The sequence below is a fragment of the Hypomesus transpacificus genome, chromosome 4 (assembly GCF_021917145.1).
Source record: "Hypomesus transpacificus isolate Combined female chromosome 4, fHypTra1, whole genome shotgun sequence".
Classification (NCBI taxonomy): domain Eukaryota; kingdom Metazoa; phylum Chordata; class Actinopteri; order Osmeriformes; family Osmeridae; genus Hypomesus; species Hypomesus transpacificus.
Window position 1 is genome coordinate 6,394,401 of NC_061063.1, and position 134,273 is coordinate 6,528,673.

The 134,273-nt window shown below is 44.4% G+C and overlaps 19 protein-coding genes across 25 annotated transcripts in view; 6 read left to right on the forward strand and 13 right to left on the reverse strand.

The window, feature by feature from the left end:
• Positions 1-1,110: 1,110 nt before the first annotated feature.
• LOC124467417 (trichohyalin-like) lies at positions 1,111-2,996 on the forward strand. The gene is made up of 2 exons (XM_047019698.1): positions 1,111-2,170; positions 2,992-2,996. Exons 1-2 carry the CDS (start codon positions 1,114-1,116, stop codon positions 2,994-2,996), a joined length of 1,062 nt encoding a protein of 353 aa, XP_046875654.1. The 5' UTR covers positions 1,111-1,113.
• A 6,598-nt stretch (positions 2,997-9,594) lies between these two features.
• LOC124467418 (cingulin-like) lies at positions 9,595-16,864 on the forward strand. The gene is made up of 2 exons (XM_047019700.1): positions 9,595-10,443; positions 10,897-16,864. The coding sequence occupies exons 1-2, from the start codon at positions 9,610-9,612 to the stop codon at positions 15,259-15,261; spliced, it is 5,199 nt and encodes a 1,732-aa protein (XP_046875656.1). The 5' UTR covers positions 9,595-9,609; the 3' UTR covers positions 15,262-16,864.
• lypla2 (lysophospholipase 2) lies at positions 15,709-23,428 on the reverse strand. Its single transcript, XM_047019010.1, has 10 exons — positions 23,360-23,428; positions 20,544-20,636; positions 19,735-19,766; positions 19,563-19,628; positions 19,197-19,244; positions 19,009-19,079; positions 18,741-18,814; positions 18,497-18,598; positions 18,012-18,188; positions 15,709-17,835 (listed from the first exon to the last, which is right to left on the reverse strand). Exons 2-10 carry the CDS (start codon positions 20,619-20,621, stop codon positions 17,785-17,787), a joined length of 699 nt encoding a protein of 232 aa, XP_046874966.1. The 5' UTR covers positions 20,622-20,636; positions 23,360-23,428; the 3' UTR covers positions 15,709-17,784.
• Positions 23,429-24,324: 896 nt separating this feature from the next.
• pithd1 (PITH (C-terminal proteasome-interacting domain of thioredoxin-like) domain containing 1) lies at positions 24,325-26,295 on the reverse strand. Its single transcript, XM_047019355.1, has 6 exons — positions 25,935-26,295; positions 25,524-25,567; positions 25,324-25,401; positions 25,020-25,124; positions 24,757-24,865; positions 24,325-24,673 (listed from the first exon to the last, which is right to left on the reverse strand). Exons 1-6 carry the CDS (start codon positions 26,133-26,135, stop codon positions 24,572-24,574), a joined length of 639 nt encoding a protein of 212 aa, XP_046875311.1. The 5' UTR covers positions 26,136-26,295; the 3' UTR covers positions 24,325-24,571.
• A 266-nt stretch (positions 26,296-26,561) lies between these two features.
• eloa (elongin A) lies at positions 26,562-32,039 on the reverse strand. 2 transcript variants are annotated; one of them, XM_047019789.1, is made up of 12 exons: positions 31,883-32,039; positions 30,792-30,848; positions 30,290-30,402; positions 29,564-30,135; positions 29,080-29,378; positions 28,837-28,951; positions 28,535-28,687; positions 28,364-28,461; positions 27,976-28,156; positions 27,718-27,847; positions 27,470-27,619; positions 26,562-27,368 (listed from the first exon to the last, which is right to left on the reverse strand). In XM_047019789.1, the coding sequence occupies exons 1-12, from the start codon at positions 31,952-31,954 to the stop codon at positions 27,272-27,274; spliced, it is 2,037 nt and encodes a 678-aa protein (XP_046875745.1). In that variant the 5' UTR covers positions 31,955-32,039; the 3' UTR covers positions 26,562-27,271. The 2 variants fall into 2 exon arrangements, with proteins under 2 accessions (XP_046875745.1, XP_046875746.1); XM_047019790.1 differs by having other exon boundaries at positions 27,474-27,619; positions 31,883-32,038.
• Positions 32,040-32,630: 591 nt separating this feature from the next.
• klhl43 (kelch-like family member 43) lies at positions 32,631-40,349 on the forward strand. Its single transcript, XM_047019107.1, has 6 exons — positions 32,631-32,835; positions 35,773-36,415; positions 36,614-36,960; positions 37,466-37,765; positions 37,860-38,035; positions 38,182-40,349. Exons 2-6 carry the CDS (start codon positions 35,992-35,994, stop codon positions 38,957-38,959), a joined length of 2,025 nt encoding a protein of 674 aa, XP_046875063.1. The 5' UTR covers positions 32,631-32,835; positions 35,773-35,991; the 3' UTR covers positions 38,960-40,349.
• A 364-nt stretch (positions 40,350-40,713) lies between these two features.
• Positions 40,714-43,238, reverse strand: rpl11 (ribosomal protein L11). The gene is made up of 6 exons (XM_047019108.1): positions 43,166-43,238; positions 42,291-42,441; positions 41,890-41,996; positions 41,508-41,639; positions 41,192-41,302; positions 40,714-40,797 (listed from the first exon to the last, which is right to left on the reverse strand). The coding sequence occupies exons 1-6, from the start codon at positions 43,169-43,171 to the stop codon at positions 40,768-40,770; spliced, it is 537 nt and encodes a 178-aa protein (XP_046875064.1). The 5' UTR covers positions 43,172-43,238; the 3' UTR covers positions 40,714-40,767.
• Positions 43,239-43,448: 210 nt separating this feature from the next.
• Positions 43,449-46,853, reverse strand: LOC124467140 (cyclic GMP-AMP synthase). Its single transcript, XM_047019289.1, has 7 exons — positions 46,706-46,853; positions 46,301-46,569; positions 45,929-46,158; positions 45,390-45,627; positions 44,767-45,048; positions 44,462-44,561; positions 43,449-44,325 (listed from the first exon to the last, which is right to left on the reverse strand). Exons 2-7 carry the CDS (start codon positions 46,563-46,565, stop codon positions 43,806-43,808), a joined length of 1,635 nt encoding a protein of 544 aa, XP_046875245.1. The 5' UTR covers positions 46,566-46,569; positions 46,706-46,853; the 3' UTR covers positions 43,449-43,805.
• Positions 46,854-52,619: 5,766 nt separating this feature from the next.
• Positions 52,620-56,591, reverse strand: eef1a1l2 (eukaryotic translation elongation factor 1 alpha 1, like 2). The gene is made up of 8 exons (XM_047018909.1): positions 56,498-56,591; positions 55,739-55,891; positions 55,156-55,335; positions 54,438-54,734; positions 54,116-54,266; positions 53,732-53,988; positions 53,196-53,430; positions 52,620-52,974 (listed from the first exon to the last, which is right to left on the reverse strand). Exons 2-8 carry the CDS (start codon positions 55,880-55,882, stop codon positions 52,850-52,852), a joined length of 1,389 nt encoding a protein of 462 aa, XP_046874865.1. The 5' UTR covers positions 55,883-55,891; positions 56,498-56,591; the 3' UTR covers positions 52,620-52,849.
• Positions 56,592-56,795: 204 nt separating this feature from the next.
• Positions 56,796-60,175, reverse strand: LOC124466931 (elongation factor 1-alpha). The gene is made up of 8 exons (XM_047018907.1): positions 60,071-60,175; positions 59,137-59,291; positions 58,648-58,827; positions 58,264-58,560; positions 58,006-58,156; positions 57,659-57,915; positions 57,333-57,567; positions 56,796-57,234 (listed from the first exon to the last, which is right to left on the reverse strand). Exons 2-8 carry the CDS (start codon positions 59,278-59,280, stop codon positions 57,110-57,112), a joined length of 1,389 nt encoding a protein of 462 aa, XP_046874863.1. The 5' UTR covers positions 59,281-59,291; positions 60,071-60,175; the 3' UTR covers positions 56,796-57,109.
• A 3,778-nt stretch (positions 60,176-63,953) lies between these two features.
• si:ch1073-513e17.1 (sialin) lies at positions 63,954-69,168 on the reverse strand. Of its 4 annotated transcripts, XM_047018903.1 has the most exons (12): positions 69,022-69,167; positions 68,572-68,655; positions 68,222-68,337; positions 67,714-67,934; positions 67,103-67,336; positions 66,784-66,958; positions 66,562-66,680; positions 66,214-66,375; positions 65,831-65,963; positions 65,374-65,521; positions 65,071-65,161; positions 63,954-64,930 (listed from the first exon to the last, which is right to left on the reverse strand). In XM_047018903.1, the coding sequence occupies exons 3-12, from the start codon at positions 68,322-68,324 to the stop codon at positions 64,763-64,765; spliced, it is 1,554 nt and encodes a 517-aa protein (XP_046874859.1). In that variant the 5' UTR covers positions 68,325-68,337; positions 68,572-68,655; positions 69,022-69,167; the 3' UTR covers positions 63,954-64,762. The 4 variants fall into 4 exon arrangements, with proteins under 4 accessions (XP_046874859.1, XP_046874861.1, XP_046874858.1 ...); XM_047018905.1 differs by lacking the exon at positions 68,572-68,655 and having other exon boundaries at positions 65,806-65,963; positions 69,022-69,168; XM_047018902.1 differs by lacking the exon at positions 68,572-68,655.
• Positions 69,169-69,264: 96 nt separating this feature from the next.
• ppt1 (palmitoyl-protein thioesterase 1 (ceroid-lipofuscinosis, neuronal 1, infantile)) lies at positions 69,265-72,702 on the forward strand. The gene is made up of 10 exons (XM_047018910.1): positions 69,265-69,371; positions 69,741-69,883; positions 70,148-70,257; positions 70,683-70,810; positions 71,121-71,191; positions 71,324-71,426; positions 71,543-71,633; positions 71,720-71,818; positions 71,937-72,008; positions 72,124-72,702. The coding sequence occupies exons 2-10, from the start codon at positions 69,754-69,756 to the stop codon at positions 72,244-72,246; spliced, it is 927 nt and encodes a 308-aa protein (XP_046874866.1). The 5' UTR covers positions 69,265-69,371; positions 69,741-69,753; the 3' UTR covers positions 72,247-72,702.
• Positions 72,703-72,815: 113 nt separating this feature from the next.
• cap1 (CAP, adenylate cyclase-associated protein 1 (yeast)) lies at positions 72,816-82,946 on the reverse strand. Its single transcript, XM_047018906.1, has 13 exons — positions 82,829-82,946; positions 80,381-80,485; positions 79,806-79,906; positions 79,597-79,674; positions 79,042-79,185; positions 78,500-78,585; positions 78,297-78,402; positions 77,795-77,972; positions 77,496-77,671; positions 76,992-77,115; positions 76,579-76,661; positions 76,271-76,414; positions 72,816-74,183 (listed from the first exon to the last, which is right to left on the reverse strand). The coding sequence occupies exons 2-13, from the start codon at positions 80,481-80,483 to the stop codon at positions 74,100-74,102; spliced, it is 1,407 nt and encodes a 468-aa protein (XP_046874862.1). The 5' UTR covers positions 80,484-80,485; positions 82,829-82,946; the 3' UTR covers positions 72,816-74,099.
• A 1,023-nt stretch (positions 82,947-83,969) lies between these two features.
• kiaa0319l (KIAA0319-like ortholog) lies at positions 83,970-96,857 on the reverse strand. The gene is made up of 23 exons (XM_047018990.1): positions 96,678-96,857; positions 95,474-96,064; positions 94,344-94,512; positions 94,001-94,114; positions 92,698-93,050; positions 92,172-92,403; positions 91,735-91,833; positions 91,446-91,543; positions 91,208-91,295; positions 90,740-90,832; positions 90,287-90,419; positions 89,817-90,045; positions 89,600-89,723; positions 88,962-89,094; positions 88,486-88,634; positions 88,035-88,186; positions 87,451-87,589; positions 87,045-87,204; positions 86,749-86,891; positions 86,543-86,665; positions 86,201-86,291; positions 86,008-86,096; positions 83,970-85,864 (listed from the first exon to the last, which is right to left on the reverse strand). The coding sequence occupies exons 4-23, from the start codon at positions 94,092-94,094 to the stop codon at positions 85,668-85,670; spliced, it is 2,919 nt and encodes a 972-aa protein (XP_046874946.1). The 5' UTR covers positions 94,095-94,114; positions 94,344-94,512; positions 95,474-96,064; positions 96,678-96,857; the 3' UTR covers positions 83,970-85,667.
• Positions 96,858-97,364: 507 nt separating this feature from the next.
• Positions 97,365-101,111, forward strand: ncdn (neurochondrin). Its single transcript, XM_047018991.1, has 6 exons — positions 97,365-97,752; positions 98,007-98,229; positions 98,358-99,626; positions 99,719-99,963; positions 100,052-100,267; positions 100,379-101,111. Exons 2-6 carry the CDS (start codon positions 98,017-98,019, stop codon positions 100,941-100,943), a joined length of 2,508 nt encoding a protein of 835 aa, XP_046874947.1. The 5' UTR covers positions 97,365-97,752; positions 98,007-98,016; the 3' UTR covers positions 100,944-101,111.
• Positions 101,112-101,861: 750 nt separating this feature from the next.
• On the forward strand, positions 101,862-110,973 carry tfap2e (transcription factor AP-2 epsilon). 2 transcript variants are annotated; one of them, XM_047019418.1, is made up of 7 exons: positions 101,862-101,910; positions 104,078-104,518; positions 106,418-106,472; positions 108,412-108,643; positions 109,261-109,379; positions 109,534-109,672; positions 109,966-110,973. In XM_047019418.1, exons 1-7 carry the CDS (start codon positions 101,866-101,868, stop codon positions 110,225-110,227), a joined length of 1,293 nt encoding a protein of 430 aa, XP_046875374.1. In that variant the 5' UTR covers positions 101,862-101,865; the 3' UTR covers positions 110,228-110,973. The 2 variants fall into 2 exon arrangements, with proteins under 2 accessions (XP_046875374.1, XP_046875375.1); XM_047019419.1 differs by lacking the exon at positions 101,862-101,910 and adding an exon at positions 102,630-102,857 and having other exon boundaries at positions 109,966-110,972.
• Positions 110,974-112,192: 1,219 nt separating this feature from the next.
• Positions 112,193-117,815, reverse strand: psmb2 (proteasome 20S subunit beta 2). The gene is made up of 6 exons (XM_047019830.1): positions 117,602-117,815; positions 117,008-117,130; positions 116,607-116,677; positions 112,748-112,910; positions 112,569-112,618; positions 112,193-112,388 (listed from the first exon to the last, which is right to left on the reverse strand). Exons 1-6 carry the CDS (start codon positions 117,690-117,692, stop codon positions 112,287-112,289), a joined length of 600 nt encoding a protein of 199 aa, XP_046875786.1. The 5' UTR covers positions 117,693-117,815; the 3' UTR covers positions 112,193-112,286.
• Positions 117,816-123,988: 6,173 nt separating this feature from the next.
• Positions 123,989-126,986, reverse strand: LOC124467074 (UPF0500 protein C1orf216 homolog). Of its 2 annotated transcripts, none has more exons than XM_047019178.1 (2): positions 126,868-126,986; positions 123,989-125,786 (listed from the first exon to the last, which is right to left on the reverse strand). In XM_047019178.1, the coding sequence occupies exon 2, from the start codon at positions 125,762-125,764 to the stop codon at positions 124,616-124,618; it is 1,149 nt and encodes a 382-aa protein (XP_046875134.1). In that variant the 5' UTR covers positions 125,765-125,786; positions 126,868-126,986; the 3' UTR covers positions 123,989-124,615. The 2 variants fall into 2 exon arrangements, with proteins under 2 accessions (XP_046875134.1, XP_046875133.1); XM_047019177.1 differs by lacking the exon at positions 126,868-126,986 and adding an exon at positions 126,711-126,861.
• Positions 126,987-129,195: 2,209 nt separating this feature from the next.
• The window catches only part of LOC124467534 (claspin), a 10,636-nt gene continuing 5,558 nt past the window's right edge, over positions 129,196-134,273 (reverse strand). The window contains exons 14-24 of the mRNA XM_047019842.1: positions 133,711-134,185; positions 133,566-133,626; positions 133,368-133,458; positions 133,151-133,281; positions 132,811-132,972; positions 132,515-132,636; positions 132,304-132,425; positions 132,065-132,209; positions 131,902-131,978; positions 131,399-131,557; positions 129,196-129,585 (exon numbers count right to left, since the gene is read on the reverse strand). Coding sequence (XP_046875798.1) covers positions 129,466-129,585; positions 131,399-131,557; positions 131,902-131,978; positions 132,065-132,209; positions 132,304-132,425; positions 132,515-132,636; positions 132,811-132,972; positions 133,151-133,281; positions 133,368-133,458; positions 133,566-133,626; positions 133,711-134,185 — 1,665 coding nt within the window. The 3' untranslated portion in view covers positions 129,196-129,465. The remainder of the gene's footprint in view (positions 129,586-131,398; positions 131,558-131,901; positions 131,979-132,064; positions 132,210-132,303; positions 132,426-132,514; positions 132,637-132,810; positions 132,973-133,150; positions 133,282-133,367; positions 133,459-133,565; positions 133,627-133,710; positions 134,186-134,273) is intronic.

The window sequence follows — 134,273 nt, forward strand, 5'->3', positions numbered from 1 at the left end:
AAGAATGAACTGGAACTAAGCTCTATAGAGGTGAATAAACAGAGAGATGAGATGTCAAAGGAAAAGATCCAGGTGGAGCAAGACAAACAAAATATTCAAGGTGAAAAGGTTGAACTGGAACGGATCAAGACTGAGTTACAAGAAAGGTCAGAGAATCTAGATCAACTCATGGACATGACAAAACGAGAAAAGGAGGGCCTTGAAGAGATTTCTGGCCAGATTCAGAAGGAAAGAGAGGATATTACAAAACAAATGGAAGATGTCAAGAATAGAACACTGTATCTGGAGGCAATGAAGGCTGAAGTTGAGTTAGAGAAACAAGGAATCGAAGACATCAAGAAGATTCTATCAAACGGGAGAGAAGAGATTGAACGAGTCAAGATTGAGATGGAAGCAGAAAAGAAAAATATAAAGAACCTGAACAGAAAAATGAAAGAAGATATGAATGTGCTGGAAGAGAGGAAGGCTGAAATGGAAATAGAGAAAAAAGAAGCAGAAAAGCACAGGGCTGAATTGAAAGAGGAAGAGCAAGACATTAAGGAGAGTATCAACAAGATGGGAGACAACCTTGAGCAGAACACGGCTGAAATACAACAACAGAGACATGAGGTAGACAGGGCAATGGGAGAATTACACATCAAAAAGAATGAACTGGAACTAAGCTCTATAGAGGTGAATAAACAGAGAGATGAGATGTCAAAGGAAAAGATCCAGGTGGAGCAAGACAAACTAAATATTCAAGGTGAAAAGGTTGAACTGGAACGGATCAAGACTGAGTTACAAGAAAGGTCAGAGAATCTAGATCAACTCATGGACATGACAAAACGAGAAAAGGAGGGCCTTGAAGAGATTTCTGGCCAGATTCAGAAGGAAAGAGAGGATATTACAAAACAAATGGAAGATGTCAAGAATAGAACACTGTATCTGGAGGCAATGAAGGCTGAAGTTGAGTTAGAGAAACAAGGAATCGAAGACATCAAGAAGATTCTATCAAACGGGAGAGAAGAGATTGAACGAGTCAAGATTGAGATGGAAGCAGAAAAGAAAAATATAAACAACCTGAACAGAAAAATGAAAGAAGATATGAATGTGCTGGAAGAGAGGAAGGCTGAAATGGAAATAGAGAAAAAAGAAGCAGAAAAGCACATGGCTGAATTGAAAGAGGAAGAGCAAGACATTAAGGAGAGTATCAACAAGATGAGAGACAACCTTGAGCAGAACACGGCTGAAATACAACAACAGAGACATGAGATAGACAGGGCAATGGGAGAATTACACATCAAAAAGAATGAACTAGAACTAAGCTCTATAGAGGTCAATAAACAGAGAGATGAGATGTCAAATGAAAAGATCCAGGTGGAGCAAGACAAACAAAATATTCGAGGTAAAAAGGTTGAACTGGAACGGATCAAGACTGAGTTACAAGAAAAGTCAGAGAATCTAGATCAACTCATGGACATGACAAAACGAGAAAAGGACGGCCTTGAAGAGATTTCTGGCCAGATTCAGAAGGAAAAAGAGGATATTACAAAACAAATGGAAGATGTCAAGAATAGAATACTGGATCTGGAGGCAATGAAAGCTGAAGTTGAGTCAGAGAAACAAGGAATTGAAGACATCAAGAAGATGCTGTCAGATGAAAGAGATGACCTGAAACAGATGAAGATTGAGTTGGAAAGCCAACACCTACACATTGACAACACCAAGGGTAGGATTAATATGGCAATGGATAAGTTGGAAGAGAGGAAGACTGAAATGGAAAAAGAGAAAAAAGAAGCAGAAAAGCACAGGGCTGAATTGAAAGAGGAAGAGCAAGACATTAAGGAGAGTATCAACAAGATGAGAGACAACCTTGAGCAGAACACGGCTGAAATACAACAACAGAGACATGAGGTAGACAGGGCAATGGGAGAATTACACATCAAAAAGAATGAACTGGAACTAAGCTCTATAGAGGTGAATAAACAGAGAGATGAGATGTCAAAGGAAAAGATCCAGGTGGAGCAAGACAAACAAAATATTCAAGGTGAAAAGGTTGAACTGGAACGGATCAAGACTGAGTTACAAGAAAGGTCAGAGAATCTAGATCAACACATGGACATGACAAAACGAGAAAAGGAGGGCCTTGAAGAGATTTCTGGCCAGATTCAGAAGGAAAGAGAGGATATTACAAAACAAATGGAAGATGTCAAGAATAGAACACTGGATCTGGAGGCAATGAAGGCTGAAGTTGAGTTAGAGAAACAAGGAATCGAAGACATCAAGAAGATTCTATCAAACGGGAGAGAAGAGATTGAACGAGTCAAGATTGAGATGGAAGCAGAAAAGAAAAATATAAACAACCTGAACAGAAAAATGAAAGAAGATATGAATGTGCTGGAAGAGAGGAAGGCTGAAATGGAAATAGAGAAAAAAGAAGCAGAAAAGCACATGGCTGAATTGAAAGAGGAAGAGCAAGACATTAAGGAGAGTATCAAGAAGATGAGAGACAACCTTGAGCAGAACACGGCTGAAATACAACAACAGAGACATGAGATAGACAGGGCAATGGGAGAATTACACATCAAAAAGAATGAACTAGAACTAAGCTCTATAGAGGTGAATAAACAGAGAGATGAGATGTCAAAGGAAAAGATCCAGGTGGAGCAAGACAAACAAAATATTCGAGGTAAAAAGGTTGAACTGGAACGGATCAAGACTGAGTTACAAGAAAAGTCAGAGAATCTAGATCAACTCATGGACATGACAAAACGAGAAAAGGAGGGCCTTGAAGAGATTTCTGGCCAGATTCAGAAGGAAAGAGAGGATATTACAAAACAAATGGAAGATGTCAAGAATAGAATACTGGATCTGGAGGCAATGAAAGCTGAAGTTGAGTCAGAGAAACAAGGAATTGAAGACATCAAGAAGATGCTGTCAGATGAAAGAGATGACCTGAAACAGATGAAGATTGAGTTGGAAAGCCAACACCTACACATTGACAACACCAAGGGTAGGATTAATATGGCAATGGATAAGTTGGAAGAGAGGAAGACTGAAATGGAAAAAGAGAAAAAAGAAGCAGAAAAGCACAGGGCTGAATTGAAAGAGGAAGAGCAAGACATTAAGGAGAGTATCAACAAGATGAGAGACAACCTTGAGCAGAACACGGCTGAAATACAACAACAGAGACATGAGGTAGACAGGGCAATGGGAGAATTACACATCAAAAAGAATGAACTGGAACTAAGCTCTATAGAGGTGAATAAACAGAGAGATGAGATGTCAAAGGAAAAGATCCAGGTGGAGCAAGACAAACAAAATATTCAAGGTGAAAAGGTTGAACTGGAACGGATCAAGACTGAGTTACAAGAAAGGTCAGAGAATCTAGATCAACTCATGGACATGACAAAACGAGAAAAGGAGGGCCTTGAAGAGATTTCTGGCCAGATTCAGAAGGAAAGAGAGGATATTACAAAACAAATGGAAGATGTCAAGAATAGAACACTGGATCTGGAGGCAATGAAGGCTGAAGTTGAGTTACAGAAACAAGGAATCGAAGACATCAAGAAGATTCTATCAAACGGGAGAGAAGAGATTGAACGAGTCAAGATTGAGATGGAAGCAGAAAAGAAAAATATAAACAACCTGAACAGAAAAATGAAAGAAGATATGAATGTGCTGGAAGAGAGGAAGGCTGAAATGGAAATAGAGAAAAAAGAAGCAGAAAAGCACATGGCTGAATTGAAAGAGGAAGAGCAAGACATTAAGGAGAGTATCAACAAGATGAGAGACAACCTTGAGCAGAACACGGCTGAAATACAACAACAGAGACATGAGATAGACAGGGCAATGGGAGAATTACACATCAAAAAGAATGAACTAGAACTAAGCTCTATAGAGGTGAATAAACAGAGAGATGAGATGTCAAAGGAAAAGATCCAGGTGGAGCAAGACAAACAAAATATTCGAGGTAAAAAGGTTGAACTGGAACGGATCAAGACTGAGTTACAAGAAAAGTCAGAGAATCTAGATCAACTCATGGACATGACAAAACGAGAAAAGGAGGGCCTTGAAGAGATTTCTGGCCAGATTCAGAAGGAAAGACAGGATATTACAAAACAAATGGAAGATGTCAAGAATAGAATACTGGATCTGGAGGCAATGAAAGCTGAAGTTGAGTCAGAGAAACAAGGAATTGAAGACATCAAGAAGATGCTGTCAGATGAAAGAGATGACCTGAAACAGATGAAGATTGAGTTGGAAAGCCAACACCTACACATTGACAACACCAAGGGTAGGATTAATATGGCAATGGATAAGTTGGAAGAGAGGAAGACTGAAATGGAAAAAGAGAAAAAAGAAGCAGAAAAGCACAGGGCTGAATTGAAAGAGGAAGAGCAAGACATTAAGGAGAGTATCAACAAGATGAGAGACAACCTTGAGCAGAACACGGCTGAAATACAACAACAGAGACATGAGGTAGACAGGGCAATGGGAGAATTACACATCAAAAAGAATGAACTGGAACTAAGCTCTATAGAGGTGAATAAACAGAGAGATGAGATGTCAAAGGAAAAGATCCAGGTGGAGCAAGACAAACAAAATATTCAAGGTGAAAAGGTTGAACTGGAACGGATCAAGACTGAGTTACAAGAAAGGTCAGAGAATCTAGATCAACTCATGGACATGACAAAACGAGAAAAGGAGGGCCTTGAAGAGATTTCTGGCCAGATTCAGAAGGAAAGAGAGGATATTACAAAACAAATGGAAGATGTCAAGAATAGAACACTGGATCTGGAGGCAATGAAGGCTGAAGTTGAGTTACAGAAACAAGGAATCGAAGACATCAAGAAGATTCTATCAAACGGGCGAGAAGAGATTGAACGAGTCAAGATTGAGATGGAAGCAGAAAAGAAAAATATAAACAACCTGAACAGAAAAATGAAAGAAGATATGAATGTGCTGGAAGAGAGGAAGGCTGAAATGGAAATAGAGAAAAAAGAAGCAGAAAAGCACATGGCTGAATTGAAAGAGGAAGAGCAAGACATTAAGGAGAGTATCAACAAGATGAGAGACAACCTTGAGCAGAACACGGCTGAAATACAACAACAGAGAGATGAGGTAGACAGGGCAATGGGAGAATTAAACATCAAAAAGAATGAACTGGAACTAAGCTCTATAGAGGTGAATAAACAGAGAGATGAGATGTCAAAGGAAAAGATCCAGGTGGAGCAAGACAAACAAAATATTCAAGGTGAAAAGGTTGAACTGGAACGGATCAAGACTGAGTTACAAGAAAGGTCAGAGAATCTAGATCAACTCATGGACATGACAAAACGAGAAAAGGAGGGCCTTGAAGAGATTTCTGGCCAGATTCAGAAGGAAAGAGAGGATATTACAAAACAAATGGAAGATGTCAAGAATAGAACACTGGATCTGGAGGCAATGAAGGCTGAAGTTGAGTTACAGAAACAAGGAATCGAAGACATCAAGAAGATTCTATCAAACGGGAGAGAAGAGATTGAACGAGTCAAGATTGAGATGGAAGCAGAAAAGAAAAATATAAACAACCTGAACAGAAAAATGAAAGAAGATATGAATTTGCTGGAAGAGAGGAAGGCTGAAATGGAAATAGAGAAAAAAGAAGCAGAAAAGCACATGGCTGAATTGAAAGAGGAAGAGCAAGACATTAAGGAGAGTATCAACAAGATGAGAGACAACCTTGAGCAGAACACGGCTGAAATACAACAACAGAGACATGAGATAGACAGGGCAATGGGAGAATTACACATCAAAAAGAATGAACTAGAACTAAGCTCTATAGAGGTGAATAAACAGAGAGATGAGATGTCAAAGGAAAAGATCCAGGTGGAGCAAGACAAACAAAATATTCGAGGTAAAAAGGTTGAACTGGAACGGATCAAGACTGAGTTACAAGAAAAGTCAGAGAATCTAGATCAACTCATGGACATGACAAAACGAGAAAAGGAGGGCCTTGAAGAGATTTCTGGCCAGATTCAGAAGGAAAGAGAGGATATTACAAAACAAATGGAAGATGTCAAGAATAGAATACTGGATCTGGAGGCAATGAAAGCTGAAGTTGAGTCAGAGAAACAAGGAATTGAAGACATCAAGAAGATGCTGTCAGATGAAAGAGATGACCTGAAACAGATGAAGATTGAGTTGGAAAGCCAACACCTACACATTGACAACACCAAGGGTAGGATTAATATGGCAATGGATAAGTTGGAAGAGAGGAAGACTGAAATGGAAAAAGAGAAAAAAGAAGCAGAAAAGCACAGGGCTGAATTGAAAGAGGAAGAGCAAGACATTAAGGAGAGTATCAACAAGATGAGAGACAACCTTGAGCAGAACACGGCTGAAATACAACAACAGAGACATGAGGTAGACAGGGCAATGGGAGAATTACACATCAAAAAGAATGAACTGGAACTAAGCTCTATAGAGGTGAATAAACAGAGAGATGAGATGTCAAAGGAAAAGATCCAGGTGGAGCAAGACAAACAAAATATTCAAGGTGAAAAGGTTGAACTGGAACGGATCAAGACTGAGTTACAAGAAAGGTCAGAGAATCTAGATCAACTCATGGACATGACAAAACGAGAAAAGGAGGGCCTTGAAGAGATTTCTGGCCAGATTCAGAAGGAAAGAGAGGATATTACAAAACAAATGGAAGATGTCAAGAATAGAACACTGGATCTGGAGGCAATGAAGGCTGAAGTTGAGTTACAGAAACAAGGAATCGAAGACATCAAGAAGATTCTATCAAACGGGAGAGAAGAGATTGAACGAGTCAAGATTGAGATGGAAGCAGAAAAGAAAAATATAAACAACCTGAACAGAAAAATGAAAGAAGATATGAATGTGCTGGAAGAGAGGAAGGCTGAAATGGAAATAGAGAAAAAAGAAGCAGAAAAGCACATGGCTGAATTGAAAGAGGAAGAGCAAGACATTAAGGAGAGTATCAACAAGATGAGAGACAACCTTGAGCAGAACACGGCTGAAATACAACAACAGAGAGATGAGGTAGACAGGGCAATGGGAGAATTAAACATCAAAAAGAATGAACTGGAACTAAGCTCTATAGAGGTGAATAAACAGAGAGATGAGATGTCAAAGGAAAAGATCCAGGTGGAGCAAGACAAACAAAATATTCAAGGTGAAAAGGTTGAACTGGAACGGATCAAGACTGAGTTACAAGAAAGGTCAGAGAATCTAGATCAACTCATGGACATGACAAAACGAGAAAAGGAGGGCCTTGAAGAGATTTCTGGCCAGATTCAGAAGGAAAGAGAGGATATTACAAAACAAATGGAAGATGTCAAGAATAGAACACTGGATCTGGAGGCAATGAAGGCTGAAGTTGAGTTACAGAAACAAGGAATTGAAGACATCAAGAAGATTCTATCAAACGGGAGAGAAGAGATTGAACGAGTCAAGATTGAGATGGAAGCAGAAAAGAAAAATATAAACAACCTGAACAGAAAAATGAAAGAAGATATGAATGTGCTGGAAGAGAGGAAGGCTGAAATGGAAATAGAGAAAAAAGAAGCAGAAAAGCACATGGCTGAATTGAAAGAGGAAGAGCAAGACATTAAGGAGAGTATCAACAAGATGAGAGACAACCTTGAGCAGAACACGGCTGAAATACAACAACAGAGAGATGAGGTAGACAGGGCAATGGGAGAATTAAACATCAAAAAGAATGAACTTGAACTAAGGTCTATAGAGGTGAATAAACAGAGAGATGAGATGTCAAAGGAAAAGATCCAGGTGGAGCAAGACAAACAAAATATTCAAGGTGAAAAGGTTGAACTGGAACGGATCATTACTGAGTTACAAGAAAGGTCAGAGAATCTAGATCAACTCATGGACATGACAAAACGAGAAAAGGAGGGCCTTGAAAAGATTTCTGGCCAGATTCAGAAGGAAAGAGAGGATATTACAAAACAAATGGAAGATGTCAAGAATAGAACACTGGATCTGGAGGCAATGAAAGCTGAAGTTGAGTTAGAGAAACAAGGAATCGAAGACATCAAGAAGATTCTATCAAACGGGAGAGAAGAGATTGAACGAGTCAAGATTGAGATGGAAGCAGAAAAGAAAAATATAAACAACCTGAACAGAAAAATGAAAGAAGATATGAATGTGCTGGAAGAGAGGAAGGCTGAAATGGAAATAGAGAAAAAAGAAGCAGAAAAGCACATGGCTGAATTGAAAGAGGAAGAGCAAGACATTAAGGAGAGTATCAACAAGATGAGAGACAACCTTGAGCAGAACACGGCTGAAATACAACAACAGAGAGATGAGGTAGACAGGGCAATGGGAGAATTAAACATCAAAAAGAATGAACTTGAACTAAGGTCTATAGAGGTGAATAAACAGAGAGATGAGATGTCAAAGGAAAAGATCCAGGTGGAGCAAGACAAACAAAATATTCAAGGTGAAAAGGTTGAACTGGAACGGATCATTACTGAGTTACAAGAAAGGTCAGAGAATCTAGATCAACTCATGGACATGACAAAACGAGAAAAGGAGGGCCTTGAAAAGATTTCTGGCCAGATTCAGAAGGAAAGAGAGGATATTACAAAACAAATGGAAGATGTCAAGAATAGAACACTGGATCTGGAGGCAATGAAAGCTGAAGTTGAGTTAGAGAAACAAGGAATCGAAGACATCAAGAAGATTCTATCAAACGGGAGAGAAGAGATTGAACGAGTCAAGATTGAGATGGAAGCAGATAAGAAAAATATAAAGAACCTGAACAGAAAAATGAAAGAAGATATGAATGTGCTGGAAGAGAGAAAGGCTGAAATGGAAAAAGAGAAAAAAGAAGCAGAAAAGCACATGGCTGAATTGAAAGAGGAAGAGCAAGACATTAAGGAGAGTATCAACAAGATGAGAGACAACCTTGAGCAGAACACGGCTGAAATACAACAACAGAGACATGAGGTAGACAGGGCAATGGGAGAATTACACATCAAAAAGAATGAACTAGAACTAAGCTCTATAGAGGTGAATAAACAGAGAGATGAGATGTCAAAGGAAATGATCCAGGTGGAGCAAGACAAACAAAATATTCAAGGTGAAAAGGTTGAACTGGAACGGATCAAGACTGAGTTACAAGAAAGGTCAGAGAATCTAGATCAACTCATGGACATGACAAAACGAGAAAAGGAGGGCCTTGAAGAGATTTCTGGCCAGATTCAGAAGGAAAGAGAGGACATTACAAAACAAATGGAAGATGTCAAGAATAGAACACTGGATCTGGAGGCAATGAAGGCTGAAGTTGAGTTACAGAAACAAGGAATCGAAGACATCAAGAAGATTCTATCAAACGGGAGAGAAGAGATTGAACGAGTCAAGATTGAGATGGAAGCAGAAAAGAAAAATATAAACAACCTGAACAGAAAAATGAAAGAAGATATGAATGTGCTGGAAGAGAGGAAGGCTGAAATGGAAATAGAGAAAAAAGAAGCAGAAAAGCACATGGCTGAATTGAAAGAGGAAGAGCAAGACATTAAGGAGAGTATCAACAAGATGAGAGACAACCTTGAGCAGAACACGGCTGAAATACAACAACAGAGACATGAGATAGACAGGGCAATGGGAGAATTACACATCAAAAAGAATGAACTAGAACTAAGCTCTATAGAGGTGAATAAACAGAGAGATGAGATGTCAAAGGAAAAGATCCAGGTGGAGCAAGACAAACAAAATATTCGAGGTAAAAAGGTTGAACTGGAACGGATCAAGACTGAGTTACAAGAAAAGTCAGAGAATCTAGATCAACTCATGGACATGACAAAACGAGAAAAGGAGGGCCTTGAAGAGATTTCTGGCCAGATTCAGAAGGAAAGAGAGGATATTACAAAACAAATGGAAGATGTCAAGAATAGAATACTGGATCTGGAGGCAATGAAAGCTGAAGTTGAGTCAGAGAAACAAGGAATTGAAGACATCAAGAAGATGCTGTCAGATGAAAGAGTTGACCTGAAACAGATGAAGATTGAGTTGGAAAGCCAACACCTACACATTGACAACACCAAGGGTAGGATTAATATGGCAATGGATAAGTTGGAAGAGAGGAAGACTGAAATGGAAAAAGAGAAAAAAGAAGCAGAAAAGCACAGGGCTGAATTGAAAGAGGAAGAGCAAGACATTAAGGAGAGTATCAACAAGATGAGAGACAACCTTGAGCAGAACACGGCTGAAATACAACAACAGAGAGATGAGGTAGACAGGGCAATGGGAGAATTAAACATCAAAAAGAATGAACTGGAACTAAGCTCTATAGAGGTGAATAAACAGAGAGATGAGATGTCAAAGGAAAAGATCCAGGTGGAGCAAGACAAACAAAATATTCAAGGTGAAAAGGTTGAACTGGAACGGATCAAGACTGAGTTACAAGAAAGGTCAGAGAATCTAGATCAACTCATGGACATGACAAAACGAGAAAAGGAGGGCCTTGAAGAGATTTCTGGCCAGATTCAGAAGGAAAGAGAGGATATTACAAAACAAATGGAAGATGTCAAGAATAGAACACTGGATCTGGAGGCAATGAAGGCTGAAGTTGAGTTAGAGAAACAAGGAATCGAAGACATCAAGAAGATTCTATCAAACGGGAGAGAAGAGATTGAACGAGTCAAGATTGAGATGGAAGCAGAAAAGAAAAACATAAACAACCTGAACAGAAAAATGAAAGAAGATATGAATGTGCTGGAAGAGAGGAAGGCTGAAATGGAAATAGAGAAAAAAGAAGCAGAAAAGCACATGGCTGAATTGAAAGAGGAAGAGCAAGACATTAAGGAGAGTATCAACAAGATGAGAGACAACCTTGAGCAGAACACGGCTGAAATACAACAACAGAGACATGAGATAGACAGGGCAATGGGAGAATTACACATCAAAAAGAATGAACTAGAACTAAGCTCTATAGAGGTGAATAAACAGAGAGATGAGATGTCAAATGAAAAGATCCAGGTGGAGCAAGACAAACAAAATATTCGAGGTAAAAAGGTTGAACTGGAACGGATCAAGACTGAGTTACAAGAAAAGTCAGAGAATCTAGATCAACTCATGGACATGACAAAACGAGAAAAGGAGGGCCTTGAAGAGATTTCTGGCCAGATTCAGAAGGAAAGAGAGGATATTACAAAACAAATGGAAGATGTCAAGAATAGAACACTGGATCTGGAGGCAATGAAAGCTGAAGTTGAGTCAGAGAAACAAGGAATTGAAGACATCAAGAAGATGCTGTCAGATGAAAGAGATGACCTGAAACAGATGAAGATTGAGTTGGAAAGCCAACACCTACACATTGACAACACCAAGGGTAGGATTAATATGGCAATGGATAAGTTGGAAGAGAGGAAGACTGAAATGGAAAAAGAGAAAAAAGAAGCAGAAAAGCACAGGGCTGAATTGAAAGAGGAAGAGCAAGACATTAAGGAGAGTATCAACAAGATGAGAGACAACCTTGAGCAGAACACGGCTGAAATACAACAACAGAGAGATGAGGTAGACAGGGCAATGGGAGAATTAAACATCAAAAAGAATGAACTGGAACTAAGCTCTATAGAGGTGAATAAACAGAGAGATGAGATGTCAAAGGAAAAGATCCAGGTGGAGCAAGACAAACAAAATATTCAAAGTGAAAAGGTTGAACTGGAACGGATCAAGACTGAGTTACAAGAAAGGTCAGAGAATCTAGATCAACTCATGGACATGACAAAACGAGAAAAGGAGGGCCTTGAAGAGATTTCTGGCCAGATTCAGAAGGAAAGAGAGGATATTACAAAACAAATGGAAGATGTCAAGAATAGAACACTGGATCTGGAGGCAATGAAAGCTGAAGTTGAGTCAGAGAAACAAGGAATTGAAGACATCAAGAAGATGCTGTCAGATGAAAGAGATGACCTGAAACAGATGAAGATTGAGTTGGAAAGCCAACACCTACACATTGACAACACCAAGGGTAGGATTAATATGGCAATGGATAAGTTGGAAGAGAGGAAGACTGAAATGGAAAAAGAGAAAAAAGAAGCAGAAAAGCACAGGGCTGAATTGAAAGAGGAAGAGCAAGACATTAAGGAGAGTATCAACAAGATGAGAGACAACCTTGAGCAGAACACGGCTGAAATACAACAACAGAGAGATGAGGTAGACAGGGCAATGGGAGAATTAAACATCAAAAAGAATGAACTGAAACTAAGCTCTATAGAGGTGAATAAACAGAGAGATGAGATGTCAAAGGAAAAGATCCAGGTGGAGCAAGACAAACAAAATATTCAAGGTGAAAAGGTTGAACTGGAACGGATCAAGACTGAGTTACAAGAAAGGTCAGAGAATCTAGATCAACTCATGGACATGACAAAACGAGAAAAGGAGGGCCTTGAAGAGATTTCTGGCCAGATTCAGAAGGAAAGAGAGGATATTACAAAACAAATGGAAGATGTCAAGAATAGAACACTGGATCTGGAGGCAATGAAGGCTGAAGTTGAGTTACAGAAACAAGGAATCGAAGACATCAAGAAGATTCTATCAAACGGGAGAGAAGAGATTGAACGAGTCAAGATTGAGATGGAAGCAGAAAAGAAAAATATAAAGAACCTGAACAGAAAAATGAAAGAAGATATGAATGTGCTGGAAGAGAGAAAGGCTGAAATGGAAATAGAGAAAAAAGAAGCAGAAAAGCACATGGCTGAATTGAAAGAGGAAGAGCAAGACATTAAAGAGAGTATCAACAAGATGGAAGACAACCTTGAGCAGATCACGGCTGAAATACAACAAAAGAGAGATAAATTAGAAATGACAAGGGGCGAACAAAATATCAAGATTGAATTAAAAGGAAGCACATCAGAGATGAATAGACAGAGAGATGAGTTGTCAAATGAAAAGAGCAAGATGGAACGAGACAAACAAAATATTCAAGATGAAAAGGCTGAACTGGAACGGATCAAGACTGAGTTACAAAAAAGTTCAGAAAATCTAGATCAACTCATGGACATGACAAAACGAGAAAAGGAGGGCCTTGAAGAGATTTCTGGACAGATTCTGAAGGAAAGAGAGGATATTACAAAACAAATGGAAGATGTCAAGAATAGAACACAGGTTCTTGAGGCAATGAAAGCTGAAGTTGAGTTAGAGAAACAAGGAATCGAAGACATCAAGAAGATGATATCAAATGGGAGAGAAGAGATAGAACAAGTCAAGATTGAGATGGATGCAGAACAGAAAAATATAAACAACCTGAACAGAAAAATGAAAGAAGATATGAATGTGCTGGAAGAGAGGAAGGCTGAAATGGAAAAAGAGAAAAAAGAAGCAGAAAAGCACATGGCTGAATTGAAAGAGGAAGAGCAAGACATTAAGGAGAGTATCAACAAGATGAGAGACAACCTTGAGCAGAACACGGCTGAAATACAACAACAGAGAGATGAGGTAGACAGGGCAATGGGAGAATTAAACATCAAAAAGAATGAACTGGAACTAAGCTCTATAGAGGTGAATAAACAGAGAGATGAGATGTCAAAGGAAAAGATCCAGGTGGAGCAAGACAAACAAAATATTCAAGGTGAAAAGGTTGAACTGGAACTGATCAAGACTGAGTTACAAGAAAGGTCAGAGAATCTAGATCAACTCATGGACATGACAAAACGAGAAAAGGAGGGCCTTGAAGAGATTTCTGGCCAGATTCAGAAGGAAAGAGAGGATATTACAAAACAAATGGAACATGTCAAGAATAGAACACAGGTTCTTGAGGCAATGCAAGCTGAAGTTGAGTCAGAGAAACAAGGAATTGAAAACATCAAGAAGATGATGTCAAATGAAAGAGATGACCTGAAACAGATGAAGATTGAGTTGGAAAGCCAACGCCTAGACATTGACAACACCAAGGGTAGAATTAGAATGGCAATGGATGAGCTGGAAGAGAGGAAGACTGAAATGGAAAAAGAGAAAAAAGAAGCAGAAAAGCACATGGCTGAATTGAAAGAGGAAGAGCAAGACATTAAGGAGAGGATCACCAAGATGAGAGACAATCTTGAGCAGATCACGGCTGAAATACAACAACAGAGAGTTGACGTAGAGATGACCCTGGGAGAATTAAACATAAAAAAGAATGAACTGGAAGCAAGCACTATACAGTTGTATACACTGAGAGATGAGATATCAAGTGAAGATTCGGAACTAGACAAACTACATTTAGAAAATCTAGAAATTATAATAAATAAACGAGGAGATGAGCTGAAATCTATGAAGACCGAAATACAAAATCAACAAATAGAGACAAAGGACTCAAAGGAACAGGTCGATGCAGAAACACAAACCCAGGTGTTAGAGATGGAGAACATCAAAGCTGAGACACAAATAGCCAAAGAGGAGCTGAAAAAGAGTGGAAGCAACACATATCTGGAAGAGGGAACAAGTCTACTTCAGGGGCAGAAGCTGATGCTGGTGGAGACTGAGAAACAAAGGCAGCTTGGAGATTCCACTCAATCCACTGAACAGGAGGAACCTGCATGGACATCAACAACTGAGCAGGTGCTCCTAGACCAGAGGTCAGAGGAGACACTCTCAAAGATAGATCATCTGAAGAACATCTGGCTGGAGGCCAAAACTGAGAGGAAAGAGATAGAGAGGATGAAACATCGAGTTCAGGAGATGAGAGAACTCCTGGAAAGAAGACTGGAGGTGATCCAAAAACACGAGCTGGTTCAGAGAGCACGACTACAAAGAGAGAAAGAGGAGCTGGAAAAGATGGAGGCGGAGCTCAAAAGAAGTAACCAAACTCTGAACAGAGAATGGGATAGAGACAAGAGGAAACTCGAGGAGAAAGATAAAGAACTGGAAATGATAAAGGCGGAGATGCTAAAACAGATTGAAAGACTCCAGGTCGGCATGGAGAGCAAGTCACAATCACAATTAATGACAGATATAGGTATGCAAACTTCAGAGGAGGACCTTGGACATGAGAGATCAACCAAGAGAGTGAGAGAGGAGGATCTATCAGAGATAATTCTTCTCGAAAGATCTTGGAGAGAAGAAACCACAGGGGACTTTGACAGATCTAATCTGGAGTTCAGAGGTCAAGGTCATGCTGAGGGAGGAGCGTTGGGCACAAAGACTCAGGTGAGATCAGGAGGAGCTCTGGAGGGATTACCTGAGGTGCTTCGGAGGATTTGGCGCCTCTGTTGTTGCTTCTGCTGCAGCCGCTGCTGTGGAGTAAGAGAAGAAGAGGAGGATGAGAACTTGTGATCGGATCTCCATACCTCACAAATTGCTTCGTTTTATAACATTATAAATTATTTAATGTGCCGTAATTATTCACAAAATATGATAGTGTGTATATAAGTGTGCAATGTTTTCTGTGTTTAAGAAAAGTTCAAAGGTGAAGCATTAACAAATAAAAGTTAAGGCATTAAATATATATATTTACCTGTACTTTAAAAGGTGAGGGGATGTGGCCTACTACTAGTATTGACAAGCCACTAAAAGATAAAAAATAACTGAAGTTGCAGTATAGATTTTGATATATAGATTTTTTTCTTTAATAAAGTTATCAAGCCTAAAAACGTGCCTAACCTTGTCTCATTTCTTTCTTTAATACATTTGGACAATAGCATATTCATGTTTGAGGACAAAACTATTAACATGCCAAAGTCGAAATCAGGTAACCACACAAAAAAAAACTTTAGTCTGAAGTTGACAGTTATTTGTATCATTTATTCAACATACAGGTGTCTTGGGAAATAAAATAAACAATAAGGACCGATAAGAGTCCTCCTCAAAATGTTTTGCTTGTAGTATGAACCGACACAAAGCGGATGAGATGACAAACATGATGAGAACTGTAAAAATTCAACCATTGACAAATTACAACTCAGGAGAACATGCGCGAGACTCCAACCGTTCTGAACAACAGTGTTGAAACCAAAAGATAACAGAAGATTGGAAAAAGACTGTAAAAACAGAGCGATGGGAGAGAAATAAAAGAGAAATCAACCCATATTGAAATACACGCCTACAACAGAAAGATCACACCAATACAACTAACCAAAACTTAGCAGAATTAATAAAAACTCAAGATTATGAGAAGTTGCAGTAGCAAGGGGGGGAAAGTATTAAGAGAGACATTCATTAAATAGCAAATAACAATCAATACAGAATCTTTTTCTCCTGTCCACAATTTCAAATTAGATTTTGGTAGTACAGAACATGTAATAATGAGGATGGTAAAACATTCACAAAAGGAAAATACAGAACACCTGATTTGAGCACACCTACTCCTCTGTGCATTAATCCTGCTCCCAAGGATTTATATGATCAATATTAATTACTTTTAAAAATTACCCTTTAGTTAATAACAGGAACAGCTTAACGCCAAAGCCTTCCCTGTGTTAAGCCTTTTTTATCAGGCAAATTACAATAGTGCTGGGTAAAGATGTTCTCTGACCTTCAGAATGCCAGTAAATCAGTTGTCAAGTGAATAATTTACTTCCTGACAAGAATGTTTCCTATCACCATGAGGATCTAGAACTGACTTGTATAAAACGATAGGGAAAGAGAAATGACTGACTGGTGAAAAGTTAAAAGGAGATGGCTGGGAAGAACAGTTAAATGAGTCATGAGTGTGTCTTCTGGAACTGGCCCCATCTGGATTGAAACATCACTGATGCTGTGAGATAAAGTGTATTTGTCTGTAGAATTAGCTAAAAACCTTTTTTATACAAATCAAGTATAGCGTAATACAGATGGGGATTTTTATGCTACTGTTTAAATACCTTTAATAAACAATAACATAGTGATTTCTACCTAATTTAAATAAAACGTAATTTTCCTAGGGCAAAAAAAAAAACAATATCCTAAAAGCTAAACCTAATTTATTTCCTTCAATATTTAAATTGAACGAAATTATTATTATTTTAAAATACAGTGACAATAATAGCCCTCAGATTGTGATAAAGAACAGAACATGGTTGCAAAAGTTAATGATCAGTTGGTTTCTTTTTATTTCAATAGGGGGTATCGAATGGCAGGTTATTGCAGCATGAGCAGGGGACTCCCATTAGTCAGTGGGACAGGATCAGGTATACCACCAGCCAAGGTGCATCCTGGGAGGTAAACAGCATGCAGAGGTTAGGTCGGGATAGAGGGTCACGAGCATTAGCGGCACCAGTCACTCCAGACGGCATCTGACATTGGGGCCTTACTCAGGACCAGGACCCCAGGCTGCTGGGCCTGCCCACTCAACAGCCCTCGACCTGGGTTAGCCGGGCTCTCAAACACCAAACTGGCATCTAAGAGGAGGGTTAGCAATAGCCCAGCGGCTAGTTCACTGGACTCACTACATGACTCACTTACTGACACACACAGCATCACATGGGAGGGTGCAGGATAGAGGGATGGCATGTGCTGTATGGGATAAAGAAAGGATGCAAAACAGAGAGGGAAGGTAAAATTCTAATGGGCAATGTACTGTTTGAGTCAGTGATTCTCCCTTGAAAATAAGACTATAAGAGTGTGTTCACACTTCAGTGTAAGCAATGTGCATTTGCAAACTGTTTATACCTAGCATGAACTTAGTTTTTTATTTGAATTAATGAGGAATGAGTTGTATAAATGTGTTGTGAAAGTGAGTTTATTAATGCTTGAATATGCGTGTGTGCATGTGTTTGTGTTGGTGTGTGTAGGGGGTGCTCATGGCTGTTTCCTGTGGGAGAATGGCAGGTCAGAGGTGAGATGTCAGTGTCTAAGGGTCACAGTGGGGTCATGGTGAGGTCAAATCCGGGGCAACTGCTTCTCAATGAATTCCTTTACAGCCTCCATCTCCTGCCAAATTGAAGTTAGACAGAGAGTTATACAAACAATGCTTCAATGGACTGTATTCAATGATGTCCTGAGAAAACCACACAACTGTCACTCACTCTTATATGTTCTATGCTGACACAGGCATTATCACATGCACACACTGAACAAAACACATTCACATCTACTTTTTTTTGTACCTGAGGACAGGAGCTGTGCTGAAGTCCTGGGTAGGATTTAAAGGTGATTTTTGTGGGGCTGACGATGGTCTTGAGCTTCTCTGCCGTCATGGCCCCGAACTGCACGGGTATCATCTGGTCCATCTCCCCGTGGCACTGTAGGATGGGGATGTTCTTGTTGGCGCTAGCGCTCGCCGCCTGACCAACCAAACAGGAAGTTACCTTACAACTTTACAACTGCCACCAACAAACACTGCAATCTCAGCTCCAAATCTCTTAGATTTAAGTCCTCTGTGCCTAAAGTTTAGTGAAGTCAGCTTCATAGGCAAGTTTCCTGAAGTGATTATCATTAAGCTATTTATCATCCTAAAAGTTGAAAGTCCAGGCTTTGGCCCCTGTGTGAACAGAACTTCTTGTCCCCAATAGGGGTCCACCATGCCCAGCTGATGGGAACTGTTGAGCTTGCTGGTGTAAAAAGCCCTGGATATGTGAGAGCTGTGCTTTACCTGTGGAAAGGTCTTGTGGAGCGGGAGCCAGCAACTGAGAGCCACAACCCCAGCCAACTGTTGCTGGCAGGTTAGGGCTGTATAAAGGGACAGAGCCCCACCCTGAGAGAGCAAGACAGAGAGCGAGAGAGAGAGAGAGGAGTTGAGTGTGATGTTGGTTTGACCAGTTAAAGCAGCTCTGTACATTCCCACTTATAACAACCTCTGGGAGAGATTTAATAGAAAACTAGAATGACTTTCTCACCTGAGAGAAGCCTCCAAGAAGCACACGGTTCGGAGGGATGCCGTTTTTAGCCTCATGGTCAATTATGGCCTTAACTGTGGAAACCATTGAAAATAAAACCATAAGACTGTGTGCAGGGGGGCAAAAATAGAGCTGTGCTTTAACTAACACTTAGATTTACATTTAGTCATTTAGATGGTAGACCTCAGATCCACACCACTGATAATCACCATGGTAACAGTGATTTATTTCTCAAGAGGTGTTGTCTTAAAATCAGCTTGAGACTCACTATTCTCTGCTGCCCTTTTGATCCCAGCCTCATCCTCTGGGGAGTCTGGGCTCAAGCCCATCAGATCAAACCTGAACAGACACACAAGACATAAAGAAATACTGTATGTACAAATGTGTACAAACCATATCAATCAGATCAGACCCCTTAACACAGCTGTCACATAGACGCTAGGTGGGCAAACTCACCACGAGGGCATTGTCATCTTCATGTTAAGAGTGACGGGAATTCTGGGCCTATGGACAAAAAGGTAGAAATACACAGAAATACAAGGTGAGTGCGAATCACGACCAGTACACTAGGTAAGTAAAGTACCTATTATAATGCTAATACTCTGTACGAGTACATTACAAATACTATACTGGAGGAAGGGAGACAGAGGGAGAGAGGCTAAATGTCCTTGACAAAATTATATACAGGGAATCAGATACTTAGAGGGGCACCAGATTGGAAAATACCTTTTTATATTAGAATATTGACTAAAATGATGCCAGCATGACTGTCAGAAAGATAGCTGTGCATAAAGATAAACAGCCTAACAAAGGGAGACTTACGCATGGGGGCAAATATACTTCACATGTGGCAGTCGGATAGCAGTCATGGCATCTGCCCATCCATGCCTGCAAGGTAAGAGACAGAGACAAATTAGTTAGCCAAAGATATCCTCGGAGCAGCAAGTACAAACACTGAAAAACTAGGGACGCACAAAAATGAAAAAATACGTACCCTGAATCACCCAACCCATGGAGGAAGATTACCTGACAAAGATAAAACAAGACCTGTTATATTCCCAATCCAGCCTAGCTATTTAGTCTGTAATTATTTATTCTGTGTATTGTGAGCCAAGTAGAATGTCTGTAAATATGACAGATTATGTATTTGAATGTGTACACCATGTTTGTCTTAAATTTATGGGACTCTGGTTATATAAAAACACTATACCAAACCATTACTGTTGCCAAGACAACTTTCTAGCTGCCAACTCCACAGACAATAACTGGAATTTGTCATGCTAAAATCTCCTCCCTCCCCAGGCTTACAATCTGTCTTTTCTAAATCTCAGAACCATTTCTGCAGGCTTTCATCTCAACTACAAATGAGTGGCTTTGCTTATTGAGTTAGATCATGTGTAGGTCATGTGACACATATAAGCCTAGTAATGAGGATGCCTGTTAGGTGGAGGCCAATTTAGGAGTTAAATTAGGAGATGTAACAGGGATGTAAATATAATATCATCCTTTACCAATGTGAATAAACCTCTCAAATGTATGACTGCTCTCCAGGGGCTTGTTCTGACTCCATGCTACAGGTGGCCACTAGACACAGGCTACCAGACCCAACAACTGTGTAGAGTCGCTGGATGGCGGTTACACAACTCATGGGTTGGGGGCTAAATTCTCTATGAAAATGTATGCACTTAGTAACTGTATGCACTTAACGTATCACTTGACTGACTGTAAATCAATTAGGATAAAAGCATCTGCTAGGCATATAGACGTTATCTAATGGCGGCATGGTTTTGCTCTCCATCTCACCGCAGCGGTCTCCTTCTCCGTCCCTGACACCGTCACGGCCTCGGCAAGCAGCGGCACTGACATGTTGTTGCCACACATACACTGGAAGGGATGCTGTGGGGGGACATACAAGAGAGATGCATATCAATGAAACGAGTGCTGTGGTTTATCAACACAACTGCTATTCAGTCTTCACAGTGGACTGTTTCTTTATGTCCTGTGGGAGCGGGACACCCATAGTGGGGCCGCGGAGCACAAAAGAAGTGAACATACCACACTTTATGGATGCTGCTCTGAAGCAAAAAGTGATAACTGCTGAGAAAGGAATTTGTTTAGTCAGCGCCTCTGGGAACTCATTAACTAAATGTGGCCCCCTTACAGCAATTACATTATTAACTGTTAAAACACCAGTGGTCTGTCAAAGCAACAGTCTGGATTTCAACATACTAGACTATCTGTTTCTTATTTTTCAGACCTGACACACTAACAGAGACTAGTTCTGTGATCTGTGTAACATACCAGTGTTTCCCACAGATTAGAAAGCTATATGTGGCGGGGGGGGGGGGGGGGGGGGGGGGGGGTGTGTTGTTTCATGTCAGACCGGGGGGGGGGGGTCGAAATAATTCACAAAATCAATCAACAACAACAAACAAATAATTTCTGCATATGCAGGTAGCGACGCTGCATACAGGGTGCTAAATAACTATTTAACTGGTCGGCTCCATGACGCCGGGTAAGTAGCTAGCTCTTGAAACTTCTCACCAAAACAACGAAGGGGAACCTTCGATTAAGACATGTCCGTCGGTACCTAGCGAAAAGTAGCCTCAACTTTCCTAGACCTTTAGCTACGGCACTAATGCTGAAGGCTCGCTGATGTAGCTGTCGGTCTCACTAGAACGGCGTATGCATCGTTGCTAACGTGTGCTGACGTAGTGACTGTGTGTGTATGTGAGAAAGACGCGTGCGTGAAAGAGACGGAGGGAGAGCAGGGAAAGGAAATGCAGCTGAACGAATACGCTGCGTGTTTTTACCTAAATAGCGATAAAAAAAAATGTTTACGAAACGCAATGTGTGGCGGCCGGTGTTGATTCTGTGGCGCACCGCCACAAATTAGTCTATGTGTGGGAAACACTGCATACCACCTACTATCAGCTAGAATGGGTTTGACAAAAAGGTGAGGTAGAGATGGATAGAGAAACAAAAAATAGAAAGATGTAGGGTTAATGTATAAACGTTGAGGCTTACACAGAGTTTAAATTCCACCCGCATAATGACCAAACCAAACAGTGGTGAGTGAAAGAAGAGGAGACAGAGAAAAAAGCACAATCAGGGGAATGACAGGTTCAATAGGGAAAGAGATGAAGAGAAAGGGGAGCGTATGCGTACAGTGTGTAGAAAGCTGATTGTTATTCACTACTGTCCAGCAATGACAAGCCCAATAGAGTATGGACTAAGTTAAAGCATTTCCAACCACAATGCTTTTTGAAAAATACATTCCCCAAAGGCCTGTATCTATGAATGTTTCCCCATCGTTGAGGTTACCTCTCCTATGTAGCCTTCATAGCACCCCAAGACCACAGCATCAATTAGACAAACTAGCTGGGTTATACCTTTACTATTACATGTCTATGTTTAACTGATCTTTGACTTTACGCGATGACTTAACAGCAGGCAGTAATTGTGTTTCAAACGAGGAATGCAGACATCCTCTAGTTCCCCAGATCACACGCACAGGAAGGCCACACAAACTGCGCGGCTCTCGTGCATTGATTTTCCATGATCCCTTGCCAGCAATGGCAAATAACTAAGCCGGGATGAAACTCTGATTTCACGGTCACCTCACGACTATCCTTCTGTGGCAGACACAAACAATGCCGCCGTCTATGAACGACCACGGCGTCGGTGTCAACATCACGAGTTTCCATCTGACTCGAATTAAACTGGCTGACAATAATTGCAGCTTCACGTAAAAGACTATAAGTTGACACATAATAAAGGAACTACAGAGATGAACTGCAATAACTACACTTTACAGGCTGTATGGGAATTGTGACGGATAAATTATTTTGTGTGCTAAAATCAACTACAATTACAGCACCACTATGATGAATGAACAGAATACCACATACTAGTGTTTAAGCAAGCTGCTTGCTATGCTCTAACAGACTAGTCTATATCAGTCAGTAAATTTACAAGACCAGACAATGTTAGTTAAATGGCAATGTCCCAATTTAGCTCGATATCTATTTGCTTTTACCCAAATCCAACTAGTTCAACTGAAAGCTAGCAGCTAGCTAGCTAGTGAGAGGAAGCGGTGGATTGGGAAACAATAGTACATTGCAAAGTCAATGGGGCAGAGAGGAAGCAGCTTAGCTAGCCTAGCTGGCTAGATCGAGACTTAACTAGAGCTACTTGTGCAACCCAGGCAGGTGTGATGGAATTCAGCGCAGGATAAGATCAAAGCCTTTAGATTGCTTAAAAAGTGGATAGGCTTGCTGGATACATCATCGCAACCAGCTGGCGTAATCCTGTTTTTCTGGTTACTTATCACAATGAGTGGCTGCTAGCTAACCCCACAACAGCGTACTGTACTATTGTCTCAGTACACGGCACCCCGCTCTCTGAGCCTGACTGACTAACGACGTTGCCTAGCCAGCTAACTGGGCTTGGTTCGAGGCGCAGTGGCTCGAATTCGAAGGGATATTTCTGTATCTATATAGATCCCCAATTTCTTTAAGCATTATTGTAACCAAAACCCATGTATGTCTGCGGCAGTTAAGACCGGTTAAATAAAAATTATTATACCGCGGCCCTCTATCATAGATTCATTCACTTACCGCTTGCTGTCCCAAATCTCAACGGAACTTCCGCTATTGGCATAAAGTGGGGCGGGTTTCATCTGTGTGACGTCATCGTCATATTCACGCCCTTTCTCGCACTTGCTTCAAGGTGGACAATGCACCACTAAATTCAATCAACTTGTCATCATAAATTCGATTTTTTTGAATTAAATCGTTTTAGTAATAATCTCTGAAACTACATAAATAGTTTAACTCCATTGGTATAGCCTAGAATTAATATGTGCACTCCGTGGCATGATTGTAACCGTTCCAATGTACTTGGTACTTTTATTTAATTTTCTAACATTAATATCTATACCTGGAACTTAACATTATGCGTGTTTCAATCTTCACAAAAGCCGAGACACAACACATAGCTTGCACATTCACCTACTGCCACTAGGCTTACTGTCGCAGACCGCAGTGTGACACTACATCGGTAATGAAAATAAATCATTAATAGCCCTGTAAAGGGAAAAGGACATGACAAACTTGGTCCCAAATCCGATCAAAATATATAAAGTAAATCTAATCTAATGGAAAACCTTGATGTCAGCCAATCTGTTGTGGACCAAATATATAATTGTGTGTTCAGATAGAAAACAGCATTGCAGGGGACCTTGGAGTCATTCCAAGGTTTGATCGCAATAGCTCTCAGTTTTTTGCTCCCTCTCTTTTCCCTTCACTTTCAAAACTCGAAACAGTGGGCCGAAGTAGAGAATCAAACGCTCTCATCAGATGTTAATACAAAAAAGGTAGGAGAGGAGGAAATGAGACAGAATGCAAGCAATCAAGAAAATATTATACTTGTATGTCAGTTCAACACACCACTAAGCAGCACAAAGTGTTCAGGTACAGCCTATGAGCAACACACTGAACACACACTCTAAGGGTACCTGCTTTGTTAGCTTTAAAACTAATATGTATAAGATGTGTCTTAATTTACCAAACAAAGACTCAAGTCTGTCACCCATTATTTTTATTGATATTAACAAAGAGGAAGCAAACTAGGCACATCCGGAGGAGAAACCATCAGATATCCAGTGTCAAACGTACACACCCGTAGCCATACCCAAACCAGGCATTGAGTAATTCACTGTTTACCCACCCTGTGCACCATGCACAGACAAACATTTCTATAACCCGTGTCAGACAGCGTGAGTCTCACACATCTCCTCCATGGCTCCATATCTCTCCGCCTTCCATTGTTCAGGATATGAAATTGGTTTGTGGGATGAGAGATTCAACTTTGTGGTCAGCAGGGTTTGCAGAGGCCTCGTAGGTGCAGATGGTGACTTCGTGTCTGTGAGCCTGCAAGAGAGCATGGGTGAGAGAGAATGTTGAGTGTTCCGTCAGAGGTTAAGAGACAACACACTTGTAGTCATTTCACTCACCTCCGTGTACTCTCCTCTGAGCCCTATGTAGAAGACCCTGGTGGACTCTGAACCAAAGTTCTTTGATATATGGATAGACAGATGTTCCACATTGGAGAAACGGGCAATCCTGAAAAATATTACAAGTGAACGACTTGGAGAAATCACTGACTAGGTTTTACTAGGTGTGTGCTGATGGCAGTATCCTATAGAGTGTGTGAAGGGCAGATAGCAGGTCATTGTCAGGTTCACAGCAGCGTTGAGGTGATAGATGAGGTACTCACTTGGTGGGGTACTCTAGCTCTGCAAGCGGGTCCCTGTTGAGGCGGAAAGCTTGCTCTGGCTCTCTGCCCGTGTCATCAAAGGACATTTGGGGGATGTTCTTGTAACTTAAACAACAACATTAACATGCAATAAACACCAATCCACAAAACTACACCACTCTATGGAACGAAATACAGCTCTATTCCAGACACAGGCAATCAATCACAGTTGGGACTAAGGCACAGGTTTTCCCCTCTCACATTACACACAGTACAGTACTAGGTGGTTTTACATCCTGCAGAATAGCCCGCTATTGTCACTCACAGTCTTATTTCTGCAGGGTGTGAATCATCATCTTCACCAGCAATTATGATGCCTTTCAGTTTGACACTGCCAGTAAACCTGAGAAAAGTCTGATTAGTTTTAGTTGGTGAATAAGACAGTTTATGTGAATTAGGGTGGTGAGAAGACAGTGTCCAGTTTATGTGAATTAGGAGCAGCATTCAAGCAGATCATGTTCTTACGGGATGTTGAACAGGAGTTCCTCGTCAGCATCACTCTCCACAAACTAGAGAAAGAAATAAAAAGAAGTCGATTTCAATGCAGTTCAATATCATTTCGCTTTGCTACACTGGGACACCTGACACTAGCTGCGATGAAAGTGAGCTTAGTCAGGGCGTCACCACGCTGTCAACTACACCGCTCCATACACTGCATGTCAGCATAGAGGTGAACGATTATACATTATTTTGAGATGTGCAAGTAATACTTTATTGAAGACTAAATGTACAGCTTCAGCAGTATGTCATGCAATGAAGAGTCTGTCTCTGAATTTCTTTTGGAGGGGTATTCTGGTCTCTGTGCCGCTGTTGCACAAATGTGAGCTGGCATGAACAAGTTGCAGCCGAATTCAGTGGAAGACACTGTACTGCTACCTTTTCACGGTCCGTCCGCTTATCCCAAGGTTTGAAAACGAGTTTCCCGTCCCCCTCTCTGCTCTCGTTGAGACACTGCAGTTTCTCGATGTCAATGCGTTGATATAGTGCGTACTCCAGGCCCCTCTCCGCGGGCTCGTGCTCCCCTTCACAGCCGCAGCCATTCCCACCACCACCGTGACTATGACCGTGGCCGGACATCGCAGACACTAAACAAGACTAGGCTAGATTAATAGGAAGCTGTCTATCCCACAAGTAGGTAGTAAGACCCCTGCTAGGACGCTGCCAAGTGGGCACAGCTATTTTAACTTCTTCAAAACATGTTTGGAGAGCAGGAAGAGAAAGTCATGTGAGCCAGAACCAATCAGAAACGTCCATCGGAGGCACGGCATCAACGTGCTCTGCGATTGGTCTGACTTTTAACCAGCGTAGCCTATTGCAAAATAAGACGACAAATAAACCAAAATGGCCAGCTCATAGCTGCAAGAAAATTTGACGTGACGAAATTAAACTGTGCAAATGTTTTGATTTTAATTAGGGTTTTTTTCTATTTTCTAATAATTTCTGCCATACAATTAATACAAACTGAATATAAACAATACGGAAATAAACGAGACACAGTGGGGATCTTATCATGGGCAAAAAGTCAATTTTTATTAAAAATGTCCATATAACATTTATTAAAATCTATTAAAATTACTATTTTGATCCACTTTCATTTGGGTCCAGAAAGGTCAGGGGATCCAGGTCCCAAAGTTGAAAATAAATACATCATTGAGTGACGCTGCAGGGTCCTATCATTATATCTTCCTCACTACCATCTTTCCCTTTTTGTGTTTTCCTCTCCCTGCGCTTCTCAGTCATCACAGTGAACCAGATAAAAGTAGGGATGCACATGTCGTTCAGCACAGAACACAGCAGGAATACATGTTGCGGATGCCCTGGAGTAAAATAAGCCTATTAGGGATTGTACATGTACAGGTTTGTTGAAAGCTGTCAGGGACAGCAGGACAAATACTACATTGTTTATGTCCTCATATGTGATGCGTACCATAAAAACATATCTCTGCAAGAGTCCCACTGTAGTGTTTGTTGCAGATGCACATATGAACTTGTAACAAATTACTATTTTTGCCTTTTGCAATGTTTGCTTTTTCTTTGTGTGTGTATGCCCGTGTGACAAAAGGTACATTTATGTGTGTGTGTTAAATATAAACTTAAATGATGAAAAACATCAAGTATCGCATATGTGTAGCATTAAACAGGGGTCTGATAAACTCCCATATTTCCTTGAATAAAAAAAGAGCTTGGCTCCTACAATCTCTCTTCCTCTCCTCTCACTCACTCCATACATTACATTCAGTCTCTAAACCTATCGGCGGGAGAATCTGTTCTTGAAAGCTTTGATAGTTTTGGCCATCATAGGGGCAATTTCTGTAAGAAAGAAAGGCAAGAAAATGAACAGCAGAACAGGACACAAAATCTCAAAGGAAGTGTTTTCTTTTCTCTTTCTCAACACACAGCTTCCTTGATACTCACTTTTGACCTGTGTCTTGTCTTTCTGTGTGTTTGCACCCCCTCCACTAGACCCTGAGGAGCGGGAAGCCTGGGGGGGGCTGTAGTGGGATGAGGAGGAACTTGGGGGATCAGTAGAGTGAGAACTGTACAATACAGCAGGCCTGATCCTGAAACACAGAAGTACATCGGGGTAAAATACATTGCAGGTTAAACAGTGTTGAGCATGACAGGTGTTGAGGTGTGTCACGCCCCCATGAGGACTCACTTGATTGGGGCAGCTGCAGCAGTGGAGCTGGCTGTGGAGGAACTGGTGGTGCCAAATTTTTCCTGTCGCCGCCGGACATCCCGCGGCGGTTTGGCGACCGAGTTTACAAATGCCATCTTCACCGTTCGTCCTAAAGGGGAAGGCCAAGACAACAATCAATTAACATTCATTTATTATAGCAATCAGCAGCCCAAGTGCACAGAACACACAATTTGGATGCGTTCCGGTTTCAAACAAAACCACTGATTAAAATGCCACCTTTGGGTTTGTTGGCATGGGCGGAGCTGATGTTCTGCGTCAGCATCCGCAAGCGTTCCTCACGCTCATCGTGGAGGCGCAGGTACATCTCCCGCCAGGACTCGTATTCCTGGGGCGCCGCTCGTTTGAAGTCCCGCTTACAGTGACGCATCCACAACTCATCGGAGTCCTCCATGAAGCACTGAGAGAGAGAGAGAACAGAGAGAAATATACATATTATTTTGGATGCACTTCATGAAGCTTTCAACAGTATTCATGTATCATTCTGTTCAATATCCAATCCAAGGTGAGTTTGGGAGATATTCAACTGTTCAGTATAGATTGGCTCCCTGTGTGTCTCCGTGTGGCTCCGTGTGTCTCCCTGTGTGTGTGTGACTGTGAGTGTTACCTGATTGCACTCCTCTATGCGGTACAGCTGTTCAGGAGTACAACGCTCCAGGACTGGCTCCAGAATCTCAAAGGGCACTCCTCCCACCTCATCAATCGCTGGAGAAACAGAGGATGTCATTATGCAGTTATATACTGTGTGTGTGTGTGTGTGCCAACATTAAATACTTACAGTCTATGTTGTTTTGCAGCACTCTGATGCACTGGTCATACAGACTCATCATCTTGGGTAGATAAGCGGTCTTGGAGCCGGAGTAGACCACCATCTTAGAATTGAAACGTCTCCCAGTGAAGCCAGCATCCTCCTCGTCATTTGACACAGGAACTAAGTAAGGAGGAAGATCAATTTGGACCAAGTTATCAACCTGTGGGACTAAATGATGAAATAGCATCCCCCAAAACTAAAACTAAACTTGCAAAGGTTGCATACTGTAACTTCATAAAACTGAGCTGAGTGTCAAAGAGCGGGCCCACCTTTACGCCTCTGTGGGGACAGGGGTGTGAGGAGGTCGATGGAAGGAAGGGGTCGGTAGTTAGGCTTGATGGCCGGCAGAGTGATGTCTGGCAGGGCAGCCACAACCTCGACCACCTGGACATTCACAATGCAGCCAGAATCAAACTAGAGTCTTAACCCAGGAGCATCCCTGAGTGCTCGATTGACAAAGAGGACAACAACTGATTGTCAACAACTGATGAAGATAACAAGTATGTTCATACCTTTCGTCGTTTCTCTGGTACTGGGGTTAATGCCATTGGAGATGGGCTGGGCTCGGGCCTCTTACTGCGGGACCCATTGGCCTTGCTGGGTTTGGAGGAGGAGGAAGAGGAGGACACAGGGACTGGCGTCAGCGTCGAGGCGTGTGGTGGCCGGCTGCTACTAGGGGGCTTCTTCTTCTTCTTTGTTGGCGTAGGGGCGTCGTATGTGAGGAAGGACTCAAATGACATGGTCGGGGCGTCAAACTGCTCCTCGTTCTCCTCCTCTGCCACAAGTGGGTCCCTATGCTCCCGCGGTCTCCCTGGTTACACAGACATTTTATGGGATACTATAAATGGGGGCACAATCCATTTTTTACCTGAGTTATGCAATGGTAACATAGCGGTACAGAACACGAAGAGAATCTGAACACTTCATACTGTCACAGATTCACAGAGTCTCACAGAGATGGGAAATTACAATGACTCAGCAGTCCGGCCAACTCACCATCACTTCCTCCTTTCTTCTCCTTCCTGCTGTCATGTGGGGTGGAGTGGCGACTGTGCTTTGAGGCCTTGTGAGTGGGCTCGCAGGGCTGTGCCTCCCGCTCCACGCTTCGCTTTCTGCCTTCACTGCCGCCACCACCTCCTCCACTTCCACCTGCACCCATCTGAACATGACGATGTTGCCTCTCTTCGTCCCGATCGCCATGGGAACCGCCAGCATGGTGGTTCCTGCTCGTTTCTTTGTGAGGTTTAATGTGTCGTGTCTCTTTACGAGGAGGAGGGCTGGGCTCAAGCTCAGGGTCCTCTTCGGTAGGGCTCTCGTAGCCCTCGGACTGGTACCCCCCTCTCTGGCCCCCCCCATGGGATAGCTGAGGGGGGCTGTAATGGTGTCGGGTTGGAGATGGGGAATAGTTGGTGTTGTAGCCTCTCTCCTCCTCCTCCTCCTCTTCCTCCTCCTCTCCTTCATGAGGCGCCTGCTCTGGGGACGGATCGCGAGCTCGCTTGCGGCTCCCGTCACTTCCTATGTCACTGCGAGAATGGCCATGTGTCCGAGCTTCTTTGGTGTTGCTGGGTCTGTAAGGAAGAAGAGGATCATGTTAGCACTGAGGATAGACAGTTTACTTAATTATGCCGTTCATGTGTTGCCAACAGGATATTTTGGTATTTTGTGCTTCATTCCATACCACACTCCTATAGTTACTTGATCCAACATAAGGAGGTATCCTACCTGTCTGTAGCCTGTGGAACCAGTTTCTTCCATTTGGCCACCAGAGTTTTTGCTACCTCACCAGCCTGGTCATGTTTCCTCAGGGAATTCACAGTTTTTCCAACTCCAGTTTCCTGTATAAGCCCAAAAAATAAAATACATATACAATACAAAAAAGAAGGAGGCTTCATCTGCAATTCCACGTTTACTTGTCAGTCTAAACAACTGCAGATATGTAGCAATGTCTTCAGTTTGCAATGTGTTTAATAGTGTGCCTGAATTTAGTAAGTTGGTTGCGGCACACTTAGCACAATATACAAAATAACAATTTAGTTTACCTTAATTTGTACATTGAGAGTTGGAAATACCTTGAACAGAGGCTCAAAGCTCACATTGAAATGAACGACACAAGTTCAAAAACTACGGCACCACAATGCAATCATGGAATCATTACCATTGTCTCCATACCATTGACATTACATCCAGTACATATTGCTCCCAAGCATAAGAATCCCAATCTTACCACCAGGATATCCACAGTCATAGGAAGCTCCCCCAGTCTTCGGAGGGTCTTCATCAGCTGGAGGGGAGGATCATGTGTTATGAGCAGTGATTTCAAAATGTAGATGTAACAGAAAGTGATGAGCAACAACACAATAGTGCAGGAATAATTTCTCTCTGCGTGAAATATACAGTTTATCTCGGTTTAGAGCTGACACTGGTTCCGTTCACAAGCACAAAAACAACTTGGTTGTATACTATGACAAAACTGCACAAATATGAAGACTTGGTGGCCTGTGCACATAGCCAAAGCACATATCTCAGTAGGGGGTGCATAGTGCTTAAAATGTCATTCGTGCTCAATTCATAACAGTGTAAAACAATACACGGGTCTTAACATCTAAACGTCTCACTGACATGGCATCAGTGACATCAAGATTATCCGTTGTCGTGGCCTGTGTGATGAGCTCTAGGGCTACCCGTATCTGAAGGAGGGGGTCGTGTTTATTGTTGATCAACTGAGAAATGTAGGTTACTGCTACTTGGTGTAAAACGGCGATTGCTTTGTTCAATGCAACATTGTGAAATGCCCTAATTTCACCAGGCACGTAGCTTGATAGTTAGCATGAGTGTGAACAACACATTTTACATTACATAAACTTGGACGGATACATAGGCCCACTGTTCAGTCGACTGTGCGACAATATTAACCGAGGCCTAGGCTAGCTAGCTGCTGTTGATGTCACTCGGTCGTGCTTTTAGAATCGCTGTGGTTGTCATTTCTGCAACATTAGCTAGCTAGCGGACAGGCTGCACTGTCCACTGCCAACTTGGAATGAGAAGCTATAATGTTTCCATTATGTTGAGGAGATTGCTCAGGGGACTTGGCAGGTGATCACTGACTATGGCCGGGAATTTAAACTTCTGTTATAACAGTCGTCCTGCCATGTATATAAGCCACATTTCCGTGACGTGATCTTAAAAAAGCAGTAGCTATATTCACGAAACCACCTGCCACGCGACATACTTGGCCTGAAATCACCGTAACTAGTGAAGTCGCGAGCCGTTTCAAACATTTTTGTGTTGTTCCATCCCGGGCCGTTCGAATATTACCTTGCGAGAGTCCTGGTTCTCCAAGAGCCGAGACTGAAGTCTCTCCACCGCTTCCCGCAGCTCCTCCGCCATATTTATTACTGGTACCCTGTTCCCGGAAACTGCTTCATCTATGCAGGAATAGGTCTGCCCTTTTCTTGTCTACCTCTGCTTTAGCCTGCAATGGACATGGAGAATGACGGAACTACGTCACAGAACAGCTGACAAAGGATTATGTTTGTGACGAGAAGATTTATATTTAAGACAGCTGTCATCTTTTTTAGTTATAATAACATTAAAAGTCTTCATGAAATTTGTGTATGTATTGTATATGTAGTGTATTTGTTGTGTCAACTATGGTACTGTATGCAATTCATATGAAATCACACTCTTATATTTCAGAATATGAATGATCATGCTTTCATTGTTGCCATGGTTGGTTTTCAAGTAAAACAAACTCACACACAAAAACATGTGACCACAGATGGAAACAAACATTCAATGACAGAAAGTTGACCAAAGGATATTAGAACACAGCAACAGAGCAAATAGCGCCTCTCCTGTCTGCTTAGTGCAGTTCCAGCAGGAAGGGATAAGGTGATCAAAGAGCAGGCAAGCCTCATATGGATTATTTCTGGTGGGGGAGGGAAGGAGGGGTTTCTGTATTTGGTGCTGTAGGTGGAGACATGGATGTTGGAAATCAGGAATGGATTGGTGAGGACAGAGGGATGGGGGCAGGGGGTGGGTGTCACATTCATAGCCCTTGTTGGGACCCATGGCTTTTTCCAACACTAACCACCAAAGCACACTGACAGTCAGAGGACAGAGGGAGAGAGGGAGTGAGAAAGGAGGAAGAAAAGAGCGAAAGCAACCTGCAAGAGATAGATCAACAACACAGAAGGAAGCCAAGAGAGAGAAACTCAGAAAAGAAAAGGAAGAAAGAAGATTGAGAGCAGAAGTTAGCAAAGAGAGAGGTAAAGGATTGCCTGTGCTTTTCTTATTCTGCTTGTATGCCTGTTAGTCATCATGTCCGTTTTGTGAGAAAAGGACATGCAGATTTAATATTGATCTAAAAGAACATACAGAGCAAGTTTGCCATCAGAACGTTCATACATTCTTGGAAGCCTAGATAAAAATGTAAGCATAAAAACATCAGTATAAAGCATTCCCTAAGAGCTTTATATTACTTTGTTGTATGTTTGAAATATATGTAACATACATGCATTTAATACTAACATCAGCCAAGAGGATTTTAAAGCACAGAGCATTTCTGTCTGTGTAAACCATATTCACATGTCAATGTTCTTTCACATTTTGATTGTATACCTCTGCTGCAGAACAAACACACCAACACATACAGACACCTAACATGTCTTAATTTAAATCACCTAGACTGAGGAAAACTAAGACTGGAAATTAAGATTGGTAGTAGCCATTGGTATTCATGATGGTAGTGATAGTGCATGTGCCCTAGAAGTGGTCTTCTCTCTAGCCACCAGATCCCCCTCCCACACACACACACACACCCTAACACACACACACACACACACACACACACCATCTCCGTTTTGCAATGTATCTATTTATACTCTCAGGAGATAGGCAAAGGAATTTAGGGAGGGGAGGGGTGGATGCAGGATGTGTATACATGTGGGAGGGTGGACTGCTATGCAACGCTATGTGAAGGAGTTAAATCAACAATGGTAAACAACAGCAGCTGGTGGTGGAGCCCAGGAACACTGTTGTTCTCTTAAGCTGCAGGTTTGTTTGTCCACCACCTCGCCAACTCTCCAGACCTGTCACTTCCATTTACTTGCTTCAAATGGCATTCATCCCACCAAGCTCCCCCCAGCTCTCTATCCTTAAGGTTCTTCACTGCATGTGTTTGACATATTTCTCAAACAAAATTCTCTCAAATTGTCAGGTTATTTCTTTAGTATAAAAAAGCCACAACCCTTAGGTTATAAACCACTGACCACGCTGCAAATCCTGTGTATGGTTTTTTACATACATGCACCAGTTCTTTCTCCTCTGTGTCCCTATCCTTGTCCCTGAACTTGGGGTTTAAAATAGCCTCTCTCCATTGGACTGAGAATCTTGTGACAGGGCTTTTCCACACATGGACAGAGGCGACAGCAGCTGTTGTTGCTGTCACATGAGAAGAGATAGAGCTGACACTGGAGGTTGGAGGCTGTCGGGTGAGCGAGGGTTTTTTTACGGCCACCTAGTAGGATGTCTCAACATCCCAAACAGCGGAGAAACACCAACGACCACAAACCCCTAGTGCTAAGCGTTACTGACACTGCTTCGCTGGAAGCCAATGGAATGGCAGGGCAAAGTGATCATTCAGCACCCATGTGAAGACAGAAAAAAATGATGAGTAAAGCATCCCTGCCAGAAATGTAAACAAGTCGAGCAGAGACGCTGCATTATGTTTTCAAGAGCCTTGTCTTGTTAAATTCAGAAGAATATTTTGTGCTATAACTGACACCAGTAAGACCAGACCGTTAGTTATGTTCACGAAGAGCCTGCAGATAGGCCGTTGATGGCATTGTGTCTGGCAATGTGACCCCCTGATTCAGTCACATGATAACAACCTTGACATGGCACATTTGCCCTTAATAATCTCCCTGGCAGAATGTTGGCAAAGATACAGTTTTATCCCACACACTGATAACCATAGGCAGATAAAACTAGTTACATTACATGTTGTCCAGAAACACAACAACAGCACAACACACAACATTGAACTGGTGTCAAGTGAACCACATATCCCTCCGTCATAAACTGTAGGTGAGCTTTGAAGAGCTGTCTGAAAAGAAACAAGATCTCAGAGTGACTTACTCGCCAGCATCTCTCCACTGCGGCCTGGGCTGATCTAAACACACCATCCAAACACCTGAGCTGACATCTGCAGCTCTGGCTGAGCAAAGGAGAGATATTCTCTCTTTCAAGAATAGAAGTTCTGAGTGATGGGAGAAACCTCAGCCAGCTTGTCATTTACCAAAGTCACCTTTGGCTTCCAGAATGTTCTAGACTCTTACCAGACAGTCTAGAACAGTTCCTCAGCAGAGTGAAACACAGTTTGAACACATTGACACATACAGTGCACAAAACACATGTTCACTAATATTTCAGTCTTTGGTCAAGTATTGCAATAAAGATTAACAAAGGCTGTGAAAAGGAGACAAGACATCTACTAGAGGCTGGATATTCAGAGGAAAACCAACTGTAAGACATACACTCAATGTTTGTCAGCAAAAACTGATACAAAATAAATGAAATTGAGGTGCAGAATCAATTTTCTTGGAGATTCTCTTGAGGGTGTTATGGAAAGGGGGGGGGAGGTTCAAGCAACAGAGCACATGGTATGTTGACTGTGTCATTGTATTTTTAGAAGGTGACTTGAGTTGCCTTGTGTGTCTGATAGTTAGTGAAATTGGAATGTTTTTAGCAGAGGTAGAAGTGTGCAATGTAAAGGAAGCATTAAATGAACCAGTTTGACAATGTTTGGAAGCGTTCAATCAATGTTTGGTATGTCATTACCAATGGTCAATGGTAAACACTGCTTGTGTGTAAGCATGTGTGTGTGTGTGTGTATATATACCAGCGCATGTATGTATGTCTGCTATGAAGCTTAAATCTGACCCTGACACTCCATTTGTTTAAGGGAACTCCCTCTATCACCAGACACATGCACATGTCAATCATACCCCTGGCCCCCGTCTTATTCAGGTTCTGTGAGTGAAAAAGAAACAAATAAAAGAGTACCGATTAGTGGAAAAACATAAAATGGGCCTCTTTGATTTAGCTATGAAATCTGTTATAAGAAACAAGGCTACACTTCAACACACTTTGAATTATCTCCGACCTTAGACTGTAATACTAACGTGTTTATTTTCTTTTTTCAGGTGCTGTGTGCTGCTGGATTGAAACTGACGACACACCTGTGTTTAACACCAACATTACTGTTTGTCTCCTACCCCTAACACTGTCAGTGTGGGAACTTGTCCTGATTTGGGTTAGTCAGCACGTAAGTCAGTGTGCTTGTCCAAAATTAAGTTAGGTTGAGAGAAACCTGTTGATTCCGAAGACGTTAAAAGTAACCAGTTAGGGTAAACCTCAACATCATGGCCCCTAAGAAGAAGGCTGTGCGTCAAAAGAAGATGACCCTGGAGACTGCCCAGCTGGAGGTGAGCAGTGCCGAGGTGGTGGTTGTGGAGGGCATGAAGAAGATTGAGCAGGTGGCCGCTTTGGACATCGCCCAGATCAACCTCAAGTACATCCCCCTGCCTCCGCCCATCATCAAGCCCGGGGAGAAGGGCTTGGGCCTGGGCAGTGAGCTGACCCGTCCCCTGCACGGGAACGCACTCCTGGAGGAGCTGAGTAAGATGAGGCAGGAAAGATTCCTGACTGACCTGGAGCTGGCCTGTAAGACCAAGGCCTTTGACGTCCACAAGCTGGTCATCTCCTCCATCAGCCAGTACTTCAGAGAGATCCTGGCCAAGGACCCTGGCATGAAGCGTCTGGAGCTGCCTTCTCTCTCCCCACTTGGTAGGTCTTAACCTATAATGTACCCTCCAGGTGTCAGCCATCTTTAGGTAGGCCTTGTGCTCATCATTTTGGACTAAAATATTGTTACTTAGGGTTATTTATAGACACATACTGTACCTGGGTAACACCATATTTGGGGGTGGGATGATTAGTGTTACTGTGTAGTGTTCACCCGTGTGCTCCATCCTCCATCCCCAGGCCTGGCCAACGTGATCACCTTCGCTTACTTGGGCCGTGTCCACATGTCCCTGTACACCATCGGCTGCACTGTCTCCGCCGCCGCCTCGCTGCAGATCCCACAGCTGCTCAAGATGTGTATGGACTTCCTGCTGGCCGAGCTCAACGTGCAGACCTGTGTCTACATCTGGAACATGGCCGCTGCCTACGGGCTGCTACCGGTCCGGGACGCCTCTCGCCGCTTCATCCTGGAGAACTTCGTTCAGTTCTCAGAGACCGTGCTCTTCCACCAGCTGACCCTGGAGCAGATCTCCGCCTTCCTCCAGGACGACGGCCTCATCCTGCCCTCCGAGATCACAGCCTTCCAGGTCAGATGTCAACTCAGCTAACCATAGCATCTACATACTGGTTAACTGTCAATGAAATGTTGACCAAGCGCAAACATCCACAGTTTAGATCGGCTTATCTTACACCTGTTTAATGTTGCTAGGCTACAGATCCACATTCCTTGGTTGTGTTTGACCATCTCTCATGATCTCCTTTGCTACTGTATCCTACTGCCCATAGAAGCTCATCTAGGACCAGCTGGACCTGTGAACTAAACCACTGGCTATTTTCAGTCAAACCTAAAAACAGGCTTTTGGCCATCTGTTCAGGCTGTGACAAACATAGATCAACTCAGTACCATCCTCACCCTTTTCAGATCTGAAGAGAACCTCCCATCCTTGAATACAGTATCACACAACTATAAATACACAAGTTTAGACTCACATAGGATGTTAAGGAGGAGGAACTTAAGTATTTATAAATCACACCAGATGTGATTTTAGCCCATCTAACTATGGCCGCCTTTCCTTTAAACTCTTGCCACAGTTGGCCATGAAGTGGCTGGACTTTGACCCTCAGCGCCAGCTGCACGCCACTGAGATCGTTTCCCACGTGCGTTTCGAGACGATCCCCGCCAGCGAGCTGGTGAGCCAGGTGCAGCCTGTGGCCCGGATGATGATGGACTCTCAGTGTCACCGCCTGCTTGTGGACGCCATGAACTACCACCTGCTGCCCTACCAGCAGAACACGCTGCAGTCCCGCCGCACTCAGGTCCGTGGCGCCCAGACGACCCTGGTGACCGTTGGGGGGCGCCCCGCCGTCACAGAACGCGCACTCAGCCGAGAGGTGAGCCATTTGAAGTGTACTTTGTCACTGTGTGTTAGAGTTGGGAAAATATTTAGGGTCCATGTTGACTTTGATAACCAATGCTACACCCCAGGTACAATGGAGAGACCCCCGTGAGGGCGTGGCCACCTGGCGCCACCTGTCCCAGCTCCCCGCCAAGAGCTTCAACCAATGTGTGGCCGTGATGGACGGTTTCCTGTATGTAGCCGGAGGAGAGGACCAGAACGATGCTCGCAACCAGGCCAAGCACGCTGTCAGCACCCTGAGCAGGTGAGTGCACAAAGACATTCCAGTCATGAGGTCTAAAGGAGGTCTTCCGAGAGGTCTTCATGAGGTATTTTGTGTCCTAAAGGGACGGTTGACCACAAAATATGACAAGAGAAGATAATACACCTGTCTGTGCTTGTGCTCTCAAGGTATGACCCACGCTTCAACACCTGGCTGCACCTGACCAGCATGCGCCAGCGCCGCACTCACTTCAGCCTCGTGGCCACTGGCGGACGCCTATACGCCATCGGTGGCCGCAACGTGGAGGGCCTGCTGGCCACCACCGAAAGCTACCTGCCCTCTGCCAACGCCTGGCAGCTCCGCAGACCCATGGAGGTGCCACGCTGCTGCCACGCCAGCTCCGCCTTGCCCTCAGGCGACATCCTGGTGACGGGAGGCTACATCAACTGTGCCTACTCTCGCTCCGTGGCCTGCTACAACATTAAGACCGACACCTGGAGCGAGGCGGCGGCTCTGGACACCCCGCGCGGCTGGCACTGCTCCTCCATCCTCGGGGGGAAGGTGTACGTGGTGGGCGGCAGCCAGCTGGGGCCCGGCGGCGAGCGCGTGGACGTCCTGTCCATGGAGGTGTTCTCCCCGGAGAGTGGGGTGTGGAGCCACGCCGCCCCCCTGCCCATGGGGGTGAGCACGGCAGGTCTGTCGCCCCTCGGGGAGCAGCTGTACCTCCTGGGGGGATGGAACGAGGCCGAGAAGCGCTATAAGGCTGCGGTCCAGAAGTACAACCCCGCCACAGACAGCTGGTCAATGGCGGAGGATCTGCCCGAGCCGACAGTGGGCGTGTCCTGCTGTGCACTGGCCCTCCCACCTCGCCATACACCACGCAGGCAGCAGCACCGCAACATGCCGACTCATGAGGAAGGGCCGGTGCGGGAGATCACTGTAGCCCCACAGCCCACCATCGTCTAGGAGGGAGAGATGGAGAAGGAGAATGGAAGTGAGGAGAAAGGATGAGAGGAGGGTCGAGCAATGTGTGGAGGAAAGAAAGGTGACCAAGGTAGTTGAAAGAGGAAGATGAAGAGGAGGATGTCTTGCTTAACTCAAGTCGGTGTAATGGTGTAGATTTACAAAGTTAACTGGAAGGGCTGAATGTGGCTAATGTTAAGTTGAAAGTAAATCCATTTGTAGTTGGCTTTGTAACGAGTACTTATTGCAGTTATTGAGATGAAGTATGTTAGAACTGTGAGGAAATTATTGTGTATCAGTGTGTGTGTGTTTGTGTGTGTGTTTGTGTGTGCAAGAGTTTACATGTGTATCTAGGAATGTGTGTGCATACGTGTGTTTATAGGACCTACAGTATGGGCGTAGATATAAAAAATTGAGCCATTACATCTTTCAGCCATTACTGCAATAAGACTCATCCAAGTCACAACTTTTGTCATAAAGTGGTACAGTTATATATTCTAATATTAATAACATATGTAACATAATTCAATATTTATTTTTAGTTTTGTTTCATAACAAAAGCATAGAGTATTTATTAATGAAGTATGAGAAAGATGCGATAGTAACTACAGAGGGGTGGTAGGATAAGTGTGGATGACCACCTGTACCGGCCTGGGGAGGTTGTGGCACCATGCAGCCATAGGCATACCTACTGCTGTGCCAGATGTAACCACGCAGCTGTTAGCCAGTTATCTACTGTCCACTGCCAGTTCCCCGGTCCTGCCTGTAGGTCCCCTGACATGTCACAGCCCCGCCCAATCACAGCAAGAGATGGTGAACAGCAACATACCAGACTCAGAAAATAGCGATGATGTATGTAATGGTCCCTTCGAAAGTACTCCCAAGCATCTGACATTGCAGACGTGGTCAGGACTGAAGTAGATCTTTCAGGAATCCTGTTTTAGAAAGTTCAGTTATACTATTCTAAAAAGGGATTTGAAGCAAGGCCGTAATCATAAAACATATTGGGTGGGGGGGACACAGGCTGCTGTCTGAAATTATCATAAATAAAAATATCCCCCCCAATGTTGACTCCAAGGCTTGAAGCAGTCACTTCCAGACATCGCTCCCTTGTGATACCATCTTATGTTCTCCCTCCCTTCTGAAACCATCATATTATCTAACAGATACTATGAGGACTACTGAGGACATCTGCCTAATAGTTGTCTATGTATAGTCAATGAGGACTTAATTTGAATCCTCATTGGATGTTAATTAGGCTTATTTGAAAAATCACTGTATTGATGTCTCACTGAGGACATTATGCCTTGTGTTTTGATGTGTCTCTTGAGGTGCCAGTGGCATTGTGTATCTTTAAGGTTTCATTTAATAAAGACAATCTATCCAAATTTAATATATCCTTGGTTTCAATACACTTCATGTATTTCTCCTCACAAACACATGAACGATGAAGATGTTAAGTCACAATCCAACACCAGACCATTGAATAGAATTTGCATTGACCGGCTTCACACTACTGCTGGTAATCAGAAGTTAAAATCATAAGACAATAGGTCCTTGACCTTTAGACTTTCAAACAAATGGAGGGGTGTTGTTGTAACTGTTGCAATCAAGTGCAACTTGAGTACTTCAAAAATAAACTATACCTCATCAAACAGAAGCGTTTTCACAGCACAAGCCATGGAGGATATCTGCCCTCTGATGGTTACAGCACAAGCTTTTCTCGCAATTTCATTCAAGGAACACGTAAAACAAAGTGGCATTTTTCAATTTTATTAGTTTATTATAAACAAGGTCTTGCTGGTGGTCCTTTACTTTCCAGGGAGAATGATGCCATCATACTGTAGAGGAAAGAGAAAGACATCAGTGCAACGCTCTGTAGTCCTCATGGTTCATTGAACACGACCATGAAAGGAGTCTGTTACAATGAAAATGATCATTGAGAACGCAATAAGAGAAATAAATATATATACACACACATTTAGCCCTTTGTCAACATGAAGTCATGTCCTCAGAAGAGTGATGTTCCAAAATTATAGGCTTAAAGCCGGAGCGCAGATTAAATGTTTTGAAATCCCTTCCCCTTTTAAGTTATACATCAGGCGCATTTTGGGCTATACAAAAAAAGCTGTCCCACCCACATTACAAAACAAACGGTTGACCCTTAAAACCAGGTGCTATGTGGCCTTTACTGTGTAAGACCGTCGTCCTCAGGAGGGGAACATAAAGCCTCACCTTCTGCTGGAACCAGCGCATGGACTCCTCTTTGCGGATGCGGTGCTTGTATCCGATGCGGCCAGTCTTCTGCTTCTTGTCTGCAATGCTGAAGCCGGGTCTGCCCAGGACCTGACAGGGGGGAGGGCAGGTTAGAGGGCATGACAGTGCCATAGTGAGGCACACGGCTGGATATGTCCAGAATTTGTTATCAGGTAGACTGGTTCCAAACCTTTCCTTGAATTACTCATTAACACAGCCTGCATATATGGGCAGACAGTCGTTTAAAAAACAGGCAATGCATGAATATACCAACATGCAAGTCTCTTCCACTCACCACGTAGAAGTCCAGTCCATAGATGCCGATGCTAGGGTCATACTTGATGCCCAGGTCAATGTGTTCCTGGATACCAAAGCCGAAGTTCCCGGTGTCGGAGAAGTTGTTTTTCCTCAACTCGTACTCACGCACCTGGGGTAAGGACAAGATTTGTTTAAAAATAAATCACATGAGTGTATGTACTACATCCATCATGTGGCCAATCCACACAGAGCAATGCAAGCTGATATTCTACACACTATGATCAACAAAAGAAATCTGTATAAATTTAAGTCTTCTATTGCAGGTCAAAGGGAAATGAGTCAGACCTAAAACAGACAAAATGTCATGTCCCAGGAGTGGGAATATCTTGGTAAAATCATTAGGTCATAAAGATCCAGACCTTGAGTCCTTTCTCCAGGATTTCCTCTGCCTTGGCTCCACGGACAGTACAGTGGACAGCAATCTTTTCATTTCTGCGGATGCCGAAGGATCGCACAGTGTAGCGGGCTGTGGAGAAAGGTAGGAGGATATGACTACATGACATTCACTTTGGTGTTCCACATCAAACCCCAGTTGAGAAAATACCTATTCTTGGTTGACAGGAAAAACTGAGGGTAAAGGGTCAAGGGTCAAGATTCAAGTCTGCGATGCAATGCATCAGTTCCAACAAAAGCAGGGCCGTTGACTAGATTAGAGTTCTTTACACTATTGATGTGTGTCTAGTTGAGCAGGCAAATTAAGTTATTCATCCAAATTGTCATTGAGAAACTGTGACATGCAAAATGAATATGAAAAGCTTACCCTTGGAGAACACCGGTGTCTGGCCTGTGAGCTGCTCCAGCACCTTGGCAGCACGGGTTAGCCTGTCACCACTCTCACCCACACAGATGTTTAGGCAGAGCTTGCGAATACGCAGCTCTTTCATGGGGTTCTCCTTTTTCTCACCCTGTTCCTGTTGACAGAGGCGAATTGAGGAAAACAATCAGCATTCTTGAAGGAATATTAACAGGCCATGTTATTTGCCTTCACTACTACTGCATAGATGTCAGCCAGAGAGTCTGAAAAGCTGTGAAACGGTAACTTGCTAGCTTTAAGGATGTAACTAGCCAAAATCATTTATCAGAATACCATCATTGGTGGTATCATGTCAACGTTCAGATAAACCCATACCGATGATACATTGGACCAATATCTACAATTCAAGACGCACGTAGCAGTTTCAAACGAGTTCACATGCAAGTTTCCTCGTCTCCTGCTCAGACATGCCTGTGCATATCCCGGCGGATGTTGAACGTTACGCTCATGTTTTCTGGATTTAAAGCAATTCAAGACAAAACGTTGTTTACGTTAAGCTGTGTTTAAGCCAACTTCATAACCATCATGCACCGAATGGGTCATTTAAACCTCTACAACAAGTGTTTACTTATTAAATGGTCAAAGCATAGCTCGGGGTTTAACATAGCTAACAACCAAGTCATTAGCATTGGTAATTCTGTAATTTCTTAGACAGACGATTATTATTTGAACAAAATAGGCCATCATCTTCATACGTCACATGCATATACTAATATTTATGTATCCCACTGCATGTTTTAACGAGTTACAGCTCTGATGATTGTGGATTTAAGCGTCAAGTTGTTACATTTCGCCATCATAAGTGTTCATGCTATACTCACCGCCATGTTTGATCACTAGAAGAGGACGTCACATTTCCGGCGCAGTCTTTTTATACCCGCGTGTTCACAAAAGCGTGCTCTAAGGTAACTCGTTGGAAATTAACAAACGTTCCATTTACGCACATATAGCTCTTTAACGTCCATATAGCTGCGGTATTAGATCTGTAATTCAGAACAGAACGTGGAATGCCTTAATTGACCGATCAGAATTGAGTATTCCAAAAAGTCGTGTAATAATCACGTAGGCTGTACATTTTATTTATTTATTTATTTATAGTATTTATTGATATTATGTAGTGCAGGAGCCACACAAATAAACATTCTCACTCACACTTTATGACAAATTATATAGAATGATGAGGAAAAAAAGCACAAGTACATACAATAACAAGGCAGGGAAATAAGATTCCTCGGTGGACAGGAATAATTTCAAACTTAGAATTAACTTTTTTAACAAGCAAGTCAAAAGGCTTCACATAGCACTAACACCACATTGTAGATACAATACAGAAGACAGTGTGGCAGAGCTGGCGAGGGTACATTTCAACCCATGATGTGTGAGCATGTTTGTCACAACATCTGCATTTCAGTATCCCCAACTACACCCTATACACTGTATAAAGTCAGCAGGGATGCACATTCACAATATATAAATGGCAGAAAGAGTCACCAAGATCACAACCAAAATTATTTTCACTTTGACCTCAAAAGAGAGGACTCGAGTAGGAGTTGGTGGAAGTTGGGCCTGGAAGGGGATGAGGTCAGGGCTGTCATGGTTGTCAGGGCTCACATGAAGGGCAAGGGGTGTGGAAGGAGCTTGGGGCATGAGCAAGGGCAGGTTCAACATCCTCTGCTGTTCCAGCGCACTGGTAAGGAAGACCAAGGCTTTGCGAGGGAAAGCTGGAGGAGAGAAAAGGTTGCAGGCTGGGATGAAAAAGTGAGGCAGTGTCCCACTCTGGGCGTGGTCTTCGAAGGCCCCAAAGAGGTGCATGAAGCAGCTGGGCATCTGCTGAGGAGGCCACTGGGTATCCTGGCCCCGGAGGGAGAGGATGTGGAAGAAGGCGGTCTTCCCATGATAGGAGCACAGGCAGTCCAGCTCCTGAGGGAAGCGCCTCTTCAGTGCCTCAATCAGACATTTTAGGAGCCTGAAGCAGGTCTTTCTGCAAGGGTGAGAGGCAATTCAAAGTTAGAATTTGTTACTGTTTGAAATTAGAATGGACATCACACCACAGAACTTTAGAAGTTAGGAATACAAGGCTTAGAAGTCACAGTGGTTAGTAGCCCATTGAATCTGACCGGCAGCATTTGGTGGCAGTCGTCTCACAGCAGGTTTTCTTGTTGCCATGAAGCTTGATTATTTCCTTTTCAATGTGGGAAAATGAGACCCTCCAGCTTTCTATAAGTTATAGAGAAAAGTAATAGACAGGAGGCTGCTTCAGTTACACTGAGCTGATCAGTACCCACAAGTCGGCCACCTCCGATCTATACATCATCATCATATTTTCAAATTATGTCAGTTGTTTTTTGTGCTGTTTGCACTCTACTGTTTGTGAGTCAGTTTGTTATGTGTGTTGTGTTTTGTTTTTGTGTACGTCTCAAACCTTTGGCAGCAGGGTTGAGGTTGCGTCCTTTGGGTCTCTTGGGCACAAAGTAGAAAGTCTTGCTGATCAGGGTCTGTCTGGTCTTCTTGCCCAGCCAGTTATCCACATTGAGACCGTTCAGAGCAGGTTGAGGCCATTTCTGGGATGGTTGGGTCTCTAGCGCTGGAACCACGTCCACTGACAGCAACTCTTCCTCATCATGTGTCGCCAAAAGGGATAGTGTTACTGCTGGGCAGTAGACCTTTTTTTTGTTGACAACCCAACGGAAATTTCCTCCAGGAACTGGCAATCACATAAAGGAAACGTTTTTACATATACATTTGATTTATTTAGCAGATGCTTTTATCCAAAGCTTTGTACAAGTATGGCATATAGAAAGGACAGCAATTGACCAAGGAGTGCAGTATTTGAGGTATGAATCAAAGAACAGTCAGTATTTAAAAGCCACATCATTAAACAGCCCAAAATAGTCATAAATCATGTTCGATCATGAAATATATAGTCTATAATAGTCTATAAAATATATAATCAATAATAGTCTGATATCATGTGATAGTTCCACATTCACTTTAAAATGTGTTCTCATTCTTAATATTATAGATAAAATGAATGACACACCACACCTTTATAGGTGCAGATGAACTTCCGAACCAACCGATGCATTTCACTCAGGATCTTGCTGGCTGATATAGTGAGCCCGTCTGGGCTGTTCTCTAACAGAAATGGCCGTATGTTGCTGCGTGTGGGCCTAGATAGGGCCACTTTGTAAAACAGGCCTTGGTATTGGTCAAGCTCAGTCCAGTTGAGCCGAGAGGGAGACTGAAGCTTCACCATCATGTCAAACTCATTTGGATTGTCTATCTGCAAGCATACATTCAACATAGTAAGATAGTAGTTACGACTTTTTTAATATTTACTGATTAGTGAGTTGCTTACGACTGATTTTTTCCATTGGCAGAACCCACCAGTAATGTCATACCCAACCAATATTTTGATGTTAAACAATGTAAACATTTTCTTGGCAGAGTTTACCCAAATCAGATATTACAGTGTCAACCCCCCCCCCCCCCTTATTTTCCACACAGTCACACTGTTCCTCTGTGCAGTTAAATACAGTACATGATATTGATATAACAGAAGAAATACTATTGGATGGTCCCACCTTCACCATCTCATAATAGCTGCCACTTGTCAGCCAATCAGCTGACTGGAAGAAAGGTTGCTCATCATTGTTCTTCAGGAAATCAAGCAGGTTGTCACGAAGATCATTGACGAGGTCCACTGCCCACTTGCGGTTGCTCTGGGGGATGACTAGATCCCGGGCTCTGAGTTTGATCCGGTGAAGCAGTTCTCGGGAGGTAGGGGTGTCCTTCTCTACTGTGGGCAGCTGAACTGTGGTGAATGGATTGATAGATAGAACACAAGTATAGCAACCTAAGTAATCACAATACATTACAAAGCATTGACAATAATACACCCTTAATGCAGACAGTCAACAATAATGTGAAACAGAAAATGTCCACTGTTCTTTTACTCGTCTGTTGTGGCCTCGGCCTGGACTTTGAGGTGGGTGTCGGTGGAGGAGTGGAGTTGGCATTCAGCTCTAATGGTGCTTCTTTGCTACTGCTTCTGATTTCTCCTCCCTGACATTCACCCTCGCCTTCCTCCATTACCAGGCTTGGGTGCTGGTCAGGCGGGCATAAAGATGTCCCGTTGATGGGTCTATATGGTGGAATAGGAGTGGAGGAAGCAGTGTCTGTTGTTGTTACTGACCGCCTCTGTGAACAATTTCTCTTCATCCTCCTGCATACACACAAAAACACACACAGTATTTCAGTTACATGACTAAACTCAATAACTCAGATATTTGTATACAATTTGTCTAACAATCAACACCTTCTAAACATTTTGCCACAGTTATAATGAATACAACTCTCACCTGTGTCTCACCAAAACCCAACAATATGCTACCTCCGGTCACATCAAACTTTTGTCTCCTGTTTCCAACCTTCTCACTTTCATTTCCTGATAAAGAGTTGCTGCAACACCTGTAGGAGTGTCCTGGTGCCCCACAGCGGAAGAGGAAGCCGTCCTCATTAGATAGGATTTGAGTCAACCTGCCTGCATTCCATGACCTCATCTACTCTGTAGTATAACAACCCCGGTTATTTATCCACTCCTTGTCTGCTTCGGCACAATGGTAGTCAAACGCTTTGTACTTCTCTAGTTTGCTCTTGTGCTCTTGTGCCTGCCTGTCTGTCTGCCTGCTTGCCAAGCCGCACAAGCCATTCACCAATACTCTTCAACTAACCGTTTTCATAATATCCATCCTATGATCGCCAACCTAAATCAAATCAAATCAAATTTATTTGTATAGCCCTTTTTACACGCAAGCATGTCACAGAGGGCTTCACATGCGCCCATAGAACTGCCCCTCAACCAACCTAAACCCTCAAGGAAGACAAGGAAAAACTCCCAGAAAAACTCCCACCGGGAGAAAAAATGGAAGAAACCTTGGGAGGAGCAATTCAGAGAGGGATCCCCTCCTCCAGAGACGGTTGGTAAGAGAGAGGAGCAGAACACAAGCTAAACATAGTCATACAGTGTCAATGGGTTTTGAAACACCAAAATCCATTGTTCGGCTTTATAGACGTTGGATGGGACCGGGAAACTCGCTGTTGGCCGTCATGGAGACTGGATTCCGGGTGACGACCTGGTTCAGCGTTGGCAGACCGACGACCAAGCAGGTCCTGACAGCTCAAACCCCCCACACCACAGGGAATGTGTGGGGGGGGGACAGAGAGGAGAGCAGGGATTAGAGAATGCCAGGAGCAGCTAACAGTTACAGTCAAAATAGAATGAGATCCCCACCGGTCAAGTGTGGACTAGTGCAGCAATTTAACAGAGCAAAAAGGGTATTTGATGCAGCCCCACACACCAAAACAACGACAGCCCCCCTCAGTTGGAACATGAAATCTGTTCCAGGGGAAAGAACTCTAAAGTAGGTTATACTTATACGAATAAGGATGAAAACAGCCAGTCCCCCGTTGTCTCCAACTAGTAATAAAAACTATAACAGTAACAATATACAGCAACGGAACTATAATAATAATAATACTAACAATATACAGTAACAGGTTTACTTTATTTGTAACATCTAGCTGGGCAATGTGAACATAAGCTATAATTAAAATTTAAAAGTTACATGTGATACACACATAGGCAAGCACACATCCCAGGTTTACATAGAAAGTACACACATACTTCCCTTTAACAATCATAGAATTGACTAAACAAGAACGTTTTTAATCTAGTTTTAAATGTCGAGACAGTATCAGCTTCCTTAATTGAGATGGGTAATTTGTTCCAAAGAAGAGGTGCTCTATATGAGAACGCCCTACCTCCAGCAGTTTTTTTCTTAACTTTGGGTATTACCAGATAGCCGGCATTTTGAGATCTTAGAGACCTTGCGGGGCAATAGGGTGCAAGGAGACCGGAGAGGTACAGTGGTGCCAATCCATGCAGAGATTTGTAAGTTAGTAGTAGAACTTTGAAATCAGCTCTGGCTTGGATAGGGAGCCAGTGTAAAGAGATAAGAGTCGATGTTATATGATCAAACTTTCTAGTTTTAGTCAATAGTCTAGCAGCAGCATTTTGCACCCGCTGTAAGTTTTTTAGGTAGGTAATTGGGAGGCCAGAGAACAACACATTGCAGTAGTCCAATCGGGACGTAACAAAAGCATGTATTAGTTTTTCAGCATCATCCTTTGAGAGGAATTTTCGTATTTTGGCAATATTACGTAGATGGAAAAATGCTGTTCTGGTGATTTGCTTAATATGGTACTCAAATGAAAGGTCTGGGTCCATTGTGACTCCCAGATTTTTTACCAGCTGGCTTTGAGATACTTTGACGCCGTCTAAGTCTAAGGTTAGATGGGATAAATTATTTCGGTGTTTTTTCGGACCAAAAATTTGAACCTCGGTTTTATCCGAATTAAGAAGAAGGAAATTTGCAGTCATCCAAGTTTTCAACCCGGAAACACAGGTTTCCATAGCATGTGGAAATTCTCCCGGCTTTATAGACATGTATAGCTGAGTATCATCTGCATAGCAGTGAAAATCTACCCCAAAACTTCTAATTATGTTTCCTAAAGGCAACATATAGAGTGAAAATAACAGAGGGCCTAAAACTGAACCCTGTGGTACTCCGTATTTTACAATGGAGCTCCTGGATGAGCAACCATCATAGTGGACATATTGTGATCTATCAGATAGATACGATCTGAACCACTGAAGTGAAGTACCAGAAATCCCAACATAGTTCTCCATACGTTCCAGGAGAATCTCATGATCTACAGTGTCAAAAGCTGCACTTAGGTCTAGAAGAACAAGGACAGAGCTAAAGCCCGCGTCAGAGGCTAATAATAGATCATTGACTACCTTGGCTAATGCAGTTTCAGTGCTGTGGTGAAGACGAAATCCAGACTGGAGAGGTTCATAGAGCTGATTTGAGGAGAGGTGCTCAGTGAGCTGTTTTGCCACAGCTTTTTCCAAAATTTTTGAGAGAGATGGCAAATTTGAAATGGGCCTGTAATTGCTAAGACAACCTGGATCCAGGTTTGGTTTTTTAAGAAGGGGCTTGATAATAGCTTGTTTGAAATCGTCAGGGACTTGTCCAGTTACAAGAGATTCATTAATAATACTAAGCATGGGCGGTCCAATAATATGGAGAAGTTCCCTACAAAGTTTGGCAGGGAGGGGATCGAGAAGGCAGCTAGTGGGTTTCGAGGAATCTATCAGCTTGATGAATGCTTCCATAGAAATAGGGTTAAAGTGAGTGAGAGTCTCAACATGCAGAATGCTGGGTACAGAGGGAAAATCAGTGTTGATGGCCACTCCTCCAGGACTAGTCTGTAGTTTGTCCCTTATTGCATAGATTTTTTGGTCAAAGAAATCTAAGAAATCATTGGGAGAGAGATCTGAACTAACACAGAGTGTACTTTTCTTAGTGAGTTTTGCAACAGTATCAAATAGGAACTTAGTGTTGTGTTTGTTCTTACTAATCAACTTAGAGAAATATTCTGATCTGGACCTGATGAGGACTTGCTTGTACTCTATTTGGCTGTCCTTCCAGGCCAGGCGGAAAACCTCCAATTTAGTGGTACGCCACTTACGCTCTAATTTTCTAGTGGACCTCTTGAGAGTGCGGGTTTCCTCTGAATACCATGGAGCCAGTTTCTTGTCTATTCTTTTCCTTGGTTTGAGTGGAGCAACAGAATCTAGGGATTGCTGAAGAACCAAATTCAGATCCCTTGTTTTAGCATTTAATGATTTATTCGGGACATCAAGTGCTTCTAGTGCAGCGGGTAGAATACTAGCCAGTTCCAGAGCTGTATTTGGGGTTAAGCAGCGGCTAATAGAAATATTCTGGGTGCCTCCAAGGCTCTGGCAGAGATCCATTTTAAAGGTTACCAGGCAGTGGTCTGATAATATAGGATTGTGGGTATGAACAATGACATCACTAATCTTGATTCCCCGCGTGAGAACTAAATCCAATGTATGCGAGTGAAGATGGGTAGGTTTAGAAACCACCTGAGTGAGACCTGTGGAATCCATAAGAGCAGTAAAGGCCTTACTTAGAGGATCTTTTGGGTCATCGACATGAATGTTAAAATCACCCATAATTAAGATATTGTCAGTGTATGTCACAAGATCAGCACTAAAATCAGCAAATTCCTCAAGGAAGAGGGAGTATGGGCCAGGGGGCCGGTATAGAGTAACTATACAAAACGAAGGAGGGGGGGCAACAGTAGTAGAATTAGTCCTTTTTAAAGTAGTTGGTGGTTTCATACAAATTATCTCAAATGATTTAAAGGTATTGACAGATTTTAGGCTGAGGTTGAAGCTAGCTTTATATAACATAGCAACACCACCACCTTTCTTTGAAACACGAGGGATGTGTGAATACGCAAAATCAGGAGGCGAAGCTTCATTCAGGGGGAAATATTCATCAGGTTTTAGCCAGGTTTCGGTGAAACCAATCAGGTCCAGGCTGCAGTCAGACATCAGATCATTAATCAAAACGGCCTTTGTGGATAGAGATCTGATGTTTAGGAGCCCAACATTCCAGTATGGGTTTTTGGCAGCTTTAGACGTAGATAATACTTCTGAAAAGGTGGCACTGTTATCAGGAAACTGAGTTGGAAGAGCAACGGGTGAGCAAGGCTGAATATATATTAAATTGGTATAATTCCTAATAATTGAGGGCCGGAATTTGGAAAAAGGGCGGGGGGCCGACACCGTCTCAATGGGAAAAACAACATCAGCAACCACCCTGGCTACACTACAAGCTGAGCTATCGGGGCCCCAACAGCTCACAGCATGCCTATCAACATACCTATCAGACTCTCTAAGAGACTGTAGCCCGGCTTGTTCTAGTGAGTGTCAGGTCTGCTTTAGAATAGCTTCAATATTCCTAGACAAAAGAAAAGCACCTCTCCAGCTAGGATGGAGCCCGTCACTTTTCAACAAGCCAGGTTTGGCCCAGAAACGAGACCAATTATCTACAAATCCTAAACCCTGTTCTGAGCAAAAGCGAGCCAACCAGCGGTTGAGAGAGACAAGCCTGCTGTAGATCTCGTCAGTCCCCCTAGCAGGTAGTGGGCCAGAGACTATTACTCGATGCCGACTCATCTTTTGAGCAAGGTCACATGCCCGAGCAATATTAACCTTCGTGACCTCTACTGTGTTTGTGTTCTGTTTGTGTTTGTGTTGAGCTCTCCTGGTCTAGCCAATCAGACATGTCAGAACTGTCATCCACCTTACAGATTATTCCAACTGCAGCTGTCTGGTAATCAGTACCAGAGCATCCAAGTACGGACTACCAGACTCACTGGGTGTTTTTTCACCCAGGCCATAAAGCTTATCAAACAGCAACATGATGGTAGTCCATGTGATGTACACATCCATCTACACTTGATATTTTTTTATATTTAATCTATTGTAGCTTTCTATGGTTTATTCCCCATAGCACTGACTCTGGACCTGCTGCTAGAGTTTATTTCTATTTGTTTCTATTCATGCCCTCTTACTTTCCCCTAAAAAAAAATGTCATTGCCTACTAAAAATTTTACAAGCGTACATAGCTGTAGCTTGTCATGTTCTAAGAATGTAATTGTTCAGAATGACCTTGTGTTATACTGCAGTGCAATAAGATGTGGGGGATTAAACAGATGTACAGATTTTTTGCAATGAATGTACATGCTAGGTTGGGCAAGAATCTGCAGGTTTTATGTAGAGGCACAACTGGGAGGTGGGGTGTAAGGCTAGAGAGTGGGGTCAAGGTTCAAGAGTCCAAGATTCAACTGGTGAACAGCTGAAGGGAACAAGCTGTTTCTGAGCCTACTGGAGCAACAGGCTCCAGGCTTCCTAGCTTTCTTAAGATGATTAAAGGGATTTTACTGAAAGCAAAACTCAACTGGTTTAACCACTGGATTATATTGAGCTAAATCCACTCCAATAGAATGATGTTCTAGTCAGGCTATTACCTACTGGTAAACTTTGGTCTATGGTTTTCTCAAGGTATTTATACCTTCCTTAGCTCCTCTATGGTCGAGTAGAAACTACAATACAATACAGAACCTAAAACGAACCTACCACGGATTTCACCTGTGTAAAGTACATCATATTCAGGATAGGCTTCACAGCATCTGACAAGCACTCAAAACAGGCTCAACATACATTTTGTAATTATGTTGAAATGATGGCAAAAAATTAAAACAAATACACCAAATACTCAAATACCATCACAGTATCACACACTACTAATCAATTTACAAAACACAATAACGTCATTGGCAATCAATGGTCAAGTTTTTATTTTTGGTGTCATCGTCACCATTATCATATTTCCTAAAGCTGTTTGTTGGAACATTTTCCTTCCTTTCCTGCGAAAACTTTTGCGATGAGTTTTTATCAGCATTAGCCAGTCCTTAAGTATAGAGCTCTGGTTGTGAGACTCTGCAAGATGGAGGGGTAATGCCCGCGGGGACCATGCGCCCAGCTGGACGTCTGGAGCAAGGATTCATTTGCCCTTCTGGGCCTTCTGTGCAGACTTGGTGACCTTGCCACCCCCGGCGGTCTTCTTGTCAACAGCCTTGATGACGCCGACGGCAACGGTCTGCCTCATGTCACGCACGGCAAAGCGACCTGTGAGGGTAGAGGAGGAATGGTGTGTGTGATTGATGGTCGCTGTCAGTGTAGGTGTGGTAAGAGCTTGTGTAGCTTGTATGTGTGTGCTGGTAGTGCCATATCTGCCCTTACAGTTTGGTGAAATGAATCTCATTGTTTCATTCTGAGAACGCTTCAGCACTGACATTCTATAGGACCGATGATCCACTATGGTGTTGGTTTGGATGCTGGATGCTCACCAAGGGGAGGGTATGCAGAGAAGCTCTCCACACACATGGGCTTCCCTGGCACCATGACAATGATGGCGGCATCTCCGGACTTGAGGGCCTTGGGGTTGTCCTCAAGCTTCTTGCCAGAGCGACGGTCGATCTTCTCCTTGAGCTCACTGAACTTGCAGGCGATGTGAGCTGTGTGGCAATCCAGAACGGGGGCATAGCCTTGGGAGATCTGTCCAGGGTGGTTCAGGATGATGACCTGGAAGGAGAAAGAAAAAGAAAGAGAAAGGGGGCATGTGAAAATGAGACCGAAATTCCTTACTGATCATAATACAAAAATTAACACAGGTAGCTAATCTGAAATACCAGGAAATTAAGAGTATTCGTGTCAACTATTATTGTTTATCTTTTGTATATACATTAATGAGTATAGTAACTGTTGAAGTAATACCTTCAAAGTGAAATGTATTTAGCTGTGGTCACATTTGTGTGAATAGGTCCTTGTCATATGGACACTTTCTAACATCTATTGTATCGGTAAGACAAGACAAAGACCATACCTGGGCAGTGAAGGTGTCGGCCTCCATGGGAGGGTCGTTCTTGCTGTCTCCAGCCACGTTACCACGACGGATATCTTTGACGGACACGTTCTTGACATTGAAGCCGACATTGTCGCCAGGCAGAGCCTCGGTCAGGGTCTCGTGGTGCATCTCCACAGACTTGACCTCAGTGGTCACGTTGGCGGGGGCGAAGGTGACGATCATACCGGCCTTCAGGGTACCAGTCTCCACACGGCCCACGGGCACTGTTCCAATACCTGGTGAAACGTCGGGAGGGAGAATTTCAGAGGACTGTTATACAAGAGCAATATAAGCCCAATAATAGTCTTTAGAAACGCTCTTGAGTGTGAACTGTCACAATGCTTGACTGCCTTTGGTTCTTACCGCCAATTTTGTAGACGTCCTGCAGGGGGAGACGGAGGGGCTTGTCGGTGGGGCGGGATGGGGGCAGGATGGAGTCGAGGGACTCCAGCAGAGTAACTCCGCTGGCACTACCCTCTTTGCGCTCAACCTTCCACCCCTTGAACCAGGTCATCTGGGAAGAGGGAGGAGAGGGTTGCATGTCATTGGCTACTCTCAAATCAGGGAAAGCCCCTTAGCCAAAGTGGTGATAGTAAACGGTGTATTTTTTTGCTTCTCATCCTATGTATTAAAAAGATTTGTCTGGCTAGCTCCACACTGTATGTTGGTGGTCGAGGTTACTTACGTTGCTGGAAGGCTCCAGCATGTTGTCTCCGTGCCACCCAGAGATGGGCACAAAGGCGACAGTGGCGGGGTTGTAACCAATCTTCTTGATGTAGGTGGAGACCTCCTTGGTGATCTCATCGTAACGCTTCTGGCTGTAGGGGGGCTCGGTGGAGTCCATCTTGTTGATGCCGACGATGAGCTGCTTCACTCCCAGGGTGTAAGCCAGGAGAGCGTGCTCACGAGTCTGGCCGTTCTTGGAGATACCAGCCTCAAACTCACCCACACCACCAGCAACGATGAGCACAGCACAGTCGGCCTAGAGGGGGGTTGAAATGATGATGCTTACCCAACTGGTTAAAACACAGGCCTTTCCTTGGCACTAACTGCTCAAATACTGTTAGAACTGTGCACCTCTTCTGGTGTGCCCTCCCCCTTGTCAAGTGTGCATACCATGTAGGCTAAGGCCTTACCGCAGGGGCCTGTGTTTTAATCCAGCGCAGGCCATTACCTACCTATCCTTCCCTCTCTCTTCCTCTTTTTTTTGGAAGAAGAACTACACTTCTAGTCCTTGATAATCTTGCTCACTTACTATGTGCATTTTTGGTATTTTTGGGGGATAAAGGCATTTGCTAAATAACTTAAAAGGTGTAACTGTGATTGGAAGGATAACGCAGATTACAGAACCTATTCTCTATCAGGAAACCGAAGAAGCCACAGGCTTCAGAAAGCATATTTACCTGAGAGGTACCAGTAATCATGTTCTTGATAAAGTCCCTGTGTCCAGGAGCATCAATGATGGTGACATAGTACTTGCTGGTTTCAAACTTCCACAGGGAGATATCGATGGTAATACCACGCTCACGCTCTGCCTTCAGCTTGTCCAGCACCCAGGCATACTTGAAGGAACCCTTTCCCATCTATACACACAAATAATTAAATACAAAAATGTAGCTGATCCTTTTTAGTTTAGGTGGATTACTTTGCTACTGTGTGCATGCTCTTAACATTAACAAAAAAATAATACAAAATAATCCTATTCCTGACAATATGAGCAACTGGGGAATAGTGTGTTTTTACAGACGTTTTTCACTGAGACTTTTGAGCTAAATCCTGGAAAAAAACTGCCAAAAACTCAATTACAAAACATTTCAACTGTAACGCTTTGATGCACTATTGCTGTTGACCCATCTGGACAGTAGATGACGCTGTTGTCAAAGCTATGAGGTAACCACGCCCGTCACAAACTGCGACATATTCATGCTTATTCATGGTTTATACTCTTCCGATATGACAATAACCAGGGATTCTGAATTTAAGTACCTCAGCGGCTTCCTTTTCAAACTTCTCGATGGTTCTCTTGTCGATGCCCCCGCATTTGTAAATCAGATGACCGGTGGTGGTTGACTTTCCAGAATCGACATGGCCAATGACCACAATGTTGATGTGTATCTTTTCCTTTCCCATGATGGATTACTGATAAGAAATAATGTAAACTTGAGTAAAATTCTGACTTTTGGGGGCTAGGAGGGTGACGCAGGAGGACAAAGTGGTGGTGGATGTCACTAACCATTCTCGATACTGCGTCTGATAACATCCCCACTGACTCATGCATTCTCACATGCTGCCTGTACTCGGGCCTCCATGTTAAGTCTGTCTGGAAGTTAGACCGCCATGTTGTCTAATGACACGCGCTCCATGACCGTGAAGCCGGGTAAATGCGCGTGCATGGAATTACTGACTAGTGATACATACTAGGTTAACGCGCTACAGCAAAACTCGCTATGATTTACTTTGTTTCCAAGTTAAAGACCCGATTGTTTCAATTAGCTTTCATTTCTTTATTTTAAGACAGCTGTCATTTAGACTCGTATCTGAAGGTCTGCTAGAATTGTCTGCCATGTTAGTCGATTCATTTCAGCCAAGTTAATCACTTAAGGAATGTCACTGAAGGATTGTCATTATGGTATTACATGTATGACTAGGTATCAGACCATACATAAGCTATAATCATCCATTTTACATGTACAGCGAGAGACCTGTTTTAATCAAGCTCTATTTTAAGAAATACATTTCACCAACCTGAGACAGATCCGAGTATCCTGATTAAGACCGGAGAAAAAGGACAGAATATGATCTCACATGGCTTTTTATACCAGTGACAGGGGGGGGCGGGAGAAGAGCAAATTCTGCCACCCTGCTGTCTCGCAAAACATATACCATTGGTTGCTAGAGTAACCCCACTGCAGCTATTGGGCAGCAAAATCCATCACTGGACACTGCGTCAGCAGCAGTCTCAAACATGTGTCTAAACAGCTGCAAGAACGATGTACTTGCAGGCATTACCCCCCTCTACCCTTAGTCAGGAACAACGAGAAAGTGTTGGTCAAGAAATTCAAAAGACCTTTATTAGTTACCAGCAGCTTTCTTGCCAATTACTTTGTGGCATCAACAGGCGCAGTTCTAAACCATTACCAACTCAAATTTTAACAAATGAAAGAGGCACTGTCATTCTAGCGACAACACCAAGGTTTTTTTTTTTTATCCGTGTTGGGTTCTTTTCCTGCGAAAACTTTTGCGATGGGTCTTAATCAGCATTAACCAGTCCTTTAGTACAGAATTCAGGTGCCGAGGTTCTGCAAAATGTTGGGCAGCAGAGCCCGCGACCCGAGGGGCAACCTGTGGCAGCAGAATTCACTTTTTACCACCGGCCTTCTGTGCAGACTTGGTGACTTTGCCACCTGAGGCGGTCTTCTTGTCAACAGCCTTGATGACGCCAACGGCAACGGTCTGCCTCATGTCACGCACGGCAAAGCGACCTGTAACAGAAAAGTAGTCAGCATCATGGCACACCAAGGGAATGAGCCACTCATATTTTAAGTGTGCATATAAGAGGCCAACAGGCAGAAGAACTCACCAAGGGGAGGGTAGTCAGAGAAGCTCTCGACACACATGGGCTTCCCTGGGATCATCTCAACGATAGCTGCGTCTCCGGACTTGAGGGCCTTGGGGTTGTCCTCAAGCTTCTTGCCGGAACGACGGTCGATCTTCTCCTTGAGCTCACTGAACTTGCAGGCGATGTGAGCTGTGTGGCAATCCAGAACGGGGGCATAGCCTTGGGAAATCTGTCCAGGGTGGTTCAGGATGATGACCTGGAAGGAGATGATTCATAATCAGCACTCAAGTCAGTGAAACACTTCCTGCAAATCAAATAGTTTAAAAGCCATCTTAAACGATGCCTACCTGGGCAGTGAAGGTGCCAGCAGCCATGGGAGGGTCGTTCTTGCTGTCTCCAGCCACGTTACCACGACGGATATCTTTGACGGACACGTTCTTGACGTTGAAACCGACGTTGTCACCGGGCATAGCCTCGGTCAGGGTCTCGTGGTGCATCTCCACAGACTTGACCTCAGTGGTCACGTTGGCGGGGGCGAAGGTGACGACCATACCGGGCTTCAGGGTACCAGTCTCCACACGGCCCACGGGCACTGTTCCAATACCTAAGGAAACCAGGGTTTCTCAATGTAGGCCGGCAACTCTGGCTTAAACTGCTAAATCATTAAAATGGCTTCATGTCTCCCAATTCTTACCGCCGATTTTGTAGACGTCCTGCAGGGGGAGACGGAGGGGCTTGTCGGTGGGGCGGGATGGGGGCAGGATGGCATCGAGGGACTCCAGCAGAGTAACTCCACTGGCATTACCGTCCTTGCGCTCAACCTTCCACCCCTTGAACCAGGGCATCTGTATTCAGGCAGGACAAATTGAATTAAGATACCATCGATGAGCGCTGCATACATTTTTTGCCAAGGCCAGTTACACGGGTCATATTTGGCAGGGTGAAAGCTTACGTTGCTGGAGGGCTCCAGCATGTTGTCTCCGTGCCACCCAGAGATGGGCACAAAGGCGACAGCGGCGGGGTTGTAACCAATCTTCTTGATGTAGGTGGAGACCTCCTTGGTGATCTCATCGTAACGCTTCTGGCTGTAGGGGGGCTCGGTGGAGTCCATCTTGTTGATGCCAACAATGAGCTGCTTCACTCCCAGGGTGAAAGCCAGGAGAGCGTGCTCACGAGTCTGGCCGTTCTTGGAGATACCAGCCTCAAACTCACCCACACCACCAGCAACGATAAGCACAGCACAGTCAGCCTGTGAAAGAGAAAATGCAGGATTAAGTAAGGACTAACAAACTGAAGAATCTGGATTAATTCAAAAAGTTCTCAGCAACATCTTTACCTGTGAGGTACCGGTGATCATGTTCTTGATGAAGTCCCTGTGTCCAGGAGCATCAATGATGGTAACATAGTACTTGCCAGTCTCAAACTTCCACAGGGCGATATCAATGGTAATACCACGCTCACGCTCTGCCTTCAGCTTGTCCAGCACCCAGGCATACTTGAAGGAGCCCTTGCCCATCTAAGAGTGAGAAAAAAAAATGCATTTGACATCCAGCAGGGATAACTGGCATTCATATATTTGGCAGTTTTCCAAACATGTTAATTTTTATGGCAATCATGCATGGTAGTGCCTGAGTTCTATTAAAACAAACTGCACAGTCATTTCCATTCATATGCAAGAGCTAGCAAGCCACACCCCACTAGAGCGCGCACTCGATGCCCACACCCTACCGGCTTCAAGAGTTCAGAAAGGCATGTTAGAGGCGCCATCTTTAATCCAGCGAGCCGCGAACTTCACAAAGACACCGATCTACTAAAATCCGCTTACCTCAGCGGCTTCCTTCTCGAATTTCTCGATGGTTCTCTTGTCGATGCCCCCGCATTTGTAGATCAGATGACCTGTGGTGGTGGACTTCCCGGAGTCGACATGGCCAATGACCACGATGTTGATGTGGATCTTTTCCTTTCCCATTGTTTTAGTTTCTGAAATTTGAGAAAAGTATCATTAAAACGAGGCTCCTTAACGGGCAACTCATCTAGTTGTCGGTCACGAGACGTCCAACTCAACAGTGGCTAGTTCGCTGGACAGACCGCTAGAGCCAACCAAATTTGCAATATTAGTTAATATTAGTTCATTTTAAATCCTGGGACAATGTGCATTCTCATTGTCGGTGTTCTGGTCATGTTTACCGGGAACAAATTACTCATCCAATTTAGTAAGGTGAATGAGTCATTATCTACTAGGCCTCAGTCGGCCATCAGCCAGAAGCGACACGTGTTGTTGCTGGGCCACGTAGGTTTAAGTGTCAGAAAGACTCCAAAATATCCAAATGGAATTTAGCCCCCGATTCAACACCTGTCGTCGGAAACTTGGCAGACGTTGAAAATGAAAATAAATTCCATTCTCCATCGTTTATCCGACTGCAAAACATCCTTTGTTCGTTTTCCTTGGTTTCCCCCTCCCCCAATTCAAGTCAGATTTTCCACAATTCCAGCAAGTTCGGACAAACTTATGTGGACAAGCCATCTTAATTGGAACATCAAGAGTATATTAAAACTTGAGATATCAGGTACACGCCATAGAACGCTCTCCAATCAAAATCTACAGGTTGACCCATTACATAATCAACCATCAATAGTACACCATCCATTCCGCCCAAGTTACTAGAAAACATGAATAAACGACCTTCAACTCCACATACAGCTAACAACAATGAAATAACACATTACATTTAAGCCAACTTTTAAATGAGCGCACCTACCGGTGTTATTAGATCACACGGCCACTGCAGCTGCCCCCAGTCAGGTAACAGAAAGAGAAAGAAATGACGGTTGAGTTGGAGTTTTTATACAAGGGGAGGCGGCCTCGGTGCGCTGCACCCCCCACTTCCTATACCCCTCCCTAATCGAACCCGCAAATCACACATTTCAGCGAAAAGTTATGCCCGCCTGTCGTAATACGTCATGTTGTCGTAAGAAACCCGTACGTTGATTTATTCATTGCTAAGTGATGGCTTGGGATTGTCTACTACAGGTCTGGATTCATATATTGTCATTCGTCTTCAACATTTTCTCAAATTCAGTTTCACTGCTTTTGAACATTTTTAAAGATGGAAATACTGTTTTTTCCAACGTTCTGCAATGAATACGTTCATAAACGCATTTTATTGCATTGTCACCATTACCTTTCGTCATGGTGTTTAAATACATGCAATTCCCCAGGCTTTAATGTTGGGAACAATTAACCCAATGAACCATTTCAGTATTTCAATGATCAAACAATGTACAATGTGCTTTCTTTCGAAAATAGCTAGCATAGGATGCTATTCTGTCTTGTGACCAAAATGTTGTCATCCAAATAAGTCATTAGATTTACATAACCTACAAATCAATTGATATTTTTTTCCTTTTAAAACCATGTTTATCACAACAATCCATCATAACAAGTGATTTTATTTTCTGTCTTTAGGTTTAATATCCAGTGACCAGGTGACATCCTATCAAAAAGGTAAATTCATAGGATTTTCCTATATTTACTACTTAGGGGATAGGTTGGTTTATCCACAGGAGCATAGTCTAATTACAATCACAATCAGTATTTACCCTAGATAGGCCTGTCAACATAACAGGATTATTCAAATGATGTGATTTGCACCAGAACAGTGTACTGACAAGGTAGGACCCAGACTCATTGTTACAAAAGCCTTGAGGCACCTCTACCCCACACCCACATTCAAATGTAAACAAAGGCAAGCTGATTGAATAAAGTCAGTGGGGCACATATAGCCCTACTGTATTCCAAAGGGAATTTTTTGTCTTGCCAGGAAAACAAAAGCAAAAGAATCAATCACGTGCTGGAGGTCAAGTTTATTTGACTATTAAGTGCAATTGTGGACGCAACATCTAAAAATGTTAGCTCCTGATCAGAATCAGAATGGGATTTATTTGCCATGAAAGTTTGCACAGACAAGGAATTTGCTTTGGCAGGAAGGTGCATACAGTAAACATATAGGAATCTTAAATTTAAATAAGTGGTCTAACTATACTGATGGCGAGGTCATAGGGTCAGAGTCCATGTCTGGTGGCAGACCTCCATCTCAGCCACATGCTTAAAAGTTTAGAACAGCTGGAATCTCTCTGCAGCTCTCCCCGACTGGACTCCCCCCCCCCCCCCCCGCTTCTCTTGTCCCCCTCCCGACAGCCTCACTCGTCCTCTCCCCAGCTCAGGTAATAGCCGCTTGGTTGGCTGGCTGGCAGCTGCTGCTTTCAATCAAGCTTCAGCTTAGTATATTATATAGTGAACGAAGGAGAAAGAGAGCGGGGGGTGTAAGGGAGAGAAGAGTGCACTAGCAGTATCAGGAAATGAAAGCATGTGTACAACAGTACAATAGTAAAAATATAGATACTTTAGGATTCTGCCAGACATTTGATGGAAACCACATTCCTATGACAGATTCAAAGGCCACAGCTTATGTCCACAGACAAGCAATCATGGCAACCGTTTTTCTGCTATCCTCAAGGCCACTGGTTTTGACTGATGTGAAGTCTTCTTCAAAGGACAAGCCTCTCTGATCCTCACTAACCTGTATACAAGTTTCAGCTGTTGGGCATTTTAGGGGCGAGGGGAAACAGGGTTACTGCCCTTTTCCCTTTCAAGCGTTATGGTTAAGGTTCATTTGTGTCCAGCAAAAACATTTCTAAATGTTCTTCTGGGGTATGTTGAAGAAACACAGTGGGAACACAGCTTCAAAATGTAAAGGTACATGTTAGTCAGGAAAGGGTGGAGCACAGAAACTAGATCGGCAGGATTTACTTTCTTTTAGTCTTCATTTGCTCTAGGGGCAGTTTGCTGATGTCTGACCAAACAAAATTGTTGTTGTGCAGAAAACGTGAATTTTTGGATTGTGTTTGTTTCACGTAATACTTTAAAACCGCTCACATCAAACTGCCTGTTGGGTAGAAACATCTGACTTCCATCTACAGAAGAGCACATGTATAATGCAGACAAGTGTTTAGGACAAGTGTTTCAATGTGGAATGATATAAAGAAAACATAAAAGAAACAAAGGGAGAGAACGAAAGTAAGGAGGTGAGTCCCAGAGGGTAGACAGTAAGATAAAGACATGGGAAAAGAGGGAGAAACAGGGCAGAGAGCGAGCAAGAAGAGGAAGCAATGATACAGAGGTATGTGCCGCTAACTCAGAGGCATGGAGACGACGGCATTGGCATGAAGTTGAGCTCAGCTCTTAAGTTGACACCCAAACACACACACACACATTAAGAGAGCAAGGAACTTGACCTGCTCTGGCTAAGAGGAAGTTTGGAGACAGATGAAGAGAATGTAGCTTTCCTCATGTCTGGCCAGGCCTCCCACACACACATTCCCCTCTGCCCCTGCTCCTAGATACATACTTTGGCTCACCAATTAGTTAGTTAGTTGGCTCACAGTGGCCTATGAAGCTCACACAACCTTTGTTCGGTGCTAATTCGCTGTCACTGGCACAGTGGATGAGAAACACATGACTGGTGCTCCAGTGAGAGAACACGCTCACAGAACTGCAATGTTGCAGGGCTGGAGGGAAGTCTATCAGACAGATTCTTCATACATGCTCCCAAGTTTTGATGTGATTTGACATGGGCAAGCTACAGTTTAGTGCAACAGCTGGGATCTTATTTCACAGGCAGACTAGAACAGGAGAGGGTGGGCAGTGCTCCTTGTGAACGGAGCGACTTCCTGGCTGGAGTGTCAGTGTTGAGTCACAGGCTTGGCTTCTGCTCGTCAGCTACCAACAGCTCCCTGCTCAGTCTGTTTCTTTCTCCTTCACACACACAGTTGCCTTTGCCTGTATACAGAGAGCTATGTTCCATCAGCACTCAGCCTTCCTCCCTCTTCTTACATAGCTTGGACTCAGAATCTGGAATACGGTCTGAAAGGGGGAGTCTGAATTGAAATCACCAAAACTAATGCCCAACCCTGTCTCTCTTTCCGAGTGTCTTCCAGGGATCTGAAATGAGATCCAAACAGGAAAGCTACTGTCACTACTGAACATAGAATTATATTATTACCCAATTAAAATCCAGATTTGTTCCTATCTTTCTATCTGAACTTACTTAAATATGTAAGCTTCCCCATCTCAGTGCTGAAAACATTTACATGTATACACTCGCATCACAGTGCCTTCCCTCCCTCTGAGAACAGCAGGATGCCAGGGCTAGGGCTTCACACTTGATAATTCAGTCCATTTGGTCGGCCTATTCTCTGGATTGTTCCGAGACGGGTTGTGGAGGGAGGAGATGTTCTAACACATGCATATGGCCTTGAGCTACGGGTGTAGCTGTCTCCAGAAACCAAATTCAGTGTGAGGAATTGAGACTTAACATAATAAATTGTTGGTAGAACAGACAATAGCAAAAATGACACCATAGGCTTGGCTGCTGGAATGTGTTGTGTGTGTGTCTATGTCGGGTCTCAAGGTCTCCTACACATTTATAATTTTGAATGGACAAATCCCAATAGGCTACTCTGAGACTGTATTGTTTTCATCCTTGAAATAGGCCTAACAGATTCCTGAAGTTTAAAATACAAATAGCAGTATTCCAACATATAATTGGGCATACGTTTACATTAAATATTGCAAACATTAGATTACTCTATTATAAATAGGTTTATTACACTGTCAAGTGTTATCAGAAGACCTTTTGTTTGATATGTGTCTCTCTACAAGGACAAAAACGCACATAAAACGCCCAGCGCCGGCAGGTTTCCATGCAAAAGCAGGAGGCAGTCTTTCCATGGCTCTGGTTGTCTCCACCGGCATAGTTTGATGTGCCCCGCCCCCTCAACAATTACATCCGGATCACCAACAAAAATCTGATGCAAGATCCAAGCAAAACGGAAAGCCAAAAGCAGAGAAAAAGTCATTATTCAGTGCCCTCTAGTGGCAGAAAAACTGTACTTTCTAATGATGATTCTCAAGGAATGGAAAAATATGCGAATTTCTGCCTCCTTGTGGCGCCCACACTGATACCTTCATTACAATCGCGGTACAAAACAATGACCATAACAAAGACTCACTTATACGTACATTTAAAGATGAATCTCACATTATTGTATTTCACACTCCAATGAGACACAGCATCAAATATTTAAATCAAAGTGCATACTGATACTGTAGGATCACATCATGTTATTGTGGGCACTTTATAAAAAGGATTTTGAATTTTTTGATAATAAAAAAAGTAAGTTGTGTAAATGGCACATGAGCTTCTTGTTTTCCCCATATAAAAATACAGGCGTTAGATAAGGCTTGCTTGAAGATTTCCAGCAGATGATGTCACCCTGACACATTCTCAGCTCAGACAAAGCTCAGAGATATCAGCTGGTAGTGAATGACCCATTAGGCCTACATCCACAGAGATCTTTTGGGAAAGTTACGCATAGTTCAGCCTACAAGGTCATGTTGAGACAAGTCGGCCTGAGTCCGCCTCAACGATGGCCTTCTCTTCCTCGGGCAGAGCCCACTTCTGGATCTTTCCACTTCCAAACAAGGTGAAGATGAGCGCCCCGATGGCACTGATGCCGGCGGCTACGCAGAACACACTCCTCCAGCCCGCCACAGTGTGCTGGGAGGAGAGACCAGGAGTAGGAGGCACGGAGGGGAGGGGGGCAAATGACACATCGTTTTATGGGATTTACATCTCCAATTATTTTTGACAATTTACTAATCTTAAAGATGAATTAATAAGTGTGATGTTAAGCTTACATCTTTGGTAAGGTAACCCACTGCAATAGGTGCCACAACCCCTGGGATGGTCCCGAAAGTGTTGGTGATTCCCAGGAGCACTCCTGCGTACCTGTAGGAAGGTGTAGACATTCAGAGAGCTGATTGATGTCAGCATGTGTTTGTGTAGGTTTATGTGAGAGTGAGTGAACATTTGTAATTCAGTGATAGATAAAGGAAACAATAACACAACAGGGATTAAAAATGAAAAAATACAAAACTTTTGGGACTAAGAAAATAACTAGAGATGGAGATTCAGATGGAGATGCGTCCAGAGACACCCACCGTGGGGCGATGTCTATCTGGTTGATGAAAACCCCTGCAGCACTTGTTCCCCCAATAGTGGTAGAGAGGGTGAGAAAGGTCACAGCTAGTGTTCCACTGCACCCTGAGAAGCCCAATGCCACCAGGAACCCTGCTGGTAACAGCAGACCTGGAGTGACAATTAAAAGGAGAGAAAGAGAGAGAGATGGAGGGTGAGAGACAAAAGACGAAGGGAGAATAGTTGAACTTCAGTGCTATATATTAAAACACTGTCCCAACCACAGATAAAAATGTATTATTTATGGATCCCAAAACAACACAGAGGGATAAATTGATATGCAAAAGGAGGATGCAAGATAACAGCACACTATTTCAGTTTTACAGTCTGGGTGAGACCTAGACTTATACAGCCCATTGGTTTTTGTAATACTGCTTTTGTAACCACGGTCATACCCTTTCACAATAAAGGTCTCCTTGCCTGTAATGGTGAAGATCTTGCGAACGGCAGTGGTACTCAATAGCTCCTTCTCCAGGAGACTGTCTGCTACTACGCCTGAGAGCAGAGAGAAGAGCCAAGCACCCAGGTATGGCAGGGCAGACAGAAAGGAATTCTGTGTTGATAAGAAAGGGAGATATTGAGTGAGATTGAGAGAGAGATGGTTATTTTTGATTATTTGTGGAAGTTTGACAGGCTTGATTTTTTTGGTAATCTTTTTGTGTAATTATTGGCGCATTAATACTTGAATATGTATACGGGAATGGACAAGTGGAAACTTAATTGAAGAAAGAAAAAATGTTATGGTACACTCTCAGTCTCTCTCCTTGTCTATCTCCATCTCTGGTCTCCTGTGCATGTGTCACCTGTCGGAGGTCAAAGTGCAGTACGGTGTCCATGTAGGTGGGAAGGGAGGTCAGCAGGGTGTAGTACGACCAGTTGGCACACATCTGGGACAGAATGATGGCCCAGAGGGGTCCAGACAGCAGCAGAGACAGCAGAGGTACAGACCAGCCATGCGCACCTCCCTGGGGATCGCAAAGAGAGGCAAATAGAGAGACAAAAGGATGAAATAAGATGTGGGGGAAAGGGAGGGGGGGAGGGGGAAAAGGGAAGGAAGGATTGTAAAAGAGTGATGAGTGAAAGAGAGCGTTGTTAAATACACAAATTGCCAAACCTAAGTTGTGAGCATCAAATAATGTTTTGTTTGCTACCTGGGGGCCTATAGTGTTGATTATGTAATCCTGTTCCTGTTTGCTGATTCGTGGATGAGTATGAGGGTTGTCTGATACCAGGATGAACCAGGCAACTGCCCAGAGACAACCTGCTCCTCCTGAACCACAGAAAGAGAGGAGAACATAAAGAGTGTGTGAGGCTTTGTATATTAGAGATTAGAGATCAGTGCCTCTATTAAACCAGGTTAATGCCTCTCTCACCACATATGTAGAATACAGCAGGCCAACCCAGGCTGTGGCAGATAAAGCCTGTTAGGGGCAATGCAACAAAGGCCCCAAAGTTAGCCCCTGCCCCCGACAGGGTTATCAGGCGCGACCTCTCCAATGGCGGTGCCCAACAAGCCCACATAGCCATCATGGCTGGGAATGTTACACCCTGCAGAAGGAACACACACAGTTTAGAACTTAACTGCGTGAACAGTTTAGGAAAACCCTAAAGCCAACATTTCAATACAATTGCAGTTCTTGTTTTTTAGTTTATTGTAGGCCCACAACACATGATGACATGATGGATTTTTACCTCTCCAAAGCCTTCCAGAGCCCGAAGGGCAAACAGCCAGGAGGCCCCCATCTGGGCGGCCTGGGGGGTGAGGAGGGTGAGGGCGGCAGTGCCCAGCACCCCTCCTCCCAGAAACTTGCTGCCGCCGTAGTGGCCCGCCAGGTAGCCCCCGGGGATCTGGGTGAACAGGTAGCCGAAGAAGAAGGCTCCCAGCAGCCACCCCTGAGTCCCTGAGTCCCAGGAGTACTGGGGAATCTGGGGGAGGGAGGGAGGAGGAGAAACAGAGAGGGGGATTAAGCGAGGATGGAGGAGGGTAAGAAAGGTTTAGACATGGAGGAGAGGGCATGGAAGATTGAAAAGAGAAGATTGGAGTGAGTGATGGATAGGGAAATAAGGAGGATTTGGGAGTGGGGAGGGATAGAAAGATGTTGTGAGGGTGTGAAGTGTGTGTGTGATGAAAGAGAAAAACAAAGGTGAGAAAAAAATGAAATGAAAGAAAATGAATGGTCACTATGTTTCATGTCTAAGTTGTCTGTCACTATCTCCATGCACCGAATCCAAATCTAATTATGGATATGAAGTGTTGGTTTAAATACACATTTGTGTGGTTGACTCCATTTTTGTTTCCTCACCCCATCTGGTTGGTCTGGACTAGGACTACTGTTGGAGAAGCTGTGGGAAGGCACCGGACACTCGTGTCTTGCCGTGCCGTTGAGTGTCGGCTGGCTGCGGGTTTCGTTCACCATGGCTACCATGGCAACACTGAGGTTGACGCGGAGACCATAGACGACGGAGAAGCCGAAGAACATCATGACGGCGAGGTTGAGGCGGGTGGAGCAGCATTGAGGATGTACTGTGGTTCCACAAGATGACAGCAGACATTGACAGTACACTGTCTCAGACACACACAGCACAACTACACACTATCGCACACAGCAGCATGCTTCTGCAGGGTCTACAAACACATACTGTAAACTTGCACTTGACTCGAAACCTCATAAAGTCATGTGTGGTTATTCCTACACCATAATAACTGCATATCTACTTGTAGCTACTGTCTAACTAGCCATGACAATTTACTTTGATCACTTTTAGAACTACCCAAGTCAGCAACAGTGTATCAGTAGAAGAGGGACAGACCAGATTCCACCCCCTCAACCGCTTCATCTTCCAGGAGGGGTTCGGTATCTCCACTCTCGTCCGAAAGGGCAGTATTGATTGAGTATCCATTTTGAAGAGCCATAGAATCCAGTCAGCTGACAGAACAAGAAAATTAGGTTTAGCCTAGAACCATGTCATGGAACCATAATGTCCTGGAGGAACATAAGCACACACACACACACTGAGAGATAAGGTGAATTACAAAACAAGTATGTGGTAGGGATAAACTGGATTGGGTCTGCCACACAGCTACATTCATTATTTTAAAACGTCATACTATATCATTTTAGTTGTATATATATATTTTGTTATCTAATGTGTAAACTCACAATTACTAGATTTGTCTGCCTCTCCCTCCCCCACTTGAAATCCTGTATAAGTGGGAAGTCGTTTCTTTGAGGCATATGGTGTGACTGAAAGCAGATGTGAGCATCACCAAACTGATGACCGTTGTCACACGCACTCTTAAAGACTGGCTACCCTGAGTCGGCAACATCTGATAATAGAGATTGATTAAAGCGAAATTGATGAGTAAAGTAATTTCTTCAAACCAGTAGGCCTACTTCTTTTCAGGTATTGCTTTCCACGAAGTTAACCTCTGATACTGTGAATCCACGGACATGTGTATTGATATTCATAATTAACATGGGCTATAGAGCACAGTAGGATATATAATGTAGTCTATAATTGTAACAACCCACGGACAACGCAATACATTTATAACAAATGAAAAATAATCATATGTTGCTCAAATAGTGAATACATCATGTATTACATACCTAAAACAGTCCGGATCAAAAGTGTTTCTTCTACTTGTGTAAACACATAACCCTTCTGATGACTGGCATGGCAAAAGCAGAACTGAGAGGTTTTGTGTTGAAACCATGAAACTATTGTGTTTACAATGTCCTTTTCCCCAAAAAAGAGACCACAGTCACGTGATTTTAAATGCCTAAGTCGACAACAGAAAGATCGATACACCGCGTTGGTATAACACACAATAGGGTGTTCCGCATAGTTTAGAACTCAGTGTACACCGATCTTCCGCGTTGGGTTGAGCATGATCATGTGATAAACTAGCTCAACTGCTATTCTCTGTTTCAATTTTAAGTGGCTTGCTTCAGAAAGGGTACGTGTTAACAATTACTTATTTTAGCAACGTGTTTCAGTGTATGAAAAAAGTGCAAGTGTTTTCTAGCGATCTAGTGTTTTCGTGCTATCCCCTCCAACGTCCAATATGATAATTCTGTTTTCTATACCGATTTCTCAGGCTAGTCATTTTGGTTGTAGACAGTTTAGCCAGACCAAGTTACTGTACAGTACCATCAAAGAGTCGTTGAGCAGTTCTTTGCGAGAGTAGAAGTCTATCCTGTTTTTGTCGTTTATTGTACCTAATTGCTTTACAAGTTTTTGCATGTCAAGAACGTAGCCTGTCCCCAAATCATCTTTGAGAACCACCAGCCGTAACTTCATCCATATCTTTTGTTGGTCTCATCAGATTAGTGCCCACCATGACAAGGCCTCTACATCTCATCCTCGGGGCGTTAGCCTTGATGTTTGATGTCCTTGGTCCTGTACATGCAGGGCCTGTGCACGAGCCTGGCAACGGGACTTTGCCTCTGGTTTTGTGGCACGGGATGGGTAAGCAATCACAACCCTATGAATGTAACTGGATTTACAGGTCTGGAGTTAGACGGTGGGGCAGATATAAATGTGTGTTTATACTTTTGATTCACATCATGGGCTGCTTTATTTCTTAAGGGGTGAGGTTGGCAAGGAAGTAAATACAGCACTTCCTGTAATTTGCTACTTGTCTATCTCTTTAAGGGTTGGATTCGTTGTGTTTTGAAAATAGGGCAAAGTGAGAAACTTTCAGTTAAACCACCTGATACTGTTTCTTGACAGGAGACAGCTGCTGTAACCCTCTCAGCATGGGAGCTATCAAGAAGATGATTGAGGAGGACATCCCTGGGATTGATGTCCAGTCTTTAATGATTGGAAACAACGTTATACAGGTGATTTCCCCTTCTCCTGGATCAGTCTACTTATCTTTCCTCTTTCTTTTCATTCTCTTGCAATGGGTATCTGCCCAAAGCTCTGTTGTGTCTGGCTATCTAAACAAACTGACTTGTACATATGACTTATATAAAACCAGAGACTACTGGACATTTACATTTAGCAGACGCTCTTCTCCAAAGCGACTTACAGTAAGTACAGGGACATTCACAAGTAGGGTGAAGTGCCTTGCCCAACGACACAGCGTCAATTTTGCACAGCCGAGGAAGCCGGCAACCTTCTGATTAGTAGCCCGATTCTCTAACCACTCAGCCATCTGACTCCCACAGAGTAGAGTGTATGTACTAGCAAAAGCCTCTCACACTTTGCCAACAGTTGTAAAAGACCAGACTCCTCCTAATATTGCCTCTTTGTCCCCCTCCAGGACACAGAGAATGGTTTCTTTCTGGACGTGAATACACAGGTTTCCATGGTGTGCAGCCAACTGGCCCAGGATCCCAGGCTGAAGGATGGCTATAATGCCATGGGTTTCTCCCAGGGGGGGCAGTTTCTGTGAGTGAATCAGCATAATCAGGGTTTGGTCTAAATGTAAAACGGTAAGAGATAAGGGTCCTGTTTATATAGATTAGTGCTATTTTTTTTAAATATAATTTGGAACAAAAACATTTTGTTTGTGTATTTACTGATCTGACACGGCTGGATAGGAGCAGCAGTATTGCGCAGTGCTGGCTTTCGCACATCCAGTCAGGTCAGATCAATTGAGGGCAGATAAAGAGGATGCATTTCAGAAGAGGTATTTCTTTATCAAAGAATGATAAAGATGTTTTTCCTAATCCTTTGATTTTGTTTCCCCCTTTATTAGGAGGGCAGTTGCACAGCGCTGTCCTTCTCCTCCAATGAAAACACTAATATCTGTTGGCGGACAGCACCAAGGTGACAGCGCCGTGACAACGGTGACATCATTTCCTGTTTGATGAAGTCATCCCCTTTGTCCACAGCCTTCCAGTATATGTGTCAGTGTTGTGCATCTAAGAGGTTATAAGACGTTAGTCTGTTTGTGCACAGGTGTGTATGGATTACCCAGGTGTCCTGGCGAGAGCTCCCACATCTGTGACTGGATACGTAAGGAACTTAACTCAGGGGCATACACTGATCTCGTGCAAAAACAGTGAGTGTGTGTGTGAGCTTGAGAGGGCAATTGTATGGGAAATGCTTTACCAACGATCAGCGATAGGAATAATTGTGTTCTTGATAATAATCTGGTTGTTTTAACTCACTAATCAGCTTGGTGCAGGCTCAGTATTGGCATGACCCTCTGAACGACGACCTATACAAAAAACACAGCCTCTTCCTGGCCGACATCAATCAAGAAAGGGTTAGTGTAACACACACGACTGTTGAAAAAAAACTAAAGACAACATCATCTTCAAGTTAAATCTCTAATCATCCCCCCCCCCCCAGGTTGTAAACGAGACCTACAAGAAGAACCTACAATTGCTGGATAAGTTTGTGTTGGTCAAATTTCTGCAGGACACTGTTGTAGATCCAGTCGACACTGAGGTACATTCTCACTCATTTATTACTCTTATCTAAATATGAATGTTTTTCCAGCATATTTATTGTTCCAGGCGTAATTTTATATTTGTATTTCAATTAAGACTAACTTTGTGTCCTGTAGTGGTTTGGATTCCTGAAAACTGGCCAGGCAAAGGAGACTGAGACCCTTCAAGAGAGTGTGCTTTACAAAGAGGTAACACTTCTCCATGATAAGACTACTGATCACTGAACACATGAACAGGTCATGAAACCACACACAGAGCCAACAGACAATGAAAGATCAAACATTTCATGTCTGTCTTCCTCAGGACCGACTGGGGTTGGCAGCCATGGACCAGGCAGGGAAGCTGGTCTTCTTGGCCTCAGAAGGAGACCACCTTCAGTTCACCAGGGAGTGGTTCAACACCAAACTGCTGCCTTACCTGCGCTAGTCAGCCTGCAGCATACCCATAACACAGCCCCTAAAATTACACTTTTCAGTGGGCTAGTAGGATAGTTCAGCGATGTTACAAAGCAATTGTACTAGTAATGGAACTCAGATCAGTTGAGTTTGCAACATTCCAGTATGGAAGGGCCCTGTGCAATCCTGACTCACCCTCAGCCTGTCTTCTGGGGTACCTTCGCTTGATGTTGACAAAGTTATAGGCCTACTGCTGTTCTAATGCACTGATGCTTCCTGTCATGGCCATATTTGACTCCTGGTATGTAACATATGACCTTTAATGACTTTAGAACCTTGTATGACCTGAGTCAAAACAACAATATTAAACAGGTATATTTTACTTTCTTTTATTTTGAGTTGACAGCTATATGAAGCAATGTTAACTATGCAAGATGGTTAGTTGTGTGCTGTATTTTTGAATAAAATGAATTACAAAAAATGTGAATCCTTTCCCTTTGCAATCAGTCCTGGAAATTAATAAATGTTGACTAATATTTTAACATGGACCCATGAATGTTTATCCTTTGATTAACCATTAAAGTCACAACCACAAACAAAGAATTTATTAGAATTTATTTTATTGCAACTGTTTTTCCAATGATTACTCCTCTGGTACTAATGTACAGAATTTTGTATTCTGGACCAAGAGGTAAAAGAAAATCAAAAAAGACGATACAAAAACTGTACCTTAGAGCTGGGCGGCTCAGGACAGGGTAAACCACAGAACAGGGAGTGAGAGGAGGAGGATGGAATGATGGTGGTAAAGCTACAACCACTCAGTAAGCACAATTTATACAGATCGCTACAGCAGGTGCTTCAACTAGGGAACAGTGAGTGGCAACAAAGTGATCAATGATTCAGCATGTTCCATCTTCTCTCTGTGCTTTCAATTCCAGTTTGTGCCATAAATAGGAGCCACACTGCAAAAATCTCTTCCCCTTTTCATGATCCCTTTCTCTCAACTCATTCTTTTATCGCTCTTCTCAGAATGGAATGTTCATTTTAAATGATTCAAGGACTGTGCCATGTGGGTTTGAGTCAACATACATTCAATGATTAATTTATGACTTTTTTCAATTATGTAAATGTCCAATATCACTAACCTTCAGTGTTATGATGAAAAAGTTACCCTTTTAAGTTCTAGTCTCTAAGTTGTCTCTACTATGAGAGTGTAGATGACACACGTTATATTTATCTCATGAATGTTTAGAACATCAAACACTGGAAATGATATTGTATGGTGGTATGTCGATACCACAGTTCTACTGACTTGCTTCATGGTTGGATTGCATAAATGAAACCGAAATTGGTAGAACTCCTTTGAAACACCTGCTGACCAGAGAAATTATTAAGACTTATGATTTGTTAAAATAACTAGATAGCATGACCTGATTGGTTAGGAGAGGGACAGGACCATTGATGAGTTGTGATAAAGGCTCGTCCCATTTTGGCTAATCTATATGGTCAATTTAGACATTATAAATGTACTTCAGGTATGTACAAATCAATAACAAAGAACATCCCCATTGCTTGTTGGCAAACATGAGAACACGCTTGCTGGAACACTTAGGGGCCAATTGGAATGACAAGCTCCTCCCTGCTATTGGCTGAAAGAACGTTCCAGATAAAGCAAGTAGTCCTCCCATTGGCTTTAGGAAGACACAGCTAAAGCTGTGATTGGCTGACAAAGGGGCAAAAACAAAAAAAACAAAGTGAGGTTGGCATCTCGGTCTACCGTGTGGTTTAGCTCGTTGGTTGGTGGATCAGTCAGGTAGGCATTTGAATAGGGGGGGTGGAGGGGGAGTGAGAGGAGGAGAAGGTGGGTGGGGGTGTGCAGACCCTCTATCCAGCAATCTCTGTTGCCGTGGTGACCAGCTTCTTGCCATCCCAGATAGTCTTAAACTGCTCAGGAACTGGCATCTCAGTCTAGGAGGAAAAAAACTTATTCATTCATCCTTACAAACAAAAAAACACACACAATATTGCTATCATGTAGTCATACAGATATTAGGGGTGTAACAATATATCGCAATACAACATTTTAACAATATGTATCGTAGAGTTATGGCAATATTTTACAATATGACGTCCGTTTGATCCTATTGGTTGAGTTACCAGCACGCAACCTACTCTGCACCTATTGTACACCCAATATCGTAATACGTATCGAATCGTGAGCTGAATGTACACCCCTAACAGATATGTATTATTATTTAGTACTACAGTGCCCTCCAAAAGTATTGGAACAGTGAGGCAAATTCCTTTATTTTTGCTGTAGACTGAAAACATTTGGGCTTGACATCAAATAATGAACGTGAGACCAGAGATCAACGTTTCAGCTTTTATTTCCAGGTATTTACATCAGGATCTGATGCACAACTAAGAAAATATCACATTTTGTTTGAATCCACCCATTTGTCATGTGAGCAAAAGTATTGGAACAGATATACTTAAAACATATTTAAGTGAATAAGACTTAATATTTAGTTGCAAATCCTTTGCTTTCAATAACTGCAGCAAGTCTGTGACCCATTGACGTCACCAAACTTTTACATTCTTCCTTTTTGATGCTTTCCCAGGCTTTCACTGCAGCCTCTTTCAGTTGTTGTTTGTTTTGTGGGGTTCCTCCCTTCAGTCTCCTCTTAAGCAGGTAAAATGCATGCTCTATAGGGTTTAAGTCTGGAGATTGACTTGGCCAGTCTAATACCTTCCATTTCTTGCCCCTGATGAACTCCTTTGTTGTTTTGGCAGTGTGTTTTGGGTCGTTATCTTGCTGCATGATGAAGGCTCTGCCAATCAGTTTGGTTGCATCTTTCCTTAAATTGGCAGACAAAATGTTTCTGTAGACTTCCGAGGTCATTTTGCTGCTGCCATCATGTGTTACATCCTCAATGAAGATTAATGAGCCCGTCCCAGAAGAAGCCATGCAAGTCCAAGCCATGACATTACCTCCACCGTGTTTCACAGATGAGCTTGTGTGTTTGGGATCATGAGCAGTTCCTTTCTTTCTCCAAACTTTAGCCTTTCCATCACTTTGGTAAAAGTTAATCTTTGTCTCATCAGTCCATAAAACTTTGTCCCAGAATTTTTGAGGTTCATCTCTGTACTTTTTGGCAATTTCCAGCCTGGCCTTCCTATTCTTCTTGCTAATGAGTGGTTTGCATCTTCTGGTGTAGCCCTTGTACTTTTGTTCATGAAGTCTTCTGCGAACAGTAGATAGTGATACCTTCACTCCTGCCATCTGGAGGTTGTTGCTGATCTCACTAACAGTTGTTTTAGGGTCTTTCTTTACAGCTCTCACAATGTTTCTGTCATCAACTGCTGATGTTTTCCTTGGTCTACCTGTTCGACGTCTGTTACTTAGTACACCAGTAGTTTTCTTCTTTCTTCAGGACATTCCAAATGGTTGTACTGGCTATGGCCAATGTTTCTGCAATGGCTCTGATTGATTTTCCATCTTCTCTAAGACTCACAATTGCTTGTTTTTCACCCAAAGACAGCGCTCTGGTTTTCATGTTGTTTTCACCTCTGAATACAGTCTGCATAGACAAAACCTATCTTACCCAATCTGAACCTGAGTGTAGACATTCAGTGGTATTTATTGATTGAATAATGTATGTAATAGGACACACCTGGGCAACAAAACACACCTGTCAGTCACATGTTCCAATACTTTTGCTCACGTGACAAATGGGTAGGTTCGAACAAAAAGGTGATATTTTCTAATTTGTGCATCAGATCCTGATGTAAATACCTGGAAATAAAAGCTGAAACGTTGATCTCTAGTTTCACATTCATCGTTTGATGTCAAGCCCAAATGTTTTCAGTCTACAGCAAAAATAAAGGAATTGGCCTCACTGTTCCAATACTTTTGGAGGGCACTGTATGTACAATCGTATTATACATATAGGCAATAGACAGAGTGGACACTACTACTGTAGCTAAGTAAATTCTATTAGCCCCTTTTATCTTGCACTGGTCAGTATTAACTACAGATGGTGCTCTTTACTCACAAACTCTCCATCTTTTCCGGGTACCAGAACGTTCATCTCAGAGCTTTTGGCGCTGACGATCTCGCATGCCAGTGAGTCAGCACTCAGGTAGACGTGGCAACCGTCTGTCTTGTTGATGGAGATAGTGGGCACCTTGCCCAAAACCTGGACGGAAAGGAGATGAAAAGTGATTAAGAAACATTATATGTTACGCTAAGTAGCCCAATAGATTAATGTCCTGTACATGTATTCAAAATGTAATGGTTCAGTCTGTGTGTCATTGCGCTTTTGACACAAAGCTCATGCTGTTGGTAATGATCAACACACACCTGGATCTTGACGTCCCTGCAGTTGATCACCTCCACAATCCCGACGACGTCGTCAAATACCAGACCCAGCTTCTTACAGTTGTCTAATACAAGGGAAAATGGGAAGACAAGTTAGGCTAATGATTGTGCTAATATCTGCTAGCCTTCTCTCACCCTTGTACTCATTAGGTATTAGATCAGGTTGCTCTGAGGTAAATGTGTATTTGAATCTGATAACTGAAGAACAGCTGTCCTTATCATACCATCTGTGTGGATAATCAAAATTTTAAAGAATATCAAGTCCTAAAAGGATGTATTTTGGTAAAAAAAAGGGAAGTAAAAAAGAGCCCCAAAGGAAGTGAGACAGGATGCTTGATGCAAGTATTTGAACAGGACCTTGAGCAGTGGCTGGGGAACAGAAGACCGACCCGTACCGATAATGATGGAGTTGATCTTGCCCTTGACCTGCAGGGTGCTCTGGTTGCACTTGAAAGCATAGACCACCTGTTTCAGCTCTGTGTCACTGATGACCAGGCCCTGGGCTCCTTCCTGGTTCTCCTGCAGGGAGCGACAGAGGCACAGAGGGGGAAGATTAAGACAGGAGAGTGAGAGATGGTCAAAGAAAAGGGAGATACACAAATAAAATGGAAAATAACAGAAAGATACAGGAAGATGGACAGATGAGATTTAAAAGGAGTGGAAACCCTGGATTGACCATAAAAGGGCCTGTACTATAAAAGCAGCTGTTTTCAAAATGTTGAAATTCCCATGACCCCCTTGATAAACAATATTAAAAGGCTGACTTTTAGGCTAATCTTAAGAATGAGCTTAGCATTCCTATGTTCACCTGACAGTTTGTACTGGGAAGAAAATAAACGTATTTTCACAGATAATCAACCAAGCCACCAGCATGTTCTCCATTGTAGCAAATAGCTTACCACTTTCCACTTCTTGCCATCAAGCTCGAGAACAGGGGGCAGTGAGCGGGCGGGGGCGGTGAAGCCAGCTGACTGAGGAGTGGAGAAGGGTTTGGGCCCTGTGCGGACCGGGCCAGAAGAAGTCTTCAGAGAGGGGTTCTTGTGGGTCTTCTCTTTGTCTGATACGTGCTTCAGCCCTGAGGGAAGGTAATGAGGAGCAATAACAGACCTCTGGTGATGGTGGAACTGGGAGGGAGGATCTAAAATCAGTATTCAATCTGTTATTTTCATATAAACTACTGTACTTATTGGTCACTTACCCTTGGTGATGTCAGACCCCTTGTTGATAGAGGCAAAAAGGGCGTTGTGAGTTTCGGCAGGCTTGTCTTTGCCTGACTGGCTGAAGTCCATTGGAGGAGGGGGAGGTCCAGGGGGAGGGGGGGGAGGAGCCCCACCAGGAGTTCTAGGGGGAGCAGCGGATGCTGAGGCTACGGGGCCCTGAGAGGGACACACACACACAGGCTTTCAATACAAATTCTCTTAAGTTCATGGCTCACTCCTAAACCTGTCTAATGATGTATGGTAACCATTAGTTTACCTCTGCAGGTCTCAAAAGAGTTCATTAAAGCCAGTCTTTTATGACGGGAAGTGAGAGGTAGAGAGAGAAAGAAGAAGATGCAGACAGAGAGACAGAGAGAGAGAGACAGAGACAAAAGGAGAGAGGAATAGAGAGAAAGAGAAAGCAGAAAAAGAAAGAAAAGGGAGAGAGAGAGACTGAGGGCGACCATTTGACAGGAAGCAGCCAGTAAAAGTGTGACTCACACTCTTGCTCCAAGCCAGGCCGGTAGTATGGTACTGTTTGATGTAGTTCTGCAACTCAGTCCAGATGGTGAGGTACGCCTTCACCCAGTCCACATGCACCTTGTCCCTGAGGGAAGGAGGAAAACATTAGCAGGGATGTGGCCAGAGAGGTGGAAAAAAAAGAGACAAAGGGAGCGAGTGTGAGGAAGCAGCAGACTCCTTACTTGTCCTTGTAGTCCTTGAGGACACGGTTGGTGTAGAACATGGCAGCATCTTGCATCTCCTTTACATAGGGGCCTGGCTTGGGAGCCTGGGGGGACAGGGGATATCCATGATGGTTACAGTGTACACATAGCAGGTGTAGTGGGCTGAACATCTGATAATCACAGCAGAACCCATGAAAAGGCTGACTTCATAGAAAATGAACTTTTCACCCCCCCCCCCCATTTTGCGTCAGAGTAACAACAACCGACACATCACAGTAACATTCATTCATTCATTCGATTCATCCTTAAAACATTATTATATCTGAGGTCAGGAGCAGGCCTGGTAAGAATTCATTATCCAGGCAAAAGAGCGGTCTGTCAGAGAGAAGCAACTGAATGAAAGAGAGTCCTGTCTCCTGGCAATTAAACTCCTGTTTCAACACACACCCATCTTCCTCTCACACACACACTACAAAACAGAGGCCACACACACACACAACTACAAGTCCAACTCGGGCCTTGATGCCAAGCCCTTCCCATATGGCCTGTCGCCTCCTCACCATGGCAACCCAGCCAAGGGCAGGCACACTCTCACTGACGGCGGATAGGTGGTTGAAGAAGGGCGAGGAGCGGTTCTGCTCACGGAACGCCTGCACCTGCTGGATCACCTTGGATACAGGGGCGAGGAGAGCGGTCAGGCCTGCCTGCAGGGCCCAGACAGGAAGGAGATACATTGTCAATGCATACCCAACTACCATACTAACACAACATGCTACAAAAGAACTGAGATGACTTGATTGTGTGATTAAGACCAATGACATCCCTCTTGTATCACAAACGCTTTAGTCCAACTCAGTTAATAAAGCTGCAACATAACCATCCTCCACTTGCATTGAAAAACACATGTTCAAATGTCCCACAACGGGTTAGGCCACCCTATCCATGGCAAGATGATAGAATTGTGCGCATGCGTGTAATGCTATTTGAATGGCTTGACCCAATTACTCCACTGGCAAAATGCCAACAAAACTTTACGGATCGCAAAACTATTGTCTGTGTTTAATTCGAAAGTACTGCACACAGCCATACAGGGTAAATAGAGACTGTAGACTCACATCAGAGGGCTGCTGGGAGCAGGAAGACGTGCCCAGTAGCTGCCTCTGACAGGAGAACGCTTGTTTCATCATGTCCGCCTGAGAGGGGAGGAGGAAAGATAAAGGAGGAGAGAAGAATATAATTATTTATTTATATTATTATTATTATTTCTCTCAAATCATCCTTATCATCTGACCTTACACGTCAGGGGTAAACAAACAACACTTACATGTTTCTGGACATCGCCCCCTATCTGCTGGCTGAGGGAGGTGTACTGAGCAACAGCGCCAGACAGGATGACATCATAAGCCTCCACGTACGCCGACACAGCTACCAGGACGTAAAAACGAGGAAATTAGTTGAAGATACCAGTGTGTTCTGGAGTTTTTGTTTACTGAAACCATTAGTCAGGTTTTATTTATAGGTCTGTTATCAGACACGCTACGTTGGACATCAGTCTTTGTGCTTAGCTTTAACAGGCTTCCTAACATGGTGATTCCTCTGCCACTCCTTCACTAGTCCAGGCTGTAAGCCTACATGTTACTGAGCTGGTAAACACAGCGCTTGGTGACCGTTGGTTAATGCCTCATTCACTACTGCTAGAGCCAGAGTGAAACTAATCTGTGTAACCTGGAACACTGGTCAGGAGGTAGGACTGACTATACAGGTCACACTGCTATTTACAGGGCTTCCTATTCCAACATAAATATTTGAAATGGCTTGGAAACATACATTTACCCGGTTTCATGCTGTTTTTTGCTCATTTCCCACTGTACAGGTTGTCTGTGTGGGACTGATACCTACCTCCAGAACCAGCAGCCGGGCCTCCCCCCCCACCTCCAGACACAGACTCCAGCCGCCCCACTGCCACCTCCAGCCTCTGCACCAGACTCGCCAACTCTGCCATTCCTGGGGAGAGGGACAGAGGTGGAGGAGCAGCAGCAAAAGGACACAGAGGAGGGGGAGAAAGAGGAGGAATGGAGTAGATGAGGGACAGAGTGAAAGAGAATGATTACATCAGCAGAGGCCACTGGTCAAGTAGAATAGGACAGCTGAATATAGGTCTGCTGAATGAAAATGAATACATTCATACGATTTTCCAGAAATTGAGAATTTGGTGCCAATTTGCAAACTTCTGATGATTTTTGCAACACTGGATAATATAGCCTGAAAAAGACATTCAACTTCCTGGTTACAGAGGGAGGGAGGGAGGGAGGGAGGGAGGGAGGGAGGGAGGGAGGGAGGGAGGGAGGGAGGGAGGGAGGGAGGGAGGGAGGGAGGGATGACTGGAATGAAGCGGTGGGAGAGTCAAGTCAAGACCTGCTGGTTACAGGTATGCTAGGGATCAGGCTGTGTGTGTCTACTCTGCTGCCCCAATGATTATTCTACCTTCAGGCCAATTCACTCACATAGAATATAGTTTTTCAACACTTATGTCTTCCTATATCATCTATGAGAAAACATATGTTTGTTGGTGTACACACACCTTGCAAAATGCATGATACATCCATACATGCACAACTTCAAGCTAACATAGATGAACAGAAACCTGAAACTGCCCTCGTCTGGGTGACCAGGCCTCCCAGGGATTTTCACCAGACTGATACTGAATGAAAACCCAGAACTAGCATCACTAACGACCACAGAGTTCTACTCTCCCAGGACCAGCTCTTCTATTCTCTCTCACAGGTAAACAAAGGACGAAACACTTAACACACATTGAGTTGGCGTGGCTGATATTCCCACAGGGTTCACAAGTAAAACTATCATTGTTTTAAAACAGAGACCACCTTGTAAAATTAAAAGAATGGAATGGCTTCTCTTCAAGACCCACATTGCTTCTGTATATATCTGTATATCTGAAACACTTTGCATGCTTTGTCACACATTATAGAAAGTGGTTGACAATGACAATGTTGTTTGTATACCAAAATGAATACTGACTATAAATCTGCTTAAAACTATGTTTTGTCAAATGGCAAAGACTAAAAGTGGCACAGATACAGCTTTTAAAAACAGTAAACACCTTTTTAGAGATTAAACTAGATCTCAAAAATACACTGACTACCCTTGACCTAAATGTACCCTATAGGACTAGGCCCTGGATAAAATTCCAGCAATGTGTAATAGCTTGTTAAGGTATGGTAATCAGTGTATTGTGCCACAAGTGTAGATTACTGACTCCAACCTGATGGGTTGGGTCTCCAGGTGAAGAGCGTGAAGGGGACACATGTTTAACTAACTCCTTTTCCGCAGTGCAGCAGAGCTAGAGACTTCTGTACTGGAGCAATTCCAAATGCTGAGCACTCACTGTCAACTTTATTCTCACTAAGACAACCTGTAATATTCACCCGAGTAACCAAACAATCGTAGTATGCTTCTTGATTTGTACTACTGTCAACAAAATCAGGCCTTCTGTCAGTGAGCGACATTTAAAGCAGGTTGATGGTTTCTAAACAGCTTCTGGTAGGAGTTCAGACGAACGGCGCAGTCCGCTTTGTACGGGATAATATACGGGTCATGTCTGCTACTTTAGCTTGCCAGTATAGAAAGAAGTAGGCTAGGGCAAAACAACGAGCGGCGCTGTACCGTTCCAGCAAAAAACGTAAGATAGCGTTACTAAACAGAAAATTTATTTACACTTGTCAAACACTTTGAGCTAAGTGTTAATTGGATTGGCAGTGGAAATAGACTAAATACATGCTAGCAAGCACGTTAGCAGTTTAGCGATAAAGTGATGCCCGGTGTTACACCGGCTGCACACATAGCTACTCGTGAAAGCTAAGCTAAGTATCAGTTAATATTCACACACATGTATACATATATTTTAAATACACGCGACATAACTTCACCATCTCACATTCAAATGTTGCAATTCTCCCCTCGCACAAGCTGTTTCGGCATTTCCTGTATTTTCATGCAAACGCTACCACTCCCTAGCCATGTTGCACTAGTCTGCAAAAATAACTTCTTATTGCCAATTAGGTTTGCCAACATTAATAATTAAATACAATGCCATTTACAGTTAGATATAATGTAGCACAGAATACATGATCTGCATATGAATTCCTCAATTTAGCCAGGCGTCTAGCATCTCATCATTCATACCGAAATTGAATAACAATTTCTCAATGGATTTATGCAATGCCGAAGGGGGAGCGGCAGCGCATTGTTAGTTCATTTTGGCATTATTACGAAGCTGTGCTGAAATATAAAAATATGGTATAAAATATGATAAGATAAGCTCCTTACCTGCTAAATTGTTCAAGCAGTGATTTGGTCTTTAATCACCGTAAATGTTCTGTGTGACTATGCAGTGTAAGTGGCTTGCAGACCGCTTGCTTTTCTTCCTGTATGAGTAGAGCTTCCCAGCTGTCACCGCGCGACGTTTCCGCCCTTGTTCGTGCAACCATTCCTTTCCCATATAAGGAGAAGAGATACAGTCAGTGTATAAACGCAAGAAAGTATACAACATCCTTCCCTTCTCTGACTTAAATTATCATGTGAAATGTACTTATCTGTCACAGGCAGCATACGAGCAACAGACACCCTCTTTTTCATCATGTGTTTAAAGTAAGCAGTAGCCTACACTTATTTATAGTTCCTTTAAGTCTATTTTCAAACTTACTGTTTGAAACAACCTTAGTAATATAAATGTTGAAGATACATTGTTGAAAATTCTAACAATTACATTTCTTCCTCAAAATGTTGTGGAATGACAATTTAAAAACATGTCACAACTTGCTCAACTCTAGCAGTTGAGGAATCTTTCGGCCTGAACAATCCTGCTGAGGCAGTGACCATAAGTAAAAACACCCACCCAGATGAGTTGTTGTTTGTCCATCTGGTCTAGTGATCTCTGAGGAGAGTAAGAAGATTCAATTGGTCTCAATCTCATTATGGATGGGAAGAGGGGGGTGAGATTCAAAGCAATTAGGTCTCTTCAGTCTCCACCAACACATACGGTAAGATCATGAGGCAAGGTGATTACAGACTTACACCCTTCTGCCCCTCTGTCAGGATATCAAGGCTAACTGGCCGAGATCGCACTAAGACACAGTTAGCCATCATCTCTGAGGATGTGATGGGGATGGACTTGGCCCATCATGGAGGTGTTACAACAGCATCGCACACACTGGTGTTCACTGAGATTAATATGGTACATACAGTATGTTAGCAGTATGAAGGAGAAGCACTTATGGAGAAACATTAATGTTTAGTTTTATGGGTGTCTATTAGACACAAGTGAAGTGTAGGATCATAAAAGAGAACGAGTTAATGAAGCGGTGACAGATAAGGGGTGTCAATGCCACGCTTCAGTGGGGCCAACAGGCCTGAAGACTACAACCATGGCCTCTTGACCAACCACCCAAACCACAAATCAAAAAAGGACTAAAGTAAACATATTTGATTTTAATTTACACATAATCCAGTTGCATCAGATTCATGGTCACATCGCGAGGGGAATCCTTCACTAGATTGAAGCAGTTAAACAAACAGACAAAATCCCTTCATTTGGAGGCCACGGTCTGCCTGCCTTCACAGTGGACTCCCAGAATTCCACAATGCATTACACCAAGCAATGTGTTTTAAAATGGAAAATACATAGTGCAATGCAGTTTGAGATGACCTTACAGTAAGATACACTCCTTTGAATGATTGCTTATTTCACAGGTAGGATCTCTGATTGGATCAGACCTTTACCCTTTCAACATTCAACAACTAATAAAAAGAGACAAAGTAAAACTGAGGCCAGATTTACAGTCTGCATGCAAAATGAAGGTACTCCACTTAAATTTCTGGAGGAGGAGAACAGTTGTGTGGAATTAAATCCTCCCAACAGAACAATGGTTGATCATTTCAATCCCTTATCAACCAGTGAGAATAGAGTGTAGATGCAGACAGACAGTATAACAAAGTGCATCAGACTCAAATGACTAAAATACTATATTTTTATACTAAAAACGAATCCTTTAAAACAGCCTTTAAAGTGGTCTTCCAGGTGCAATCAATAACTTGTCTTGGGGTGAGTGGTGAGCAGTAACGCCTTCATTTTCGGCCCTTCCTTTTTGCCCCTTCTTTTGTGTTTCTCAATGGTTCCAGTTCTTCCTCCTCATCTTCCTCATCCAACATGGTCACAGTGGTGAAGGGCATCAGTTTTGTGAAATCCAGTGTGTTATCCAGTGAGTATTCAATGTGGCGTACGTTTTAGAAAAACACAAATGTACCACAAATCATCTGCCTTTGATCAACATGTCTGACAACAGTCACCTTTCTCTATCATGGCATGTAGTGGACTACAAACACTCAAAATAACTCAAGCCGGATGTTTTGAAACCATGGCCTAAGAAAATTAAGATGTTCAGGTGAGACCACAAATTCACACCTTCAATTGCATACACGCACATGCAGACAACCATTCTAACTTGAACACATACTAAAACTGCAGCTGTGTGTCATGCACAGACAACCATGTCAGGACCATTGGAAGTATTTATTTTCCAGTGTCACTCGTCACTGTCACAGCCATAGTGTCACCCATTTATTGGGACATAGTTGACCATTGGTTGTCTTTGGTCTGGCAGTATTTGTTGACGTGTGGCTGCCTGGGAAGAGGTATGAGTGTGGGTGGGTGTGTGCATATGTACGTGTTTGAGTTTTTAGAACTTGTTTAAGAAAGGCTCAGTTTTATGGTTTGTGTAATAGTGGTGTGGAGGCTCCGTCAGGGTTACCCTGGGAGAGTGCGGAGGAGTACATTCTCCGTGTCTGGGGGGGGGGGGGGGGGTGCACAGGACTCTAAACATTTAATTCCTTCCTAAGTCAACTTCCCATTTTTTTAAGGAAAATGCCACAGTCTTGTCCTTGGTTGGATTCCCCCTTTCTGGCTCAGTGTGGATGTAGGGAAGTTAAAAAAAATAAGTGTGCAATTATAATTTTTGGGGGGCTGCACCTTCTGTTGTCCAGCAGGGGTTTCTCTCCATATTACTCTACGACCCATAATATATCTGAGAAGCATCTGGGTGAGAAGTGTGAAGTTTGTGTGTTTTCCTTAGTGATTTGAGGGTGGAAGGGTGTTCCCCCTGCTCTGTTGCTATAGCAGCTCATCTCTCTGCTTCTTGGTCCTCGGGGGCCCCTGGCCGTTTCTAAGGGAACCGTTCTGGGGCCGGAGGAGGTGGCCGCGCTCGCGGTCGGTCCACGGGACCCCACCCTGCCCGTCATCGCTGTCCAGGTCCGAGTCCGAGTGCATGAGGGCTGAAGATGAGGGGGGTGGGGCGGGTTTCATACGTCCTGGGGCGTGAGGAAGGTAAGATATTTGTGAAAGTGTTTTTTTTTTAGGTTAATTGCAAGAGATTCAGAGATAATGAAGTGAGACTAGGGTGTGGGAACAATGACAGGGAGGAGTGCATGGGAGGAGTGCATGGGAGGAGTACCAGGTCTGGGTGCCTGGAGCTCCAGACTGTCCTGCTCCTCAGCCTCTAACATCTTGTAGCGGCTCTTCCGGCGTGCTCTGCCTTTGCGTCTGTTGAAGAAAACCAACTCCTGTGAGTGTGCTCATTTATTCATCAGCACGCACGCCTAGTATTTAACGGAATGCAATGCAACCTGGATGTTAGTCACTCCTACCTGCGACAACAACACACGGTACCCCAGATGAACGTTCCTATGGCAACCACAATCATGAAGGATGCTATGGTTACGTAGAGAACACTCCACTCTGACAGAGGAAAGAGATGCACAAAGATCGTCACGGGATCATGGTGTCTGACTGATGGCTACATTTAAAAATCATACTATAAACGTGCTGTCCACAATGTATTTATAAACACAGTGTGTGACTCTAGATTGGCAACAGTCGGCAATTGAGTTTTCACTCAATGGCAAACTCCTGTTGGGGGGGGGGGGGGGGGGGGGGGGGGGGCTCCACAGTGAACAGGCCAATAGCAAGTCTTCATCTGAGCATCTCACCACAGTTGCTCTCGCCATCGCCCAGCTGCGTCCTGATCAAGTTCTCCATCCAGAAAGGGTGGCAGACGCAGCTCCGTGTGAATGAGTCGCAGTCTCCGTGGCTGGAGCAGTTCAACTGGCAGACTGCAGGAGGAGAGGGAACCATTTTGACCAATCTAATGCAGACGAATAAGACACACGTACATGTGTGCGCAGAGCGTACTTACTGATCGTGTCGACCCGCCTCGCTTTAAAGATGAGAAAATCGTTCTTCTGTTTCCGTAACTTGTTCCGCAGCCCCATGGCAACGCTGCGGCCGGCCAGCGGGGGGCGTCCTGGTCCTCCAGACACCAGGAACACCAGCCGCGTGCTGAGACAAGAATGAAATGAATGTTTTGAACTCCTGAAATACCATACTAGAAGGTAACACATAATACAAACCTCACTTCAATCAAGCTTAATGAATTTGGGGTGAACCTGAACAACACAGCAAAAGCAATGGGAAGGAGAAGGAAAAACCAACCTGTGCTCGTTGAAGGCGCTGAGATCGCGGACGATGATGTCACTGTCCAGCACGCCCAGTAGCACGCCCACCTGTCTCAGCAGCATGTCCTTCTGGCGGTGGGACACCTGGGACACGGACACCTCCAGCACCAGCTCCACCAGGTCACGCTCCAGCACGTCTGAGTGGGCGAGGGACACGGGGTGGGGGGGTGAAAAGAACCAGGGAGGGGGACAGGAGAACGGGAGGAGGATTTAGTTGCGAACAATAACAACTGGACTGGACTAGGGGCATATGACAAGTTTCAGCTTGGAAAAGAGAATATATAGGGTTATTGTGACGATTGGGTTGTTGTTTTGTCTGGTTTCAGTTAGTGAATGGATGTACAGTGTGTTTCTGGACATGTGTGAGTGTGCCGTATACTGACCAGGTCTGACCTCGACCAAGCCCTTGTCAGTGCTGGCCTGGCCCTTGCTGTCCGTCACTGTGAGCGTAAAGCTGTACTTGCCCTCCACCAGATTGCTGAGAAACAGCACCGCCTGGTGGTCAGAGTTGTTCAGTACATCCTGTGGGAGGGTGCAGGGAGGAACTTTTAAATAACCAAGTTTCCTAAATTCATAATACTCCAGTAATCTGTGTAGTGCCGTGACCGTTGGTGACTTGTTGATCAAAGACAAGTGGACGGACCGGTTACAGACAGGCCGAACATGTCATGCCACATTTCTTTGGTAGTTATCCACTTGTTTTCTTCTTAATTCTGAGGGGACAGGGAGGGGGAGGAAGAAGGAGAACGAGTGTCTAACTGACTCTCACACTAACCTCTGTTCAGTATGAAGGGCAGACTAGAGTTTTTTGCAATCTATTGTCAGCCTATAATGAGCAACATTGTGAAACATTGTCTTGGCAGAGAACACGGTACCAGCTCCTCATAACGTTGACTAAGCCTGAAGTGTGTCTGACTTTCGGACACTCTAACGGGGCGTTGATGATGTCGTCGTGTTAAACTCTCACCCCGGCCGCGGGGCTGCTGCCATCACGCGTCCACAGGTAGTTGACTCCACCCTTGTCGTCTGTGGAGTGCGAGCCGTCCAATGAGGCGGTCCGGAGCGGCAGGGAGATGGCCGGGCTGGACTGGACCCTCGCCTGCGGGGGCTGGTCCAACTCTGGGATGGAAGGGGAATTCAAGATTCAGAAAAGTTTCTCAACACAGCGACAAACTAGGAAAATTCATTCTTCATTCTTTAGAGCTTCACAAAGGTCCAGCATTCATAACGAATGTCGTTTTTCAAGTGAAAAAGCTTTAAGCAATTCAGCCTTGCTAAAGTAGCAGAGTGGCAAGGCCCTTGTCAGAGATCTCTCCCAGCGTGTTTGAGTAGATCACCTGAGACGTGCTTCCTGAAACACTGTGTGACTGTCAACCTTTTGCAGAAGGAGGTATATATGGAAGCATGCACACACTCACCTTCTCGGACAATGACGGTGACAGTGTCGGAGTTCTGCAACAAACGGTCATCCGCCACGGTCAGGCTGAACCCGTAGGTGCCCACCTGTAACCCTGTCACTGTGGCAACAGCACTGTCGGCGTTCTCGATTTTCACACCATCCGGACCACTAAAAGGAGGGAGAGAGAGAGAGAAAGGCGCGGCTCAGTCAAGCAAGAGGAACAGTAGAGCACTGTGAAAAACCTGCTGTGATCCTGGCCTCGCTACAGGAATGATGGCACGGGGAGATAATGCTTCTTTCAGATGGAAACGCCAAACTTTGCAAGGGAGAAACAGACTGTATCAACTTCACAGGATGGTGTGAGAGAGAACCTGTTTGCATGTGCTGGCGTGCATATGGGTGACAGAAAGAGAGTCTGCATGCCAGAAGACACAGACAAATCATATGAGCATGGATATGAGCAGTAACTGTGTGTGTGCGTGTGTGTCTACTCACCTGCTCTGTATCCAGTGATAGGTGGCTATCTTCTGGTCGTCGGAGCTCTTGCTGCCGTCCAGGGTGGTGCGGTCCACCGGCAGGGTCAGCTCCTTCTCTGGCCCAGCGTCCGCCACGGGCGGCTTGTTGTTCTCTGGGGGGGGGGGGGGGGAGAGAAGAGGCAACTCCAACTCAATTCTCTCTTGCGTTCTCACGTCATCTCCCTAATAACAACTCCATATATGCTGCAATTACATCTGGCAAGTAATGACACAGAATTGCGCCCCTTTTCTTTGAGGAAGTCAGTAGTCGTGTGAGTATATAGCTCATGTGACATCATGTGGTCCTCATGTGACATCATGTGTTCCTCTGTAGTACTTGGTCTGTCTCTCCATCTACATTGTGAATCCATCCATTCACACCAAGGTTAAACCAACAAACCAGACAAGCTACATTAGGGGCTGACCTGGTGTTGACACACAGTGCAAACACTTCCTATATTGGCTGTATATTTACCATGCACTTGCAAGTGACTTGCCCTTGTCTATTATGCCATTGGTATTGGTAGCGCTGTTAGCATTTAGGTGCTTGTACACACATACACTCCCAGTGTGAAGCTAAGCGGTAGCTGGCCGTGCTGGATGTTATTTTTTTTTTACCTGGCTGGACGATAACGGTGACCTTGGCCGTGTCCTGTTGTCCGGAGGTGTCTGTAACGGTCAGCTGGAAGGTGTAGTCTCCTTCCTGGAGGGCGGAGAGCTGGAGGGTGGGGGTTCGCACTCCCTGGGGGAGAACACTCAGGTCAGTAGCTGACATGGCTCCTGGGGGCAGAGCAGGACCAGGATGCCCTCAGACAGAGAGAGAGGGGGGTCTCACCTGCATCTCCACCACCTTGCCCTTGCTCTCCGGGCTGAGGGACCACTCATAGGCCAGCGGCTCGTGGTCGTCTGTGCTCTGGTTGCCGTGCAGCGTGATGGAGTTGCGTGGCAAAGTGAGGACCTGGTTGGGCCCAGTGTTGGCGACCGGACGGTAGTCTGTGGCCTTGTTCACCACCAGGGTGGCCAGGGTGAAGGCCTGGGTCTTGTCGGAGTCTGTCACAGTCAGACTAGGAGGTGGGAGGATAAGATAGAGATCAGAAGGAAGGAGGAAGTGGAACATTGTCAAACCGTTCAGATGATAACTGATAATCAAGCTAGGCCTCTGGAATGGAGGAGGTTGGAAGGAACAGAATGTGTCAAAAACGTTTGAGGAAGTAGAGAACAGCAGTGTAATCTGAGAGCTTTGAGTGTTACACCTAGAGGCAAAGAGCATGGGGTAACAAGGTAACGGTGGGTGGGGGGCCGTACTTGAAAGTATAGTTCCCCGGGACCAGGTTAGTGAGGGTGAGGATGGGCGTGTCTTCAGACACCTTCTCCTCCCGCAGCGGTCCCTTCACCTCCTCCCAGTGCCAAGCCACTACCTTGTCATCATCCGTGCTCTCTGGCCAGGGGCAAGGGAGGGACAAGAGAGGAAGAGAAGTGAGGAAAGTAGTCAAACTAGATATACTAGCCTTCTACCTATATTTACCAAAACAATAGGAATAAAGACGACAAAAAAACCCTGGATGGAAAGCTTTTCTGCTTTAGCGTTGAGAGGCTCAGCTATGATTAAACCTTTCAACTCTTCACTAGCATCTAGCTGCCTGTGTGAGAGAAGTAACATCTGGCCAGTACCCTCTATGAACTGCTTTAGACTGACCAGCCTTGTACACCAACATGATCTTTGTTTCTAACACGACCACAGAGCTCGGAGGCACTCACGGCTGCCATCGATCACAGTGGAGCTGGTTGGCAAGGAGATCTCCTGGAACTTTGGGGAAACTACGGCGATGGGCCGCTTGTTGACGCGGGGCTCTGTGAGGCAGAAAGACAAGGTTAATCGCTGGGAGCCACATAGCTGGCTACACAGGCAGCGTCTGAGCTATAAAAACAGAAGGCACACACACACTGAGAGAGAAAGAGAGAGAACAATTTCTTGTGTGTCGCAACATCTACAGTGTATACAGTAAATCAAGCAGCAATTTAGCCAGGTTGTCTGTAAACATTTATATAGAAGTCAAATTGGACCAGTTTAAAAAACAAAGACTCAACCTAGTGTCAGCCCTGAAGCCCTTATCATGGACAATCTGAGGTTGTATATGCTGGTCTGGTACAAGGCTTTCTGTGTCCTGTTCTTTGGTCTATTAATGGATAGAAGACAAATGTAATGTTGATGCTTTGGATGGCCACCTGGTTTGACTGTGACGTTGACATAGCCCTCTCCATGTGCCCCATCTCCATCCACCGTTACCTCAAACTCATACAGGCCCAGTGTGAGCTGGGAAAAGGAAGTCAAGTGTGTACAATTGATGTCAGTTTCAGTCAAAAACTCAAATCCAGCCAGCTTGTTTCTAAAGAAAATTCCAACAAGAGAAATGAAAAACACAAACATTAGCTATTCAAGTGGAACAGATCCAGCATGCTGTACCTTGCTCAGTTTCAGAGTGCTGCTGTGCTTCCCCTCCATCTCTCCGCTGTAGTCTTTGGGATGGGTTCTCAGGAGCCAGTCAAAGTCATAGCTGGTCCCTTTAGAAAGAGAGGAGAGAAAGACAGAAAGAGAAGTGGAAGACAGTAAGAGAGAACATACAGATTCAGAGTTTGGTTGGATTTGGGATAGTGCATGAAGAGGCTCCATCTTTACACTGGTGAAATGCTCAAGATGCTGTAGGTGATGATGATGTTGATGATGACGCCAGTTTTCCAGCTGCAGTGAGTACCTTTCTGGGGTGCTGGCAACACAAAGGCATTGAGCTCCACTTCGTTGCGTGGTAACGTGACCTCCACACTTTTTCCCGCTGACACCACCAACTCCCGCACTGTCATAGCAACCACATGATTGACAGAGGTTAAACCGTGGCCATGGCATAGTGGTTCACCTACATAGCTGAATGATGACTGCATGCTAATATACCTAGGCATTGCCAATTCGATTTAACACTAACAATAATTATTATTAGATAGACCTGGCAACAAGCCTTGACATATCTACTGTATTAGAAGGTTGCTAACTGGGAGGTGCCAGTCAATGTTGTCACATGTTGAAACATATTCAGAAGTCAAAAGAGACTAAGACAAAACGGCCTCTGAAAAAGACCTTACAAAAGCTTGACTGTTTCTTGATGTTAGCGGTCTGTGATGGCCGTGTGACCTTTACCAGCCTGAGTTGGCGACGTGGTGATGGTAGGAACTGTGGTGACAGCAGGAAAAGTATGTTCTGTGCTGCTATTGGACGATCCAGCGTCCTCTGATGTGGAGTTCTCCTGGGGCTGTGACGGGGATTCTCCCCTCCCATTGGTCGGCTGGATGGTGTTTTGATCGGGTGTTTGATGAATAGCGATGGTGCTGGCGATGGTTGGAGTCAAGTGGCTGGGGGGCTTGAAACCTCCCTGCACACAGAGTTGTGTAAACGTTTATTAAAAACTTCAGACAGGAGTACAAAGATTTCAAGTCTCCCTTCTTCTCTGGCAATGGTGTTGGTACTATTCTACAATGGGAACACTAAAGTGTTTCATTTTCCTTCTTTCCAATATTGCAAATCCTTCCTGGCACTTTTATCACTGAACCCGTTTAATCAAGAAAGAGGAAGGAAAAACACAAAGAATAAAAGGAAGGAAGGAGAGAGGATTGGAGGGAGAGAAGAATGCATCCAAGACTAAACAAATCACATTTTGCTGACTCACCGTACTGGTGTGATGAACTGCCGAATGACGCTGGCCAGCACTTCCTCTTCCTGTCTGGACCCTCCTCCTGCGTCGGGCTGAGGAGGAGGTGCTTTTTGAGAGCTGCTGGAGGAGGCCCAGGGACTCCAGGTAGGGCTGGGGGAGGTAGGCGATGGAGCAGCCCCCCACCTGGGAGCAGCTTAGCAGCACACAGCGCCCGCCCAGGCTCCACACGGCACTGCATGTGGGCTTCAGACAGCAGGACTCCCAGCAGGTCGCACCGCCCCTCCCAGAAGCCAGGGGGCGCCAGCCCAGGCCGATGACGCTGGTCCAGTGGATCCCCAACACTCCGCCCGTCACCCTGCAGATCTCACCTGACACACATGCGGGAATGAGGGGAGAAAGGGAACACAACGTCAATCTCTTAGAAGAGGCTTTAAAAAGGTTACCCTTTATTATTCCATGATTCTCAACTTTTCACATCTACCAAGTCGTGAATGAAGGGAAGCAAGTTGCTTAAACAACACACGGATTAAAACCATAACATTATTGCAGTCAGACTCAGGTCATATCAGTTGGAAGGTGAACAGAACAGCAGGATGGTGTACAAAGTCAACAAGAGAGATATCCGTTGTTATGGCCCACAGAAAGATAAACAAAACACAGGATGCATGAGTCTGGAGGGCACCAGCCATGTCTCAGACACAGACAAACAGTAGGGCTGCTACACCCATGCCCATCGCTCCCACAAAGTGCCAGATATTATGGGATGGTATGGCATGTAACGCAAGCCTCCAAAGAACGGAGCCCCCTTGGTTTCTTTTAGAGGAAGAAAGGACCCTTTCGGCTCTTGTTCAGTCATCTCTCCCTCCTCCTCCCCCTCCTGTCAAACTGACATCCACTGACTCACAGAGACCCCATTGTGCCACCTTCCATTGTGTCTTTCATTTCAGTCACTGAGACTGTAAAAACAGGCCCTAGCAGTGTGAGGCCACAGTTTACACACATAAACACGCCTAGGATGCAAACCTGCAGTATAAACAGTTCCATAAAAACATGTAGACACATGCAGTAAGATGCTAATCAGACACAATACACCTCGCATGGTAATTAAAGAGCTCAATTAATGGAGCTGTCAGACGGTTAACTAATTTCATCATTTATTTATTGATTTTAAATGCATATTGACATTGAACTCCCACTAGTTTATTTATTTACATTATTTTCCTAAAATAATTTGATGCTTGATGATATTTTTGCAAGGGAGCTTGTTTAAAAGCATTGCACGTTATCTATTATGCCGTTATCTAATGGGTAGTTTTACCTGTGAGAGGGGCTAAGAAACACAGGTAGCCCAGTATTAGGACGAGGAGTTGATGTGGGGATGTCCATCGAGGAGGAAGGCTCCAACTGAACATCTTCTACCAGGACCAGGGACCTGATGAGAGGAATTCCCATCGTCAGACTTGTAAAGCATCATACAATATGAGCTCAATGACATGGAACAATACCATAACAACACATCACAGGAGCTAAAGCTAATGTTCACATTGTAGGTTGTAACCCTCTCCGTCAGACATCACCAAACATAGCTTGGCCAATCGGAAGATAAACACAAAGGTGTGCTGAGGTGATTACAACTCTTATAGAGTGGCGGATGTATTTACCTTTCTGTAGGGTGAGACGTGATGGATGATGTCAAAGGGCGTGGAATTATGTGGGGAGAGAGGTGCAGTGAGGTAAAAGGTGAAGACAGGTCAACACCAGCACTTTATATAGGAGCTTCGACATCGCTGTAACTCTTTACAGCTCCTTCAAGCTGCTTAGAAGAAGACACTGTTAGAGGGAAGAAGAGAAAAGGATTCTGTAAATAAAAAGACTACTTTGTAAGATCAGCCTGACTGATGCCTTGTTTATGTTTATTTCTAGAATGGTCAACCTAGTGCTATCATTATTGAATTACCCCGAGCGGTCAATGTGAAGCAAGCAGTGTTCTTTGAAACCATTTTAATGGGAAAGGTGAGAGCGGATTAGTTGCCTTCCCTTTTGACTACATTGCACACCTAAATTAGTTGTGCATGTTTATGCAGACGAAGGCTAACTTTTGCACCAGTCGGTTAGTCAAAGTTGCCAACCCTGCAGGCCCCAGGCAGTTCTGTGGGACTTGTTTGGAATTATAACAGGATCAATAGGCTCATTCACATTTTGAGCGAGCAAAATTTGTATTTTAAACCTCTGATTCATCATGAGCTTCCTTCTCAGAGCTCAGCTGTCAAATCAGTGCTTTTGTCTGCCAAGTCATTTCAACACTAATTTCCATAATGCTGCACTTTATGGAAGACATTGAAAATGGCACAATACTTCTGACATGTGAATGATGATATGCTTATCAAGACAGAGCAGTGTGACCTCTGTCGTGAAACGAGGCTTGTCAGGAAAGTGAAAATCCTTGTTTGCAGTGTCCAAATAGAATCTTTTAGATTTTGAGTAATTGTTTGAGCGTCCAAGTGCATCATCATTGTAAAACAGTTGTGTATGGTTGAATGGCCCTCACATGCAGAAATGTGGCTGTGTTATTTTTTTCATGCTGACAATTCCTGAGCACGTTTATGCAGGAAGAACAGAAAAAAATACAAGCTTTAGAACATTTTGTTCAGAAGGTAGAACATTATTCTGGTCCCTCCCCTCTTCTCTCTCATTTTTACACACTGACAAAATTCTACTCTCAAGAACATGACTACAGCTGACCTGTGGTTGGAATCAGGCTTGTGTAAACAATGACAAATTATGAACCAACCTGGTTGATGGGGGTCATTCTCAGGATCCGCATTCCTGAACGCAGATGGCCTTTTTCCATCGGACTCTGATCACTTACAAAAACTGACAGCTGTAACAGCAGTTCTTGGCACAGTGAAGAATTAACCCCCAACAAGTTATTTTCTCCCTTATGAATGGGTTGAGGTTTTGTAGGACAAACGCCACCGTTTAAGCCTACTTCACTGGGCGTTTATTCTAACGCTTTTTAAAAGTCATTTGCATTTTACAAAGCTCCTAAAGATATGTCGTGACGTGATGTCAGCTCTCAGCGGTCCAATGACTCATTCAGGATTTTGACCTGAAATGCCACCACGTGGTACGGTACCCGGCGTTTGAGAAACGCTAACTTCCCATGAGAAAAACCCCAAAACGTTTTCCTTGATTGCAACGTAGATCCGGGATGATAAAGTCCCCTTTTTTCCTTTTCGTCCTCTCCCTCGCAGCAGGGGCAATAATACAGCGGACTTGTCAGTCCTCGGTTGGAGCGCACTAAGAATTACACAATGCACAATTTAGTTTCTGGCCCTTTCCAGCTTCAGATCATTTCACATCAAGACATCCATTCGAAATCCTGCAAAAAAAGACAGCATCATAACTAATTCAGTGAACTACCCAGTCTACGAGACAAGACAGTAAAATTGCATATTGACTAGACGTGAATGTATTCATAAAATCGAGATTACATTACAAATACTACAAAACACGAAAATACCTATGCAATAGGCTACATTTACAAGATGGTGGTCTCATTATGTGATAGGCTAGACTAAAAAAGAACTAGAACTATATTTTCTTGCTCCCAAAATTGAGGGATACAGGACCACTATAGCCATGGCTGCAGCCGTATTAGCCTACTAATGCCAGTCGTCTTTCAGTTATCAGGATTACGCAGTCCCCGACAGCTCTCATCAATGACGATTTAAGAAATTGATTTTGAGTTATCAGTTGCAATAGACCCATATGTCAGTGACATTCTGCATGACAGGTTAAGAAAATATGTATTTTATATCGGTGCTTCCCAAGATCAGCAGTGGTGCAGCTAACAGCTGTTCATCTTCCCCGACAACCTGCGACAACTGTACTGATCAAGTAAGTGCAGTGCATAAAGCTAGCTAATCATCGTGAAACCTTCAGCGAAACGTCGTCGTTTTAATGACATGGAACCTTGAGTTGCAGATGATTACCTTATCAATGTCGTGTCACTTGTCGTTGTTCCAATCCCATAGTATGCTATCAATACATTGTCACAGTTTTCTGTTCACTATTTGGGTCATTGCTTTCTTGACTTGCCTGCCTTGCACTGCTTGCTTTGATGACACATTCACTCGGAAACGAACGTCCTGAGCGAGATTAATCCGATCACTTCCGTTTACTCCCCCTAGCTGCAACTCAGTGCACTTTGCCATGGTAGCCCTGAAATGCATATCCGGTTTGGCAAATTAGCCTTCAGAATAAGAGCTTGGCCTGAGCCTTCAGTAGCAGAATATAATATTTTCGACACGTGGCCTTATTTTGTTGGAATTCAGCATCTGAATTAAATGTTAATGATATGATTAAAAAAAGACACGGGTGGATGTAAAACCAACAATAAAGGTTATATTTCTTCATTGGAAAAAATGGTTAAATTATTAGTTGTGGAGGGTATCAACATTACATTAAAATAAAAAAGTCTAAAGGGGGTCAGTGCCCTTGTGACAACAATCTTGGACTAAATGTAGTCTAAATAATTATAAACATGGTATTTTGCCTGTTAATGCCTGCAAACAATCCTACCACAATAATGTTCAATATAACTGCCCCCTCTAACAGTACAACCAAATAACTTATAACCCCCCCTCCCCCCCCCTCTACCTTTTATTTCGAAATATTTGGAAGACATCAACCGGAAATATGACTCCTTACAGAGGCTGTTTTCACCCTGCTCACCAACAATCAATAAGTCTGTCGTTATGGTCTTGCAATACTCATAGCCAACCTATAATTTTCATAATCACTGCATACAACCACCATGATAAAGGTTTACATTTACAGTTAGTAATATGACTTTTGTTTTGCCATCAGAAAAGATGAACGTTCACAGCACACAAAACAACATGGCGCGGTCACTCTGCAAAGACGTTTATGATGATTGGTTTAGGATTAAATTTGGACCGTGTTGATTGGTTGCCACTATAGCTGTTTTGACAACTGAATTACTAGATAAGCGTGAGCAAGGCGACGAGTTGTAAGAACTAGATCTTCAGAGAAAAAAAAGCTTACGTAAGTAAAATATGATGTTACTTACTATCTTAATGATACTGAACAGTTAGCGCTACATATGTAGCTACCTTTTTATGTAATCCACACTGTGCTATATCGGAGATCAGATTGGCTTCACATGTCACAGGTATTAGGCTATCTAGCCTAGACAGGCTATTGCTAGTATACCGTGAAACTTGGGAAAGGTAGCAACATTTCAAGTTGAACTAATGACTAACTAATCTTTAAAACCATCCCACGCATCTATGAAACAGGTTAGCTGTGATGATGGCGGAGGGTAACCAAGTAATGTGTTCAGACAAAAATGCCAGTGAGCGGCAATCACCAATCGAGAAAGGAGGTGGGGAAGGCGAAGAAGATGAAGGGAAGCCGGGAACGAGCAGGCTGTCTGCCGAACAGAAAGAGGTCCTCGATCGCTGTCTGCACGCTCTCACCCATGCCAAAAATGACAGCCACACTCTGGCCGCTCTCCTCCTGGTAAGAGTTACAACCACCTGTTTGTGACTACTCTCCAAAGCAAAGCAAAGAGAGATGCATCAACGCAAAACTCCTCCTAAGAAATGGTAAATAATGATTGTGCGAAATCTTTCCACTTGTCTCTGTAGATTACAAGATTGTGTCCAGCAGGCCAACTAGACAGCACAACTCTTAGGCGCATCTTTGAAGCTGTGGGGCTAAATCTTCCAGCCCGCCTTTTGGTGACAGCTGTTGGGGGTAGTGACAGCTCAGGCTTGCCCCGAGAGGAGCTGCTGTCCCTGGGTACAGCTCTGCTGGCAGCCCTCAGCACAGACCCAGATATGGCAGCCCACCCCCAGCTCCTCACCACCATCCCTCTGATTCTGGGTCTGCTGGCAGAAGGGTCTAACTGGAGCCCACAGAAACAAGCCCAAACCTCCAACATGCCAGAACCAGACCAGGGAAGGCAGAGTGAAGAGAAGGCCCAGCCCATCTCTACACAAACCACAGACATAACCAAAGAATCAGACTCTAAGAGGACATCTGCATCTACTGACAACGGGGATCAACCAGAGCAGAGTGCATCTGGAGATGCAAAGACTGAAGAGACTGCTGACAAGGGGGCTCCATCACCTCAGAGCTCTTCTCCATCGAAGCTGGATGAGGCCCTGGCTGCAGACTGTTACCAGGTCCTCACCACTGTGTGTGCTCTACCCCGGGGCCCAGAACAGCTCCTGGCCAGGGGGGCTATCCCAGCTCTGTGTCAAGCCCTGGACCGGGACCAGACCATGAGCCATGAGAAGGGGCTTCCTCTCCTGGGGTGCCTCCTCTCCGGTAGAATCAAGGAGAAAGCCTGGAGCAAGTATCCCAAGGAACTCCTCTCCCTGCTGTTTAAGGTCTCCAAAGTCTTCTGCCAAGCCACAGACCAAACCCAGCTGGATATGTGTGCCCATCTAACCCAGTTCCTTCCCCCAGTTTCAAGAACCCCGGAGAGCGGGGAGTTGAAGAGCCTGGTGGTCAGTTTGTGGGCAACCCTTAGACCTATGATACAGGCTAAACTAACTCCGGCCCAGTTGGGCCTGGTTCTGATCCTCTGTGGGTGTCTATTAGACTTGTATGGGTGGGAGCCGGTGGGCCCGCCTAAGTTCTGCTGCCTGCTGGTGAACCGGGCCTGTGTGGAGGTGCGGATGGGCCTGGAGGAGCCCCCGGGCACAGAGCTGAGCACAGAGCTGCAGCACACCCTCACTGCATGCTATCGCATCATGGAGGCCGCCATGGAGCAGGCCTGCAGCCAGGGAGTCTCCCAGATCGAAGGCCAGCCTCAGAGTGCCATCACTGGGCTCAGTCTGCAGCAGAGTAGGCAGGTCCTGAAAGTGCTGGAGGAAGCATTCTCTGCAGTCATCTATCACCTGCAACAGGTGAGAGGTCATGGAAAGCATCAGAATACTGTTCAGTATATTTCAAAGAATTTCTTGACAATGTTATGACAATTCATTTATCTTACCTCCAGGTAGATCAAAGTCGCTATGGTGACCCTTTTGTTTTTGGCACGTTCCGTTCCCTTTGTTCCTGGCTCGCTGAGGAGACTTCCTGTCTGAAGGAGGAAGTGACTGCTCTATTGCCCTTTCTGATTGGCTATGCCAAAAGTCACTTGCAACGGGAGGGCCAGGATGAGGGTCTGTCCAGTTGGATGTCAGAAATGGCTGTTAGTGACAGCTCACAGGGAGGAGCCTGGACGGGCAAAGATCCTCTAAGGTAGATTAACCTATGTATGGATCATATTTATTAGCCTTGCATGTTCAGTCATTCAACCAACACCTAAATCCCACTTTTTTTCCATCAGGTATCTGCTCCCAGCTCTTTGTCACCTCTCAGCAGAGGAAGGTCCCAGGAAGGTGCTTCTGACCCTGGACACCCCAGCCCTACTGGTGACCTATCTGTCCCAGGGCTGGAGTATCCTGAGAGGGAAGGCTGGGATGTCTTCAGCCCGGGACCCCAGCATGGAAACGGCCTGCTCTGCCCTGCTCAACTTTGCCGTAACAGAGCCAGAGAGAGTCAAGTAAGACACACACATACAAACTTCTTTCTCACACTCATTCTCACACACACACACACTCATTTTGTGGAGTAAAACAGCTCCTAATGCTCTTCTAATCCTCTCCTTTTACAGGAAGGACTCGTGTTTCAGAACTCTAGAGTCGCTGTTAAGTGAAGCACTTCCTATCTTGCTGTATAAACCCCGTCTCTTAGTCCTAGCAGCTAATTGCTGCACACTTGGGCTTATGATTGGCAGGCTAAAACCTGCACCGTCAGGCTCAGTGGGAGCAGATCAAAGGCGTTTTTTCTCCTCTGCATTGCGGTTCCTCCGCGGTGCCCTGGACTCAGGATCCAGCCCTGGCCCAGTAAGAGTGAGCCCTGCCTGGGAGGAGTGGTGGGAGGAGGCTGGGGAACTGTGGAGACTGGGTATGCAGGCCCTGGGGGGCTGTGTGAGGGCCCAGCCCTGGATTACCTCCCTGGTTAGAGAGGAGGGATGGCTCCACCACATCCTGACCCTGCTGGTCACCTGCAGAGCACTGCCTGACCCCCACACACAGGGGGCGCTAGAGGAGGCGCTGTGTGCCATGGTGGACCAATGCCCACTGTGTCAGCAGGAGATCAGTGGCCATATGAAGGGAAATGCCAACGGGGCCCTGAGTTCAATGGGAAACCTGAGGAAATTGATGGAGACAAAATGAACAGATGAGATAAACAAGGATGACTGAATGCAAGATAACACAAAGAAACTTTTTAGCACCAGTATTTCTCTGATCATTGTTTATATAGTGATTTCTGAATGGATGAACACAGCTGTTTTACATTTGTATAAAGAAAATAAGTTGAAGCATAATAAAGAGTAATTTGTAGTTTATTTGTTTATAACTATTTACATTAAATCAACACGTTTTGAGAGTGCTTCTTTGCTGCCACAAGATGGCACTCTGACTTCAGACTGTCTGCTGGTGACCATTATGTCAAAGGACAAATGGTTGGCACTGAATTTTATACAGAATTTGCAGACATGTCAAATGTTGTCTTTAACTTGTAAGTAAAACACATTGCAAGTCTTTAAATGACAAACATGAAAAATTACATTTTTTTACGTCTGCTAAAACAAGGTGTTTTTTGTTTTTTCATTCTTGCACATTTAGGCCTTTCTTAGAAAATCCAGTCATTTTTCCAAAATGTCCTATAGGTTTCAACAGTTTTTACAGGTTAGAACACACTTTCATTTCGATTAATTGAAAATCATAGCCTAAGTCTACCTTATTGAAAATACTGTAACATTTCAAACATGATATCAGTTGCTCGTAATTATTTGTTCATAAAATATTGACTTATAGGTCTCAATCGATTAGGCTAATTAACAGGCAACGTTACAAAGTGTCGGTAATAAATTCATAGTTATTAAAATCCAAAACATTGCTGTCTATTGAATGATCGCACCCCACCCTCGCACCCCTCCCCTAATTCGTCTTTCTTTCATTGTGACTGATCCACAAAACTCCAGCATCGTCTCTAAAACTAACTCACTTCTCAAGCTACCTTCAGCTTGCCTCCATCCCTTTATCCTATGATGATCCAGTGACCCGGACGGCCTGCTTCACCGTTATCATCATCATGCTTTGGAAGTCTCGAAACAAGACTGAACCTTACAGCCTGCAGGTAACAATAATGGACAACTGTTGAAATCGATACTGTTAATTCATTGGCTATCATTTATTAAACTGCTGAGTGTAGGCTATTACTCATGGGATGTAGGCTCATATAATAATATATAACTTGTTGGAATAGTTCAAATGTGATGGGCTAAAAAACAGTAAATAGTGAAACTACAATTGATGTAAAAACAAGAAACCAAAAAAAACATAGGTTCCTTCACTCCAAATAGAAGGTCCCATTTCAAGAAACAAAAAATTGAAGGCACAAAGTACATACAAAAATAAGAGTAGATAGTCAATGTCAAATGTAGCCTAGCCTATACAAAAAATCTTTTCAACATTTTTAACAAGTCACATTTTATCTCATGATGCGTAAACGGATTCTTTTTTTTATCATGGTAAAACATGTGATGTGAGATCATTCAGAGAAATGAATCAGAATCTGTTATACACAATATTATATCTGTAATAAGAACAAATATAATTTTCAAAGCTCAGGTTTTGTAAGTTTATAAACTTTAAAAACGTTACAGTAGTCAAACAAATGTAGAATTGGTGAATGAATGAGTGTAAGAATGACTGAATTAATGTATCTCTTTAAGAAGTGAACCCCTCCACCCCCCCCCCCCCGACCCCTCCCCTTATTCTGTTGAACGCGTTCAGAAACCTATAAGTAGTGCGCGCATGGAGAATATTTAGGACACTTTCTGACTGAGCGTAACAGTAAAGACCGCAACGGCACGTGCGAGATCTTGACAAAGGGTGACGTTCCAAATAACAGAACAACAGCAATATTTTAGCCGATTTCCTTTATGGATCGAGTAGACAGATGAAAATAGCCTGGATTATAACCCTTTGGTGACATCGTTTAGACGTTGACAGCATCCATATCCAATATTCGAATTTGGGTAACCAGCAGTCCAGATGCTAGTCCACACTTATTCGGCTATGGTGAGTGTCGAAACATCCGTTTACTATGCAATATCTTGCTAAGTTTAGCTCTCGTAAAGTCTTGTCATATTAGATTTAACTTTCTCTTGAGTAGAGCGCACAGATATGTGACGTTGAGTTCGCACTCGCGGCGCTCGCAGTCACAATCAGCTGTCCAGTGAGATCGCCTGGGTATGCGGAATGTCAGACAGAGGGAAATCCAAAGGCATCAAAGTGTCCACTGCAGCCTAATGGTGATTCAAGAGGGCCAGCTAAAACACTCTGACACTCTGAGATGACAAACCATAATTATTTAGAAGATGCCCGTTTGCGTTATAAATGTTGAGGATAATCAAAAACGAAAACTGTTAGAAATAAATAAAGGCATATGTTCAGTTTATTTTGGTGGCTAATTAGTGTATTATTCATTTGTAGCCCATATATATTATTATCATTTGTATTACTGTTATTGTTAGTAATCATTAAAAAATATATATATAACAAAGCGATGGTTGCTTCTAAATGGGCCCCTCATTCGTTGAGAATAAGGGAAAATGTGCAACACAACTAAATTGATCGGTGACCCAGCTTCAGAAAATCGAAATTAAATAGACAGTGAGAATGCAGGCTGGATCATTTGGAGATACTGGGAAAAACAAATCCTAGATGGCGAAGTATTTTTGCAAAAAGTTAATTGTAAAAAGAAACTCTCAAATTCAATCTGCTTTGGAAAAGTTTATTCACAATCTATTGGGCTATTGTAAATGAACACTTTTGGGATAGATAGGCTAATTTACTACTAGCCCTCGGGGGACTAGACGTCCCGCATATTTGCTATACCTGTCCTTTGTTCTCATGGGCTCCTGTAGGTCATGACCTTGGTGACACTGCCGCTCGCGATGCCAGGGGCACCTGCTAGGATGCTGCCAATACGCATGAGATTACGCCTTTAGATTCCCTGATTCACACAGTCATAGAAATCTTTCATTTTTTAATACTTTAGCTGAATATGCTACTTTTTTGTTGTTTTTTGTTATCGACTAAATATACCTATATCGGCTATTTTACGATAGGCCTACTAGGCTATACTTTAAAATTATAATAAGTTTGAAATATTTCCTCACTGTACAGTGGTTATTTGGAGTCTGAGATCAGCAGTTCAACAAATCACGTGAACATTTGAATTGTTTTAGGCATTTATGGTACAGTTTGCCTAACCCAACTTTTTGTCGAATACGCAGGACCGCTCAGACGGACTGACCGGCTCCTCGCCGAGTGGCCGTCTATCGCAACTCTCCTCGCTGAATCAGGCCGCATACTCCACGGCACCACCGCTCTGTCACACGCCGGCCTCCGACTTCCAGCCCCCTTACTTTCCTCCTCCATATCCCCAGTCTTCACTCTCATACTCCCAGAGTCAGGACTCATATTCCCACTTATCGGACCCCTACCCTTCCATCAATTCCATCCATCAACACCAGCAAGCGGCATGGCACTCACAGCGGTCACGGTCAGATGAGGGGGGGCTCTTGTCACAGTCACACCGGGCTCTGAGCCTCGACCCTCGACGGGAATACCCCGGTGTCCCCCGTCTTCTCCACGGATTGGGGGAGGGTGCTGCCGCACTAGGAGACGGTCCTCTCGGAATGCACATCGGACATCATGGTTTGGAAGACATTCAGGTGGGTTTTTTTCGTTTCCAGCTCGCTCTGAGATTGTCTGTAAAAGTCCTGTCCGTAAGAATCTTAACCAACACCTCCTTAAAGTAGGTTTCAGGGTAATGTTAAATATGAATATCATTCGATAACAATTTTTGTCTAGTCTAATATTAAGATACCACAAAGGTCAGAGCCCAACATGTTCTCTTGGGGAGCATTTTAAACATGATTGTACACAATTACTCTTCTCCATTAAATGTCACCCAGCAATTTTCTAAATTAAAAGGCCTAAATAAATAAATAGGCTACTAAAACATAAAAAGGGACAACAATTATTATCTAAAATGGATAGGCCTACTTCGATCGAATTTTCCACGGTTTTATGCATCTTTCCCCAGTGGCACTTCAAAACGGTCAAAGTGGCAATTATTGCCTTGATGGATATACAGGCTTAATCATGTTAAACATAATTTCTGCTCCAAAATGACAAGGGCTTGAATGTCTTGTTAGTTTATAAATTAGTTTAGCATTCTTCTGCAGTGCGATAATCCTCGATGTGATAGCCTACTTTACAGGAAGCTGCGGATTAATTTAGCTATCATATTTTCTGTCTTTTTTGTGAACACAAATCCTTATACGCAGGGCACAAACGAATGGATAAAAATGCGTAGTTTAGGCTATACGAAGTGAATAGCCTACCTAAAATTAAAGATTCTCCGATTACAATTTTGAGATAGCTTTAAAGTTTAAGATAATGGCTACATGTAGCCTGTTGCAACAGTTAAATAGAATCAGAAGATCACATTAAGCCGTAGCCTACCCATTTTATTTCTCCGACTAGGATATTTTATTTTATTTATATATTATTTCATAAAAATTTTGGCTGAAACAACTGCCAGCATTTTCATTTAAGAAGAAGGCTCAACCAAGGCGTATCCACGTTTGTATTGTAAAATTAGAACATTGTGCCATGTTAAGGTATTCTTTGCCTTGTAATTTAGAGAAAATAATTGTTGCTATGGAATATTGAGTAGTCAACCACGCGCAAGCAGGTGCAGAAGCAGACGTGTTTGTTCAAAGCATCCTGCCTCCCTCAGAAAATCGAGGCGCAACCAATTGATTTCCGTGGTCATTAATACAAAAGAAACACTTACTCAAGCTGCAGCCAAGGAGTCATCGCGGCATGTTGGTGTTAAATGCTGGCTCTTGACAGAACGTTTATTTGATAAATGGATTAAATTCTATACGTTTGAACTGCGCAATAATTCCTCCACAATAGAGGTAGGCTATTCATTGCATGAGAATGCTATCGTCCGACACATGTAGCACAGATCTAATGAATGCAACAAAGTCGTTTAAATGTTTATTGAGCTGTACCTTTGCCATGTCTCATCATATTTGTTAAACAGAAGCCTTTATAAGGTTTACACTACTCAGTTGAAATGTAGCCCTACATCAATCTATTCTTAAAAAAACAACATTTTAGCAATTATTTATAATTTATTTCAATTGAATACATTAAGTACATCAAGCACAAGTAAAATATTTTGAACATGATCATGAAGTTTCAATTATTGGGGAATACCTTTAATCAGTAAAATGTTACATTTGTTATAATGTCCTTATTACATTTTTGTTACAACATATAGAGGTAAATAAACTATCAAGACAGTCAACGTTCATCTATGCCTAGCCACTCAGTTCAACAAAATACGTTTAATAAGTTATGTTTTCTATTATGGATAAAGTTGTTATCATAGCCTACTCCTATACTCACTGGGGCCGTAGGGTAGATGTTAATGTGCTTGGCCCTGACAGGGTCATAGAGGGAAGGGAGTGGGCGAGGCGGCGGGTGAGGTGGCTGGTGAGGCTCCGGGTTCTAAATAAGTGATGATGATTGTCCGTTGTATCTACCCAACACAGGGAATGGAGGAGGGATCAGCCCTGGGCATCCTCGACCACTCTGTCATTAAGAAAGGTAAGAGATGGAAGAGCTCTGGAAATAAGTGTGTGTGTTCGTGTGTGAGATAGAGAGACATCTCACACACCCCCCGCCCCCCCACCCACACACACATACACATCACACACGCACACACTAAAAATAATTCTGTTTTGCCATTTCATTTGAAGTCAAGAAGTCCTCTAATACTCGGCTGCAGACTTCACCCTAAAGGCAGTCATTCTTAATGAACTGTTCATGGTCATATGAGCGAGGGAAGAGGGGGGATTAGAGTGAGGTAGAGAGAGAGAAGTGGGGCAAAGAAAGTCAGAGGGAAGGAGTAAAGTGTGATAAAAGAGGAGTTTTGAGGAAAAAGTCAGCATGTGATCACTCTAATATGACCAAGTTTGAGTGAGCCGTCCTTACAAGACACATATAGTTAAGAACTGTGAAACACAGCTCCCAGTTACAACAAAGAATCTCTACATGAAGGAGGATGATTACTAATGTACATGCAGCCGTCGTGTTTGGAGTGAGTGACGCTCATTGCGATCATTTGCCAGGGTTGAGAAGGTATCAATTACAGCGTGTCCTCACGGACCTGGATCAGAGAGAACCGAATGAACCAAAAGCCCATGTGAATTGGAGGATCTAGAAAGAGAGAGAAAGAACGAGAGAGAGATGTGGTGAACATAGAGGTAAAGAGAGAGAGATAGGGATACGGGAGAGAGAGAAAAAGAAGAATAGTAAGAGGAGAGAGGGAGAGGGAGAGAGAGCTTAGAGGCTCCATGGCCAGGCTGGCTGGCTCTGAATGGAGGATTGTGGGAGCTCTGTTCCGTCCGGGAATTGGTGCTGCACAGCGGGGCGCACGCCGCCCACGGAGCACCGGGGAGAGCCGGCATCACAGAGGCATCACAGGCCTGACAGGAGGAGAGATAATAACACTGCTACAGTGGTGCTGTTACTAAGAGAATACACAGAGCCAAGATTCTATGGCAGGCGTACAGAGAGAGAGACAGAGAGAGAGAGAGAGAGAGAGAGAGAGAGAGAGAGAGAGAGGGGTAGGATAGGTTTTCTAAAACAGACAGATTTGTGCATGGATCATACTCTCTCTTGTTTACACACACACACACACGCACACACATACACACACACACACACACACACACACACACACACACACACACACACACACACACACACACACACACACACACACACACACACAGGAATAGGGAAGGAGTTCATTCAATCCTCTCAATTCAGATGAAAATTCCAGCCCACACATCATTGGCAGCAGTCAGTGTATGATTAGTGGGCAACACCAGCTAATCTCATGAAAACAAATTAACGGTTTTAAAAGATGATGTAACAAAGATGCTCAAGCACAAATTAAAAAAGCCAGAGAGACTCTGTTTTCCATGTCAATGCAAATCATTATTAGGAACTGACTGGCAGTTTAATTCTTAATCATTTTCGAAAGGATTGCTTTCCCTGAACGCAAAGCCATTTACCAAGTGAAGGTAAAACCATACAGATTTATGGATGTCATGTGCTTTGTTTCTACGATACGATGTTTCACACAATCCAAAGCAAAGCTTAAGGACAAGAACTCTGACTGTCTATATCTGAATCGTAGTCTTGATATTTAATTAAAAGGGGGGAGGGGGTTGAGGGGGTAGTGACTATGAACAAATCGAGGTGAGAAGATCGTCTATACAAGAGATCTGTTACTTAAACCCACTCATCACCTGCTGTTCTAAAATCAACAACAACAATGTGCTAGGATTGTAACAGTGTGAGACCAAACACATTTTGTCACTGAATGTTTTACTTGTGTAACTTAACAACCCTCACGGTTTCAGGGACCGTGTTAGAGCGCCATTAATGGTCTGAACATTCTTGATCACATTCTTCAACTTCTCGTCATCCATCTCACATTTCTGTTCCTCTCCCCCCGCCCTCCCTCTGTCCTTAGTCCCCATGCCGTCCAAGCTGAACGGCTCGTCCCTGTCAGCGTTGTCCCTCAGTAAGGAGGGTCTGGGGATGGGCTCCGTGTCCAACCCAGGGGAAGTGTTCTGCTCCGTGCCCGGGCGTCTCTCCCTGCTCAGCTCCACCTCCAAATACAAGGTGACGGTGGGGGAGGTGCAGCGGCGGCTGGCCCCGCCCGAGTGCCTCAACGCCTCCCTGCTGGGCGGAGTCCTGCGCAGGTAACCGGGGGTGAGGGGTGTTGGTGAGGGGTGAAGCTTTAAAGCCTAAAACATAGATACTCAAGGATGAATCGAAAGATGTAGGACCGAGTATCTGTAGTCTGTAGGAATCAGGGATTTCTGTGTTTAATGTTTTCTATTTTCTGGATTGCTGTGATTGTGCTTATTTGAATTACAATCAGTAGATGAGCTATTGCCTTATTATCTGCTCATGTATCCTGTCTTATTATCCATGTATACCTATGCAGCCCTGCTGTAACCTATATTATGTTATGATAATAGTCACAGGTCCATGATGTATTATCTGCCTGATTTATAACAAACACATGTTTATTATATTAGTGTTTCCCTTTTTACCATAAATGAAGGAACACATATAGACAGAATACATAAACAGATAATAGCTGAGCTACTGATTGTGATCAACATAAACACGTAAGAAATCCCTGATTTCTTCTACACAGCCAACCAACCAACCAGACAAGCGGGCAGGCAAGCAGCCATAGAGGATCAGTGATTTGTAATGGCACCACACAGACAGGTTCTAAGCTGCTCTCTCAACCCCTTCCCCCTCTCTCCTCTCCTCCCTCTCTCTCTCCACTTTTCTCCTCCCTCAGGGCAAAGTCAAAGAATGGTGGCCGCTGTCTGAGAGAGCGTTTGGAGAAGATTGGGCTCAATCTGCCCGCCGGGCGACGCAAGGCAGCCAACGTCACTCTTCTGACGGCCCTAGTAGAGGGTAAGAGGCCTACAGTGACACACGCAGCAAATGAACACGGGGGGGGGGGGGGGAATTATCTTGCAAGCAACTATAAATCAATCTTTTTTTAAAACACTTCTTTTAGTTTGTTACTTCAGCCAGAAACTTGATTTATCCACCTCTCTGTCCATAGGTGAGGCGGTTCACCTGGCGCGGGACTTTGGGTACGTGTGTGAGACGGAGTTCCCTGCCAGAGCCACAGCAGAGTATCTGTGTCGGCAGAGTGAACCAGAGCAGCTCCCTACTCGACGCAGCATGCTGCTGGCCACCAAGTGAGTGAGATCTCTCTGTCTGGCCCCTTCATTTCTCCTGTCCATCTTCTGTCATACCAACATATAGACTTCAGAGAACACCATCTCACCTCACATTTGTCCATGATCTGTGATGGAAAAACCTGCAGCCTGCGGCCTTAATACCTCTACAGTGCACCATGCATCCCACTACATCCTTCTACATCCTACTACATCCTACATTCAGTTTACACACAGTGAGGATCTGGCTGTATAAAGCTCACCGTATTAGCACACATGCTTCCCTGCTGACCTCTCCTCTCCTCTTTCTTCAGGGAGATCTGTAAGGAGTTTGTGGACCTGATGTCCCAGGACCGTTCTCCTCTGGGGGCGGGACGCCCCAACCCCTGCCTGGAGCCGGGGGTGCAGGGCAGTCTCACCCACTTCAGCCTGCTGACCCATGGCTTCGGCACGCCGGCCATCTGCGCCGCTCTGTCAGCCTTCCAGAGCTACCTGGCGGAGGCCGTCAAAATGCTGGACAAAGGAGAGGGAGGAGGGAAGAGCCACCATGACAAGGAGATGAAGCACCGCAAGTAGAGGGATGGAGGACAATAGAGACGGCTGGCTTGCTGACTGATTGGATGGTTGGTTGACCAGTTTGCTGATTAGCTGGTTGGCTGACTTGTATACTGGTTGACTGGCGGGCGAACTTGCCGGCTGAATTGCTGACTGAATCCCCCTACCCTTTTTTCCTTCAATCTATTTATGAAAAGAGGACCAAGACTGAAACTCCACTCCCTGTTTGGCAGAGGGAGGTTGTGGCGGCGTTTGTACTGTATGTGTGTCCACCACACCAGAACACGCCACCTGGCGCACGACGCAAGGATTCCTGCAAGCCATTTTTTCTCCCTGGTTTCTAGCACATCAAACGTCCTGCTGCCAGTATAGAAAGGTTCTGATCTGGCAATGTGTTCCTGTTATTTATGACGTTCAAGCTCCCCCAACTGCATTTCTCACCTCGATTCTCCCTCCCAACCACTGGCTCTGCAAATGATATGACCCACCTGACTGTCGGGACCAGATCCAACCAGGGAAACATCGCTGCAAACAAGAAGCCATATCCAGAACTACAACCCATCCTCTACCATGCACTTCCTCATCTGAACTTTTAAACTTCTCACTTTGCTTCAATAGGAGGGGTGGATTCTGTAGGATTCTGGGTGATGATGGGTAATTGAGTTTTTTGGGTGGGTATGGGAGGGAGACGTGTCAAAGGCAGCTAAGGGAGAAACTTTTCTTTTTATGAGGGGAGGGTAAATGTTGGTAAATTAAGAAAATTACACAAATCATTTTGTACTTTCTGTGTATGTTTATTATTAATGTTATTACTGTTGTTATTATTATTGTATTACGACATAAATGTAATATATTATGAAAGAATAACTGATGTGTGTGGTTTGTTTTATCGCACACCTCTGTATATGTAGTGTGGAGGTACATGGCCATGTGTTTGTGTTGAAGCAGACTTTATTATTACAGTGTGAACCAAACAAGTTCAAATTGTTTTAAATTGATTCCAGATGTATTCAATATGAGAGTAGTGTAAGATAAAACCTTTAAGGACAAATATTAAAATACACATTAAAGAGAGGCTTAATTCCTTTCAAATTAAACACACATTGCTCTGAAAGTATACATTTACAGACTCATCAACTCCTTCATTCTACACGTTCCCTCATACACACTCTCGCCCGCACACACAAAATAATAATGACTGATGGCAGTGTGCACCCCGGAGCCCGTCCACGTCCGTGTGATCAGGTGAGAGCTCCTCGTCCCCAGCCCAGCCGTGCTGGTAACCGTGTCACCGCGCCACTCTTTTCCTGGGAGACCACCATGACCCTAGAGCACAGCAAACACCCTCCCCATCTGCTACAGTTACACCATCTTCGCTTCTCTACACCTCACCTGCCTCTCCCCTCCTTTCCTCCCCCCTCCCTCCATCTCCCTGTGACCTGCCCCCCCCCCCCCCCCCCCCCCCATGTATCTCACACTCTGTAGGATTGTTCTCCATCGCTCCCTGTGCCTTCAGGCAAACATATGCTATTCTTCCCGTCAGATTCTGGAGTGTTTGGGAGAGGAGGGATTGTTTAATGTTTATTAATCACCTGTCTGTGGTTGAGAGAGGGAGACAGACTGAGACACACATATGGGTTGATGTTGCTATCCCAGCTTTACTGTCATACAGAGAAATGATAAGTGATAAATGTTATGACTACAGGCTAATTAGCCTGACTTAATTCTGACAAAATGTCAGATAGGAATAGGTTGAGAACAAGATTTACAAGAGCAATATAGATTTTTTATATATCTATTTATCTCCATCTTTATTCTTTTCTCACACAGACCGACAAAACAGACAGGCTTCAATGCTAACTGAAATTAAAACGCAATGCGTGATGAAATGGCTTTGTGCATGTGCACGCATACACGCAATATACAGCCAGAAGGCTGTTCTGTTTTTGGGAGAGGACAGAGAGAAAGCATCAGAGGACAAAGACATATGTCAACAGTGTATCATGTTTTATTGGAACATAAAGACGGGGAGTCTACGGTACAAAAAAAAGGCGGGGTGTTGAGGGAGAGCGGCGTGCGGTCACTTGTGTCCCACGGTGATCTTCTCCAGGTCATGGATGCCCTCCTTGTCAATCAAACGCACGCTGAAGGAGGGGAGGTTCAGGATGAAGCGCTTGTTCAGCTGGAGGAAAGAAAAAGAAAAAAAGAGGGAAGGGATGGGGGGGGGGAAAGAGATGTTGAAGGGAACGGGGAAAACCAGAAGATAATATTAGCTTGTGTCCTGACCAAAACCAACATCATCATCATCGCTGCCATCATCTGGACTAGGCAAACTGAAGAGTCTTGTCTCTAAGGATCTCACCTCCTCAACGCACTTCTTCAGCAGGTCCACAGCTTCATCACGAGTCAGCTCTGTAGACAAGGGGGGACGATGACGACAAGGACAGGGTTACAGATGGTTAGTGATACATTTGGATGCTAGATTGACTATTGAAAGGTGTCAGAGAAGGTTAATCTAGCCCGTGGTGGTGTGGCAGGTACCGGGTCGGTAGTAGCGGTCCAGGATGGACAGGGTGAGGAAGGCTCCGTAGCCATGGGCAGCGAAGGGAGCCTTGGCTAGAGCAGACAGGTGGTCCATGTAGAACAGGCCCGGGCCGTCAGACTCGTCATACCCTGCTAGCAACAGGTTCACATGGTAGGGGGTCTAGAAGAGGAGGGACAGAGATACAGGTTAGCATTAGAACCATTCGACACCATTAGCACCACATACTGGCCCCCGAGTTCTCAGGAAATGTGGCAGCGCATCAGGAAATAAACTCTGAGGAAGCAAACAGCTTCACAGCCGGATATTTCACAACTGTCTTAGTGAACGCTGCAGTTGAGAATGTGTCCATTTGACCGTCTTCTTGCTGCTCCTGAACACACAACCGATGTGTGGCCTGGATGCGTGCCCTGAAATAGCGCCAGGCTGTGCCAAGTGCCAGCAGATGGAGCAAAATAAAAGTAACAGTAATAGTTTCCTTCTTCGACTGAGCCCCAAATCTGCACTCCTCATTATCAGCTTGGAGTTTGAACTGAACTAAACAGGGGGGGGATGACAACAACAACAACGACAGGAGAGAAGAGGACTGGGAGGGGTGTGAAGCTGCCGTGACATGGGGGGGCTGGGGGTGTCAGAGGACGGAGGGGGGTAGGGGGGCAGTGTCACCGGCAGTGTGACATCTGCTAGGAGGCAGCACCCCCACCGGTCCCCTCCCTGCCTCCTTCTCCTCCACCCCTCCCTCCCTCTCCCTCTCCCCTCCCTCCTCTCACCCTGTGCCCTGGAGTACCGCCAGGGCTCATTAAAAACTTCTGAAGTCGTCTTTCCCTCCTTCCCTGCATCCATCCCTCCATCAAATGACTTCAATTATGCTCCAAGCCTCTCGTTCCAATGAGCCTTTACAGCAACAAACGGCTCTCCTTTGCCACAAGTTATCCATCTCCTTCCCCTCTCTCCCCCTTATATTGTAAGTGTCCCAATAACCAGAAAAACTAAGGTTTGCAGTTCCGTTCATAGCAGGGGTGCCTGTAGATGCCCTAGATTGTAGAAGCTTTAACACTATCACCATTATTGACCAAGCTTGGAAGAGAAATAGTGCAATGCTAAAATCAGACAGTAGGTGTTGGACTTGAAGAGCGAGCAGAAATGCATCACCTGAGCTCAAAACACCTTCTGCAATCTGAACACCTGCCCCCAAATCAATTTGTGTATTTGTGTGTGTGTGTGTGTGTGTGGGTGAGATATCTGCCACGGGGGGGGGGGGGGGGGGGGGGGGGGGGGGAGCTGAATCTTGTCAAGCTCCCTGTAGAGAGGGGCTGTGTGTGCGCGCTGTGTGTGAGAGAGAGAGGGGTCTCATTGGGAACCCCTCTGAGGCATCACCCCCACCCCCTCGACAACTGTCCCACTGGTTACAATGTAACAATACAGTCTTGGCATCAAAATAAGCCCCGTTTTACCATGTGACCACAAAGGACACCTGGCAGCACCGCTTGTTAAAGCTGCCGCCTGAACACCCTGAACGCACACACACGTGTTTTAGAGCAGACAACACTCTAGCGACGTTACGCAGGCAGACACAATAACACATCATCTTAGAGCTGATCCGCCATGTTAAGTGCCAGGGAGGAGGGTTAAAAATGGTATATTACATTAGCTCAAGCCCTTCCATGTTCCAGTGCTCCCCCTCCCCCCCCACCTCCCCTCGCTCCCCTCCTCGCTCTGCTCCTTGCCCCAGGACATGTTCTCTTTATTGGCATTTCTCCTCAATCTGCTGTATTAATTGTTCATCTGTGCTGGAGCAGGGGAGTCGTGTGCAATATGGCACTAGTAATTATTTGTACCCGTGTTGGTCTAAAAAAAAAAAGAAAGACCCATATGTGGCCACCAACACATGAGACAAACTGTTGCTGGAGCCTTTATGCTTCCATCTCATCTCCAAAGAAGACAGCTAGTGTTCTAGAACTGGTCAACATGCTTATGGTTCTACAGCTCTCTGGGGTAAGTAAGGAGAGGCCAGAACTAAATGGGGGGGGGGGGGGGGGGGGGGGGGGTCTTGTGCACAAATAAGGGATTGTGCTCAAATGGTCATGCGCCTTTGAAATTAATCAACAGAGATCATTTCCCTAACACTGTAGGTATTGTTGCAGAAGAGGCTATAGATAGATCTATGGAGCCGTGAACAGTCGGCCACTGCATTGTCTGTGTGCATGATTTCTCAAATTCATGCAGCACATTCAGGGCCTCAGGTGTTTCTGCTTGCCAGTTCTCTCTTTGTTTCCCTCTTTTTCTCCCACCCTTCCAACTCCACCCCTCTCACTCTCTCCCCTTATCTCTATCTCTCTATCTTACACATCTCTGTGAAGCTGAGAACTTGCAGTTACTCCTGGGGTTCTCTGTGGACCCAGTTGTTGTTTTGGACTGCTAGTAGGTACACAATACATGCTGCCCCCCACCCCCCTGTCTGCTCCTGCTGTGCTGCTTCCCCACCCATGGGCTCGGGCCCTGGGGGAGAGAGAGAGGAGGGGGTGGGGGCTCCACGAAGACGCTCACCAGCATTAAGGTGGAGGTGAACGGCACTTCTTACACAAAGACGGAAAAACCTTCACCTATCGCTACTGAATGTTGTCAAGATTTATTCACTATAAACGAATCCATCTGGCGAGAGATAACAGTATTCCTGGATTTTGGGGTAGGTGTGGGTTGCTGAAGAAAGGTGTGGGTAGTAGCAGCACAGGAGAAACTGCTTTAACTAGCTACCAAGTCTTTTGGGAGAGCTGTGAGAACAGCATTAAAAAGTATCTGTATACATAAACAAAAGACTATAGCCTGAGGGGTAAAATAATAGTCATCCTGTTTATGGCAGTAATGAATTCCTAAATATTGCGTTCTCCGCATTTCAGAGCCTACATGGATCCTACTAGTCTCATATCTAACCCTGACTTCTGCTCGCTCCCTCATTCATTTTTACACTCGTATGTGCAATGTTGACTTCTGGGCCCGTCTTTAAGCCCCTGGGACAACCTCCCCCCCAGTCTCACCCCCCTGCCCCTCTACATATCACCCCCCTCCCCCCTTGTGTCCCACATTCCCTGCTCAGTACCACTAATTGTTTTTTGTAATTATTTTCACCCTTCTGCTATTGTGACAGGCAGCGGCTGCACTCTTCTTAACAAATTAACTTGCCGCAAACAGATGAGATTCAAAGGGTGGATACATAGAGGCAGACTAACTGACTGATTTGCTCACACACAAACATCCAAACCCTCCCACACACACCCCCCCACCCCCACACACACACCCCCACACACACAACCTCCCTCTCTCGCTTACTTACTCACACACACGTCACTAACCAACACATACTCAACACACACAAGGGACCTGGTGAACTGGGAACGGTGTGGCACAGGTGTTTCTCCTCCCGGGAGACTACAAAGACAGTTCTGAGCCTTCACAACACATAAAATACGTGTACATGACTCAGTCACAATAAGACCACTGGACTCCATAAGAGATCTCTCAAAACTTGTTACTTACTATGGGAAATGAATGAATTCCCATTACGATTTGTTAAGTGGACAACTGTTCAGGGAATCACAAGAATAACATTTAGGCAAGGAGGTTAACTATAGATGTCAGGTGAAGGACTTGACATTGACATTGAATGGGAAATTTGCTCTTCAAAGAGTATACCCTTGAAATGAGTTTGTATATAACTGTTGATGAGTTTAAGTGTGGAAATGCTTTGGTACCTCATCTCAAACATATAAAGACTAAAATGACAGACCACTGTGAGAATGCTGAGATGATATGTAAATTCCAGGCATGGTGAGGTTTCAGGATTCTCATCAGTCTCATTACCCTGCTACGAAGGTAGTCTGCCAGATTCTTCCGTGTGAAGTTGGCTGCTGCTGATGGACTGAGCTCGTAACCTAGAGACAAAGGAAGGGGTCACAAAAAGCAGAACGTCAATGTCTTTCACTTTTACCAAATTGGCCCGAGGTGGAGCAGATTTGAACAAAGCATGGCCTAGCTCCGCAACAAAGACTACAGGTTGACTTAACAGAAAATGTATGGTTTGAAGGTGAAGTGTCAGGTGGAGGTGATAGCATTGGCCCTTCACATAGAACAGCTGTACTTCTGTTCCTGGATTTCTCATTGAGATAGGTTAGGTGGTTGGACACTGGATTATATTCATGGAGCCTGTTAGATTCAGTATTCTCCCGTCTATTCTTTCTCATTCCACTGGGACTCTTCCTTACCGTTTCTCATTTTGTAGAGCTGAACGTTCTTCTGGATGTACTCGGCAAACTGCACAGTGTCTCCCGCCTCTCCAACGCATAGCAACAGGATCTTCTCACTCAGTTTGAACATTTTGTCGTAATCTGGAGAGCAGAAAGAAATTCATTAAGGAATTGACACTACAACGTTATCCCATGCTAAGGGAAATACATACATATGCATATGTAAAACTAGTGATACTTAAGGACACTAAAGGAAACATAGCTGTAAGAAAAAACAATCCAAGTCATGTTGACTCCACATATTGTACTTTCACTTTCACCAGCTCAATAGCTTCATGTTGTCGGTAGCTCAGGGTTTCCAGGAGTTAGTGTTAGCATCGGAAATAGCTGGATGTGTAATTTAATTCATCATTGTAATATAAATGACGTAATTAAAACCCACTATATCGCTTATTATTTAACTAGATAGAGCTAACTATGCTTTCCAGCACAACAGTAAGTACAGACGACCATATCAGCTAGCAAGCTAGTTAGCTAGAGCTAGCTGGCTACCAAACGAGTGGCTCAAAAGGCTAGCAAGCTAGGCTAGCTAACGTGCTAAAACAGCCGTACCGTGTTTCATCTGAATGATGCTGCTGGCTGCAACATTATCTGCAGCAACCAAGACGAAATCTGTTCCCTGAATCCCGATCAAGTACTCCATTATGTATGGTGTATTTAAGTACAAATTTTCAGTTTTTGTCGACTGTCAATTCACCACCGCTCGTTCAGTCAGATTACACAGCAAAAGTTTAGAGTAAGCGTCGCAGGATGTTGACGTCAAAGTATGTGAGGCTCTTTTCCTTCCCATGTGATTAGGGTGAACAGCAGCAAGCTAAACCAGAGCACAGTTTGTAATGTATTTTCCTTAACATTAATAGTGAGACCTAATGAGAAGATTTTCATATCTCATGAAAAGGGACACACAAACAGACCCCCTACCCCTATATAGAATTACAGGAAAGAGCAGGAAAACAGTTAGGTAGATATAAGCAGTATTAATGCAGCGTGATGCAGTGGGAGCTATGGTGTCCTAATCTCCTAATGAGGTCAAACTCTTTCAGACAAATAAACTATTTGTCATATGTGTTTTTGTGTACAGGGTAACAGTGTAATAAAAATACCACATACAGTCCCTGTAGTGTTCTAGTTTTGACTTGCACCTTGTATACAATTTACAATATTTGAAGTTCAGTGCCTGACTATGGCAGCCAAGTTAGGGTAGACTTGTTTATTTTGAACAAGTTATTCATGTCAACTTGTCACAGGGAGTGAAAATCACAGCTGAATAACAGTAAAACAGAGAAGTGCTTTTTAAACCAGCCGCAGTGAAACTGGGTGCTGAAGTTATTGATTTACAATTCTGATGTGTGTTGGCTTTTGCTTTGGTGTTGGCAGCAGGGGTAGCATTGAAAGCTGGATATTCCACTCTCATTTTCATATTTCCTCTCTCTCTCCCCCCCCCCCCCCACCCCCTCCACCCCCCATTTTACTCTCGGCAGTTGTCGCTGGTTCAGCTTGACTGCTTCGTTAGGGCTCATCATTTGCATTCAGATTAATTATCTAATTACAGACAAATGTCCGGCGGCCAGCCCACACTCCGGCTCGTCAGCTCTCAGCCTGTAATTATTTTAATCATTTACTTTCATCTGGAGCGTTGCTGCCATACTCCTGTGTTTAGAGGCCATTCTTAATTACCCTGCCAAGACACTCTTCTCCTCTTTTCATGAGAGAAAAGGAGGGAGAGGGGAGGGAGAAATGGAAAGATGCAAGGAGAGAGTGCAGGGTGAATGTGTGTAAGTGTGTGTGTGTGTGATAGTGTGTGTGTGTGTGTGTGTGTGTGTGTGTGTGTGTGTGTGTGTGTGTGTGTGTGAGAGAGAGAGAGAGAGAGAGAGAGAGAGAGAGAGAGAGAGAGAGAGAGAGAGAGAGAGAGAGCGAGAGAGAGAGAGAGAGAGAGAGAGGTAGAGAGAGGGAGAGAGAGGGAGAGAGATAGAAAAAGAGAGAAAGAGCCCAATGGGGACATGATCCAGGAGCCCTGACAGCATGGGAAGGTCCCTGCTCTGCTTCCTCCTCCCTCTCTCTCACTCTTTCTCCCCCTCCTCTCTCTTTCTCTGCACAACCCCCCCTCCAACCAACTTCCTCCCCTCCTCTCTCGCTCCCCCTGCCCCACCCCACCCCTCACCCCCCATATACTTCCTCCCTTTTCCCTTTATCACAAGCACACACAGGAATCGCCCCTGGGCTTCAGTGCTCTGACTGCTAATACACTCACACACATACACACACACACACTCTAACACACACGCGCAGAGGCAGACAAGAGAGCCGTACATGCACACAGTTTGTGGCACACATCATGATGCGCACATCGTTCCACTATCCGCCTGGAAAATCTATACACCTCATTCTCTCTGTCTATCCTTTATTTAGACACCCATCAGTCTGTTACCTCTCTCTCTCTCTTTTACTCTCTCTGCCCCCCTCTCTTTCTCTCTATCTCTCTTCTTCTATCACGGTCTAGTTTCTCCCCTGCAGATGAGAGATGGGTCATCTCCCCGGTGACCATCCCATAATGATGCTCTCACTGAACCCTTAAGCCAGATACACTCTCCCTGACTGCTCTGGTTAGAGAGAAAAGATACAAGCTATGTAATTGGGCTCTTGAATATTTAAGTTGCCTGGGATGAAAGTTTAATGGAAAGATGATTATCTACCAGTTTATCACACTATTTCATATTTCATTTGATATTCTTGTGCTACATTGTCCATTTTGGCAGCTGTAGTTACACAAATGTATGATTCAGTGTTGAAGCTGCACAAGAGGAAATGTCTGTAGCCCATTAAGATTTTTAACAGTGTCCTTTTTTACACCTCTTGTAAGGTCTTGTAAACATGTATCTTCCCAACATTCTTACCATACGTTTCATACTAAAACCAGTTTATTCTCATGGGTATTTACATGGAGGGAGACTATTAATCCTGTTTAGCCAGAGATGGTGTGAAAAAGCAGTTGCTGTGCTATGACAGACACGTAGCACTTTAGCCAAACCCCAGTGGGACATGGGGTTGGATTTGAAGATTATGCGTGCACCCATAGCCCTAGGGGAGTGTTTTGGCGAGGGACGGTTTTAACGGTGGAGATTAGGGATCAAGGTGGTGCAGGTCATTTGTGGGCCTAGTAGAACAACGTAGTGTAAGTGACTTTCCAGCGCATTGGTAAATAAAAGCAGCTCTCGATGTTTATATTGAAAGATAAATCCAGTCAAGGATAGAAGGTTGGCCTAGGCTACAATGTTTGATACGGAAAGAGATAATATCTTCACAGTTCCTTTGTGAGTTTTTGGCGACATGAGTTTGAAGCGTGGTCTTTCACTGAAAAGATTGCTGTCTATGGTATTGATTTAATTATTGACAATCGTAGACCCATTTCACGAAGCTCACACAAACCAATAGGAGCATGTGATTTCATAAGTAGATAAATGGAGTGTAGATGGAGGGAGTAGACTGATGAGGTCTGTTTAAAATAATTTGTTATATCTTGCCTTCTGCAATTTTGCTTTCCGTCTGTTTCTTAAAGAAATTTAGGGTTGGTGTCAGTGTCCGTGCTTATCGGCCTAATCCAAAATTTCACGGTGTTTGGCGAGATGGGTTGCTCCCCAGTTCGCTTTTGTTGACGGGGTGTCACCGTTTAGCGGCCCTTTTCGTTTCTGAACTGAGAACGTCGGGGAAACCTGGGCACGAGAGACCACTTCATCCCAAGAGGGTAAAAAAGAGCAAGTTAAATGGAACTGACAATCTCTGAAAAAATTCCTGCCGGCAGCTGCGCGCATTCGACATAGTCAGCTCCTACGGTCGCCGGCCTCGCGACCCCCGTGCCTGGCACACGCACCTGCCGCTCCCAGCCGCGCTTTCACCGACAGCGAGATAATCCATGGGCGTGTCGCGAACTGGCTGCTCTCAATGTGCTCTTGAGAAAACCCCTTATGCGTGAAAAAGCCCCTATTCTCTTTCTATTGTCCAACACAGTTTTATGGGACAATATTGGGCATTATGAGGTTTCGGGATTTACATGGGACTCTATTGAAGGGTATAATCCTTTCAAGCAGAGAACGAATAAAAGTTTTAACCCGCTGTTTTCATATTTATTAGCTGGTTAAAGCAGCCGAGGCAGCTGAACCCTATACCCACCAACAGCTTGGACGCCCACATTCAGCAACTCCCATCGGATTGACTCCAACTAGACAGCAGTTTTACAAGTGATTTAGGTCCTCAAGAGGCAACTTTATTAAATTACTGGTTGAGTTTACCACAGTTTAGTTACAGTTTTATTGATCATTGGTCAAATCGGTCTACAAGTTATCCCTGCAATAAGATGGTGATGGTGTAATTTAAATGAAGTGCAGGTAACAATTTAGTCTTCTTGAGTTAGAAAACATAATTCCGTGCAACTGTTTTCACATGCAAATTGATTGACAAAATACGTCTTAATTTGTTATCTATCTACCTATCTGTCTACTATCTATCTATCTGTCTATCTGCCTATCTGTCTATCTGTCTATCTGTCTATCTGTCTATCTGTCTATCGTCTATCTGTCTGTCTGTCTATTTTTTCCTATACTGTATGTTTTCACTTTTTCTCTGGCGACAGGTCTTTCTATCCAGTTCATCATACACAGGCCGCAGGCCGCAACCCCCCTCCCTCCCTCCCCTGAATCCCCCACCACCCCCTTTCTGTCAAAGCTGATTGTTTCCACGCCAACAGAGTGCTGGGGGCTAGTGCACTGTCACACTACATCAGGCAGAGGGAAGAAAGGGAGAGAAAGAAGAGAGGGGAGAGAGAGAGTCTGCTCTTCGGACTCATCACACAGAACTGGGGTACATGTCCTACCAGCAAAACAGTGAATACAGCAGCTACTTAGTTGGTCTGTGCAAACGAAAGCCCCCTCGCGTTCCAAATATGCAATTGCAGGCCCATAGAGTTTCATGAAAAGCGACCGAAAACGTCATTGTTGACTGATGGAGTGTCGCCCTCTACTGGATTCAAACGCCTCTCATCTCTTGTAAGGCCTTCGCTGGCCCACTGTCTTTTGGCAACGTCATTAACCATGTTTTACTGTAACATGTGGATAACCAAGCTTCAAAAACATTGTATACTATTTCATTAGTTTTTTTACTTCATAAAGGGATTTAGACCCAAATAGAAAAGCTAAAATAAATATAGGATTTTAATGCACAGGAAACAATGTGCACATTAAAGTCTTGCTTTATGCTTGAGGTGGGTATATAACTTCGGCCTACTTTTGTAACACCAAGCGCCTATAATTTTTTGTCTATTGTTGGTTACTAATGAGCAGGTATCGCGAATATCACTGGGTCACAGACCGTGCCACTTGGCACCGAATTGGGCGCCACAAGGCCCAGCTGTGCACACCTCTCTTCCCCTCCCGCCTCGCCCGTGCTAATTTGGGGAAAGGTCGCCTGTAACTCATTTACAAACCTTCTCTTAGCTCGCATAACCGACTGCATTAGCAACTCTGCTCGAGGAGAGAGACAGTGGCGCGTCCCGCAGCCCTCCCGTATGCGCGTCTCCCCGGGCTCGGTGCTCTTTCAACGTTACCGCTGTTCGCGCCCAGCAGGGTCCCCGTCACACTCTGCCTCGTGCCCCGCCGTGCTGGTGCGCCTATTATACAGTGTTGCTGAGACGAAGTGATGTGTTCTAACGAGAGAGAGAAAGAGTATATGGAATTGAGATTGTGTTTTTCCGTGAATAGACCAAGGCATTGGCCTACTAAAGGCCTATGTAACAATGACAAAAACAGAAAGTTAATTGAAGCGTAAAATTTGAGTTTTCAAAACTAATTCCTTTATAAGTTACTTTTAATTTTTGCTACCGTTTTATGATTCATGGTGTGCAACCTCCATAATTACATCTTGGCGATTTTCAATTCAGAAAGACGATTTGGTTCTTTCAATGTCTGCCTTTTATGGAAACATTTTTTGGAAACGGTTACCACACGGTTCTACAGCAAGGACAATAATAACAGTGTTATCCCACCCGCTTCCTCACATGAAGCCCCACATACATCCAGCTAACGCCAATAAACAACAGATCAATATGTTAATTTTCTCACACTTTTACTGTCATGCCTGCGTCCAAAAGGGACGATAAGCTTAGAACATAAGCCTGCGTTTATGGAGTTCGGAGGAATAACCGAGGATTATCCTAAACTTGCCCCGGGGTTTGGCGCTATTGCGCGATTGGACCGGCGGCTGCTCACCGGGCCGGATGGGACTGCGCGGGCCCCGGGGCGCAAACTGACAAATTCCCCCGGGGACCTGGACCCTGCAGGACCAGCTCAACTCAGACTGCAGATTAGGGTGGCAAAGGCTGGTATCTCACACATACACACACACATGCAGGCGCAGGCACGCACCCACACACACACACACACACGCACCCCCCCCCCCCCCCCCCCACACACACACACACACACATGGACGTTCTCTTTCGGCCCGCAGGCTGTCAAGTCGCTGTAACCATTCTTGTAAGATTGATGCTTGTTCCTCACACGGCTATCACACCCTACACAGAACACTCGACCGTGTGATAGAGCGATACAAACAATCTTTGTTCCACGGATAAAGAGCCAATTGTAAGTGGAAGGTCATATTCTCGAGGCTAAAATCCATGTTTGTATCCTCAAATCTTTACAAATCTTAAATTAGTCCTATTTGAACCAAGCCTTCCTCAATATATACATAAGAGCTTAATAAACACACTGTGAAGAAGACCCAGAAATCTCCAAGCGCTTGTTCTGAAAGCAAGCTTGTTCTCGTTCCACACGTTTGGAGAATAAACAAACTTATGTGTGTTTGAGAACATTTAGTCATTCAGACTAAATGACTAAATGTCCAGAACAGTCACATTTAATTATGATTTAACTTAATCAAACGCACATGTCAGCCAGTCTTTTTTATTTAATTTAACTTGATATGATTTACATTTACAATTTAATTCCAAGATATAAATCACCTCCTTTGTATTTCTTATTACTTATTTTCATACATGTACAGATATTTTTGTTCACAAACATGTTATGTTGTATTCAGTTTTTCTCATCACAAGACAAATGGATTGACATAGGATATGGCCGTTATAGATCACATAATCAATATACATGGCTTTCTATAGAACCTTATATAAAAAAGTATTATACTTTCGATATAACTCTTTAACATTTGAATACTCTGTCTTATAAGGTGACTACAGCTTGCTCTCAAGAAAATTTTTGGGATCTATTTGGACAAGCATTGGGTAGGTCAGCAATACAGAAATATACAATTGTCTCCTTTACCTATAGCCTTGAAAAAACATTTCAACACTTTACTTGGTATGGTTAGGTACAAGGATACATTATAACATTGCGCCACATCTGAGTTCAACCTCAGAGGATGCTTGGAGATTGTCTTATAATCAGGAAAGTCTGGGACACAACAAGGTAGGATCATATCCAATCAGACCTTTGCCTTGTTATCTCTCTGCAGCCATAGGCTGGCTTCTGTAGACCACTTCCTGGTTATGTCTCTCTAAGATTGGCTCGCAGTGGTGTTTGCTGCGGCAGAGGCGCCCATGCGCAGCAGTTCCTTCCTATGGGTGAGGATGACGTCGAAGCTGGACTGCAGGCGGTTCTGCTGCTCCTGGACACGCCCTTGGAGGGTGCGGACCCAGCGGATCAGTGCCAGGCGCCGGTACATGGTCAGCTGAACCTGGTGCTTCTCCATCTCCTGGGCCTTGAAGCGCTCGCGGTCCCTCAGGGTCCAGACAGCGTCCAGCAGCTCCGGAAGCTCCCCGCACGGGTCCGTGTCTGAATCCGAGGAGTGCCCCCCCCTCTCCTCCTCTTCTTCTTCTTCTTCTTCGTCATCAGGGAGGCTTGACCCCATCGCCGAGGCCGCCAGGGTCTTCCTGCCCCACTTCCTCCCCTCTGCATCTTTCTCCCATTTCTTGGTGGGGTCGGAAAGAGGGTCGGCGGTGCCTGGGGGGCCATCTGTCCCCTGGAGGTCAGAACGGGGTTCTCCCACACCGATGCGGTCCCACCCCCCCATCAGAGCCCCCTCGCCGCCACTCTCCATGTTCAGGGAGGACAGGCTGCCGCTGGACCTGTAGCTGAACTCGAACTCTGAGCCACTGTCTCCCCACTCCTCCCCGTCCTCCTCCTCCACCACTCTCTCCTCCCCCTCCCCTCCCTCCTCCCCCTCCAGCTCCACTCCCTCTTTCTTTCCTCCCTGGATGGCCCGTGGCTCTCTGTCCTTGTCATCATCACTCATTCTTCCTGTCTCCTCCTCCATCTTGCCCTCCTCGGCGCCATCCGGGGGCACCCTCCCGTAGCCGTCGTCCCCACTCTCGATCTCGGGCAGGGGCTCCAGGGGGCTCCAACAGGGCAGGCGGGAGAGGGGCGATAACAGGCCTGGCCCATGGTAGTGGATGGTGGGGGGAGGCAGGGGCGGGTCCCGGCCCAGCGGTCCGAGGCTCCGGGGTCGAACCTGGTTGCGGTTCTCGTCTCCCGTCAGGACCTCATCCTCTCGACCCAGGAAGTTGAAGTTGCCATCCTTCTCACATTTCCTGTTAGTTTGCTGCTGGCAGTTGCTAAGAAGACGCAGAGAGGAGGAACTACCACCTCCAACTCCGCCCCCCTGACCTCCGTAGTTGGAGTTTGCAGGTCGATCCTGGTGAAGCATTCTGGGCTTTGACTGAGATTCACTGGATAAAGAGAGAAAATGTGTGAGAAAGACAGCGAGAGAGAGAGACAGGGGGGTGAGAGAGAGATAGAAAAGACACATCAAATGGAGAAAAGAAGATCAAAGATCAGGTCTATTGTGAATCCTCAAATATCCATATCCAAAATTCTCATTAGAGTAAGGTGGAGACTTTTCACTCATTTGTAAACGTGTTTATTTTAAACCATACTTCCTCCGCTAACCCCAATCATATTTTTTTCTGTCGGTAATCTGGTAACTACGTGCTGGTCGGTGCCCTCCACTCATATTAACATCAAATATTACCATGTCTCCTCAGAATGGAAATTTTTCTAATCCTGACTTCGGGGTACTGTCACTCATCCCGGCGCAGGCACGTGGTGCTGAAGGACAGCGACCAACTGTTTAGGGGTCGCGCAAGAATGACTGCTGAGATTTTACGAACGCTCAATTGGTGCAAGTCAAAAGTTGTACAGCCACAAATTAAGAAAGAGTCCAGCATTTGGACCAAATGTTATAATTGGCGCAGTACGCCTGTTTAGAATTTATGTTAGCCTATATAGCCTTCATTGTAGCTTTGGTTGTTTGTTTGATGTAAAGGCTTTGGATCAATGAGTTTACACTAAAGGCACCATATTTCATTTTTCCACAGCTGACGATATACAAGTCAAAATGAAACTATAGGCCTAGGTTGCCAAATAATACAATTAAAAAGCGTTAACGTGAGATATAAAATATCAAACGATGATTATCTACGACGTTCGATAGGCGGGTTGCATTTCAGCCTAATCATAGATGAACAGCGTCGCAATATTTTAGTAGAATCATAACAAATAGAAACCCGGAATTTGTTAAAATGGTTCAAATATATAAAGCTATTTTATCATTCATTGCGCATTACGTAAGTCAACGGCGCTATCAGGCTCACCCCATATCCGTTTTCTTCTCTCGGCCGACAACCAAACCTCTATGCCCTCTAATTCAAATAATACCAACTCATCCTTGATTTTATTCGCTAGTTACATAAATCACTGATTGAAGAAGACAATAGTGAATAGGATCGCAGACAATGGGTCTCGTCTTACCGTTGTAGTCAATATTCGGTGAAAAAAACAATATTCAGCGCCCTCCCTATTTTCCCCTCCTCCGGTCGACCCTCCTATGTGATGTTTATCTTCTACAAAACCTCCCAGCTTGCTCGCTTTCCCTCCCTCCCTCCCATCCACTTTTGCGCTGGCGCGCTGATAGAACGGACTACTAGCCTTCCGAATGACTCACTTCCTAAAACGGGCAGGGACGGTAGAACGGGAAACGGCTGAGGTAAGAAGAAACAATGCGCGTGAAGGAAAAATAGTCTCAGAGTGTTTCATCCTAACTTTAAAGGGAAAGCACATAACTAGATTGTATGATTCCCTACCAATGCACATATAGGGCCTAGATCAAGTTTCAAGTGAGACAAGTTCTTGCGTGGGAAAGGGTGCTTTAAGATGGCTGCTTATTAGTATTATTAGTTATGATAAAACTGTTGCTCTCTGTGTTTCGGGTGGGAGGTGTGTGTGTGTGTGTGTGTGTGTGGGGGGGGGGGGCTACATCAGACAGACTTTACAAGTGTACTCCCTCCCCATCCCCTGACATCCTAGTCGCTGGCGGGTGAAATGCGCGCGTCCCCCTCGTCTCCTCCGCCCCTCTCTCCCTCCTCATCTCTCCTTTCCACTTCAACAACATCCCCATTCAAGTGCCGCACCTCGAGGCTGTCTCCCGCCTCCTCCCCATCGTTCAATAGTAGCCTAAGCACATGAAAAATACATCAAACACTGCGGCCGCCTGCGGCCCCGTCACATGCAAAATCATCTCCATCTTCCAACCCGAACAAGAACCGCGTTGAGGACATTGATACGGAGCACGATACCACCGAGATAGGCCCGCGTGCACAAAAAGGCACATTCACAGATGGAGATGATGTTCAGACATCCATGGTCATCCTCATCCACGAGGATCCCTAAGGGTGTAAAAAAAAGAAAAAAAGATATGTGTAGGCCTCTTCCAAAACCAAACCACCCTCTTCTCAAAGACATTAAAAAAGAGCATGACTTACCTTGTGAATAAGACCTTGTTAGATTTGTACACAGCCTGCAGTTATGACCCACTTCTCTCAGTTCAGCTTCACGTCTCACCCTGCACCAGGTCTAACTGTGACAGTGGCTGAGGGCAGCTAACCCATGGCTACACTGTCAAGCCACTACGCAGAGATGCATAGCGGCATGCACTGTAAAGAAAACTAAAGTGGACCTCAAGCCCTTCTCTCTCAGCAACAGTCAAATCGGCCCAGACATGCTAAATAAAAAACAAATCCCCTTCTTATGCCTTTCTCTCACACACACTCTACCTTCGGGTGTATTATAAAGAAGCACAAGAGTTCATGTATCCATGGTCAATTATTCGAGCCTCCTATCGTTGGAATAAAAAACTAACGTTTGTCCTCTAGATATTTTGTGGTCAGTCCATTGCCAAAATGCGTAACCTTCACGCTTGCTTTCAAGTGCATGGGGGGTGGGTAGAGAGTGAATTGGGAGTTGGGGAATGTTATGATTGAATAAACAAAGCAAGGATTAAGTCAGTGTGTGTGCCGGTGCCTAAAGCTAGAGAAGGCCAACCATGGGGTTCATTCCAGCCCTGGTCCCTGCCTCCTAATGAAGTATAATGAGGCCTAGTGCCCCTGGTAACCCCGGGACCTGCTCCTAATCACCTCAGCTTAATGAGATGGGGAGATAAAAGGGGTCATTACAAATATCCCTAACGAGCCACTATTATTTGCCACTTATCAATGCATTAGTCTAAACAGCAATTATAAATGATAACCAAGGAGTGGAGAGTCAAGCGCCAGGTAGTGGTCAGAAGGTGCAAGCTTCATATTGTGTACCAGGAACAGAATAGGCTCCCACAGGTTGGTGGTCAAGTCCAAAATCAAGGGCGCTAAAAGCTAATACTGCAATAATTAGTCTTAAATTCATGTGAACTGAGGACTACATTTTTAGTACCCGCAGCCAAATCTCAGGGCTGGTATAACAAATCGAGGGAATAATACCAGATTAGCTTAAGGAAAGCTTATTAGAACCTTAACCATATTATTTTATTCTTCTATGGAGGAAGAACCCAAAGGAGCACAGAGAAATCTTATCAAGTAGCTTTGGTAACAAAAGGGTCCAAGTCCAACTCTGAATAAGTGAACTCAAATTTGGTAGTGGAATAAAATCCTTTAGGCTAATCTAGGCAATTATCCCTGATTCAAGATGAGAGCAAAAATGATCACAAAGCCACATCAGTTTGCTCTGTAGCCTTAAAAGAAATAATAATCCAAAATTAATAAAATCTTAAAATACACTTTAATTTACAAATACATTCAAAATCAATTATATATATATACACTGTATAAAACCAATCTTCAACTATTCTATTTACATGATGAAACATTTCCTGGATGTGTATCAAATATTCAATTTGAGGTAAAAACAAACGATAATGCCTGGGAATGAACTGCAAATTTCAAACTCAGATATGATGAATGAATACACACTGGACAATGCCTGTTTGTGACAGAGTGTGGTATACTAATGTGTGAGTGAAAGATGATCCAGCAGTAGTTATTGGCACCTGTGTGTGTGTGTGTGTCACAGCAAAGAAGCTTAGTTCTCCAGGAAGGAGAAGACGCTCCTGGGAGGTTTGTCCTGCTGCAGGGCTGGGCTCCCTCTGCAGGGACGCTTGGCTGCCGGGGTCAGGTTCTCTACTGGCCCTCGCTTCTTCACCTGCGGTGAGGGAGACAAGACCCAGTAAGGCTACCTTTAACAACTACATGTGTGTCAAAGACTGTTAACAAAAATCCCTAGTTATTTTAATGGATCTGTCTGAAAAAGTGTGCAACCCTGTCACGGGTTCAGAGTAAAAATTTGGCTATCCGATTAAAAGCTATAAATGCATTTACTAAACACATAACAATTTGCCTTGTATTATGAAGATCAAAATCAGAAAGAGAATCAAGATGAAAAACAAAAGGCTGACTGGAGCAGCTCACCAAATGGAGCCTCCGACAAAGAAAGAGACTGATCTGGATCTTTGGCACCACCTAGTGGCCTAACGGTGCCTTACGGTCTCTGAAATGCTCGTAAGTACATACAATCACCTTACGGCAGGGACACACTGGCTGCGAATCTACACAAAGTTTAAAATTGGAAGCAATGGTGTTTCCACTAGAAGCACATTTCTACGGTGGCCCTGAAGTGCAAATGACACCCCCTAATATGAGTACATCCCCCAAATGAAAATACTCCCCCCCAATACGAGTCAACTCCCCCCAAATCGGATGACTTGTTCACCTCCCCCCAATACAAAAACTTGCTCCCCCCCAATAGAGTCAACTCCCCCCAAATCGGATGACTTGTTCACCTCCCCCAATACAAAAACGCGCTCCCCCCAATACGAGTCAACTCCCCCCAAATCGGATGATTTGTTCACCTCCCCCCAATACAAAAACGCGCTCCCCCAAATGGAAAACGACATTACATTAACTCAAAAACACATTACATTAACTCTGAACGGAAAGGGTAGGTACTACACTTTAGCGCTGATTGGATGCAGTAAGCTAACTGACAAGAAATAAGAAATTGATTGATTTGGGTATCGAAGCATGTAGCATAGGCTATGTATGCAAAAGAATAAATTGCAGTGTTAAACGTAAACATCGATAGCCAAACAACTAGTCCAAGTAACTGTCATTATCATGAACTTAATCGTTTTGATTGGAAGGAAAGAGGAAACATTAATGTTTCCAATTCAGAGTCATTACACTACTCTTTATTTTAATCAGGGTAATTCCTATGAAATAATCTTAGATCTGCTGTTAACGTTTCACAATATGTAGCCTATGCGCACGCTAAAAACGCAGTTGAAGGAAGCAGGACTTTTCAGAAGAAAAAACTAATAGTCCTCTACAGAAGAATGAAATGCCACAATGACAGAGTAACGTGGACCAGGATAGTTGTTTGGCTATCGATTTTTACATTTAACTCGAAATACTTTTGCCTAAGTAGCCTACTATTTGCTACATTCTTCTATAGCCAAACACTTGTGGTGCACGTAACTCTGCCAGGCTATTGCATTTTGTACTTCTGTCGATCAATTTCTTATTTCTTGTTAGTTAGCCTACTGCATCCAATCAGCGCTAAAGTGTAGTACCTACCCTTTCCGTTCAGAGTTAATTTTATGTGTTTTTGAGTTAATGTAATGTCGTTTGCCATTTGGGGGAGCGCGTTTTTGTATTGGGGGGAGGTGAACAAATCATCCGATTTGGGGGGAGTTGACTCGTATTGGGGGGGAGTATTTTGATTTGGGGGATGTACTCATATTAGGCGGTGTGGTTTGCACTTCAGAGCCACCGTACATTTCCCATGCCGGTCACCGAGCGTTTCTGCTCCTCTGCACTTGTCATCACATGACATACACGGCACAGGCTGTATTTAGGCCAACAGCGAAAGGAAAATTGCTGCGCTTCCAGGCCCTTATTTTTCTTATCATTATCCAGGGACTAATGGTTGAGTTATTAGCTGGTTCTTAGAGTCTCACCTGTTTCTTGGGTGCGTCAGAGCTGGCCTCCTTCTCGGGGGACAGCGTCTGGAAGAGGAAGCCCCTGGTGCTGCGGGGGGCCATGGGGTTCCCCTCGGAGATGGAAGCCAGTTTCTGGAGCACAGAGCGGGGCTGGCTCAGCAGGGACCCCCTCCTCACCTGGGATGGACGACAGGGGGGGGGGGAGGGGGGGGGGGTGTTGTGACCATGTTAAGGTGACGCTGATACTAACAAAGCTCTTATCTAGAGGTGCACAGGCCAGGAGGGTTTACGGTCAAACGCTTGTGATCTGGATGTGTCATTTTGCTTAGTCATGGCTGCACAGTCACGGCCTTGGGGTGCTGTAGCATACACAGACCCATGACCCAGGTTAGTTCCAGCCTTGAAATAAAAATCACCCATAGAAGGCCAATTCATTTCTGAGAAGGAAATCTGAGCTTTTTAGACGCAGAGCGAATGGAGGGCGTTTGTGTGGAGACTGTGGCGTGAGAAGGGCTACTGACCAGGGTGGGCTGGGAGGGCCTCTGGAAGGGATTCAACAGCAGAGCACTCTTCTCAGCCTGAGGGACCACAGGCGTGTCTGGAACACGATGGAGGGGTGATTAGAGAGAGAGATAAGGATCAAGTCCTCATGGGAGACGCTACATGTTCTACACCAATGCTCACCTTTCTTCTGTAGTTTTTTGGCTGTCAGCTTTTTGGCCACCTTCATGAACTGGCTGTCCTCCTCTCCCATCTCCTCCTCATCCTCCTCGTTGTCCTCTTCATCGTTATGAGCATCAAAGGCTGCCCTTCCTCTCTTGACCTTGGACTGTTAAAGTGCAGAGAGATTAGTGAGGGATTCACTCTTATGCCAAGTACACACACATACAGGCGCACACATACGCACACGCACACACACACACCTGCTCTCTCAGCCACTGCTCTCTCTCCGCCCTCTCCTTCCTCCTCTGCAGCTCTGCCTGGTCCACATCGTCCTCATCCTCCTCTTCCTCCTCTCCCATCCCGCTCAAGTCAAAACCCTCATCTGGAACAGGAGACACCCAGAGAGGTCAGCATTCAGCTTTTCAACATGGCACGTTTGGAACATGCACACACACACACACACACACTTACCAATGTTTTTCCAGCGGAAGCGGCGCGCTCGCCCGGGGCCGTCTGAATGCAGGTCGCCGTCGGCAAGGTAACGCTCCTGGTAGAGCCTCAGGCGCCGCTTGTCATCATCAAGAACCTGCTTCCTGTAGGGGGAGGAGGGGCTTAATGTCGTGTGGGGAGGCACAACTCTGCGACGCCTACCATCCCACCAGTGGAGCCCATCCTCAAACCATTCTGATACACAACTGGTCACTAAGTCAACATTGTGTTTATCAGTTGTAAAATGAGTAGCATGGGTGTTGTGGGTGGGTACTCACATGTGGATCTTGTTGACCTGGTCTTGTAGCTCCTCGTCAGAGGGCAGCTCGTCCAGCAGCTCCTCCTCCTCGTACTCGCTCCCTCCGTCACCGTCCTCGTCGTCACTGCCCACGTCGCTGCCAGACAGCTCCGCCTCAGAGTCCACAAACTCTGCCATGCGACTGGGGGGAGAACAACCAAGTGTCACCACAGTGGCCTTTCAGCAACTTTTCAAAACCTTTTTCCCCAAAGCGATTTACAAATAAATGCACATAGAAAACAGCCAAAAACCAGATGGACCAGAAGTAGACCGTGCCTGCCGGTGCGAGTGTGTGCAGTCAGAATTCCAGTTTCACTTACATTTTCTTCTTTTTGACTCTGTGAGGTGCAAACACAGCCTGTCTCTCTTCCTCCTCCACCTCGTTCTCCTCATCCTCTTTCTCCTCATCCTCTCCTTTCTCCTCATCCTCCTTCTCCTCATCGCTGTCCTCCTGATGGAAAACGGGTTACCTGGTGTTCAAGGAAATTCTACCCCCCCCCCCCCCCCCCCCCCCCCCCACAGCACCCCCTCAGTTACCTGCTCACTCTGGCTCTCCATATCAGACAGCAGATGAAACTCACAATCTTCTTCCTCCTCCTCCTCCTCTTTCGCCATAAACTTCTTCTCACTAAAACATGATATAAGTATATTTTTATAGAAAATATGTTTAAGACATTGGTATATTTGACAAAATCAAGTGCCCGAATTCCATGTTGATGGACTGTGTTTGACTACCTGTCCTCGGCTGTAAAGGTGAGCTTGGCAGGACTGGAGACAGGTCTGAAAGGGGACACACCTGGACAAGGAGGAAAATGTGTGAACACAACAACGTTTTGCCTATGTCAATCAGACGTGGGAGTTAACACACACACACACTCACCTGGACTGTTAAACCTCCCAGAGCACAGCCCTAACAGTTGATCCATTTCTCTATCCATCTCCTCCTCCCCTGCTCCTTTCCTCCTCTCCTCCATCTCTTCTTCCCCAGCTTGTGTGGGGAAGGCCCCTGAACACAGGCCCAGCAGCTCATTCTCCTGGGACTCCCCCCCCAGCGCCGCCCTCCCCCTGCCCCCCCCGTACCCCCCTGAACACAGGCCCAGCAGCTCGCCCATGTTGGCGTCCATGGCGTTCTCGTCCAGGCTGTCCAGTAGGAGCTGGCGCTTGTGTGAGCGCGGCGCGCCGTGCCGAGGCCCCACGTTGAGGAAGCCGTCGGCGTCCAGCAGCTGGGACTGGGTGTCCTCCTCCAGGGAGAAGCGGCCCTGGGGGCCCGACTCGCCGGGGGACGGGGGCGCGTACAGGTCCTGGGAGTCCTCCACGGGCATGGACAGGGAGGGCTCTGACAGCTTGCTTGAACTCTGGGGGGAGTGGTGGGGGAGGTGCAGTGAGTTAGGGTTTTAGTCAATTAGACACGTGTCAGCATTTATACAAACAGACTGCAACCAT

Excerpts from the sequence above, each read along its gene's own strand:
- LOC124467417 (XM_047019698.1), top strand. The coding sequence starts at position 1,114 with ATGGAAATAGAGAAAAAAGAAGCAGAAAAGCACATGGCTGAATTGAAA.
- LOC124467418 (XM_047019700.1), top strand. The coding sequence starts at position 9,610 with ATGGGAGAATTACACATCAAAAAGAATGAACTAGAACTAAGCTCTATA. Across the intron at positions 10,444-10,896 it reads AGAATCTAGATCAACTCATG|GGAGAATTACACATCAAAAA; the intron begins GACATGACAAAA and ends GACAGGGCAATG.
- lypla2 (XM_047019010.1), bottom strand. The coding sequence starts at position 20,621 with ATGTGTGGCAACAACATGTCAGTGCCGCTGCTTGCCGAGGCCGTGACG. Across the intron at positions 19,767-20,543 it reads CGGAGAAGGAGACCGCTGCG|GTAATCTTCCTCCATGGGTT; the intron begins GTGAGATGGAGA and ends TATCTTTGTCAG. Across the intron at positions 18,815-19,008 it reads CAAAAGGGCAGCAGAGAATA|TTAAGGCCATAATTGACCAT; the intron begins GTGAGTCTCAAG and ends TGGTTTCCACAG.
- pithd1 (XM_047019355.1), bottom strand. The coding sequence starts at position 26,135 with ATGTCCGGCCACGGTCATAGTCACGGTGGTGGTGGGAATGGCTGCGGC. Across the intron at positions 25,125-25,323 it reads CACCCTGCAGAAATAAGACT|TTACAAGAACATCCCCCAAA; the intron begins GTGAGTGACAAT and ends TTGTTGTTTAAG. Across the intron at positions 24,674-24,756 it reads TCAGAGGAGAGTACACGGAG|GCTCACAGACACGAAGTCAC; the intron begins GTGAGTGAAATG and ends GCTCTCTTGCAG.
- eloa (XM_047019789.1), bottom strand. The coding sequence starts at position 31,954 with ATGGCGGAGGAGCTGCGGGAAGCGGTGGAGAGACTTCAGTCTCGGCTC. Across the intron at positions 28,462-28,534 it reads GCTGCAAAACAACATAGACT|CGATTGATGAGGTGGGAGGA; the intron begins GTAAGTATTTAA and ends CTGTTTCTCCAG. Across the intron at positions 27,620-27,717 it reads GCTGCAGCTGCCCCAATCAA|GATCAGGCCTGCTGTATTGT; the intron begins GTGAGTCCTCAT and ends TCTGTGTTTCAG.
- klhl43 (XM_047019107.1), top strand. The coding sequence starts at position 35,992 with ATGGCCCCTAAGAAGAAGGCTGTGCGTCAAAAGAAGATGACCCTGGAG. Across the intron at positions 37,766-37,859 it reads AACGCGCACTCAGCCGAGAG|GTACAATGGAGAGACCCCCG; the intron begins GTGAGCCATTTG and ends GCTACACCCCAG. Across the intron at positions 38,036-38,181 it reads GCTGTCAGCACCCTGAGCAG|GTATGACCCACGCTTCAACA; the intron begins GTGAGTGCACAA and ends TGTGCTCTCAAG.
- rpl11 (XM_047019108.1), bottom strand. Across the intron at positions 41,997-42,290 it reads GACACCGGTGTTCTCCAAGG|CCCGCTACACTGTGCGATCC; the intron begins GTAAGCTTTTCA and ends CTTTCTCCACAG. Across the intron at positions 41,303-41,507 it reads ATGGACTGGACTTCTACGTG|GTCCTGGGCAGACCCGGCTT; the intron begins GTGAGTGGAAGA and ends CCCCCCTGTCAG.
- LOC124467140 (XM_047019289.1), bottom strand. The coding sequence starts at position 46,565 with ATGAAGAGAAATTGTTCACAGAGGCGGTCAGTAACAACAACAGACACT. Across the intron at positions 46,159-46,300 it reads GCCGAGGCCACAACAGACGA|TTCAGCTGCCCACAGTAGAG; the intron begins GTAAAAGAACAG and ends CATTCACCACAG. Across the intron at positions 45,628-45,928 it reads GCTATTATGAGATGGTGAAG|ATAGACAATCCAAATGAGTT; the intron begins GTGGGACCATCC and ends GTATGCTTGCAG.
- eef1a1l2 (XM_047018909.1), bottom strand. The coding sequence starts at position 55,882 with ATGGGAAAGGAAAAGATACACATCAACATTGTGGTCATTGGCCATGTC. Across the intron at positions 53,431-53,731 it reads CCGACACCTTCACTGCCCAG|GTCATCATCCTGAACCACCC; the intron begins GTATGGTCTTTG and ends TTCTCCTTCCAG. Across the intron at positions 52,975-53,195 it reads CTCTGCATACCCTCCCCTTG|GTCGCTTTGCCGTGCGTGAC; the intron begins GTGAGCATCCAG and ends CTACCCTCACAG.
- LOC124466931 (XM_047018907.1), bottom strand. The coding sequence starts at position 59,280 with ATGGGAAAGGAAAAGATCCACATCAACATCGTGGTCATTGGCCATGTC. Across the intron at positions 57,568-57,658 it reads CTGGCACCTTCACTGCCCAG|GTCATCATCCTGAACCACCC; the intron begins GTAGGCATCGTT and ends ATCTCCTTCCAG. Across the intron at positions 57,235-57,332 it reads CTCTGACTACCCTCCCCTTG|GTCGCTTTGCCGTGCGTGAC; the intron begins GTGAGTTCTTCT and ends TTTCTGTTACAG.
- si:ch1073-513e17.1 (XM_047018902.1), bottom strand. The coding sequence starts at position 68,324 with ATGGCTCTTCAAAATGGATACTCAATCAATACTGCCCTTTCGGACGAG. Across the intron at positions 65,162-65,373 it reads CAGATAGACATCGCCCCACG|GTACGCAGGAGTGCTCCTGG; the intron begins GTGGGTGTCTCT and ends ACCTTCCTACAG. Across the intron at positions 64,931-65,070 it reads TGGGTTACCTTACCAAAGAT|CACACTGTGGCGGGCTGGAG; the intron begins GTAAGCTTAACA and ends CTCTCCTCCCAG.
- ppt1 (XM_047018910.1), top strand. The coding sequence starts at position 69,754 with ATGACAAGGCCTCTACATCTCATCCTCGGGGCGTTAGCCTTGATGTTT. Across the intron at positions 70,258-70,682 it reads TTGGAAACAACGTTATACAG|GACACAGAGAATGGTTTCTT; the intron begins GTGATTTCCCCT and ends GTCCCCCTCCAG. Across the intron at positions 72,009-72,123 it reads AGAGTGTGCTTTACAAAGAG|GACCGACTGGGGTTGGCAGC; the intron begins GTAACACTTCTC and ends TGTCTTCCTCAG.
- cap1 (XM_047018906.1), bottom strand. The coding sequence starts at position 80,483 with ATGGCAGAGTTGGCGAGTCTGGTGCAGAGGCTGGAGGTGGCAGTGGGG. Across the intron at positions 78,586-79,041 it reads CCCTTGGCTGGGTTGCCATG|GCTCCCAAGCCAGGCCCCTA; the intron begins GTGAGGAGGCGA and ends CTGTCCCCCCAG. Across the intron at positions 77,672-77,794 it reads GGGGTCTGACATCACCAAGG|GGCTGAAGCACGTATCAGAC; the intron begins GTAAGTGACCAA and ends ACCTTCCCTCAG.
- kiaa0319l (XM_047018990.1), bottom strand. The coding sequence starts at position 94,094 with ATGTTCAGTTGGAGCCTTCCTCCTCGATGGACATCCCCACATCAACTC. Across the intron at positions 86,292-86,542 it reads CGATGGCGAGAGCAACTGTG|AGTGGAGTGTTCTCTACGTA; the intron begins GTGAGATGCTCA and ends TTCCTCTGTCAG. Across the intron at positions 86,097-86,200 it reads ACCGTGTGTTGTTGTCGCAG|ACGCAAAGGCAGAGCACGCC; the intron begins GTAGGAGTGACT and ends TTTCTTCAACAG.
- ncdn (XM_047018991.1), top strand. The coding sequence starts at position 98,017 with ATGATGGCGGAGGGTAACCAAGTAATGTGTTCAGACAAAAATGCCAGT. Across the intron at positions 99,627-99,718 it reads TCATCTATCACCTGCAACAG|GTAGATCAAAGTCGCTATGG; the intron begins GTGAGAGGTCAT and ends TCTTACCTCCAG. Across the intron at positions 99,964-100,051 it reads ACGGGCAAAGATCCTCTAAG|GTATCTGCTCCCAGCTCTTT; the intron begins GTAGATTAACCT and ends TTTTTCCATCAG.
- tfap2e (XM_047019418.1), top strand. The coding sequence starts at position 101,866 with ATGCTTTGGAAGTCTCGAAACAAGACTGAACCTTACAGCCTGCAG. Across the intron at positions 106,473-108,411 it reads CCACTCTGTCATTAAGAAAG|TCCCCATGCCGTCCAAGCTG; the intron begins GTAAGAGATGGA and ends CTCTGTCCTTAG. Across the intron at positions 109,673-109,965 it reads AGCATGCTGCTGGCCACCAA|GGAGATCTGTAAGGAGTTTG; the intron begins GTGAGTGAGATC and ends CTCTTTCTTCAG.
- psmb2 (XM_047019830.1), bottom strand. The coding sequence starts at position 117,692 with ATGGAGTACTTGATCGGGATTCAGGGAACAGATTTCGTCTTGGTTGCT. Across the intron at positions 117,131-117,601 it reads CATCATTCAGATGAAACACG|ATTACGACAAAATGTTCAAA; the intron begins GTACGGCTGTTT and ends TCTGCTCTCCAG. Across the intron at positions 112,389-112,568 it reads TGAAGAAGTGCGTTGAGGAG|CTGAACAAGCGCTTCATCCT; the intron begins GTGAGATCCTTA and ends TCTTTCCTCCAG.